The sequence below is a fragment of the Dermochelys coriacea genome, chromosome 6 (assembly GCF_009764565.3).
Source record: "Dermochelys coriacea isolate rDerCor1 chromosome 6, rDerCor1.pri.v4, whole genome shotgun sequence".
NCBI classification, from domain to species: Eukaryota; Metazoa; Chordata; order Testudines; family Dermochelyidae; genus Dermochelys; species Dermochelys coriacea.
The window spans coordinates 46,464,202-46,604,002 of record NC_050073.1 but is presented as its reverse complement, the minus strand read 5'-3'; the positions used below and the strand labels follow the sequence as shown (position 1 = coordinate 46,604,002).

The 139,801-nt window shown below is 41.3% G+C and overlaps 2 protein-coding genes and 2 long non-coding RNA genes across 5 annotated transcripts; 1 reads left to right on the top strand and 3 right to left on the bottom strand.

Moving 5' to 3' along the window:
- The first annotated feature begins 55,259 nt into the window (after positions 1-55,259).
- ELF5 (E74 like ETS transcription factor 5) lies at positions 55,260-76,984 on the top strand. Of its 2 annotated transcripts, none has more exons than XM_043515866.1 (7): positions 55,260-55,389; positions 59,835-59,962; positions 67,603-67,836; positions 71,447-71,497; positions 73,009-73,077; positions 74,227-74,422; positions 75,008-76,984. In XM_043515866.1, the coding sequence occupies exons 2-7, from the start codon at positions 59,839-59,841 to the stop codon at positions 75,102-75,104; spliced, it is 771 nt and encodes a 256-aa protein (XP_043371801.1). In that variant the 5' UTR covers positions 55,260-55,389; positions 59,835-59,838; the 3' UTR covers positions 75,105-76,984. The 2 variants fall into 2 exon arrangements, with proteins under 2 accessions (XP_043371801.1, XP_038262496.1); XM_038406568.2 differs by having other exon boundaries at positions 67,591-67,836.
- Positions 76,985-77,372: 388 nt separating this feature from the next.
- Positions 77,373-84,492, bottom strand: LOC122460520. Its single transcript, XR_006281878.1, has 3 exons — positions 82,744-84,492; positions 77,670-82,332; positions 77,373-77,493 (listed from the first exon to the last, which is right to left on the bottom strand). It is a non-coding gene; the product is annotated as an uncharacterized LOC122460520 (long non-coding RNA).
- A 157-nt stretch (positions 84,493-84,649) lies between these two features.
- LOC122460519 lies at positions 84,650-94,591 on the bottom strand. The gene is made up of 3 exons (XR_006281877.1): positions 94,256-94,591; positions 86,952-87,142; positions 84,650-86,658 (listed from the first exon to the last, which is right to left on the bottom strand). It is a non-coding gene; the product is annotated as an uncharacterized LOC122460519 (long non-coding RNA).
- Positions 94,592-96,533: 1,942 nt separating this feature from the next.
- Positions 96,534-133,115, bottom strand: CAT (catalase). Its single transcript, XM_038407239.2, has 13 exons — positions 132,794-133,115; positions 127,280-127,451; positions 124,069-124,179; positions 122,574-122,704; positions 119,025-119,129; positions 117,824-117,949; positions 115,225-115,416; positions 113,327-113,479; positions 106,161-106,299; positions 101,679-101,812; positions 99,306-99,413; positions 97,840-97,926; positions 96,534-97,349 (listed from the first exon to the last, which is right to left on the bottom strand). Exons 1-13 carry the CDS (start codon positions 132,857-132,859, stop codon positions 97,284-97,286), a joined length of 1,590 nt encoding a protein of 529 aa, XP_038263167.1. The 5' UTR covers positions 132,860-133,115; the 3' UTR covers positions 96,534-97,283.
- Positions 133,116-139,801: the final 6,686 nt, after the last annotated feature.

Genomic DNA, 139,801 nt, shown 5'->3' with positions numbered 1-139,801 from the left:
AATTTCACCCTAGGCACCATGAAAGAAGAAGGGAAAGTGTTACTAGACAACTGTGTTGCCCATCAATGGGTGATAGCCGATACAGGGTTCCAAAAGCAAAATAGCTGGAGAGCTAGGACTAGCCAAACCTGCTTGCAGAATGAGCTCCCACAGACTCAGGTGACTCCAGTATAAAAGCAGCAGGAAGCTGCAGGGAAAGGGAAAAATTATATTTTAGAACTTTAAAAAGTCTAGAGAAGTGTGGTTACACCTGCAGATATTAAGAAGGCTCCTGTAGAGTCTGAAGGGGAGAAGGCACCAGCAGAGAGGCCAGCGGAGAATGCCAAACTCCAGGAGGGAGGTGCTGGGGACACAATGACAGAGCCCCAGGTAGAAAAGGCTGTGCCCAGCAGAAATTGGGGTAAGGACTGTGTCAGTTTGTGTTCTATTTTGAAAAACTTTGTGTTATTTTCTATTAACAGTAGAGACACACTGAAATTGGGTTGGGGTCTGGATGGCCAGTGGAAATGAGGACTGGACAAACTGGACCTCCAAATGGGGAATGTTTAATTACCTTTGGACTGTGGAGTTTGGTTAAGAAGCACTGAAAAGGGGAAAACAGAGGCAGGGGACTGCAATGGCACCATTGGCCAGAAGGGGGTGTTTTGAGGCAGTAGGTGGCAGCCCTATTACAGTCAGAAATGCAGTCATGTACATCAATGGTGGAAACAGATGCCAGACTGAGGATGGTGAGGAAATCTCAGTGGAGGAGTTGACTTATGAACTGCAAAGAGATGCTGAGAGAGACATTAGTGCTGCAGCACAAGCCTCTTGTGGCAAAAGCTGCAGTAGGAGCATTGGACAAGGAGGGAAATAAGTAAGAAAGAAACAAGAGTGAAGTACAGGGAGTTAAGGGGAAGTGCGGCAGAGAAGTTTATGCAGGCAGTCCAGGATAGGTATCCGGAAACAGATTTGGCACCAGCTGAAGAGGAGTGAAACCATCTTAAGGGAACATGGATTGCAGCGATGGAAGAGTTTTGTGGGGAAACCAAATGAAACCGGGGAGTGGTGGTGGATCAATGAAGTGCAGGTAGTAATCTGAAACAAATAAATAGCATGTAAAAGAAATGAACCCATGGAGTGCAAATGAGAGCAAATACAAAGAAGCAAAGTGAGCTGCCAGATGAGCAGTGAAGAAGGCCAAAGGGAGTGTCCTAGACAGCCTGTACACCGAGCTTGTCAGCTACCCACAGGTGGCTGGCAAAAAGATCTATAGCATTGCAAAAATGAGATGCAAATGAAGGTGGTATTACAACACCATTTGTAAAAGATGAGCAGGGAAGACTTCTAGTAACACCAGAACAAGTGAAGGAGAGATGGAAACAATATTTTGAGAGTCTTTTAAATGAGGCTGTGATGGGGATCCTTGGGGTACAACCTGGAACAGTGTGGGACCACTGGGCTCCCTTAGCTCAGGCTGGAGAGTTATCTCACACAATGCTGTGCCAGTGGCAAGCAGCAAAACCCCTCCAGGTGCTGTGATCACTCTGTCATCAACATGTGGAGCCACACACCCAGCTAAATTGCATGAATGCTCCCTGAGCCACTCATGAATCACACAGAGAAAGGCACCAACCAATCACCCCAGCCTTGCATCCCAGAAATATATCATCTTACACTGCTCAAGACTCCCTTGGACAGTACAAGTTCATTAATTAGTTCACCACTTCTTCACAGGAAAGTGGACATGGACCAGTCTTTGTAATCCGAGCTGAGATTCCCCAAGCACTTCAACAAAAACCACATTGTTTCAGGTAAAATATAAAACAGATTTATTAGCTAAAGATATTTAAGGTTTCAGAGTAGCAGCCGTGTTAGTCTGTATTCGCAAAAAGAAAAGGAGTACTTGTGGCACCTTAGAGACTAACAAATTTATTAGAGCATAAGCTTTCGTGAGCTACAGCTCACTTCATCGGATGGCTGTAGCTCACAAAAGCTTATGCTCTAATAAATTTGTTAGTCTCTAAGGTGCCACAAGTACTCCTTTTCTTTTTGCGATATATTTTAAGTGATTATAAGATGCAGGCATAGAGATCAGAGTTGGTTACCTAAGAAGTAAAAATAGAAATGCAGTCCAAATTCTAACTTGAACAGACTAAGTTTGAATCAAGCAGTCTCTGACACTAGCAAACATTACAGGCAGCTTACAGTTCCTCAATACACAGACCGGACTCCCTTTCAGTCTGGAACCAATCTCCCTAGTTCAAAGTCTTTGTCTTCCAGACTGTCTTCCAGGTTTGAGATTGGGAGGAGGCCAAGCGATGATGTCACTGCCCCTCTTTTATACTTTCTTTCAGCTGCTAGAAAGATCCTTGCTGTGACATGGGGGTCAGGCAGTCTTCATTGATCAGACAGTCCCCACTGCGTATGTGCCCTCTCCAAAATGCATCTCAAGAGTGGATTCTCCTTGATGGGCCATTAACATCTATCTGGCCAGTGAAAGCTGCTCCTTTGTTGCAACTGAAAGGCTGCCTGTGGGTGTTTCTCAGCCTCACAACATATTTCGGTAACACCTATAGCAGTACTTCATAACTTCACATACAATGATAGCACCTACAATCCAACTGGACATTAAGGTTCAACAGATCAAGACTTTTAAAAATGATACCTCACAAAGCGTATTGTGTACAAAATGTATCATAATCATATAACAGTGGTGAATATGGGAGTTCCAGGGTGCTACTTTGAGGTACAGAGTGTCACAGAGGCAAACCCCTTTTTGGCAGAGTTGCCAACATGTGATCCTAATGTGGTTCCTGAGTCTGACATTATGGAGGAAAAGGTGAGAAATGCAGTCCATATAATGAAGAATGGTAAGGCAGCAGGACCTGACAAAGTGATGGTGGATCTGGTGAAGGTGGGTCTGGTGAAGTGCTGGGTGAGAAAGGCATAAAATGGATGAGACAAGAGAATTCCCAAAGATTGGCACAAGTATCTCTTGCTCTTCATACAGGAGAAGGGAATTATCCATGAATGTGGAAATTATGAAGAGATAAAGTTACTGTCACATGGGATGAAGATACTGGAATGCATCTTGGATGCTAACATTAGGGAAGGCTGGAATCCCTCCTTGAACAAGAACAGTTCAGCTTTAGGGAAGGATGAGGTACACACATGCCATGTTTGTAATTTGGCAAGTGATAGAGAAGCAGCTACAGTACCAACAGGATAGCTTCTGGGCTTTTATAAAATGGACAAAAGGTTGCTCACGCCAATGCTAATGAAATATGGAGTGTAAGGATGTAATAACTATGGGGAATTACATAGATCTCCCAAAACAATGATTCAAACAATATTTTGGAATGTCAAGCCCCTTTGACGTGAAAGTTGGATTGCAGAGGGGTTGGCCCTCAGTCTGCAGCTATTTATCATATTGATGGACTATATTAGCAAGAAGAACCCAATGGGAAAAGGTGATAAGCTGTTACAAAAGAAGACCTAAAGGAAATAGTAAGCCGGTGATATGACCAGCTAAGCAGGAATGAGATGAAAATGAGGATGACAAAGACTGAGGTCATGTAGGTCAGTAGAGCTGTTGCAGAGAAACTAAACAGAGATTAATGGAGCACAACTGAACCAGAATGACCAATTCAATTACCTTGATTGCTGGGCTATGGAAGATGGCAAGCTCGGACGTGAGATATAGTCTAGACTGGAGAAATGCTAGAACAGTGTGGAGTTACATCTCAAGTATTGTGTCTGACAGACATATGCCACTGAGACTGAAAGTCCAACAGTAATGCGTCCCCAATACTATGTAGTGCAGAAGCATGGGTGGTAAAGAGATGGCAGATTCAATGTCTACCAGTGTTCAAGACAAGATGTCTTCAAGCAATAAAAAAAGTTATACAAGGGATAGATTTAGAAAAGAAAGCACTAGGATAGACGTCAAAGTCCTTGATATGGCTAACAAAATCACAGGTTCGGAGACATGCAGAGGAAGAATGAAGAACACTTGGTGAAGATAGTGTCACAGGAGAAGCTGGTAGGAAAGAGAGCCCAACAAAAGCTAGGAAAGCGATGTATGAATTGCACAAAAGATGAGGGTAAGCAGGTGAACCTTAATGCCCCCTCAGGCAGATAAAGATGCCAGATGCTTGCACAAGGACCTGACACCAAATGATGGGATAAGGGGAAGAAGAAAGCTTGAGCCAAGCTAGTGTGGTCTGTCTACCTAGGCTGGGAGGCTCATTTCCAGCTGCAGTATAGATAAACCTAAGATGGCCTCTGTGCATGCCTATCTGATCAGGCCCCGCAGACAAAATTAGTGCAGTAACACCCAGTTTGTGAATCCCACCAGGCCTAAGTGTGAGTAGGTATCAAGCTGCTCCATTCTGTCAGCAGTGGGGTAACTGTGTGCAGACCTACTGGCAGAAATTTGGGCATCTAGGGGACTTTAAACATGGAAATTTAGGCACCCTTGGAGTATAATGGGTTAGGAAACAGCTGAGCTGCAGTTCTGTGGATCTAAATTTTGGACTTAGGCACCTACAGTGGCAGGTGCCTAAACCCCCTTCTGAATCCCACCCCAGGAGTGCAAATGTGTGTGCAAGAGGATCATTGTAGATGTGTGTTTGCCCTTCTAATTCCAGCAAATAGCTCTCATCTCAGAATAAAATTATATCAATGCGAGGGACTGTGAGTTCTAATGGGCCTTCTCTGTCCCCTGCTGGAGATGTTGCCTGTCACAGGGATTCAAACATTTTTATTAAATGTTTCAGAGTAGCAGCCGTGTTAGTCTGTATTCGCAAAAAGAAAAGGAGTACTTGTGGCACCTTAGAGACTAACAAATTTATTAGAGCATAAGCTTTCGTGAGCTACAGCTCACTTCATCGGATGCATTTGGTGGAAAAAACAGAGGAGAGATTTATATACACACGCACAGAGAACATGAAACAATGGGTTTATCATACACACTGTAAGGAGAGTGATCACTTAAGATAAGCCATCACCAACAGCAGGGGGGGGAAGGAGGAAAACCTTTCATGGTGACAAGCAGGTAGGCTAATTCCAGCAGTTAACAAGAATATCAGAGGAACAGTGGGGGGTGGGGTGGGAGGGAGAAATACCATGGGGAAATAGTTTTACTTTGTGTAATGACTCATCCATTCCCAGTCTCTATTCAAGCCTAAGTTAATTGTATCCAGTTTGCAAATTAATTGCAATTCAGCAGTCTCTCGTTGGAGTCTGTTTTTGAAGCTTTTTTGTTGAAGTATAGCCACTCTTAGGTCTGTGATCGAGTGACCAGAGAGATTGAAGTGTTCTCCAACTGGTTTTTGAATGTTATAATTCTTGACGTCTGATTTGTGTCCATTCATTCTTTTACGTAGAGACTGTCCAGTTTGGCCAATGTACATGGCAGAGGGGCATTGCTGGCACATGATGGCATATATCACATTGGTAGATGCGCAGGTGAACGAGCCTCTGATAGTGTGGCTGATGTGATTAGGCCCTATGATGGTATCCCCTGAATAGATATGTGAACAGAGTTGGCAACGGGCTTTGTTGCAAGGATAGGTTCCTGGGTTAGTGGTTCTGTTGTGTGGTGTGTGGTTGCTGGTGAGTATTTGCTTCAGATTGGGGGGCTGTCTGTAAGCAAGGACTGGTCTGTCTCCCAAGATCTGAGAGAGCGATGGCTCGTCCTTCAGGATAGGTTGTAGATCCTTGATGATGCGTTGGAGGGGTTTTAGTTGGGGGCTGAAGGTGATGGCTAGTGGCGTTCTGTGTTTTCTTTGTTGGGCCTGTCCTGTAGTAGGTGACTTCTGGGTACTCTTCTGGCTCTGTCAATCTGTTTCTTCACTTCAGCAGGTGGGTACTGTAGTTGTAGGAATGCATGATAGAGATCTTGTAGGTGTTTGTCTCTGTCTGAGGGGTTGGAGCAAATGCGGTTATATCGTAGCGCTTGGCTGTAGACAATGGATCGAGTGGTATGATCTGGATGAAAGCTAGAGGCATGTAGGTAGGAATAGCGGTCAGTAGGTTTCCGATATAGGGTGGTGTTTATGTGACCATCGCTTATTAGCACCGTAGTGTCCAGGAAGTGGATCTCTTGTGTGGACTGGTCCAGGCTGAGGTTGATGGTGGGATGGAAATTGTTGAAATCATGGTGGAATTCCTCAAGAGCTTCTTTTCCATGGGTCCAGATGATGAAGATGTCATCAATGTAGCGCAAGTAGAGTAGGGGCATTAGGGAACGAGAGCTGAGGAAGCGTTGTTCTAAGTCAGCCATAAAAATGTTGGCATACTGTGGGGCCATGCGGGTACCCATCGCAGTGCCGCTGATTTGAAGGTATACATTGTCACCAAATGTGAAATAGTTATGGGTCAGGACAAAGTCACAAAGTTCTGCCACCAGGTTAGCCGTGACAGTATCGGGGATACTGTTCCTGACGGCTTGTAGTCCATCTTTGTGTGGAATGTTGGTGTAGAGGGCTTCTACATCCATAGTGGCTAGGATGGTGTTTTTAGGAAGATCACCAATGGACTGTAGTTTCCTCAGGAAATCGGTGGTGTCTCGAAGATAGCTGGGAGTGCTGGTAACGAACTTAGGCTTGAATAGAGACTGGGAATGGATGAGTCATTACACAAAGTAAAACTATTTCCCCATGGTATTTCTCCCGCCCCCCCCCCCCCCACTGTTCCTCTGATATTCTTGTTAACTGCTGGAATTAGCCTACCTGCTTGTCACCATGAAAGGTTTTCCTCCTTCCCCCCCCTGCTGTTGGTGATGGCTTATCTTAAGTGATCACTCTCCTTACAGTGTATGATAAACCCATTGTTTCATGTTCTCTGTGTGTGTGTATATAAATCTCTCCTCTGTTTTTTCCACCAAATGCATCCGATGAAGTGAGCTGTAGCTCACGAAAGCTTATGCTCTAATAAATTTGTTAGTCTCTAAGGTGCCACAAGTACTCCTTTTATTTTTTTAAAGAGTCTGATCCAAACCCCATTGAAGACAATGAGCATACTTGCACTTATTTCAATGAATTTTGGATCAGGCCCATGATACCAACGCTTCACTAGTTAGGCTCTAGACCCAGATGAATAGGGGGTGAAAGCCCTCACCACAGTAGATATTTGTACTTAAAGGTATTTGTACTCAGGACTCGTGGGTTCCGTTCCTGGCTCTGCTACAGGCTATCTTGGACAAGTCACTATATCTCTCTTTGCCTCTGTCTCCCAATCTGAAAAGTGGATATAACATGAAAATAACATGCAGGAGGTTTAATTCTCTTGTGTGCATAAGATACAAGGGATGTATGAAGCATTATTATGTAAAGACTGTTTAGTGGCTATGCAAAATAAGTTTGCGGTGGTGCGAATTCAACCCAGTTGCTAGTACACATTATAAAATCATCTTCACAACTGGTGCTGAAGAACATACTTGATGTAGGAGCCAAGACTCAACAGGCATGGAGAATGAACTAACTTTTTACTTCTCGAGGTGGTACTAGTTTTAAGGCACATTGTCAGGATGATGTGAGGGGAAATCTGCACATTTGCAGCTTGTGCAGTGCCTGATATTTAGGTAAACAAAGGATTTCAGTCTCTGAGACTGTCAGTCTAGCATCTTTCACCAGAAATAAAATCACTTAAATGTATTAAAATGTAATCTGATCTGATTCAGCATAGATAAAGCAGATAAGAGAATACAGATATTATTTGTGATGATGATCTATAGCTAGGCTAGACACTGTCACCTTTATTACCATCAGACACCATGCCTTTTCACACTGATTCCTACCATTTTAGGAAAGTTGTATTGAGGAAGATATCACTGACGTCTATGACTCTGAGGAATGCCACCCTCAGGTTGCAACACAAAGGGGTATGGCATTGAAACCAGCTCTTCAGCAGTTCTGGAACTTCTGCAAGCAGGCCAAGCATCTATTAGGTTTCTCCAGGCACTCACATCACAGGGTCTAACTATCTGCATTCCAACTATCTGCATCCTACCAGTAACTATTTTTACTAATGCTTGCATCATCCTCACCATATTAGCATAAAAGTTCGTAAGCCTGAATGATCGGAGAGACAAATCAGCACAGAGGACGGAAGAGGGAAACTGCCAAAGAGCAGGCAGAGATGGAGAACTTGACTTCCTTTAAAGGGCATGAATACAATGGACCACATCTTGTCCCCTTTATGATGGGATGTAAACCCCACACAGGTGAACGAAGGGTTAACAAGAGTCTGAGAGTTCAGTTAGCTCTCTTTGCTGCACCTGAAGCTGTCCTGGGCTTGGTTTATTATCAGACCCAGCTGGGGCGGAGCTGGATCTTAAAGGAAGGAAGTGAAAGCTACAAGGGAGGGTACAAAATAGAGAGGCCCAAGAGGGAGAGGGTAAGAGTTTGAGTTCCCTCACTCTGGGGAAAGAACCAGGAGGAGACTGTAAAAGAGAAGGCCGTGGGGAAGGGAGAAGGCTCTAGGGAAGTAGCTTGCGGGGTAGGTGTGCTACAACAGAAACAGGGAGCTGGGGAGAACCTGGTAGAAATAAAAGCTCAAGCCTAGATGGATAGAGTTGTTTTAGTTGTGTTTGGTTTATTTGGGGTTTTCTGCATTCTGTTGGGGGAACGCAAGCCTGGGAACCCACTAGACTGAGAGAATAGTGGGATTGCAGAGGTTCTCAGGGTCAGCAGAAGACACTGTGTTGATAATTAATTGGTGGGGGGGGGGACTGTTTGTGTGGGATATTGATACCCCAGCAAGGCTGAGACTTTAAAATGATCTGGCTGGAGGGCTAACTCCTGAAAAGAAGCAGGAGTGGGCCTTTATACATAGTGTTTTATGTGCTGTCTGATTGCTCACAGGGCAGGAGTATGCCCTGCAGCCTCTCCCTTTCCTCCCCTCCCCTGCATTTGTGCTGTACAGGGCAGGGTTGTGGAACATCCTAATAGGCACCATGACATAGGCTATGCCTATCCCATGCTGCAGTGAAGATTCCGGGGGTGTGAATGGCAGTGCACACCAAAGTGCTGCACTATAATTCCCCTGTGTGGATGCTGCGGACACATTAGCATAGTCTGGTTTGAAGAGGACTATGTGAACACCAACTAGGTACCTTTTAGTTGCAGCAACAGTGTCCACACAGGGGAGTTACAGCACAGCAATTTGCTGTGCATCTGTCATCTACACCCCATAGTCCAAACTGCAGGGCAGTGTAGACAAGCTCTAAGATGCACTCGACTAAAGTTACTCTGGCTTTGTTAGCAGCTCCCTGCTTTCCAGTGATTCCTTTACCCTGCACCTAGCGTGACACCCAGGCACCTCTTTTCCTTTGCAAGTGCTAGTGGAAGGGAGCCCCATCCTCAATCCCATTGTCCCTGCTATACGAGTTGCAGCTTGAGGAACAGAAGTGCTCTGACTAGCCCCACGACCAGCAGCAGCACTCGTATGCCCAGAGTTCAATGCTAGCAACTGGGAAGGGCTGCTAATGTGCATCTGCGATGAGAGTCACTCAAAGGAAAAATACAAGGAATCTTACATCAACATACACTGAGTCAAAGATGACAAAGTAATATAAAATAACAACAGCGCAATCTCTATTAGAAATAGAACCGGGGTGGGGTGAAAACCAAACAGGTCTATTCAGAGTGACTTGAGTCTTCCATGGAAAAGATAAGGGCAGCAAAAGAGCAGAATGAGCAAGTAGGATTAAGGGGAAGTTAAAGGGCTTATACAAATATTGCAGGAAAAATGCAAACATTCGAGCGGCAGTAGGCCTATTCTTTATTTGTTTAATACCCACAGTGTACAGGTCAAATCAACAGAGTATAAAAACACAGTTGTATCCCTTTATAACTATGGCTCCTATTGTTGCTCATAGTGGTGGAGTTGAACTGAGGGTAGAAACTGTGGGAAATTTGTTAAAAAAAAAAATGTCCCCAGAAGAGATAGGGACAATACAGTGTGTAAGGTACTGTTACCTAGACTAAAGTGTGTAGTTATGTAAACCCCGCCCCCCCAACATTAAAAATTTGGTCAAAAATATTTTTGATCTGTGAGAAGAGCAACAAAAATAATTAAGGGGTCTGCTGGGAATGATTTCTGAGGAAAGGTTATAGGAATATGAGAGGTTTCAGAGTAGCAGCCATGTTAGTCTATATCCGCAAAAAGAACAGGAGTACTTGTGGCACCTTAGAGACTAACAAATTTATTAGAGCAGAAGCTTTTGTGGTCTACAGCCCACTTCATTGGATGCACAGAATGGAACATATAGTAAGATATATATATATATATATATATATATATATGTGTATATATATATATATATATATATATATGTATACAGATAAGTTGGAAGTTACTATACAAATTGTGAGAGGCTAATTAGTTAAGATGAGAAAAATTCTCTGCTGGTATAAACTGGTCCAGCTCCATTGACTTAAGTGGAGTTTTGCCCATTTATGCCAGAAGATAACTTTTCCATAAATATGTATAGCTTAGCTGAAGAGCCAAATCCTCCTCTCCTTATTCAGGCAAAGAGTCCCATTAATTTATTGAGGTTATGTGTCTCCACAGGTGCAGAGAAGGGCTACTAGGATGATCTCAGGAATGGAAAACCTCCTTGTGAGAGGAGACTCAGTGATCTTGGCTTGTTTAGCCTAATAAAAATAAGGAGGGGGGAGATATGATTGCTCTCTATAAATACATAAGAAGGATAAATACCAGGGAGAGAGAGGAGTTATTTAAGTTAAGCACCAGTGTGGACACAAGAAAAATGGCTATAAACTGGCCATCAACAAGTTTAGGCTCGAAATTAGGTGAAGATTTCTAGCCATCAAAGGAGTGAAGTTATGGAACAGCCTTCCAAGGAGAGCAGTTGGGGCAAAAAACCTAATTGGCTTCAAGACTGATCTTGATAAGTTTATGGAGTGGGTGGTATGATGAGACTGCCTACAATGACATGTGGCTGATCTGTAAGAGCTAGCAGCAAATATTCCAATGGCTGGTGATGGGACAGTAGATGGGGGAGGGCTCTCAGTTATTACAGACAATTCTTTCTCGGGTGTCTGGCTGGTGGCTTTTGCCCACAAGCTCAGGATCTAACTGATCGTCATATTTGGAGTCGAAAAGGACTTCTTGCCTGGGTCAGATTTGCTGAAATTCTGGGGGGGTTTGCCTTCCTCTGCAGCATGGGGCACGGGTCACTTGCAGGTTTAAACTAGTGTAAATAGTGGATTCTCTGTAACTTGAAGTCTTTAAATCGTGATTTGAGGACTTCAGTAACTCAGCCAGAGGTTATGGGTCTATTACAGAGGTGGGTGGGTGAGCTTCTATGGCCCGCAATGTGCAGTAGGTCAGACTAGATGATCATGATGGTCCCTTCTGGTCTTAAAATCTATAAGTCTATGAGTGTGAAGGAAGCCAAGCAGAAAATGGTCAATAATCTATTATTACCTGAAGGATGTAAACATCAAGGAAGGTAAGGTATTGTTTGCAGTGATACAAAGATGGTATCATTAGAACTAATGGGATGAAATTAAGAGGAATATGAAGAAAATTTGGTTAGGCTGTGGAATAGTCTCTTAAAGGAAGGGGTGGAAGTCACAGGACTTGAGTCATTACATTCCAGGGTCAATAGAGCACTTGAAAATATACTGTAGGAAACAATCCCAGGACCAGCGCAAAATGATCTGAGGGCTTTTCTGTCTTCTATTTGAATTTCTTAGGACACGCTTCAGAGTAGCAGCCGTGTTAGTCTGTATTCGCAAAAAGAAAAGGAGTACTTGTGGCACCTTAGAGACTAACAAATTTATTAGAGCATAAGCCAGAAGAGTACCCAGAAGTCACCTACTACAGGACAGGCCCAACAAAGAAAATAACAGAATGCCACTAGCCATCACCTTCAGCCCCCAACTAAAACCTCTCCAACGCATCATCAAGGATCTACAACCTATCCTGAAGGACAACCCATCACTCTCACAGATCTTGGAAGCAGGCCAGTCCTTGCTTACAGACAGCCCCCCAATCTGAAGCAAATACTCACCAGCAACCACCACACACAACAGAACCACCAACCCAGGAACCTATCCTTGCAACAAAGCCCGTTGCCAACTCTATCCACATATCTATTCAGGGGACACCATCATAGGGCCTAATCGCATCAGCCACACTATCAGAGGCTCATTCACCTGCGCATCTACCAATGTGATATATGCCATCATGTGCCAGCAATGCCCCTCTGCCATGTACATTGGTCAAACTGGGCAGTCTCTACGTAAAAGAATGAATGGACACAAATCAGACATCAAGAATTATAACATTCAAAAACCAGTTGGAGAACACTTCAATCTCTCTGGTCACTCGATTACAGACCTAAGAGTGGCTATCCTTCAACAAAAAGCTTCAAAAACAGACTCTAACGAGAGACTGCTGAATTGGAATTAATTTGCAAACTGGATACAATTAACTTAGGCTTGAATAGAGACTGGGAATGGATGAGTCATTACACAAAGTAAAACTATTTCCCCATGTTATTTCTCCCCCACACTCCACCCCACCCCACCCCACACTGTTCCTCAGATATTCTTGTTAACTGCTGGAAATAGCCTACCTTGCTTGTCACCAGGAAAGGTTTTCCTCCTTTCCCCCCCCTGCTGCTGGTGATGGCTTATCCTAAGTGATCACTCTCCTTACAGTGTGTATGATAAACCCATTGTTTCATGTTCTCTGTGTGTGTATATCAATCTCCCCTCTGTTTTTTCCACCAAATGCATCCGATGAAGTGAGCTGTAGCTCACGAAAGCTTATGCTCTAATAAATTTGTTAGTCTCTAAGGTGCCACAAGTACTCCTTTTCTATTAGGACACACTGAGACTCTGCTAGGGTCAAACCAAGCCTTTTAGTTCTCCTTGTGGCCTGTTTTAAAAATCTGTTTATCTTGTAATAAATGCAGATACCAAGATAAACAAAATAGCACAAATAGCAGAGCTTGAGTATTTGCTGATAGACACATGGTTCAGGGCACTGCACCACTAGGACCATGACAGGCACAGATACAGGTGTGAGCCTATGGTTCTTTCTCTCAGCATAATATAACTACAGAAAGATGTATGTGCTCTGTCCTTATGCAAGTTCAAATAGCCCCCATGGGAACTCTGATTTCCTAAGTGTAGCAGGATGTTTTATTAGTGGCACAGTGGGGTCTAGTATAAGACATACAATCCAAGCCTTTAGAAAGTCTAGTGAAGGACAGATGGGTCCCAGCTGCAGAGTTCAGATCCAAATCCATCTTCATAACAAATCAAACCTCTCAAAGTTCAAGGTTGTTGGGTTGTGGGGATTCTGGCTCATTATAAAGATAGAGAAGCAGCTCCAAAATTTGGATCCAGACGATTCCAACTTTCTCAATGTTCAGGTATAATCAGATCAGAGGTTTTGGTTATGGCTCACCTTTTATGCAGTGGCTAAGTAGTAAATTGAAAGGTGAGAAAAATAGGTGAGATTCATTATAAGAGCAAATTGAGGAGTCATATAAAAATAGGAATAAAAACTTTTCCTGGGGAATAAGATAACAAGTGTGGGGATGTGAAATTGGGAATTTTCTATACTACAATCATGTACATTGCCAGCAAGGCTACAGGTGTTCACCAGATGCTCTGGTGAAATGGAGCTGTGATTGGGTGGAAGGGTGCACTAGCACATTTCTTAATATGTATTAGGATATGAAGTAGGTCGAGCATCTGAATCCAAAAAACCTAGGACGTTTTATATAGGAGTTAAGGACTGATTACAAAGCAAAAAGCTTGTGTGGTGAAGTGTGTCCATTGGAGGGAATACTGAACTACGCGAACCCATGGAATAGATCAGTGATGTTGAATTTATATCACCATTTCCACTGGCATGGGTCCCAATCCCAGCTATTAACATGTAGGGAATGGATGCCAGAAAGGATGGGTGGCCAAGCATATGATATAGTTTGTCCTCTGGTGTGAGTTGTGTATGAGAACTTTTCACAGCATCAGTAGACTTGTTTCTGTGTATGCATCAATATCACATGCCTGAATGATTATGAAGGTGGGGGAAAAGAGAACAGAACAGGGAGGGAAGAGAATCAGAAGCAGTCAGTTGGATGGGGGAGAGAAGCAGGAGACTCTCTGAGGGTAGGAAAGGGTGAAAAGTAAAGCAAGGGACATGAGTGCAACTGGTGGGATCAAGGAAGAGAAGTACAGGGGAAGGAAGTTGGGCAGGTTCAGTAGGGTAGGGGAAGGTTCAGTAGGGTAGAGCATTAGGAATAGGAAGGAAAAAGGAGGGAGGGTTGGATAGGAAAGATAAAGGAGGCAGTTTTAAGCTGAATTTCAGCAGGTCGCCTTACCAGTGCTCATATCAATTATGAGTACATCTGTTTTGGTGCATAAACGTGATGAGCTGGGTGCACTCAAAACCAATTTACTCACAAATTTTGGAACTGCAGTCAATCAGGCCTCTGAGATCTTAGCATTTTGGGTCAGATTCTGATCACATTTTACTATAGTGTGAATCTAGAGTAACTCCACTAAAGTTGATGGAGCTACCCAAGAATTGCACTGGTACAAATGAGAGTAAAAAATCTGACTTTTTGTGTTTAACACTGCCCATAGGGATCCTGCCAGAGCAGATCTTTGGGGGTCACCCCAGATCAAATGGATGCATGCTATAACATTTGGTGTACACACACTCTCTTGTAGCATGCTCTCTCTTTCTCTTATTTCAGTGTTCGGGACTCTGAATTACTCAGTCTGCATTGAGTAGGTAGCTTCACCCTTGTATGCTACTGCAGGCAAATATTCCTGAATGAGTTAATACCATCTTTAGTATCAGTACAATGTTCAGTGGCACTGATATGCAAATATCAGGTTTATGATTACTGCTTTAAAATTCCAGGGAATTCCAAGTAAACTTATTTGCTTGTATAGTGAAATTGAAACATTACACCCTCTACTTGTTATATTTAAACTTTACCAGGTGGTCCAAAGGACAGAATAAGTCATAGATATAGGGTTTATACAGCATGTAGTGACCCACTCTCACATACATCTAAGCATTCCCTTCATGCCCTCTAGCAGTAGATGCCGTCACAGTACCTCCTCTGTGAGAGAGAAGTGAGACTGATGCATGAGCAGCCTTGAGGCCAGTGTTACAATACTGAATAAGGATTTTACACTCGTCTCATAAAAAACCCAATTTGTCACTGCTATAATACCTGTCACTACTAACCTAAGGAGCAGAAACCCTTCCTACAGAGGACAGTCTTGTCGTAGGGTAACCATCAATGTTCCCTCTACTTTTTGATAGACTGTGTGCGCAAAAAAATTCTTCTGTGCAAATTTTTGTGCTTCTGTGCAAATTTTTGTGTGTGCAGTGTTTCGCTGTGTGTGCGGGGTTTAGGATCTGTGTGTGTGCGCACATGTGCACAGCTTAGAGGGAACAGTGGTGACCATACATCCCATTTTGACCGGCACAGGTCTCTATTTTAAGCCCTGTCCTGGCCATCCCGACTTTTTTGGCAAAAGTGGGTATTTGTCCCATTCGCTCTTGCTGACTTGATCAGTTGGCAAGAGCAAATGGGACAAATGCCCGCTTTTGTCAAAATGTGGGATGTGGCGCAGAGGAACGTGCAGGGGAGGATGAGTGGTGATGCCAGCCCCACCTAGGGAGCGGGGCTCGGGTGAGTGGCTCAGGCTAGCCTCATCGGGTGGGGAGGGAGGGCTCAGGCTTGCCCCGCACGGTGTCCCATTTTCCCGTTAAGAAATATGGTCACCTTGTCTTTTGATAAGGTACCAGAATCAGGAGATCTGGATTATTTTTGTTTCTCTGCCACAGACATTCTCTCTGACCAATGTCAGGTCTCTTCCTCTCTCTCTGCATCAATTTTCACACTAGTACTATGGGTCTAGTATACTAATACTATGGTGTAATAATGCTTCTTGATACCAAAGGGGTGTAAAAGATAAGTTCATTACTGTTTGATGAGCGCCATAGAAAATCCTGTAAGTAAATAAAAATGGTCCAGTTCAAAATGAGGTCTCCCAGATCCCAGCCTGCTGTACTACTGCTAATTGTGATGTTGTGCCACCAGGGCTCCCATAATTTCTCTCTCTGTCTTTAAGTTTATATGGCATAATTTGTAGAGATGGGCTGTTCACATCTGATCATTACAGTATGGGTCAGGAGGTTTGACCTTTGCAAATGTTTCATTTCTGCCAGCCTTTCAATTTGGCAGGTCATTTTAGCTTGTGGCATAATCCCAGCTGAAAGTAAGGGGTTTATATCTTAAAAACTTTTGCCCAGGGAAGGACTGCTTGATGAGCAAGCACCAGGGGATTATTTTCTGTTTATCTTTACCAACTTCATTATTAAATCCTGGAAAATTACCATTGGAACAGAGTACAAGAGACTGCAATGAAGCACTGGCAGGGAGCTGGCATTTCATCATCCACTGTGCCAAGTTACTTTGAACATTGCATTACTCAGCGCTCATGGCTTGATTTATTTTAAAAAGAAAAACCTTCTCCCTGGTTTCTCCCATCCGTGTTCTACAATAGCTCTTGTAAAAGGAGCAGTCCTACCATTTTGCCAGCCAGGACAGAAAATAGTTTCACTGCCCCCACCCTTGTTCCCTTTCTCCTGAGAGGTGGAGGGGGGGGGGAACACCATGGCCAGCCAGTCAGCAGAGCAAAAGTGGCCAGCTAATCACAGCAGAGCAAAACAGACAAAAAGCTGAGTGGCATAGCAGTCTGGCACGCCCTGGAAGTTGGAATCCAGGGTGTCTGCCCTGCTTTCACTCCCCCTAAAACCAGCCCTGTCTAGCAGATCATACATGGTAGTGGATCTGTGGGAAGAGTGAGAATGAGAAAAAGAGAGACAGAGAATGAATAACTCCCACTGAAGTCACTTCATTCTTCTTCTGTAGCTGACGAATCAGACCCAAGAAGCCTGAATTTTGAGAGAGTCAGATCCAGAGCCAAACTTTGCATCCTACCCATATTTTTATAATGGACCAAACCAGATCCTTGGATCTGAACAGCCTTAATCTTTGGGAAATGTTATCTCAGGACATTAAAGCTCTGGGACAATCTTTAATTTACATACTGATTCCTCATAGGAAACTTTAAAATATCCTCTTTTAGAGCTGGCTGAAACTCTGAATTTCTGTTATGCAGGAAATGTCAACATTTCAAACTTTGTTTTCAAAATTTCTTGCAAAATGGAAATTCCCCAAAAAATTCAGTTTGGAAAATTTTGTTTGGAAAACTTTGCAATTTTGTTTGAAAACAAATTTTTAATTTGAAATTTATTTTATGGTTTCCTCCCATTTTTATATTACTTTTATTATTCTTATACTATTTTGTGACATTTCAGGAGTAGTTGTACAGGGTATTGTGTCATCATGACAAGATACATTCTGCATGTCATAATATTTGCAAGAAAGGAAGATAAGAACTCAGTGAACTAATCAGTGTTGTTTCACTATGCTAAAAAAATTGTTCCAAGTTAACGCAAAAATATTTATTGTTCAAAGCATCAAGCTGTTTCATTACAATGCAAACAGGAGATACTTTGATCTAGAAAATAAGATATATTTCAATCGGTATTAAGTACCAACTGCCCTTAATGATTTTAAAAATAAATTACTATAAAAATAAAATAAATATAAAATAAAATAATCAAAAGTTCCAACTATTCTATTATGTCATTATTACATATTGTGACATGTCATGAACTACTACTGACAAGTCATGAAATAATGTAAAAATAACAAAAGTAATATAAAAATAACAAACCAGAACATTTCTAAAATTTTCCAAAACAAAATTTTCTGAAACAAAATGTTTTGGTTTGGATACTTTTTTTTGTGGACATTTTGTCAACGTTGATATGACTTAAAGAAAAAAATGATTTAGTCAAAACAGCTTTTTCTGATGATGCTCTATTCTCTGTGGAGATAATTGGTTAGCTGAAGAAGAGCTCTGTGTAGCTTGAAAGCTTGTCTCATTCACCAACAGAAGTTGTTCCAATAAAATATATTGCCTCACCTATTTTGTCTCTCTAAGGTCAGTGTAGTAGGCTGCTCATGTTTATTTGAACGACTCCACTCTGTTAAAAGGTGTTGATGCTGCTAGGAAAGGGTTCAGTGGGTTCTGCTGATTCTCAGAGCAGGTGACTCATTATCATTACCACTGCCCACACACAGACAGAAAGTGAGAGTTGCCTCTAGAGACGACCTATGGTGTGCACTGAGCAGACCTGAGGAAAGAATCTAAGAAGCAGCCACGACTGGGAAGAAGGTTTGAATTGCTCTTCATGAGTGTTTCTATACTAGGCAATAAAGCCTTCTCTACTTGAACCAATAGGATAGTATCATATCCTATGTGATGCAGTGAGTTAAGAACCAATGTAGTTGTTCCTGTGTCCACATTAGCGGTCTGTGCTCACACCATTACAGCCACTCTTTCCTTTGAGTATGTTTCCCACATCTCCTGGCACAGATCCCAGAAGCAATGGATTCTTGGAGACTTTGAAAGCCTACTGGTGCACTGCAGGACAATTGTGGGGTGTCTGTTTGCACTGCTGATATTGTTATATCAGCAATCTCTGCCCACATGTCTAGTAACATGGTGCTGCCTGATGTGGTAATTAGCCTTGATAGTCTAACCTGAATGGTGTTTGGCATACATGCTTACCATTGGGACCACTTTGGGTGTGGACATAAAGAGTGCAGCAAACATGTTGTAAGTGTGAATGTGGGTCAATTTTATGAATTCGCTATGGTGCCAGCTAGATTTTAAAGCTGAAATAAAAAACTAGATTTGCCAATTTGGTAAATGTTTTAGCCAATATTGGAATGGAATTTAATTAAGATAACCCTTTCTTATTGAGTCCAGGGAGAGTTAGCTTACTAATTTTAATGTTAGGTTATCTTTAGGTCAACTTTTACCTTGGACAGTATTCCTCCAATCAGCACACATGATGTTCTTAGCCAATCAAAAGTTTATTAATTCATCCATATATATATATATATATAGTTTATAGATCAACTTTAGCTACACTAAACATTCTAGGCATATACTGAACACACAAGTATAGTCTTGCAAGAAATTGTCATACATGAGGATTGAGGTTTAGCAGTTATACCATGTAACAATGCAAATTACCAAAATTTTGTATTACATTTACTTATAATAATCAATTATCAATCGTTTAGAGGGGGTCACAGGCTGTCTGTGGTGGTCTCAAAGTTATATACTCTGTTTCGGGGTCCCATGGAGGAAGGCAATCTTATTTTTTAATGGACACTTTCCAAATTGCTTTCAGCTCCCTTCATTTCTCTGCTGCTTCTTGTTGGTATCCAGTAGATGGCATTGGTATATGACAAATTTCTCCTGTGCTTCACTTAGTCGGAGGGATTTTTTATATGTGATTCAATTTGTGGATTAAGAAAAGGAGTACTTGTGGCACCTTAGAGACTAACAAATTTATTAGAGCATAAGCTTTCGTGAGCTACAGCTCACTTCATCGGAGCTTATGCTCCAATAAATTTGTTAGTCTCTAAGGTGCCACAAGTACTCCTTTTCTTTTTGCGAATACAGACTAACACGGCTGCTACTCTGAAATTTGTGGATTGTATTTCAGTATTTGCCCAGACTACTTATTGGAATGCCATTTTTAAAGAAATTTCTCTTAACATTCCAAAATTAGGTGCTTTTAAATCTTTTAACATTCCTTTCTCCTTCTTGTGCTGAACAATTCCTATCACTACTACCGTGCAACAAACAAAACAAAAGTTTCTTAGCCTTCTAAATCAAAAGACATAGTCCATACATTCTTTGATTGTTTATGAGCATTTCACGTCCTTTAGGCCTTACAATAGAACAAGAGACATTGTCCACATAGAGAGAGATGGTTTATCAGATTCACAAGGCAGACAGATGTATATCTTCTAATTGGGGATGAAAGACATATTGAAGGAACAAAATAGATTATCCAGGGTTTATTTGGTTCATAATGCAAACAAATGTACAGTTTATAATTTGGAGTGAAAACATATGCACTGGACTTCTTATGGCAACAGTAAACTGTTCATAATGGATTTAAACTCACAGCTTTCCCACCCATCTCTTGGGCCACTTTATGTAGGCAAACAGTGTGTTACTCTACTTGGCCACCTTTTGGGCTAAGCCAGGACAGGGAGACAAGTTTTATCCATATGTAAACTATGAGAGATTCTTTACTCAGCTTTTAACAATACACTTATTTAGCCACCTTAATTTCCATACTTGGGGAACAAACTTTTAAGTTTAGCTGAGTTGTGAGTCCTTAGACAAAGTGTCTCTCACAAAGTGAATCATTTTCATATTGTCTTTACTTCCTAGGTGGATTTCTGTACTAAGTGGACCCTATTCTGGAGTAAACAGAGGTGGATAGCATTTCTGACTTTTTAGGTCCAGGATGCATTGATAGTTATTAACCATTCCAGGCGTATCTATCTCTTATAGCTCTCACAATGTAAGGGGACTATGCAGTGATTCACATGATAAATTTCTCTAGTGTACACAAGGCCTGTGTTATCTTATTATTGTTTTGTTTGTTAAAGCCACACCCCAGGAAGGGGTGAATTTGGACTTCATATACTGTGTGGACTGTGTTATAAAAGGTTCAATCACTTTCTCTATATTTCTCTTACAGCAATGTACAAATGAGAGATGGAAAATACCTATTAGGTCATCTAGTCCTGCTCCCTAGCAAAGCAGGACTGATATCACAGTATATTCATCAGTAGATACGTCTAGTCTAATTTTGTCCCTATTGATGGGGACTTCCATTGCTTCCCTTGGGAGACTGTTCTAGAGCCTAATGCTATCACATTTACTGTCAGGAAGTTTATAGCCTTGTAGTAACTTCAACCTTGCCCCTCTCATTTTCATTTTTGCTCCAGTCCTCTGTATAAAGGGTGGCCAACCTGAGGCTCCGGAGCTACATGCAGCTCTTCAGAAGTTAATATGCGGCTCCTTGTATAGGCACTAACTCCGGGGCTGAAGCTACAAGCACCAACTTTCCAATGTTCCGGGGGCTCTGACTGCTCAACCCCTGGCTCTGCCACAGGCCCTGTGCCCTCCCCTGAGCCTGCCATGCCCTCACTCCTCCCCCGCCCCCCCTCCCAGGGCCTCCTGCATCCCATGAAACAGCTGATCGTGAGGTGTGGGGAGGGCTGCCGGTGGGTGGGAGGCACTGGGAGCAGGGCGGGGGGGAGCTAATGGGAGGGCTGCTGACGTATTACTGTGGCTCTTTGGAAATGTACATTGGTAAATTCTGTCTCCTTCTCAGGCTCAGGTTGGCAACCCCTGCTCTGTAGTATCCTGAGAAGTTCTTCCTTCCTGGTATCTATAATTGGCTCATTACCAGTTATTCATCATCTGAAGTCATATCTCCAGATTTGTGGCACCATGATTTGTTGATGAGGATAAATGTTGAAGTTTAACTTCTAAATGGGAACAAGTTTCTGATCTCAAAGAAGCTACTTATTTCCATGCAACTGTGCCTAGTTACCAAATAAAGAACGACTGAAGAAAACGCCTCAGAAAATAGTGACTATGATACATAAGCAGAATTATTTCCAAACAGTATTTTTCAGATTTTTACATAAGACATCAGTTGCTTTTGGTTTGAAGATTTTCCCACCCCATGCCCCTTCATAAACACAGTGGCAGTCAGATCAGTTTATCCATATAATGTACACTGATGGATCCATCATTCACTGGGTTACCAATGGAAGAGAGATGTTAAAACTTGCATGCATGTCAAGCCTTACCATTCCATCGTCCTCTAACACTGAGCAAGGACTTCAGGAAGAGTAATATGTTTGCAGAGATAAGAAACACACAATTTAAGTCATGATGCATATTATGAATTATTTAAATTGTGAGCTCCTTAAGACAAGGACCTCATTTCCATATTTGTTTGTGAGGTGCCTGGCTCACTTCAAATGATTAATTATCTGTAAAAAGATGCACAGATATATAGTCTAATATCATAGACATCTGTAGATCTTGGAACTGTAAGGGTGAAATTCACAATCTTATTTAAAGCAGAAAAGGATGAAAGCTGTAAAGTTTGAATCAAAATGCAGATTTCCAGCACCCCAAAGTGCAGGGTTTTTTAGATACAGAGTTTCGGCTCAGCTTATTTGAAAGATAATGACCATTTACAAAATTTAGAGCTGGATTCAAGTTTGAAACTACCTAAAGATCATGTGGATTTGGTTCAGGCCCATCTCTAATGTAATGTTCTTTGAGGAAGAACTAACTGCTGAGTACATCTGGGTGAAGTTTTTCAGTAGAATATTAAATTAGACAAAAATGTAGTTTCAGCTGAACAAAAAAACAAACAAAAATTCAAGAGTCACGGCAATCACTTAGAAACAATAGTGGGGTTTTTTTTTTGGAAACTTAGCTAGATTTGTTTACAAAAAATTAAACAAAAACCTAAAAACAAAATGAAAAAAGTGAAAAAAAAATTTAAAGTCAAATGAAATACCTTGTTTCACCCAAAATTAATTTTTTATTTTTTTTGTTTCATTGAGAAAAAAAAAACAAAAAAAATCAGTTTTGTTTCAAAACAAAGCAATTTTTGGTTTTGTTTGTTTTGCTGGGGGGGGAATTGTTTTTTTAATAGTTATCATGTAAATTCATTTTCAAAGTGAGAGGTTTAGTATCCTAATAAAGATCAGGACTTGAAGGAAGAAGTCAGGAGTGTTCTGGAAAACTTACAACCCTTGGTTCTCAGAGGAAGATTGAAGTTCAACCCAGCTCTGAAGTTGGATATATCTGAAGTTCTGTGTTTTCTCATTTAAAACCAAATCCTCTTAATGTTTAATATAAAAATATGTCCCTAAAGAAAAGATGCATTGTCTACTTGTCAGTATCTTTCAAGTTGTTCCAACTGACAACTTTATAGACCAAGACACCTCTTGAAATCAAGCTATGCAGATTGCAAATCCCTTGCAAGTAAGGATACTAAATCTTGACCCTGGTGACTCGCTATATAGTACATGGAAAATGAATGAGGTTTACTTGAATGACAACTCACTGAGGCTTGTTACAGTGACAATTAGTCTCTGGACGTGGGATGAAAGCCAACATCTTTTAATGTGTACAGTAATGATTCAGAACATTAAAAATATTGTTTAGTCCTATAACCACAACCCCTAACATCTGTCTGCTCTGTAATGACAATTTCATGAACTGTTTTCATAAATTTTATACTGTACATAAGTTTATGATTAATATTGTGCATCTGGCACAAAGCAGCTACAATGGTACATCTAATTGCTATTGTTTTGTGCCTTCTGTGTCATGAGAGAGTCCACTTCCTATATGGCATGCTGGCTCCAGTCCTGTTCTACATGGAAAATGTTTCGTTTCTTTGAGGGATGACGCAGCTGTTGCATTTTGTGTCAATAAAGGGCAGGGATGTGCCTGAGGTGACAATGCAAGCTGCAAATAAAATGCATCAGCTACCATGTTTGAAAAATACTATTCATTTGTTTCCAACTTGCTAAGGAAATCTGGGTTTCTCAGGAAATATTCTGAGAAATATCCCTGTATGAAACACTAAAAACCAAACCACTGCTCTCTGCCATTTAATAAAATGTAGGTCAACTTGTCTCGCCAAAATGAATGTGCATGTAATTAGTGGGATGGATTGGTTTTCTGCTTCCTGTTAGTAACAGGTAATTAACAGGTACGTCCTTCCTGTCCCAGCCCAGCTCTGTTTCTTGTAGTGCTCAGCTACTGCTCTGATGTATGCCTTTAAAATGGGTATAATGATAACGATAATTTTCATTCTGCTTTGTGCATCATGCTTCTCTTTTCACCCCTGAGATAAAGAGGTCAGTAGTCATCACAGGCAGAAGCAAATGGTGGTACTGGTTTTCTTTTGCTATAGTTACAAATGGACAGCATAATGAATAGTGTAAACTTGAACCTCTGAACACCAGTCAAACACTGATGCAAACCCAGTTATTATGACTTAAATATAAACAATCAAGTTTGTCCCAGAACATCACTAACATCTGTTCCAATCTTTTAGGATATCATGTTAAGTTTAGCAAAGAAAGGGAAGTTCAGTCAATGAAGGCATTTGGCTTTCATTCCTAGTGATCTAGGTTCAGACTTCTGCAGCTCTGGATTCAAATCCTTATGATTTAATCCTAAAGCCAATAGGGTTTGAGGGTCATCAACAGCTTACAGGATCTAATTCTCCGCTCTCAAATGAAGTACATTTGATGGTGTCATCTTAGTTCCCAGCTGGCAATCATGTGTGTGTGTGGAAGCTTGCTGTGAATGGGGGGGGGAGGGGCATAGGAGGGGGAGTGAGGGGAACTACTGAGATTCAGCTATGCGGATGTGGAGATGGGGGAGCTAGCTCCTGGCTGGGAAGGAACAATCCAGCAGTTCCTCACGGCTGGTGCCCTGTGCTTCCCCCTCCCTACTCGGTGGCTGGTGCCCCATGTGCCATTGCCCCCCTGCCCAGATACCAGTGCCTTGTCCCCCGCCCTGATGGCTGGAACATGTGCTCCTGCCCCTCCCTTAGGCCAGGTCTCTCCACCAGGCTAGAAGGCAGAACTGGGCTGTGACAGGGAATCACGTGAGCAGCCTACTCTGTTACCAGCTTTGCCCATTACTTTGGGGTATGTTCATTTATTAGAGTTACTCTTCTGGGTGGGGGCTTCTGTATTTCTATCAATGTACTGCTTGTGCCACTTGTGTTCTTATTCGGAGCTCTACTTCTCCCCTCTGCAAGTTCCCTCCCAATGGAGCTATCCTGCAGGACCTAGGCTCCCCAAGGCTGGGTTCTTCCAGCCCCAGAATCAGACGAACACACACACACACACATTAACAGAGCACATCTGAGAGGCCCGGGTTAATCATCACTCCCAAGCTGACCCCTTATATGTCCCAGGACTCAGCAGGCTGGATCAAACAGCACCTCCAATCTGTCATCCTCATATGCCATGGGCACCACACCAGAATAGAGTACCCCTGAGCAGGCTGGGTCGAGCAGCACTTTCAATCTGTCACCCTCCTATGTCCCAGGTTCACCACGTCCCTATCCCCACTTTCACGTTACAATTGTTCTGGTAGTAACCCACTTGATGAGCAAACCCCACAGGATTTTTGGGCACTGCAGGGATCTTTTAGCTTAGGTAGCAGGAGCGTTGCTGCAGAGCAAATGAGGAAAAACACCCACGGGGGGGGGCGGGAGAGAGAGAGAAACAACCAGCTTAATCATGAAAGTTATTTATTGCCAGGTAATAACCATAGGGGAGCCAAACAAACAAAACCATTAAAATATTAAATCTAACTTAAACTTGATTATAAAAGTCAAGTTTAGAAAACTATAACTGATCACACAAGTCAGGATCAGAAAGCTATACCGAGAGAGAGTAAGAGAGAGAGAGAGCTAGAGAGTGTTGGTTTCTCACCACTCCATGAAGCTTGAATCAATCGGGGGTCCCAGATGGTGGTGGTAGCTGAGGGTCCGGAGTGCTGGAGACAGGCAGAGCCCCCAGCATGATCTGTCAGGAGAAGATGAAATCCCAATGGAACTGATGCAGATTTTGGATCCAGGCATCAGAATGCTTACTTGAGCATAGGTAGGGGTTTTTGTAGAGAAATAACAATGGGTCAAGGGAGAACACTAGCTTTGTTTATGTGTAAACAAGGGAGTATACCAAAGTTGTTTTGTTCAGGCTAGACCATGGGAGCTGATCATTCCTGGCTTTGGGTGGTGTTCCTTAGAGGGAGCTCACAATGCAATTAGGGAGCTTCACTATTTATGAACAGAATTGGTCTGATAACTACTGAGCTGGGTGTGTGCAGACGTAGGTTCATTAACATCTGGAGTAGAGATCCCCCATCATGCACTGCTTCCCTGCTTTTCTGGTCCCAGAGTTCCGTGTGGTTCTTGCCTTGGAATCTCTGTTCTCCATTCTGCATGCTAATGGAGATGCCTCCTTGTTCCATCTTTGATGCAAATGAGGCTAGGGGCATTTCCTTAATCCTGTCATCCTTATCCCAGGGGTTTAGGTGTATCTCCCTAATGCAGATTTGGTTCAAGCAGAGGCTGGGGGGGAGAGGAGGAAGGTCTTTTGTGAGCCAGACAGGCACACCCTGGTTCCCCAAGAACACAGAGCTGCTACATAGTACCTCTCCTGGCTGGCTGTATCCCTTGTGCGGTCTCTGCACACCAGCCCTGTGCAGTTGGCAGCTTTAACTCAAAGGAAACCCAGGATTGCTGCTATGGATGATATTACAGATAAAAATGAAAATGCATTAATTAGCAGGGTCATGTGAGAAATGTTTTCATCACATCCACCTGTACTGTCCCCTAAAACATACTATCACTGTTCCATGGTTATTATGAAAAGTGCCCTCTTTCTTTAAATCTGTAGTAGAAAGGTAGGCAAAAACTCTGCAATGAAGCTGAAGGAGTCAGAGCAATAATACTATTGTATTTTAATACTGTATACTATTATATTATTAATAATAATAATGTAATAAAGTTCCTTGTTCAGTGTTACAAGAAATTAACTCTTTCTGATGTTCTACTCTTGTCATATGGCAGTGTCCATGCTGTAGAAATATCATTGCTAGCATTATATTTTGGACCATTCTTGATTTTGTCAGTCCCTCACTTTCATAAGTGTGGAATTCACAGAAGGAGAGAAAAGGAAGTCAATGAGCAAGCATTTCACAAACTCAGGAAATGCTCTAGTACTTAATTTCATGATATCATCAAGCACCAGCATATTTCAGACATAGAACATCTTAGGGAAAAAATATCCATTTCTTGCCTTTCATTTCCAGACATCTGTTTTCAAATTCATGAAAATCTGGTTTCAAATTCAGAGTTAAGGCTTGACCCTTCATCGCCTTGTGTTTAAGGCACTGGTTTAGGAGTCGGGAGATTTGGACTCTATTTCTGACTTCCTATGTGCCCTTAGGCAAGTTAAGTGATTTTTGTGACTCCGTTTCCCATCTGTAAAATGGAATAATAGCACTTCCCTACCTCACAAGAATGTTGTGAGGATAAATCTGTTAATCTTTACGAGTGCTAGAGAAAAGCCTATAGATACAAACCTGAATACATATGAATGACCCTTTCAGATAAAACCTAGGCAGCCAAACAACTTGTGAATTAACACTAATACATACTATTGTGCAAAGCTCAACCCCAAAGGGGTGCAAAAGTGTAAAGGTCTTTTATTCTTCCAAGAAAGGATGTAAAAGGAAAGTATCTTATTTGTCTGAGAAATTCCTCATGTGCATAGATTCGGAGCATCAGTTGCTACAGCAACATGAAGCAATTATTCACCACTCTGTTCATCTGTAACAAAAGGTAAACCTGGCACATTGATTTTTTCCCTCCAAGGTTTTTACTTAATAATTCACCTTCAAGGTGATGGGCTGATGATTCTTAACTGAGATAAGAGTAGAGGTGGGGGATTGATTCAGAGATCAGTTTATTCTCTATTGTGAATTATCCATGGACCATCTAAGACTTTTACAAACCGGTTCATTATTCCAAACTATTTTCTTAATGGCTTATGCAAATCTATTTCAACCTATACATTTCTGACCAATCATTCACTTTTGTTTTGAATATTTGCAAGGCCCTATTCATTCTGTAGCCCAGGTCACATGGTATTGTTTCTGCTCCCTGACTGGAAGACTTCAAAACCCACAAAGATCTTTCAAGATGGCTACAAGAACACTTCTGCTGTGAGCATTCATGCAAATACATTGTCAAGTGCATGGTGGGACAAATGCAGAATTGTGTACATTTTTGACATTTCCTCTTCTCACAAGCATTGTGGTGAACAACATTTCGTTAACATGACTGTTGAGGAAAAGTGAATAAGAGGGCTGGCAAGTATTGCCAAAGCAAATTCAGTGCTTTTATGCAGACAATTGTTCCCAAGTGCTTTTTTGCAGTATTTATCCTGGTCTCCCTGATGAGGTGAAAGAATGAGAGAAACTTTTTATTGCATTGCTAACCCACACCCCGTGCACTCTGCAGAGCACAATTCTGTTGATGCTCTCTGTTCCCCAGCACCTTGAGACAGAAGCAGGGGCAGATCTGATGGATCCTCAACAGTACATGTCCACCAGTAATCCTCAAATACTTCATAGGAAGTGTGCAACAGGCATGGAAGCTACTGCTGTCCTATGGATGCAGGAGGAGACTAACAGTGTCTCTACTGCTGCTGAGTGACCTGCATGGGAGTTTCTTTATCCCATCCTGTGGACCTTAGCAAACCTCCCCTGAGCAAAGTTTGTGTATTTAGGTTGCCTGCATGGATGAGAATTTGGCCCTTGAAATCAGAGACTGAATAGAGTAGGAAGTGAATGTACCCAAGGACCTGGCTATAGTGATTAATTCCAGAGGACAAAAGCAGGAGAGATGTGCAATGAGCTGCAAGGACATCAGATAATATTAGCTTAGCAATCAATACACATCTAAAGTGCTTCATGCCATCCATCTGGGCTACCATGGCTGGAGGCCATCTGCAAACTCTATTCTTATTTTGTGACTTATTTTGTGACTTATTTTGTTCAAATGCCAAGATCTGAGTCATTCCAATCCCCTGGTAAAGCTGCCAGAGCAATGGCCTTACTAGGAAACTGAATCCACCCCTTCCTTCAAAGAGTCTACATCACTTCATTTAAGAAACAGAGTTGAGGCTGTAGATGTTAGCGACTGGAAATAATTACGGTATTAGATCATGCAGCTGTTCCCTGTGTCTGTGTAGAAGTACTCCCTTCAGCATATTAAGTAAGATTGTGTATCAGCTAAAGCAATGTTTTCACAGCAGCATCCCGCATCATTATTTTACACAAATTCTATTAGCAAAACTCCCAGGGCCAGAAAATGGCTATTAGTTATAGGCCCACACTGGAAGTGCTGCTCAGCAGCTCTGCCCCAAAGAGAGCTCCAGGAGGCAATATCTCCTAGACTTCTTGTGTTACATAGCTGCTATGCTAACCCCTAGGAGCAGTGTGCAGCTGGCTAGCTGTGCTAGCCGGGGTACAGAGGGAGCAGGGCCTCCATACTCTTCCCTACCTTTTCTTGGAGTATCTTGAACACTGCCCCTACTCTTGCTAGGGTTGCCAACTTTCTAATTGCACAAAACCGAACACCCTAGCCCCACCCCTGCCCCGAGGCCCAACCCCCTGCCCCGCTCCTTCCCTAAGGCCCTGCCCCCGCTCACTACATTCCCCCTCCCTTGGTGGCTTGCCCTCCCCCACCTTCACTTACTTTCACTGGGCTAGGGCAGTGGGTTGGGATGTGGGAGGGGGTGAGGGCTATGGGGTGGGGCTGCGGATGAGGGATATGGGGTTCAGGAGGGGGCTTCAGGCTGGGGGTGGGGCAAAGCAGTTCAGGATGTGGGAGGGTGCTCTGGGCTGGGGCAGGGGGTTGGGGTACAGGAGGGGCTCAGGGCTGGGGCAGGAGGTTGAGGTGCAGGAGGGGGCTCAGGGTTGGGGCAAGGGATTGGGGCACGGGGTTGGGATGCAGGCTTACTTCTAGTGGCTCCCGGTCAGTGGTGCAGCAGGGGGCCTAAGGCAGGCTTCCTGCCTGTCCTGACTCTGCACTGTGCCCCGGAAGTGGCCAGCAGGTCCGGCTCCTAGGCGGAGGTACTGCAGGTGGCTCTGTGCACTGCTCTTGCTCGCAGGCACCACTCCCACAGCTCTCATTGCCCGGTTCCCAGCCAGTGGGAGTGTGGAGCCAGTGCTCGGGGCAGGGGCAGCTCATGGAGCCCCTTGGCCCCCCGCCTAGGAGCTGGACCTGCTGGCTGCCTTAGTGCTGCAGCACTGCTGATCAGACTTTTAACAGCCCGGTCAGCAGTGGTGACCAGAGCCACCAGGGTCCCTTTTTGACTGGGTGTTCCAGTCAAAAACCGGATAGCTGGTCACCCTAACTCTTGCATACTAACACAAGAGCCCCAAATCTAGACCCAAAGTAAAAAACAAAAACAAAAAACAGGGACAGGAAAGCCATTCATTCTTTAGCATTCCGAAGAAGGGATGTTACCTATTTGCTATCACAACAAGGAGTCCGGACTCCTTGTTGTTTTTGCGGATACAGACTAACACGGTTACCCCCTGATACTTGCTATCACATTAATGAATCTGAGCTTATCTGTGCCCATCTGTAACAAAAGTGCCTAGGGGAGAGCAGCACGGTCTCTTTTACATTTGGTTTCACATATGTATCAAACTGTGTTTGCCCCTCTGGGTAAGATAAAAGTGCTCTTGCTTGATTAGCTTTCCTGGGATCACACTGTGAAAGCAATTTACATTCCTGCACAAGGCCTAAGGATTTTCTGCAGCCCTGCTGCCCAGGCCCCATCAGGACTGTGTGTGCTTCTGAATGTGTTTGTAGTCACCTTCTATGGATAGTGCAGTTCACCTCCCAAAAATTATTTAAAATGAGAGATGAACCAGTTCTGAACATGAGGGACAAAATCCATTTAGCCACAGGTATTGTGCAGTCTTTTCCCTCTATTGATGAGATAAAGAACCTTGCTCACCCCTGAGGTCAGGGGAAGCCTAGGAATTTCAAACTATTTCTATGCTACAAATACCATAAGCACATAAATACCAATAAGAGAGAGGATGGTACAAGGGGTAACCCATATCCAGGTTATGTGATAGTGAAGCTGAAGGAGGGGTGCAGCTAGAAAGAAAGCGGGCAGAGGTCCAATCCTGTAGCTTGATGCTATCAATGATGGAGATCTACAGGTACAGCCTCATGTAGTAAAGGTCAGGTTTAATCTGAACTTTAAATACCTTTGCTTTTGTGCATGCATGCAGTCTGTAGATAGCTCCAGAGTCCTAATGGTTTCTTATATTCAATTATCTGTGGGGCTTTGAGGCTACAACAGACATGATTGCTCTAGTTTTCATACCCATTTGTACTTGATTCACAAAACCTGACTTGGCTCATTACTCCATGAACTCTTTAACATAAGCATGTCTAATGGCTCCAGAATAATCAGCTTGGTTGACAGTGTAAGATTTTGTATCTTTCCTTCATGCCGGTTGAGCTATCAATAGAAGGCAATGGCTATTTTGATCAACATATGTTGGTACTATAGTTCAGTGAGCAGAAAGCACACATTTCAGAGGCATAACTGATTTGATGCATCACTGAATAAAACATGAGATAATTAAAAGCTAAACTCAGAGCAGCATTGAGCCTAAGGGCATTAATCCAAAGCAGCTCTCATAATCTTTGAGGTTGTTTTATTTATTCCTGTGTGTGGAGATTTGTTCAGGTAGCTGTTCATGACACTCCACTGTTTGTCAATGAGTTCTTCCCAAATCCAGTTCTTGTCATTGGGTCCAATCTGACAAAATACTGAATCTTTCTCATAAGGTGCTGATGGTCCTTAGCTCCCATTAAACACACTACACCAGAGCCTGCAAGGTGCTGAGCTCCTAGTAAAATGAATTGGAGCTGAAGGTGCTCAGTATCTGACAGGATCAATATTTATAGTTAGAAACTAAAAAGCCTCAGCAAGAGAATGTTTGGGGTAGAATTCCTGGATTGGAAGTGCCGAATTCTGTCTTGATTTTCCCTTATTTAAAATGGGGTACTTTAAAGAACATTCTACACCAGGGATCAGCAACCTTTGGCCCGCAGCCCGCCAGAATAAGCCCCCTGGCGGGCCGGGCCAGTTTGTTTACCTGCCTCGTCCACAGGTTTGGCCAATCATGCCTCCCACTGGCCACGGTTTGCCACTCCAGGCCAATGGGGGTTGCGGGAAGCAGCAGCCAGCACGTCCCTCGGCCCGCGCCGCTTCCCGCGGCCTCCATTGGCCTGGAACGGCGAACCGTGACCAGTGGGAGCTGCAATCAGCCGAACCTGCCAACCCGGCAGGTAAACAAACCAGCCCGGCCCATCAGGGGGCTTACCCGGCAGGCCACGGGCCAAAGATTGCCAATCCCTTTTCTCCACCTTGCAGCTCAAGCAAGGCTGGGTGCAATCATGGATCCCCTGGTCCCACCCTGAGGCTGGCCTATTTATGCAAGAAGGGGCCCTTGACCAGGAGAGGGGGACTTAGTCATGTATGTTGCTTACCTAACTGGGGACTAGATAATTTGTTTTCTAACTAAATTTGGGAACTCTGAGCCAGGGCCCTAAGGTAAGGACTTTATGAGCTTTGTTAAGACTGCTCTCTTCCTCAGACCAACTTAAAGAGGGTATGTTTATTTTGATATGTTCTTTCGGCTATGACTTACTGGAATCCTTGATAGGAAACTTATTGATGACCCAACTGTGGCAATTAGGATAGGGTAACCTGCAGTTCCACACCTGAGCCACAAAGGGTATATGGGCATAGCACATCCCTTTAACGTGGAGGTCCTTTGATATTTCTCTGCTGGTAGGTAGTTGACTGCATTACTAGATATCTCTTGTTTTTATATACTTTAGAGCACTTCATAAGGCTCCAGAGTGTCTCTGATTAGAGTGTAGATTTTCTTCTTTCCTGGACTTGTGGTTCTCTCAACAGAAGTTTTGCAGGGTTTGTGCCGTAATGCCACAGGGAAGGCTTTATCTAGGTCTAAGCCATTGGTTCTCAGCCATTCACATACCATGACCCCATCTTACAACTGAAAAAGTTTCAGCCCCCCTGCCAGCACATTGCTGCACTATGCCAGAGTATTGCCAACTCATTATTTCAATGCAAGTTTCAGGGTAGTTGGTGTTTTTCTCAGAGCCCCAATTTCTTGAGTCATGTGATTATGTCAGAAGCTCAGCTTTTTTTTAAAATAAGTTTATAATCCTCATAGTTGCAAAGAAAAACTCAAAGACATGACCTGAGTGTGAACTAAAGTGTCAAAAGCCAGAAGGAAAATAAAAAGAATACAAAATTTATTTATTTTTAAATAAATCTTAAAAAGTCTTGTGGGTTTGTTTCTTTTTCTTGGGCAGCTTGGTCTGTGATTTATGAGCACTTGAGTTTGGCAACATTGGGAATCTTGATGCACCGTTTGAAGAGTTTGGTTTGTTTCCAGTGGTGATTGCTGCTTTTTGTCCTCTTCTGTACAGATTTTATCATTTGGGGTAAGGTACTTTGTGCATTCTGGCTTCAGATTACCTTTCCCTGCAGGGATAAACTATAGTATACCTTGCCCTTCTCTAAATACACTTACAGTCCTTTTGTTTAGTATCATTTTTCACTAAACTATCTTTTCCCTGTGGTCTATTTGTAATCTCTTTATTATACTGCCCTCTAAGGTGTATTGGGAAACAGCAACTAGGAGACCTGGCTTCTATTTTCAACTCTGCCATGGACTCACTGTGGTGTGTTGTGCGAGTCATTTAACTGCTCTGTGCCTCAGTTCTGGGTCTGTGAAATGAGATCATCACTTTTGTAAAGAACCTCACCTAAGAAGTGCTATATGTATCTATTCAGATTATTGTTACTAATACATTATTATGGCATAGTAACAGGATGGCAGGCTCTAGGACCTAAATCCACAAAGGGACTTAGGCATTGCAATGCTGTGTCATGGCGCTTAACTTTTAAATGCTTAGAAAATCACAAGCACAACCTTGTGACCCACAAAGTTTGAGTTGAGCACCTAGGCTTCCTATACAATTAATGGGGAGAGATAGACAACTTAGAACACTCTCCACAAAAGCCAGCATGTCAGGCTTCAGTCCACCTCAGCTAGCCAATGGGATTCCAATAACGGGTGTGTCCTATGTCCCCTCCCCACTTTTGGAGATAAGTCCAGGCTGCAGGAAAGCACGTAAGTGTCTAGCTCCGATAGTAATCCATGAATGGGAACCGCCTGCCTGGAGTCAGGCACCTTAGGCGTCTCAGGTCTTTCAGTGAGAATGAGTGAGACACCTGCCTGGCTCCATGCAAAATCCCTGGAGGACCCATAGGAGCTGCCCACCTTCAACTTTTAGCTCAGCAGTTAGAGCACTCGCCTGAGATGTGGGAGACCCACTTTCAATACCTCCCTTTGCTTGTGGGGGGGGGAGGATTTGAATAGGGGTCTTCTACCTTTCAGGACAGTGCTCTAACCACTCAGCTATAGGATATTCTAATGTGGGGGTGTCCTGCGATCTCTCCTGTTGAAACTGTTCCACTGTGGCTAAGGAGTGGTTGGAGCCGAAGAACTGGACCTGGGGTCTCCCACTTCCCAGGTTGGAGCCTTAACCATTGGACTGCAGAGTCATTCTATCTCTGGCCCAATGATTGTTCCACTGTTAATAAATACTCAAATAGTCATGGGTGGAGGGGCAAAGGGGTGGAGAGACTCTGTAGCCCACTGGTTAGGGCACCCACCTGGGAGTTGGGAGACACTAGGCCCGTTCCACTGTTCTAATCACTTATCCATGGTGGAACAGCTACCTCAGGAGAGACTGAGGAAACCCCAACTCCATAGCTCAGTAATTAGAGCAATTTCCTGAGAGGTAGGACTTGAACAGGAGTCTCCCTTCTCCCCCTCAAGCAAAGGGAGAAATTGAACCTGGGTCTCCCACAACCTCAGGAAATGCTCTAACCATTAGGCTGCAAGTTATAAGATGGGCAGTATTCTCCAGGTGGATTTTGAAAGGGACCTGATCCAGCAGGAGCCCTCTGAGCATGCCTAACAGATTGGGCCTGCACGTGACAGAGGTGGCCAAATGCCTGTCTTCCCTGGTTTGTAAATTGTTCTGGGGCTTGGTAGGAGATGGGCAGCAGTGTGCATTCTCAGAGATAGAAATGTAGGCACCTAGGGAACTCTGACTCTGAAAACTTAGGCATTGAGTAAGTTCAGGTGCCTACAGACATCAGTGGGAGTTTTGTGGATCCCACTGGAACCAAAATTGGACTTAAGTGCTTAAGTGTCAGGTTTAGGTACCTAACTCTGGGGTTTAGGCACCTAAGTAGCTTTGTGGGATCTGGACCTAGGATCCTACATAGGGATGCAGGGCTCCACTGTCAAGTCCCTACTTCACTTGCTTGAACCTCTGCATGAAAGTACAGCATAACTCCTGCTGAATCAGTTAGGCACATGCATGTTAACTCCAATGAGGATATAAAAGAGGTTGGAGCTGCCCTCTAGGTGGACTGAGTTGTACGTTTTGCTGTTTGAGTTACCAATAAAAACCAAACCCCAGGAAGAGTAGGCGATTTGGACTATATAGAGTTCAGAATAGATGAGGACTGAGTGTCCCTGCTGTCATATAATATGATACATCGGCTGACTGAGAAGTCAATTCATGTAACTGCTGCAAATTCTGGCAGATATTTTCTGGGCATTAGGCATATATTCCCCATTAGGGAATCTTTATGGTCCTTGAGATGTTTAATATAGACCAGTTTGCAGGTTGTTGTGGGTCCTGGAATGCCACATCTCAAATATGTGACCGTGAGCATAGGACTGAAGGGATGGGACATGGTATATAAGGGGTTAATTATTCTCTTTCCTTTTGTGTTGAAATGTGGAGTGGAGCTGCCCATCCTACTTCTGCTTGTTTTCTCCCTCCCCAGTTGTCTGTCTAGTACAAGATTCAATTCTGGTAGTTCTGAGACACAAGATCTCTGAAGTGAGCCACCTTAGTTGGGAGAAAGCACTGTGACTCTGGATTACTTCACCTCTGTACCCGTGCCCATAACCTTAAGGCTTACCCTAAACAGGGGAGCAGAATTTCCTGTGGAATGAAACACCTGCTCTGGGAGTAATGAGGGGCAGGGTTGTTTGCGGCAACATCAAATGTATTTTCTGTGTGACTCCAACTTTGTTTCAGTTTGACTCATTGTCCTTACAACATTTTGTCCATTGTGACGTGGTTCTAGCCCAGTGGTTCTCAACCTATTTACCACTGTGGGCCCCATATGCAGTCTTCTATGTATAACATGAGCCACATCCACACAATATATATACTACCTGTATGGCAGTGAGGATGCTACATGGGCCGCAGCTGTGTGCTGATTGAGCCACAAGTGGCCCACGGGCTGCAGGTTGAGAACCACTGTTCTAGCCAGTGGCCACCAGTCCATGGTCCCAGAAGAGTTAAAACTCTTTAGAGGAGGCATTTCATGCAATATTTCTGTGGCTGACAAATATGTGATCTATAAGATTGTGGCATTTAGTCTGGTGCAGAGGAGTGCATGGGGAATACCACTTTTCTTCTCTCTGAAAACTTTTCCTGAATTGTGCCATGATGTCTCATGGCTGTGTGACAGTTGCATATTGTATTGTGATGTGATGTTATAATGTTCAGCAGCAATATCATAGTTTTACAGTCAGCATGGCACCCTGAGTAAATTCTGGACTCTAACCATGCAGCAGGCCAGTCTTGCATGAAACATGAAAGCAGTCATTCCAACAAATACCAGGTCTAGTATAGTCACTCCGTACAGTATGTACTTCTTGATCATAGAATGCATACATATGAACAAGAGGCTACAGGGATATTGAGGCTTCAAATCTGTTGTATAAAAAGAGAGCAATTTCAGGGTAAAGGAAAGTGCACCATCTAGTGGACAATGGTACAAAATCAAAAGCAATGACACATCCTTCATAGAATTGGGCCTGCAACCCTTGCTTTCAATAAGGAAATAATAATCCCTGAGTAGTTTCAGAGTAGCAGCCGTGTTAGTTTGTATTCACAAAAAGAAAAGGAGTACTTGTGGCACCTTAGAGACTAACAAATGTATTTGAGCATAAGCTTTCGTGAGCTACAGCTCACTTCATCGGATGCATTCAGTGGAAAATACAGTGGGGAGATTTACATACATAGAGAACATGAAACAATGGGTGTTACCATACACACTGTAACAAGAGAGTGATCACTTAAGGTGAGCTATTACCAGCAGGAGAGTGGGGGGGAGGGGGACCTTTTGTAGTGATAATCAAGGTGGGCCATTTCCAGCAGTTGACAAGAATGTCTGAGGAACAGTGGGGGGTGGGGAAGAAAATAAACATGGGGAAATAGTTTTACTTTGTGTAATGACCCATCCACTCCCAGTCTCTATTCAAGCCTAAGTTAATTGTATCCAGTTTGCAAATTAATTCCAATTCAGCAGTCTCTCGTTGGAGTCTGTTTTGAAGCTTTTTGTTGAAGTATAGCCACTCTTAGGTCTGTGATCGAGTGACCAGAGAGATTGAAGTGTTCTCCAACTGGTTTTTGAATGTTATAATTCTTGATGTCTGATTTGTGTCCACTTATTCTTTTATGTAGAGACTGTCCAGTTTGACCAAGTACATGGCAGAGGGGCATTGCTGGCACATGATGGCATATATCATATTGGTAGATGTGCAGGTGAACGAGCCTCTGATAGTGTGGCTGATCTGAGTAGGCCCTATGATGGTGTCCCCTGAATAGATATGTGGACACAGTTGGCAATGGGCTTTGTTGCAAGGATAGGTTCCTGGGTTAGTGGTTCTGTTGTGCGATGTGTGGTTGTGTGGTGAGTATTTGCTTCAGGTGGGGGAGCTGTCTGTAAGCAAGGGCTGGCCTGTCTCCCAAGATGTGTGAGTGTGATGGGTCATCCTTCAGGATAGGTTGTAGATCATTGATGATGCGTTGGAGAGGTTTTAGTTGGGGGCTGAAGGTGATGGCTAGTGGCATTCTGTTATTATCTTTGTTGGGCCTGTCCTGTAGTAGGTGACTTCTGGGTACTCTTCTGGCTCTGTCAATCTGTTTCTTCACTTCCACAGGTGGGTACTGTAGTTGTAAGAATGCTTGATAGAGATCTTGTAGGTGTTTGTCTCTGTCTGAGGGGTTGGAGCAAATGTGGTTGTATCGTAGAGCTTGGCTGTAGACAATGGATCATGTGGTGTTGTCTGGATGATAGCTGGAGGCATGTAGGTAGGAATAACGGTCAGTAGGTTTCCGGTATAGGGTGGTGTTTATGTGACCATCGCTTATTAGCACCATAGTGTCCAGGAAGTGGAGTGAAGAAACAGATTGCTTTCATCCAGATCACACCATCCAGCTTTCATCCAGACCACACCACACGATCCATTGTCTATAGCCAAGCTCTACAATACAACCGCATTTGCTCCAACCCCTCAGACAGAGACAAGATTGCTGAAATGAAGAAACAGATTGACAAAGGTTTCTGCTCCCCCTCCAATCCCCCGCTCTCCTTCTGGTAATAGCTCACCTTAAGTGATCACTCTCTTGTTACAGTGTGTATGGTAACACTCATTGTTTCATGTTCTCTATGTATATACATCTCCCCACTGTATTTTCCACTGAATGCATCCGATGAAGTGAGCTGTAGCTCACGAAAGCTTATGCTCAAATAAATTTGTTAGTCTCTAAGGTGCCACAAGTCCTCCTTTTCTTTTTGCGAATTGCTGACTAGTGCAACTAATCAGAGGGGATTGCACAAATAAGTAAGGTTTGCAGTATACTGGTGGAGGGTCTGGGATTAGCTAAAGGGTTTGATTTAAATGGCCGGATAAAATAAGATTCCCAGATAGGACATTTTTTTAAAGAAAAACTGATTTTATTGCTAGTGTAAAGAAAACAAAGTTGGTATTGACTAGAGGGAAAAGGTACTCGCTATCCTGTTCTGTACTGCCACACTGCCCCGTCATGCCTTAACTACTGGCTTGACTACCACTCCAAAATGCAACCTCAAGATTACTGGAGTGATCCACCTTAATCTATGGAATTTATTGAGTTTTCAACACTGCCTCCCTGCTGCCCTTATCTTTATACATCATTTAATTTGAAGCACCTAACTTGGCACCATAGACTTTAATTCTTCTTGCAGCTTACAAGTAATATTGTGAAAATGTTGTCGTTTTAAAACAGGAAAAAAAGCCAAAAACATAGTAGCTAGCCTGTTGTGCAGTGAACAGACCTTACTCTAGTGTTTCACACTGCATTCCTGTAACGACAATAACACAAGTATGTCAGGACTTTGGGTCTTATCAGTGATGAAGCAACTTTCTTGTTGCATAACTTTATACGCCATATGGAATTTGCATTCAGACGAGCCAAGCGCAACAGGCAATGCCTCAAGAGGTTCAGTCAGATGGTCAATCCCAGTGATCCTATCACTGGAGAACTAGACAGTGTGTAATGACACAGACAGGAGCTTTGGGTTTTGGACAGTGTAGATGACTTACCTCATCTAGGCGTAGCAGTGAAAATCCTGGGAGCACCTGTATGTGCAATGACCCCGACATCAGCAGCTGCAGAAATTCAGAAATCGCAACATCAAGAGCAGATTTACTGAGTCACCAACTAGTTTGCAGGACAGATCTTTGGCTGGTGTATATCTGTGCAGCTCCAGTGAGTTTTAAATGAGATATGCAGATTTATAATAGCTGAGCATCTGGCAAGTTGATGGTAGGCCTCACTTAACACCAACGTGACTGTATTTCAGTTTTTGGTGAAGTGAATTTTGTATGTTTTTACGCACTTCACCTAATGAGAGAGAGATCAGGCTGTCTAAACAGCAGTTATCAAAGGGCAGGGTTAAAGCTCTTTCACTAAGCATGGAATGTCAATGTATTTAAGATATACTGGTATAAAGTTTATAAAGTCTGTTCCGAATGGAAGACAGTCACTATTAAATGTCAAGCCCAGATTTTCAGAATTGCATGAATAAGAGCACATCTAAAATTCAAATACAATTACCACAACTGCATGCACAATTTTGATAAATATAAGCCATCTTAGACATCACACCATTAATATTTACCATTCTGGCAACTGGATGCACAATACCGGTAATGGCACATGCGCACACACACCTGAATTTTTTTATGCCTACATGCATACCTGCAATTCTGAAATGTTGAACCTACCTATTCTCTTTTCTCCACGTTATTCCATGAGGAAGTACTCCTTTTACATTTCTAGTGTTCCCTAATAGAATCAAGACCTCTGTCCGTTCCCAAACTCACTGCTCAGCTAAGTCAAACAATCCAAGAAGTGGAGTATGCAGGTATCATTTGAAGACATTCTTACACTAATTACACAGTGTTTGACAGTATCCCTCCTGTCACATCATGTAGCTATGGGTCTTTGCTCTCACAAGTCTGGGCTCAAGCCACAAAATTCAGATCCAGATCTGGATTTTGAACACACAAGAGCTTGGGTCTTTGGCTCTGGTGGAAGCAGGGTATTGGTTTAACCTGTTATAAAGATGGAGACTGACTCTTTGCAAAATGTGGGTCAATGTGTATTTGGATTTCCAGTACCCCTAAGGCAAAGGGATAGCTGAACCCCATCCAGGTCCACTCTAGTCTGTACTCAGAATAATGCTTACAAAAGCACCTGAGTAAAGTTGGCCGGAAAACAACTTCATTTTGCTAAATTTTTTGAGGTCATGAAATTTTATTTTTATTCTGAGATAGAATGAAAACAAGCTCATTGGAGCTTCAGGAGAGACTCTGCATATCCTGGGAAACCAAGATTCAAGTCCCTGCTCTGCCTTAGAGCAGAGTTTGTATCCCAGATCTCTCCAAACCACACAGAGCAAGTACTTGAACGAGAATCTCCCATGGCCTATGCTCTAACCACCAGACTACAGAGTCTCTTGTGGGGTGGTTTTGACCAGAAATGCCAGTCCTGGTTAGATTTTGTCAAAATCAACATTTAAATGTTGATGAAAGGGCATTTTCCAACAGAAAAACGTTCAGCTGGAAACCCTGACCAGCTCTACTTCTAAGAAAGACAGTTACTGCTAGTAGTATAGTAATAAAAATAGAAACCTTAACCCATTGCTAGGGATTTAAAGAGGTGGCTGTCCATCAACCAATGACCATATGGAGCAGGCTTAGATAGGGAGCTATACTTTGCTGTTACATTCTCCATTGTTTTTGGGAGTAGTATATAAAACCTGAGCCTGTCTTTGCCATTCCTTGTGCTTGCCAAATGGCAACGAGGCATCCTAAGTGCTTTATCAATCATGTAGCATCTATCCCAGAGCTGGACTCATGGATCAAAACCTACACCCATGGAGAACAAGAATCTGGGTCATGGTGTCTCAGATGTGCAGCATTTCACAAGAAGTGGAATGCTCCATGTTCTACAGACTGCTGCTTTACCAAGGGAGCTGAGAGGGCAGTCAACAAGAGCTATCCTCAGCTTGTCCCCTGGAAGTCACTCGAGCATACATTGCAGAAGACATGGTTGCCCTATAATAACGATTTATCTTGAGGGTTTCTTAGCCTAATCTTCTCCCTCTTCACTGTCGTGCCTAGGCACCAATTATCCATCCAGTATTTTTTCATCATATTTAATTTGGTTTACTGATCTCATGTAAAACAACAACCTCCCCTGAAAAGGCTCCAGGCTTTTAGTTGAGAAGAACTGTGGTTTTTTGTTTGTTTTAAAATAGGTTTCTTTTTAAAAATACCTTGGCTCTCGTCATTTCCTGATTGTTTTAGATCAGAATATGTGACATCAGTCACTTATGTGACTTGCCTGGCTGGAGATTCTGTAGCTGTTCCATTGACTAGAGGAGCTTTGACTATTACCTTAATTTTAGAAATATTTATAGAGGGGTCTAATTGTATGCTGTCCTGAGTGCCCTTAGTCAAGAGGGAGTTGAGGCTGCTCGGTACCTAGCATGAGATTCACACTCTTCACAAGATCATTCCCTAATTCTGATTTTTTTTTAGATGATAGGACTGGTTGTGAAACAAGTTCATGTATCCGGTGTGCAAGTCCTAGTTTGCTGAATTAATTATTGTGTCAGGTGTAATTGATAGTTTCTGATTAGCGGAATTTGGAGCAAAATCACATTTCTGTGGACTAAACAAAGCTATCTTATACTCTATTGGTAGAAATGGAATAAACAGCATGTCCAAAAACTAGAAAGTATTTTCTAGGGCACAGCACCTAGATACTATGGTGACTAGAGCTCTATAAATACTATTTATAGTCCTCTTTTCTGCTAATTCAGGCTCCTATGTAAGTTGGTAGGTGTCCTCAATCTCTAAATTCTAATTTTTTTAATGGGCTTTTCTAACTTGGCCTGATTTAACTCCATTGTGAGTAACTTATCTTCTCCAAACATGGCTTCAGTTAAAGTTATTCATCACATTTCCTCCTAAGAATGTCCTGCATAGTATTGCTGGTACAGATTGGCTGCTGTTGCTATTCAGCTCAAAAAGAACTGAATTTGTTGTGTATGGGTCACCTGGATACAGGCAGCCCCCCAGAAAAGCACTTAGTCACGTAGGTAACAGTGGGGTTATTTGTATTCTTAAAGCTATGCCTGTGCTTAAGTGCTCCAGTTGCCAGTCAGTGTAATTATTGCAGGGCCCTTCAGGATGAAATTTACTGTACACATATTCTATTAACTATGCAATTGTTCCTGTTTTTAGAGCAGATATAGCTTAGAGAAGTCCATAAGTGTAGACACTTTCCTAAAAGGAAAATGTTCAGGGGGTTGCATGAAGCAAAAAATAATAGAATGATACTTGTGGCTGATAAAACTGTGAGAAAGAATGATAGAATGGTTCTTGTGGCTGTGAAACTTACACTGCTGATGACTGCAAAAGCAACCTATGGCAACTATACACCAACACCAGGAATCCCACTCCCGCTATAGACAGTATGACATGTTCCGACACATCTTCAAATTCGAAGGCATGATACATCAAGAAAGGGGGGTTCTAAAAGGGACATGATAAGCTCCACAGGAAATAAGAAACAGACAGATACTGGGTGTTTTTATAAATGTACTAGAGCAAGTTTCCCAATCCCTTCCTATAGCCATCCACTCCTGGGAACCTCATTTCAAGGAAAGGCCCCTCTGTCACAGAAATGAAGAGAGAGATAAATATAAGCAAGTGTTGTTGACCCCTGACAAATTGCTATCTGACTTGGCGTCTGGTACAGTCCAAGCATGTGCATACCTGTCAATATCTGAAAGCTATAACTATGGTTTGGAAGTGAAATAGGGGCATGTCTTTTAACCTCCTTCGGCATTGGGCTGAAGATGCTTTTGGAACTGGTATCAAGAAAAACTGATGAAAATAGGAACAGTGGGCATGCACCATGGAGTGTTCCCAGGTGAGGTCCACACAACTAGCATAGGGGATGGGTACTTGGACAGCTGGGGAGCTAGCCTGGGACTTGTGAGACCTGGATTCATTCCCTGCTCTGCCACAGCTTCCTGTGTGTGTCCTTGGATGAGTTTGTCATCTATAGAAAGGTGAAAATAGGGAAGGCTTATCTCACCAGAGGTGTTGAGGATAAACACATAAAAATGTCAAGATGCTCAGATACTACAAAATGGGGGGTCATATAAAAACCTTATATAGATGATGTTCAATATTCCCTTTACCTAGGATAGATCTTAATCGTTCTTCATTTTAATTGTTTGTGGTCTGCAGTCATAACACTTTGTGTTGTGGTCCATCCAGCTCTCCTAAAATAAGCCTGGTCAGGCTTGGTCCACAACGGGATGCAAGACCTCCTGCCAGGAAGTGGTGCTGGTGATATAATAGCTGGGACAGTACTGGCCCAATGGTGTCTTTAGAAGGCCCTCTGCTACTTGAGGTGCTGTCTCTCAGATGAGCTGAACTGTCTATTTTCATTGTGGTAATTAAAGATCAAATGGCCCTTTTTGCAAAAGCAGCCTAACTCTGAGTCCTGTTTCACTTCCTGTCTTAACCTGTTGTGTAGTGGTGTTACACACTGTGAAACAGCTGCTGCATTTCACACCAGAACTGGCTGCATTTCAGGGAAGGGATCCCTCAAATGTATTAAATCAAAAAAAACTGAAGCAGTTTGGGATGGGATTTACGAAATAAATGTAAATGGATAAAGATTTTTTTTTAAAGACATCTAAAGCTAGTTTCACAAGGAGAGATTTTGTAAAGTGTATCCCTGGCATTAGTGGCAATGCAGTAGAATGAAGTGCTGATGAGTGATCCCTGTTGTGCTCCCTGTGCCCCTCTAAAGAAGTAATCTGACTGTTTTTTTCAAGAAACAAAGAAACCCTGGTGAGGAAGAGAAAGAGGGAGATGTTTAACCAGGAATTTATTTAACATCAAAGTGCCTGAGGTTTTAAAAAAAATTGCTTTCCTAATCCCTCCTGCACAGTGCCTCTTCCAAACTAGAGACACACCATCAAGGCTCCACGTGTAAGGTCTTGTGTTAAACTGTGGTTACCTTCTGGAAAGTGACTGTAAAAATGGCAGCACCTCCCTCCACACACCTCCTCCCTGTATAACTAATGAAGTCTGATGCCTTTGTTAGTTTCTATTCAGATTGTCCCTGCAGAGCAAACTCAGCTCTGTGAGGATGAGCTGGATTCTATTCTGCCTCGTGCATCATCAACCGGCCTTTCAGTGAAGATCCAGTTGCAAGAGAAAAAAGATTTTTTTTCCAGAGCCCAGAATGAGTTTGCAAAGTTGACCATTAGAAAAAATCATCTTCTGATTCATAAAGTGAAAACACTTCTTCTGAAAGGGAGAAAGCCAGTCACCTCTCTATATTTTCCTGACTATAATAACACTGAATATAAGAGGGTGGGATTACTTTACGGGTGGGTTTTCCCCTGGTTGTCAGGGTCAGACTTTAGCTAATCCCAATGTCAGGAGGAGATAGATATGGGCATTTATCTTTTTTGTTCTTATGTAAGCAAGCCAAAACACAAATCCTGTCCCAGAATCCTCTGCTTCTTGTCTAAAATCTAGGTTGGCTAACTCTGTGGGGGTGTCTCCATTTCAGTTATTCCAGAGTCCTACTCAGGAGCATGGTGAGTCTTTCCAAAACATTGTTTTCGTTAAATAACGAGATGTCCAGTCAGTCACTTTCTTCTTTTTGCCTCTGTGTGAACACTGCACTCTTTCAGGTTTCAGAGTAGCAGCTGTGTTAGTCTGTATTCGCAAAAAAAAAAAGAGTACTTGTGGCACCTTAGAGACTAACAAATTTATTTGAGCATAAGCTTTCATGAGCTACATCACGAAATGCATCCGATGAAGTGAGCTGTACCTCACGAAAGCTTATGCTCAAATAAATTTGTTAGTCTCTAAGGTGCCACAAGTACTCCTTTTCTTTTTTGCACTCTTTCACACAGTCTCTCCCACACAATCTTTCTCATACCCTCTCTCTCCCACACACACAAATACTTGCACTTTCCACTGTGAGACCACTGTCAAATAAGATACATCCCTCCAAAATGAATGCAGTCCCATAATGAACAGTGGAAATCCTAATGGCCATAGCTGCATGCCCTTGTCACTGCACATGCTATGCACTCTGTGTGGGGATGCACAAGGGAGTAAAGTACTGTTCTTCATTCATATAAACAACATGGTGTTTCCCTGCTAATTCTTTATGCTTAATTCCTTAGTAGCCAGAATCATTGTTTGAGCCAACACGCTGGCAGCATAAAGCTTTCTTTGCTGCCCAAAGTATTTGAGACACAGACACAGAAAGTCATCTTTCTTGATAGAATTCCATGGAGCAAAAGGCTCACTTCACAGGGCTGCTGGTTTGACAGCTCACAAGGTCATTCTAAGGAAGAACTCTACATGCTAAACTAATACAGACTTCAAAGCCCTTTCCAAACATTAATAGACTAAGAGCACCTCTGTGTGAAGGGTGAGCGCTGTTATAACTATTTTACAGTTGATTAAACTGAAGCAGAGAGGTTAAGTGTCTTTATCCCCACAGAAAGTCAGTAGCAGAGCAGAAAATAAAACACAGGTGTCCTGATTCCTAGTTTCTTTCATCAGGCCCTATGCCATATTTTGAGCCACTCCACATGATGGTCCAAAGGATCCTGATAGCTTGGTAAACTACCATGAGGAACGCTGAGCTTGAGGGTGAATCTCTATTCATCTGACCAGCTGGGGTTTGAAAGAGATTATTACAGCAATTTGCAGTGTTGGATCTAGGAGTTTTGCTGCTTTCTGCAAAGAGGGCAGTGTGCACTGTTCACAAGTCACTTCACTCACATGGAATGAAATTTGGCCCTATGCAGAGGGCCAGCACTGACCTATGCACCACTTCAGACACACTCTTTAGAGGTTTCAGAGTAGCAGCCGTGTTAGTCTGTATTCGCAAAAAGAAAAGGAGTACTTGTGGCACCTTAGAGACTAACAAATTTATTAGAGCATAAGCTTTCGTGAGCATCCGATGAAGTGAGCTGTAGCTCACGAAAGCTTATGCTCTAATAAATTTGTTAGTCTCTAAGGTGCCACAAGTACTCTTTAGAGGGTTTAGGTTGGATGTAGGTGGCACATAGTCCTTCTGCTGGCCCTATGCACAGCAGTGAATTTTGTTCATAATTGCTAAATGTTTTGCCATCCTTCGTGACTGCCTGTTCTGCCTGTCGCACAGAGTCAGCTGAAGATGTGGGTGAGAATCTGGCTTCACTGAAGTTGAGTGGTAAAATCATTGGAGCCAGAATTTCACCCCTGACCTTCAGTCTCCACCCCTTTAGAGCCGCCACACCATTTTGGAGGGAGTTAACTGCTCTCCCAGTTCGTCATCCACAATAAACTGAGAATCTCATCAACCATTCCCCACTCTTAGTTGATGCCTTGGAGAAGTGAACACCTCCTTGGACTAAGTCAGTCGAGGCTTAGAGAGTCCCGGGCAACTTTCCCTCCCCATAAATGCACACATAGAAGAAAGGAAACCATTCAGCCAAAGATCACTGTTGTAGCTCTATGGTCCAGGGATGCCCATCTTTGTAGCCCCCTAGAAAATACAAGGGATGCCTTTACAGGAAGAGACAAAGGCATGCACAGGTGCATAGCAATGAAGAGGTTACTTTTCTGTCCCTTTGAATTTCAAGGGATTAAGAAACAGAGACTCCTACTCTTTAAAGTTTCATCTTTCACTTAATCCCTCCAAATTTGGCACTATCTCACCCATTTGTTCATACTTTATGCTAGACTTTCTGATCCGAAAATCACATTGACCTATGTAAAGCTGTGGCTAGGTGAGCAGTGATGAGCCCTGGGGTTCTGTTACAGCTTTTCAGGTTGCTTCCCACAGCCTCAGATGAAAATTCAGGTGGAAAAAAATGTGCATGAACAACATGTGGGTTGGGTCACATTCATACCTGCTCGTTTTGGCTCTTGCAGACTGGCATTGAGACTAAATGCTCATGAGCTAATAGTTGATGTAGTTCCAGTTAATGGTTGTTGGGGAACTTATTCAAAGTCTAAATGCCTCAGCAAACTTTGGTAGATCACTGTGGTTTGGGTAACCCTTCTATTGTGTGATAGGTGGGAGGGAAGCTTGTTGGTGCAGGCAAACAATGTTAACATTCCTTGTGTGCTTTTAAAGGGTCAGCTCCCATGTTTTGTAGACCCATTCTTCAGGAGCTGAGCTTTCTGCTTCTCACTGAGGGCATCAGAAAGAAAATTTCCCGCACAGACAGCACTGGTGCTGAGGCAGAGCTCCTACCAACCACAGAACAAACGGGCCAAATTCCATCTCACACCCGTGTAAATCCAGAGTGACTCCACTGACTTAAATCGAGTTACTCCAGATTTACAAAGAGTAAAAGAGAGCAGAATTTATGCTCTTTGGGGTAGGGCCTCTGCTCCCCCTGTGTCATACAGGCAGTGCAAAGGGAGCGAAGGATGTCCACAGATCCCCTGCCAGGCAATTCCCTGGTATGAGAGAATCCCCAGGGGGCACAGAGCTTGCTACTATACCACCCTCCCTGCAGCCACCAGCACAGGGGCATGGCCAGAGTGCAATTCATTCTGACAATCCCCAGTCGGTGAATGGGTCCTTTGCCTGCTGGTACATGTTGAGATCAGCTATGAGACGGACCTATCTGCACACAGGGCTTGGCCTGGGCAGATAATCACAAAGCTAGAAATTGCTCCCTGTCAAACCTTCCACCCCTTTTGCAGGCAGTGGAAACTGAACACAACAGAGAATATGGCCCATTGTGTTTGATCATGACTTAAAACAAAAGACAAGCATACCATTTCTTTCCACCTACAGAACTCTTGATATTGCAGCTGGAAACCCTCATTTCTCTTTCTCTTGCTTGTTCCTCTTTATGGCTGTCTTCTCCCCTGTTATAGTCAGCTGTAGGAGATCTTTCTCGATAGCAAACACAGGAAGGAGACTTACTGTGATCCAAATGGTTCTGTTTAACTTTGTGTTCTGAATATTAGAGCAGTGCAATAGTAATAACTGGTGTTTGAACTACATGAGTTATAATCACTGCAAATTCTCATGCTCTGTAACTGTCTATTGACTTAGACTGAATCTAAATGAGATTCTTTATCAGGATTGCTAATAACCAGCAACCACTGTATCTTCAGTTATTAGCAACACTTTCCTGAGAACCAATCCCATCCCATTGACTTTAATTAATTCCAATTTAAAATTTGGAAATAAGCAACTCTCATGCCACTAATAGACAACGTCCTAAGAAAAGAGGTTCCACTTGTAATTGATTTAGTGGGTGTGGTCTTGCTTTGAGCAGGGGGTTGGACTAGATGAACTCCTGAGGTCTCTTCTAACCCTAATATTCTATGATTCTATGAATTTGCTGTCTCAGAGTCTGAGACAGGACACGAATGTGCATGCATATCTCTGCAGCATTCATAACATGCATTTCTGCTGTATCATGGCTTCCAACGTGTGGCCCTGTCTCTCACCAATAAAATTCAAGTCCTGGAGGTGCTACATGAGTCCAATACTAAAAATTGCAAGTAGCTGAGACATTTGGTGTTGCAACCTGTTGTTTTGCACATTCTAAAACATAGTGATTGCAATTTGAAGGACTATAACATCCGCACAAACCTAGGCCACCAGTGTGAACATGATGGCAAGGAGGCAGTTGTTTGGAGAAACCATGTCGGACAAGTTCTGTTTTTAAAATTGTGTGCTGTCTTATTTTGCGTGACATACTCAGAGCATTGATTGTCAGTATAACAATTTTGTTTTTGTTTTTGCTTTATTTATTGTAAGGACACCTTGGTGAATCCATGCTGACTGTTCCTGATCACTTTTCTCTCCTCTAAGTGCTTCAGAATTGATTCCTTGAGGACCTGCTCCATGATTTTTCCAGGGACTGAGTTGAGGCTGACTGGCCTGTAGTTCCCAGGATCCTCCTTCTTCCCTTTTTTAAAGATAGGCACTACATTAGCCTTTTTCCAGTCGTCTGGGACTTCCCCGATCGCCATGAGTTTTCAGAGATAATGGCCAATGGCTCTGCAATCACATATGCCAATTCCTTTAGCACTCTTGGATGCAGCACATCCGGCCCCATGGACTTGTGCTCATTCAGCTTTTCTAAATAGTCCCGAACCACGTCTTTCTCCACAGAGGGCTGGTCATCTCCTCCCCAGGCTGTGCTGCCCAGTGCAATGGTCTGGGAGCTGACCTTGTTCGTGAAGACAGAGGCAAAAAAAGCATTGAGTACATTAGCTTTTTCCACATCCTCTGTCACTATGTTGCCTCCCCCATTCAGTAAGGGGCCCACACTTATTTGCATGCACTAAAAAATGGTCTTTCACTTATCCGTAACTTCTGGAAAATGGCAACCAAGAAGTAGTTAATAACCAGCATCTATCGTATACAGAAAACAAAGGGAAATTGGGTTAATTTTTTTACTGCCATCTTAAGAAGGTGTCATGTCTTTTAAGAGATATCTTCAGAGTGAAGTTGACCTATTGAGTTGAACCCATAAAAGGAAATATTTCTCTCTACAAGGTATAGGCAATCTGTGGAATTCACTGCTATGGGAGGTTATTGCTAAGACAAGTGTGACAGCAAGTTTTAAAGACGGCACTCACATAAATAACCCTTTTGCAGTTATGCAAACTAAGATAATGATACGGGTACTCGAATCTCACACTTCATGGCATCAGCTGATTGTCTGCAGGGAACTTTTCCCCCTGTGAGCTGCATTTCATAATTGGCCAGGTGTGTTCTGGGGGATTTCCCTTCCCCTGAAGCCTCAGGGATACTGTACTAGGTTTACAGCTGGTCTGATGCTAGAGTGGTTCCTGTGGAAAAATATACAGAAGAGTTTTGTGCTGCATTAACCCATCTGTTTTCGCATAGAAGACAGTATAGAAACACACTTCAGCATTTGTCTGGGAAGACTACAGTGTGAGTACAGTGTGCCAAGATATTTAAATATTTTACAGTCATAAGCTACTGACCATCCAAAGGTCTCAAAGAGCTTCTCAGACATTAACAAACTCAGCCGCTCCAGACCCTTTGAAGCATGGAAGTATTTTTGACTCCACTGTACAAAGGAGTCAAAGGAAAAGTTTAAGTGACCCAAGATCACACTTTGGATTCTGGTAGAGCCAAGAGTAGAACGCAGACTTTGATTAGTCATTGCCCACACATGTATTAACTGTCTCAAAAGACTGCCTAACGCATTATTTCCAGCTACTGAGGGGAGGGAGGAGAGGGCATCAGTGTAGGCTAGTCAGTGGTTACAACAGAGGACAAGGAGCCACAGAACTCCCAGATTTTATTGCTGGCTCTCCCTTGCCACTGACTTACTTGGTACCCTTAGGCAAATCAACTGACCTCTCTGTGACTCCCTGTCCCCAGCTGTAAAACTGGGAAATAATAATACTTATTCACCTTATCCACCTTAGTTCATTAGCCATCTGGAAGATGTTAGAGAATTGCAACCATTTTACTGCTTGGGATTTCCTGCAAGTGAAATTAGGCTGCTTCAGACTGATAGATCTAAACTATTGTTAAAAACAACAAGGAGTCCGCTGGCCTCTTAAAAACTAACAGATTTATTTGGGCATAAGCTTTCATGAGTTAAAAACTCACTTCTTCAGATGCCTGGAGTGAAAATTACAGATGCAGGCATAAATATTTATATTTATTAAATATGTTATATGCATATATATATATATATATATATATATATAATTTTAAATGTGATTTATAATAATTATATATGTTAAATATATTAAATATTCATATTTATGCCCCATCTGTAATTTTCACTCCATGCATCTGAAGTGGGTTTTTTTATCCACGAAAGCTTATGCCCAAATAAATCTGTTAGTCTTTAAGGTGCCATCAGACTCCTCGTTGTTTTTGTGGATACAGACTACCACAGCTACCCTCTGATACTTGTTATCTAACCCCTCCAAGCTGAAGTTCATAGGGGAATTCCTACCTTACCTTTGAAGGTTAGAGATGCTCCATGGATTTTCTTTTCTTTCAAAAACAAAATATTGTTTGAGGTTTTGTCTACATGGAATATTAGTACGCAGCCAGGGTGCGAATCTACAGTGGACTTGCTTCAGCAACCTCCCATGTGGACTCTGCTATAGCACACTGAAAGTTCATAGTGCGCTTTGATGTACTCCCGTTTGAAATTGTGTATCTGTTTGTGTATCCCAAGTTTTAGCACATACAGAGCCTCAAGTTTATGTGAATAGGCAGCATTTGTGCATGTTTTCTATGGGGGCCTGATCCTGATCTCACACCAGCTGAACTTCATAGGATTTGATTCTGTACTGTGCCCAATCTTGGTCAATTCCGTTGACTTCAGTTTACAGAGTTGTCAATGCAATTAGAATCAAGTCCTAGGTGTGTACTTGATTTCACATCCAAATGCCATGTGTGCATAGAGATTTGATCTTTTGCATGTTCAAAAAAAGTTGGAACGCAAAACTACAGCCCAAATATTTGAGACCCCTTTGCAAACCTGATGCGTAGCATACAGACCTGTAGATCCCTATAGAGGCTTTTCTAAAGTGTTGAAAGTGCCTGCCATTTGCCTCTTGGGAGAGTCCCTCAGCACAGGAAATGCATTGCACAGAAATATGCAAATACAGAAGGATCATCACAATGATAATCAAGAATGACAGCAAGTGATGTCATTGTGTCATTAGTTCTCTGGCATCATCCCATTTAAAAAGAGGATCATCCTTGATCCATAGGATGCTAATGAAGTGATATGTCAGCTTCCAAAGGAGACCTCGTAAAAATTCCATATATGTTGTCAGCCTTTTTTAAACACATTATTAATCTCATTATTGCTCCTGAGCTGTCTCTATTCAGCAGTCTTGTCCCTATTTGGGATTTGATGACTAAGAAAAGAATATGCAGGACTTGTATGTTTTCGGGACGGTATTAAAACTCCTGGGAGTTAATGGAAGTTTGTCGCTTGGATTTGTTTTTAATTTGTACAACTGACTTGCCAATTGCTGAAGGTAGATGAATTGAATCACTGGCGGGATTATTAATCAGTTGATTGTTAAGGGGAGAGTGCTGAGGTCTGGAGCTGTTTTAAAAATTCATGCAAATGAGGAATGGATCTCAGATTTTGATCTTACACTGATCTGCCACTCCATTGGGTCTGCTTCTCCACAACCATGCACCTTGTGAAGCCATGGGGTTGCTCACATTAGCTTCTGCAGATAATAGCTCCTAAAGAGCCACTCCATCAATGTCCTCCAGGCCTGTGCCATTCCCACCCAGCTAAGGATTGGTGCAAAGAAACTTTGGGAAGGGCCCAGGATCCATCCTTGAATCTGCATTGTATTTCCACTCCTCCTGTCCCTAGAACAAATTCATCCACAGTGATCTAAAATGTCTGAGCACTACATCTGTGCTACCCCACGTGTACTAGAGATCCAAGACTTAATCACTCAATGGTAATAGCTGAGAGTATTTAACCGTGTAGATTTTGTGGCCATTGCTATTTATTCTGACTATAGAAAAATAGTTCCTATGAAATGGATGATGGTTGTGTTCTTGTGATGGGGGCGGGGGAGTGCGCACATGCATATGCTTGGTGTGAGTGTGGTGGAGTGTGTGTCTTATGCATCTTCTTAAATCTATTGTTTTTTTAATCCAATATTTCATAGTTCAGCATGGTAGGAGGGTTTCCCTGTAAATGAACTAGCTCAAAGCCAGGTTTGTTTACATTTAGTGTTTATATCAAAAAGCTCCCTGCTAGATGTCCCCAAATCCTCAGACCAGCTCTCTGCAAAGTGGTGAGAACTGGTGCACAGGAGAGAAGAGAATATAGGGGGAAATGTTTTGCACCTACAAAGTGATATGGCCAGCTCTGAAAAAGCTCGCCCAATGTGTAGGTTAATTACAAATCCATACTGAACTGATATTTCTTATACAGGGCTTGCCTTGATTAACTGACAGTCATGTTGTTACATAATCCAACTGCTGTACCACCATTTGAAATGGGCATAGGGACGCTGATCCTTCCTTTTACTGTAACTAGTTCCATGCAGATACTTGCCTATGAAAAAGATACTAAAATTAGTCTTGCATAAATAATCTAAGGAAGAAGAAAAACATGAGGTAGGTCAGGAAGCCCTCAGTCAAATACCGCTTAGGGCCCATTCGCTGACGTTTGGTGATTGTTTAGTGTTCTGATTGAGAAACACCAGTTGTTTCTACTGCAAATAATGTAGGGCTCATTGGGATCAGTTGCTTTGTGAGACTTGGCCCAAGAGAGAAACAAGAGCTTTCAGATCTCTCTGGTGTACAGGAAGTGTGCCCAATTGCACCTTTCGTTCTGATGGTGCAGTCCTCTTGTACTTTTTGCCTATCCACATCTGCTGACCAGTACGGCGTGAGAGAAATAGTTACTCTAGGTTTTGTAGCTGAGAGACAAACCTAGTCTCGTATTTACAGTACCCATTATCATGATTGCTTCACCACCACATTTTCCAGCCTATATAAAGTACCTCGCTGCTTCCTTGGAGCCACTCAGATGATCGCAAGAGATAAAAAATAATAATGGGTCATAAACCGAAGGAATAACAAATAAACCTGGTTTAACAGATTGTGAACTAAGTTAGTTCTGGTCAGTTAAAATCTGAGCTGAATTTGAATCAGAAATAATCCAGTGTGGGAATCATTGGTATCCATTCGTACTCACCTGTATCACACGACATGTCTTCCTAGCTTTATGGATGGTGGATTCTTTAAAAAAGGAAGATAGTGCTATGGATTAATACATTAAAAGCTTCTTTCCTCTAGTTTTGAGATTCCAATCCGTCTTGTGTCAAAATCAACATGGGCTAAACCTTAAGGTACCAATTCAAAGCCATCTGAGCTATACCAATTTCTGCCAGCTAAGGATCTGGCTTTCTGCTTCTTACTCAGTCCATTCTGTACACTCCTTTGCTAATCTCTGTGGATGAATTTTGATCCACTCGAGATACTATGTCATCCATCCAGATTTTCTTTTTTTGCCAACTTTCCCTTCCAGTGGCCATAAACATCTGAACCTCTTAAAATGTGCCCTGCAAATTGAATCTTTCTGTTCATAAAATCTGACTGATACGTTCATTACATATAACACTACTTTCATTTCTCACTGAATGACAACACCAAGAATCCAACCTTTTTGAGACAGAAAAGGTTAATTCAAACCACATCCAAGGAAAGTAAAGAACAAGATTGGCATTTTCACTAGTAGGAAGATGAGTCTCCTAGAGGAAACAGGAGATTTGACATGATATGTGCTTAAATCTTTATCTCTACCCTCTGCGCGCACACTGCCAAGAGAGCAAGATTGGAATTCTGAGGAATTAAAATATGTAGATCCAGCTTGGTCTAAGTTTTAACTAATTTAAATTACACAACAACTATCCTTTTATGTTGGCTCTGCTCATCTTTGTCCAGTTCATCCTCCACTGTCAATGTCTCTGTTCTCACTCCTAACAACAAAGCCTTTAATTTTTTAAGGATCCCAAAACACTTTACAATCAATTATCCACTACTAAAATGCAGCCACTTTTGTGGTGGACCTCAGCAGCTATTTTTGTTGAGAGGCAGCGTAGCTTTGTGGATAGGGAATGGCTTGGAGCCTGGTGATCAGGGCTCTATTCACAACACTGTTGATGAATTGATAGAGGACTTTAGGGAAGTCATTTCAGCTCTCTGCTCCTTGACTTCTTCATTTGTAAAATGGGGATAATACTACTTAACTTGGGTACTTTTTGTGGCTTATAAATAAAATGTGATAGCCCTTTTAAGTGCCAAGATTCCAAAAGGTGGCAGGGCAGGAAAGTCTCCCACACTGAGGCAAGTATGCAGACCTGACTTTTAATGTCGCCCAAGACTTATAGTTACTAAAGTCAACAACTTTAAGAGGAGATTAAACAATACAGGATAAAGGTAAATGTTCTGCCCTTCCCTCAGCTGTGTCACACTCTGTATTATCACAATCGTCAAAGGGGGTGTGTATAAGAACCTGAAAAACCAAACGAACCTGTCTGTAAAGCGTTCCATATATCACAGCACTGCAGGTGGCTTTATTTCCATAGTGCTGTGTGTTGCTGCAGGAAAGCCACCTTTTTCCCCTTGCTTCTGAGACCTCCTTTGGACCTTAACATTGCGACGGGAATAAGCACCCATCTGCACGTAAGCTCAGTTTGTTTATTGATGTCAATATTTGTAAAACAGATTTCCAGCTGCCAAAGCAGCGTGTGTGCTGTGCTGATTTATCAGTCACCTCCCTGATGCCATTCGTGTTTGGGCTTCAAACCACTTGTTCTGACCAATCCATTTAATTTCAATTTAATAGATTATTGATCGAGACATGCTTGTCTCCTACCCAGCAATTGAACCTCAACAAATATGTTTTAACAAATGACTAATCCAGACCTGCCTAGAAATTAATTGCTTCTTGCAGCCCTGCATCAGCTGGAGCAAAACTAACATTGAAAAGATCTCCTGTTTAAACAAGTGACTGCCCCTTCCCTTTTTTCCTTAAGAGTACATGGAAGCAGATATAGCATGTGTTTATAAACAATACCAGGGATAATGCTGCAAAATTATTTGACATGACTTAAATCAATAATATCTTATTTGCTTAGATATTTGAAAATAAATTAATCCTCCTAGTGACCTTGAGAATTAATATATTTAGCCGTAAAATACACAGTCATATATGGGACTGATGTATAAAAATGTAGAGGTACCTCTCTAAAATGGGAATGTCTCATTTGTAAATTACGTTTGTCATCTATTATGGTATATTGCTAAGCCCTTTCGTGATAGCAACCTTGCACTATAGCTGCAAGCCAAGTATCAAACTTCTAGAATTTTGCAGTTTGGAGAAATAAGCTCTGTTCAAACCAAGCCTTACAGATCAGATGTACGTTCAGATCTGAACTTCTCCATAATCTGATGGGTTTGGTTCTGGATCAGGCCCATCTTCACTTCTAACATGGTGGTGTTACCCTAAATGTATCTTTTCAGCCTTGGAAAATCCTCATGAAAACTTTTTAGTCACGTCATGAAATCTATTCACCCACCATAATGATAATGAGGCTGTAAAAACTATAAAAATATTTTACTTGCCTAGCAAAAACTCACTCCAGGTAAAGGGATGATTAGATCCCTTCAAGGCTAACACATTCCCTTATGTAAATAGTGACACATTTCCAAAGCACATTTTAGCACTAAAAATACATAGTTTTTAAAAAATCAAACTGCAAAATTATGTACACTACAAAGAGGATGTATTTCCTCTGTCCCCTCTGATTATATATATTTCTAGTAAAAAGTACTTTTAGAAACAGCATTGAAATTTGCAAGTGGTTTTTGTTTGTTTTGTTTTTTGTTGTCCTGCCACCTCTTGGCTATTGACAGAGACAAAGGGTGTAATACTGTCTCTGTTAAAGTCAATGGAAAAATTCCTTTTGACTTCAATAGTGCCCAGATTTCACCCAAAACATTTTCCTATGTGGGAAGCAATAATTCACTCTTGTACAGGAATCAGGCATGAGGTGGTCCCAGACATCTGCATTTTCCAACAGCTTATACGGTATGTTGGATCGATATGTTTCCATTACCATAGGAGACATCAGACTTGCTTCTACCTGAAATGGGATACACTTATTAGTGTATTTTTTGCTTATTTTGCTCATGCCAGTGTATGTTTGCTAATGGCTGCTCCATTTAGAAGCTTAAGTATCACAATTATTGCTGTAATACATATGGTTAAACTGACTGCAAAATACAGTGCTAGGAAGGACATTCCCCTTGTGCATATTAGCAGGGTTAGTGGGGGGAGGGTTCCCCCTCTATGGGGCATTGAACAGGGATTATCTGTTAATGTGGGATATGCTTACATGGTCCTATCAGTGTTCTATGATGGAAGAAGAATTGGGGGCATTGGTGTCTTAGTTCTTCCTGTTTTCTTCTCCATTTCTCTGTGAAGTCTCTATCTCAATACTAAACTCTGTTTCTGTTTGGTTGGCACACTATGTCGAACCTGCCATAACTCCCTGCAATATTAATCTTCCATGATCTCATGTAAATACAGTAGTTTAATTGCTTTGATTGCAGAAGAACTAGGGAAGGATTTTGTGTGATGTTAGATCCTGCATCATCCATGAAGTAATAAACATGTCATTGCTCTGCCCTTCTAACCTGTGTCTGAACAAGTGTAGAATAGGGCACCTGTTTCTGTGTATGGCAACCTACTACTGGTGGAGAAAGAACTTAACTTACTCATAGTACAATCTAATCTTAAATACTATGGGTGTCCTTATTTTTATTTATTTATTATTGAGCCATGGCATTACCAGCTCTGCTCCTATAAAATCCTGAAATGTCTGAATTGCATTAGTACTGTAGTATGATACTTTATTTTTAATTGTGGTGTTCATTAGCAAAATACATTTGTACATGTAATACCAGCATCACACTAGGTCCACTAGAAACAATGTGGCAATATAGCAGCTCAAGTGATCCACAGTGTTCGAATGTTCATGTGTTCCATTCAATTAGAACAGTACATTGGGTGCGTGTTGTTTCTGGAATATGTACACATATTGGACCCGATCTTCAGTATGAAAGAGAATTTGGGGGGCATCCTAAATGTTCCCACTCTCTTGGTCTGCTCCCATTTCATCCAGGTAAAGATTACGGCTCTCCCTCAATTCCACTAGAGAAAGAAGGGAGAGTTTTCAGAGCATGCTAAGTAAACAAATCTCCTACCTTCCAGGCCAAGACGCTGATGAGATGCTAGAGCATTACAATCATCTAACCACAGTCATCAATGCCTTGATCCCCACCTCCATTCTGCACAAAGATTACAGTTTTCAGAGTAGCAGCCGTGTTAGTCTGTAGTCGCAAAAAGAAAAGGAGTACTTGTGGCACCTTAGAGACTAACAAATTTATTTGAGCATAAGCTTTCGTGAGCTACAGCTCACTTCATCGAATGCATCCAATGAAGTGAGCTGTAGCTCACGAAATCTTATGCTCAAATAAATTTGTTAGTCTCTAAGGTGCCACAAATACTCCTTTTCTTTTTAAAGATTACAGTGGTTCATAATGAACTATGTCAAATGGAGCAGATGGCCAATACTGCAATACAACTGTCACAGCATGGATCTGGGTCCCTATGCCTATTGCACACAGCTTGCCATTATTTTTTATTTTTTGCATTATACTAAATGTTATCCTTTAAGACTATATATGATCATGTTAGTTTACTCATATTTCTTTCTGCTAGGAATGACCAGATCTGGAGTTAGTTATGGAAGGCAGAAGAAACTAAAGTTCGAAGAGATATGAGACAATTGTGGTCAAATCTGTGTCAATTTATTTTGCACTTGTATATTCACTGCAGCACATCCATGGAGCTATTACTAGACATTGGAACAGTGACAGTCTCAGTCTCTTGCAAATGGAAAAGCAGAACTGAACCACAATGATTTTCATTCCATTTCGTTGCTTTTTTCTGGACCACTAAAACTGAATCAATTACAGTTAAAGTTCACATGGGAGCTCAGGGTTGGGTTCTTACAAGCCTTACCTAAGGAAAACTAGTATCAGAGTAGCAGCCGTGTTAGTCTGTATTCACAAAAAAGAAAAGGAGGACTTGTGGCACCTTAGAGACTAACAAATTTATTTGAGCATTATCTTTCGTGAGCTACAGCTCATAATGCATCCAATGAAGTGAGCTGTACCTCACGAAAGCTTATGCTCAAATAAATTTGTTAGTCTCTAAGGTGCCACAAGTACTCCTTTTCTTTTAAGGAAAACTGTGTGTGTGTGCATTTGCCCATCTGTCCTCTGGAATGGTCCTCCTGAATCCCTCTACTTCATGGACTATGTCCCATTTCAAATCTCATCTGAAAATGTAGCTTTTCTCCCTTGCCTAGATCTCTTAATTTCTCTCTCCGTTTATTGTTTCACAATAGAATTGTATTATTTTCAACAATTCAGTAGATGTGTCTGAGATGAAAGTGGCTCACACAGTGAAGTTTTCTATTATTATTAAACAAGTTTCTGCTTGAATTCCAGCTGTGACTATGCTCGAGAAACAAACTGAAGTCCAGTTTGTGATTGTTTTTCAGATACTGCACATTGTCCATAAACCATGGACTGTCTGATGTCTGCACTTGTATCTGATTAACACTGTAAGTGCCTTGAGTCCAGGACTATGTTTTGACAATTTGTTTGTCAAGGGACTTGTTCAATAAATGAAAAAATGATCTCAATAACTAATGATACTAACCCTGACCATATGTCTGTGTACTGTACTATAGGTCTGTTCTTCCCTTGGCTTTTACATATGCCGCCTGTAACACACACAAGAATCCATGGGAAAACTTCATGCCACCCGCATCCATGTTGAGTCATAAATCTGCTTGCAGATCCTTTTAAACTGATAATGTTCTTGTTGAGCTCACTAACCCCTTCACTGCTGCTTTAAGTGGATGTAGCATAGACCCAAGGGTACTTTTCACAGATACATGCCATTCCACATTAAAGCGGTTATGGATGTGCCCTTATGACTCAGGTCATTGACATTTTCTTGCCATGCTTTAACTATTATCTTAATATTTTAGGGGGATGTTGGAATCGATCACTCACAGCACCTGTCTGCCAAACACAATGATCTGCGAGCCCCTAATGTCTTGGACAGAATTGTTTGGGACAACTGAGGACTATTATCCCATCTTTGATCATCAGACAGGTGTGTACATAGGCTCAGTTTGAAAAGACGTGTTCAGTTAATATGTGCCCAAAAGGGGACTGAATTTACCAGTATTCCAATCAGCTCTGATGGGAAATGTCCTGGGTATGTGTTGCTCACGGCTGAGCCTATTGCCACGTTTATCTCTAATTCAAGCATTACTGCTCTTTTCAGGCACATAAGCTGACGGTGTGCAAGATAGGCATATGGATAGCAACAATAATAGTTTGCACTTCTATAGTACCTTTCAGTGAAGAATCATATATCTACAAGAGACTTGTGTTGCTTATGTCACTGTAGTGCATGGAGCCCTCACAAACATTTAATGGATTCCTCATCACAACATCCCTGTGGAATAGTGAAGCATTCTCCCTATTTTGTAGATGGAAAAGTGAATCAGAGAAATCAAGTGATTTACTCAAGATCACTCAGCAACTCTTTGGCAGACCCAGAAACTGAACCTAGATTTCTTGAATCTCACCCAGTGACCCCAAAAGAATTCCAGCGCTTTTCAGCTATTAATTAATTAAGTTTCTCAATTGAGCATTATCATCTTCATTTTGCAAGAAGGCAAATTGAGACCCACAACATTTCAGTGATAGTCCCCCTATGTTACAGAGGGAATCAAAAGCAGAGTCAGGAATAGATCCCAGTATGCCTGGTTCCCAATCTTTTGCTCTGTCCACTTGAAACACAGCACTTGTTTTGAAGTCCCTTTGCCTAACAATGCCTATCCGTACTATGGAATAGTAATTTAGTTTGATGGAGTGACATCTCTTTGAATTTTCTGCAACTTTGTATACATTTATTATCCATAGTAGCAATGACCAGTTAAATACATAGTTAACATGTGAGGTTTGGGATTTTAAAAACCAGCACAGATCTGTGGATTGTAGTAATACATCAATATTAACTCAATAATGCCCCCACTTGACTAGTTGCTGATAACTCCTGAATGTTTAGTGTACAATTTCCCCCCCCCCCCCATGTGCTTATGGAAATCCTACATTTCACCAGGCCACAAGACTCATCTGGGGAGTATAGTTAGTTTTAAGGAATTCACTCCAAATGGCATGCTTCCAGACCAGATCCCTGCTATAGAGGTTCAGTTAGCATTTCCCATTAGAAATTCTTTTCCTTCCATAAGAGTTTGATTCAGTTCCTAAATGGCTGGAATTTTTTTTTCCTCTCCTCCCTCAGGCTAAATCATTCAATAAACTCTGAAAGAAAATATAGCATAATCTCACTGATGTTACTGAGCCAGGCTTGTGGTGAAACTTGGATCTGACAGGTTTTCATGCAATATTTTCCCCCCATAAAACTACTTTTATGCCTTCAAATTACAAAGTTGGTGCTCTTACAGAACAGACCTTGTCCCCTCATGAGACAGTTTAAGTATTGGAGAATAGCACTTTTCAAAGAGTTTAAACCATAAAAGTTTATGATCATCATGGACTTCATGCTTGTTTCTGTGCTGCAAACCTTGGCCATTCAAAATTTTCCATGTAATTTGAAATAGAATCTGCTCCAAAGGGGCATAGGTCCCTAATGCTTCCGCTAAAGAAGAATCTCAAGTGCTGTGCAGGAACTAGAAGTTCTTGTTTGTGGGAAATCCTCTGATTTTGAAATTTGTTTTCATTCGGAATCAAAGCAAAAACAAAGAATTTCTTAGTTTCCTGTGAAACAAAATCTTGGGGGGAAGGGGACGACTCATTTCAGGTAAATCAATGGTTTTTTTTCAGCTTTGACTTTTTAAATTTTATCTTATCTTATAAATTTCAACCTTATCAAGATATCTTTCAGTTTTTTTCTAAACAAAATTTTGGAATGTGTCAATTTCAATGAATCTGTATTTCCCAATGGAAATTCATTCCACTGGAAAATTTTCTACCTACTCTGAGAATCTTCATTAGCTGTTAGCAGTATATGGCCTCTGACATGTAGTTGTGCAGTTCAGACTCCATCTAGTTAAAGGTCAGTATTGCACATAGACACTGCAAGAACATAGACTGTCTACTTTAAAGTAATTGAAATGTTTCATAAGCTTACATCATTACCACTTTGTGCTGTGATTCCACCTGAGATCGCATACTAAGATGGGTTGGGCAGGGTATGTACTTGGCCTTCATTTGACCCTGTCTGCAGCTGCATCTCCCCTTCCACTTTTCCCCCTAGGATTGCTCAATGTTGGATGCTTCGACACATTTCTAGCATCCTTTAGGGCTGCAATAACTTTTCCCGTGAGCTGATTTAAAACATTCTTATAGAACCAACTATATTGTTTTCACTTTTTTTACCTTCCCCAGTAGCCCAGGAACAAATTTCATGCATATTTATATTATATCAGTGCTAGCAATGCTATACAAGTAGACTTATGATCGAAAAGGAAGACAAATACTTCATTGATCTGAAGCATGAGAGGCATTTAGGCCAACAGAATAAGGTTTTCCCCAGACTGTAATCTGGCCAAGATAAGAGTCAAGATACACTTCTTGGAAAAAAGTACCATAGGACTTTGAATGCGCAAGTGTGAGCTGAGTTCCTCCTCACATAAAATAGTGGAGAAGACTTGACAGAATTGCAGGAGCCTATAATGAGACAGGCAGAATTTCTGAGATGACTGAGTGCAAAGTATAGCTCTGGTCTCATCACAGTTACAACCATGCTAGGGATAAACCACCTGTATTTACACAGAATTATGTCTTGTAAGATTCTAGCTCACTTTCTCTTACAGTGTGGAACTGGTCTATGGAAAAGGGCTATAGAATTGATCTACTGTACAGACAAACATGTTATATGTAACCAGGCTCTGCTACATTCATCTGATGTCGATACAGCAGCGTTTTTCCCTGCACTAACATGTATATCTTGTTGGTTTGTCAGTACAGCTGTGCATGAACCAGTGCATTCTGGGAAAATCTGAACAGGTAACCCATACTGCCTTGAGTATAGAACAGGGTTATAGAAGTCAGTGGTAAAAATCCCTGTGCCTGCTTGAGTCCTGTCTACACTAAGTCTTTGATCTTTGTTACCACAACTCCGGAAAGGTCCAAGTCATGATTGGAACTCTGTGGCTCCCACATCCGTCGGCCCGCGCTGCTTCCCGGAGCCCCCATTGGCCTGGAGCGGTGAACCGCGGCAAGTGGGAGCTGCAATCGGCCGAACCTGCTGACACAGCAGGTAAATAAACCAGCCCGCCCCACCAGTGGGATTATCCTGGAGGGCAGGGGGCCAAAGGTTGCTGATTCCTGCCCTAAGGGAATTAAATATCTCTGCTTTCAACTTCCCCTCTCCCCTAGAGATCTGTAGTCATAGGTGCTGAAACTAGGGCTGCAGCAGGGGGCTGCAGCACCCCCTGGCTTGAAGTGGCTTCCATTATACATTACTGTTTGGTTCAAAGGTTCTCAGCAGCTCTACTATAAAAATTGTTCCAGCACCCCATTTAGTTCTAGGCACACTTCTGAAATGTTTCTGTGCTGGCTGCTGAGTGATTTATTTGCTCCCCACCTTATCTCACCTGGATAGTTTTCACTTAGAATTTCACTACACAGCAAAGAAAACGTATCTGGTCCTTTCTCTCCCACTCAAAGGAAATGTGTACATCTCCTGTAGAGGCTCTGTCCTATTGCTGATCTTTCTTCCAGAAGAGTATTCCAAATTGCATAATCTTTTGGTACAGTGCATACCCCAACAGAAGAGAGAGCTACTCAGGAAGCTAAACTTCAGTGTAAGGAGTAAAGAAAGAGCGCTTTTGAAAATGCCAGACCTTCATGTCAACACCTTCTGAGTGCCCATGACATGTGTCAGCACTTTTTGGGACCTTAGAATATTTTCTGACTTCCAAAAAGAATCCTATCTTTTTAGAAGCCAATAGAGAAGCTAATCCTGACAAGAACTGTTCCATGAAAGGAACATGCTATGGCCTTTATATTGCCGGCAAAGCTGATATTTATCACGGTCAAGTCAAATCAAAATTTCAGAACCAGTTGCTTAAGGTATTTCAAAGTTACTTACTGTACTTTTTAACTAGAATTAAGAGGAACAGTTGCTTTTATTTCATGTTACCCTAAGGCAGGGATCGGCACACGGCCCACCAGGGTAAGACCCCTGGCGGGGAGGGCTGGTTAGTTTACCCGACATGTCCGCAGGTTCACAGCTCCCACTTGACGTGGTTCGCCTCTCCAGGCCAATGGAGGCTGCGGAAAGCGGCGCGGGCCAATGGGGGCTGTGAGAAACAGTGGCCATCACATCCGTCGGCCCGCGCTGCTTCCCGGAGCCCCCATTGGCCTGGAGCGGTGAACCGCGGCAAGTGGGAGCTGCAATCGGCCGAACCTGCTGACACAGCAGGTAAATAAACCAGCCCGCCCCACCAGGGGGATTATCCTGGTGGGCCGCGGGCCAAAGGTTGCTGATTCCTGCCCTAAGGGAATTAAATATAGATATACCAAAGAAGCAAACTTCATTTAATTCTTCAACACATCAGAAGGAAGTTGTGGCCTTGACCCTCACCCCATCTCGTACATAAGCAGAAAAAAATCCAAACAGCTCAAGGATCCCAAAGGTTCAAACAAGACAGCACCAAAAATATAGGGCTGGATTCATGCCTTGGTGCCTCCACCTGATTTGGGAGTAAGATAGGCTACTCTTTTCCAATTCTGCCAAGGGGCTTGGAGCCAGCCCTCACAGTCCTCAACACTGTTTCTATGCCTCTTGTGGTTAGCCTCCAGAGCCAGGGTTCCTGTGAAGTACAGCTGACTTTCAAGCTGCCCTTCTCCAGCAAAAGGCCTGAGAGGGGATGGTGGCTGTACAACTACTTCTCTCCCACCATGAATCAATCATCCTCTGGCACACAATTCCAGGGCCTATAGAATCTGATTCAGTGTCAACCTGTATGTCGCAACTGACCTCTTTCTTTATAAAGGACCAAACAAAATCTCAGATTCAAATATCCTCAAAGTTTTGAGAGTCCAAAACTCAGATCCAAAGTTTGCATCTTTTGCCCACATCTCCTTCTTTCTAGACTGCCTCCCTTGGATGGGATGATAGATCTTCATGGGGTCTATGACACTGAAGAATACATTCAGCATTATTTTAATTCTATACGCACAAATAAATGGAGATATTTACAGTACATGAACGAACACACTTGTCCTGTAAGTTTTAAAACTTCATGAAAAAGATCTTAGTTATATTATAGAAACCCATTTAGAATGCGAGATCCGTGTTTCAGACATTGTCACAATTTTGAACCATTCCATTAATTTCATTGGGGCAATTAAGTCTAAAACAACAGCAGAAGCATTTACTCCCTGAAGTAAACTGCCTGGCTAGGCTGATGACAAAAAAAATTACAGTTCATATTGTTTGCATGCACTGCCATCTGATTGTATATTGCATATATTTTTCATATGGGGTTAAAAATGTAATCTGAACATGAAATAATAAATCCTGGCTGATTGATTGGAAAGAAGAATTAGGAAATCTAAAATGAGACAAAAGATGCTTTCAGATGAGATGTGAACAGAAAGGAAAAAGTATCTATCTAATCTAACTACTTTCTTAGATAAGTATAATATTTTCATCCCTATGATAGTTACATGCCTTTCCCTGGCTACTTACTGTCATGTGTTTGCTCAGTCACGATTAGTAGAGAGCCAGAGCCTCAGATGGTTTAAATTGGCATAGCTCTTTTAAAATGAATTGAGCAACAATCTCAAAGGCTGATATTTCTGTCACTGGCCCAGAATCTCTCCTGAGACAAATCATTACTCTTCCTCAAGAACTCCAGTATAACAAACAGAATTTGTCTGAATATAACTAAAATAATTTGTCTAGCGAGTTAATAGAAATAATGAGTCTAGGAGGCAGAATTTTGTTTCCATTTTTCACAGGCTTTAGTAAAATGCATCCAAAGCTAAAGGACATTCTAGCAGTTGCTCCATAAAAGCTGCACCTGCACAGATGTCCAGTGGGAGCTGCTTGCAAGATGAAGGCCTTTTCCATGTATGTTTCCCTCTAGTATCTGGTTTGCAGGTAAAAAGCTTCCTATTACAATTAGCTACAGATGTTCTCTGTTAGTTCAAGTGGTAAAGATCTGTGTTTACATCTAAACAAACAGTATTCAAATCCCAGCTCCCCTGTATAAGTGATCTATATAGTAATAATGTCTGTTGACTACAGCATGTGCCTTTGTTACACTCCTCCTACTTTCAGCATCAGAGCTAGTTTTTTTAAAAAACTACTCTACAAACAAATCACAGAAAAATAATTTTCAGGTTTTATCATAAAATAATAGCAACAAGATTTTCCCACTAACTCTTTTGCTGATTGAGAAACTTTTTCACATTTGTTGAAAAAACATTGACACTTTTGACTGAAATATTTTTAGACTAAAATTTGCCTATCCATTCAGCTAGCATCTTTCTCTTTCCTTTATCTGTCAGAGATGCTTCCCTAAAAAGAACTTTGTAGGGAACTACACATTGCACCATCTAGTGGCAGTCTCTAATATAACAAATAAAAAAAAAGAAAAGGAGTACTTGTGGCACCTTAGCGACTAACAAATTTATTAGAGCATAAGCTTTCGTGAGCTACAGCTCACTTCATCGGATGCATTTGGTGGAAAAAACAGAGGGGAGATTGATATACACACACAGAGAACATGTTCAATATGTATATCAATCTCCCCTCTGTTTTTTCCACCAAATGCATCCGATGAAGAGAGCTGTAGCTCACGAAAGCTTATGCTCTAATTCTCTGTGTGTGTATATCAATCTCCCCTCTGTTTTTTCCACCAAATGCATCCGATGAAGTGAGCTATAGCTCACGAAAGCTTATGCTCTAATAAATTTGTTAGTCTCTAAGGTGCCACAAGTACTCCTTTTCTTTTTGCGAATACAGACTAACACGGCTGCTACTCTGAAATTAAAAAAAGGTTCACAAAACCCTATGTACTTATGTACTATGTACTTCAGGATGAATTGCGTGAACTTGCTGGGTATAGCTGTGAAAACGAGCATTTCTCTTAGTAATAAACTTACAATATTTACCTATCTGCCAGGGGTATTGTTAGGTTTCTTTAAGGCTTGTAGAGTGCTTTGAGACATCTCTCAAGTGACTCAGCCTCTCATTATGAGAAACATTGCTCATTTTTATTGCAAAATGTACTATGCACCAGAGAAATTTGGTGTCCCTTCACTTTTATTGTTGACAATTTATTTACATCAGAAGGAAATAACCATGAAATTTAGGTGAGAAAGAGAGTTATTCATGCTAAAGGATTTGATCCCACAGTATTTTAATTATCCTGCATTGATATTTTTTGTGCCTCTCACTTTGGGTCTGTGTTTCACCTTGTGTATCACACTTGGGGTGTGATAGATTGAGAGGAATGTGCTTTTGAGATCCTCCTACAATAATGGTCCTACATAATAATTAATAATAATACCTTAGGTGCAAAAGGCTGTAATACTAGGCATCAAAACATAAGCAGACAATATGAAAAGGAATAATTGAGGAAGCTTGTGGTTTTTCTAGACTAAGGTACAGGAATGACTCTTGTTTGGAACATGGTTACTGGAAAGAATTTCATAATGTAAGAATTTCAGCTTAATTTCTCTCTCCTGCAGAATCTCTTGCAGTTGGCAATTCTTGCTGGACATCTATTCACCCGGAATACTGGAGTAAACACAATGTCTGTGAGTGGCTGCAGTTTTGCTGTGACCAATACAAGCTAGACGCCAACTGCATCTCCTTTTCCCACTTTAATATTAATGGCTTACAGCTTTGTAGCATGACCCAAGAGGAGTTCACAGATGCTGCCGGCGTTTGTGGCGAATACCTTTATTTCATCTTACAGAACATCAGGATACATGGTTAGTGTTTCAGAGATTGAATGCAAAACAAAAAAGGCTTAAAATTTTGTGTGAATTTTATGCTAGCGGAAGGTGCTGGCCTGACAGCCCTGGGACTAAAGTTCCTTATTTATTCACAGAAGAGGCAAAGCACGTCTGGTGTCTAGATACTACAGTGATCAGCAGATTAGAAATGCAACAAATAGAAGATAGCATAGGAAACAAAGTTACTGGCTTCCCAACTGTGCCCCCTCAATGTCACTCAAGCCTGACTTGACAGGTTCAGCTGTAGGAGTAAGACCATAGTTCAGACTCCATGGCCCCTTCTGTCCTTGGCTTCTCCACTGAGACTGTCCTGGATGCAAAATGTGGTGTTTTAGCTCAGATAGAACTGGACTGAGCCCACCAAACTGGACTAAGCCCATTTAACATAGACTAACACAATATACTGCTACTGTGTTCCTCTCAAAAGATCAGAGGTTGCACTGTTTATCTGATGGCGGGCATGATGTTTTGTTTGGCACATGCTATCAGTATAATGTGAAATACAAATATGAGACCCTCATTAATATGCTTGCCGTTATTCTCAAATACAATCAATTTTCTTTACTGATTTTCCACCTCATTTATTGCTTCCTAAAAGATTAAAAGATTTATTGCTGATTAAGTGAATTTAGGCTCATAAACTTCTAAACTATTACCTGTCTGGCATAACTGAAGGAAAGTGAAATTTCTTCTACAGCTAGCCTTTATTTTAGATTCCAGGAGATTAATAGGATGGTTCTGTAGGGTTCAGTTCTGATGATAATTTAGACAGCTGACTTTTCTTTGACCAGGACAGGGAGACTTAGCAAGTCTACTCCAGTGCCACACTATTTTTCCCAACTCCAGATGGATTATACATTGTTTGGTAATTATTTATAGAGTTAGACCCAATCCTGCAATGCATTCCAGCTGCTTTGTGCCTCTCAGTGATTCAAGGCTTTCCTAAAGCTGGCTTACCTGGCTACTTCAGGATTCTCCTGGTCTAGGAGAATTGTTGAGTGGTGTCGAGTTGTCATGGGGCTGCTGGCAAATGATGCTGTAGGTATGTCCATGGCAAAAAGGGGCACGGCCTAAGCATCCCTCCACTCTAGCAATACCTGGCTGCTAGAACAGCCCCTGGAGGGGCATGAGTGACTGTCCGTGCAGGCCTTTCCCTGCAATTACTCCTTACTGCTGGGAGCCACTGTGGCTCCAGGCCCAGGAACTGAGAGCAGATAGTGCATTCCATGTTCCCCACATTCACCTCCCAGAGGAGAAGGGAAAACAGCTTGACTCCAATGCAGATAGGTGATGAGCAGACAGAGGACAGGGCACACAAGGAATGGGCTAGGAGCAGAGGACAGGGACAGGTTGGGGGCAATACACATGAGGGAGACAGGGACAGGCTGAGTGGGAGAAGAACAACTGGGGATGAGTTGGTGAAGGGATGTGCTAGGAGTTGATGCTCGGAGGATGAATCAGGGTTGTGCAGTAAATGAGGCTGCTGTCCACAGGAATCCTGTCATGCAGAAGTTAGAATGTGGGTGGTGAATGAGACGGGACTGCAGGGGAAAAAATGGTCCTTGTGTTTTTAGGCAGTCAACTGCTGCACTGGAGTATTGGCTTTTATCCTGGCCTCTGACATAGAATCCCTGTGGGCTGCTGGGCAAGTCACTTGGGAGGAGACTTTCAAAAGCACCTACAGGATTTAGAAATACACATCCCATTGAGCACCATAGGAAAACCCATGAGGAAATTAACAGTTCTGTACAAAGTGTAGGTGTTGAACTAAGGTCCCTCTAAACTGTGCGGAGCAGCAACCTATTAAGTGCCGCAGAGGTGCTCAGGGCTGCGGCAGGGAGAGATTCCTCTCCCACAGACCCAGATCCAATCCAAACCAGCCATGGGCCTGCTGTGGCCAGGGCAGAGGCATCTCTCCCACAGCCCCAACCCAGCCTGGGCCGGAGCTGCTGCGCAGCGCCTCGTTCAGCCGAAACGCACATTTCCAAGCCCCGCTCTTGCCAAGGCTCTGGCACAGCGGCAGCAGTGGGACTCAAACACACCATGCATGAAACAGGAGGAGCGTCTCTTTGCCATTATGCCCTGTGCGGCTGCTAAGCATGCTCCACCGGCTCACCCAGACAATAGCCAGGGAGTCTCCTAATGTGGAGCGAGCACTGGGCGCACTCTGGGCCGCAGCGGGTTGGGGCCGGGGGAGCGGTGCTCCTCCCACAGCCGGTCTGGCCCATGGGAAAGGCACTCCTCCCACCCAGCCCAGGTACTGCTGCAGGGAGAGAGAGTTGGGGGGAGTCCTCTCTTCCCATCGCAGCCGAGGCAGCCAGCACACCAAACCCCTCATCCCTGGCCCCACCCCAGAGCCCACACCCCCAGCCAGAGCCCTCACACCCTCCCTCACACCCCAACCCTCTGCCCCAGCCCTGAGCCTCTCATCCCCAGCAGCACCCCAGAGCCCTTACCCTGAGCCGGAGCCCTTACTCCCCACCCCAACCCCAGCCCTGAGCCCCCTCCCACACTCTGAACCCCTTAGCCCCAACCCCACCACATGAATTTTGTTGTGTGCACCTATATGGAGGCATGTGTCACCCATCACCTCCATATTGGTGCACATAACAAAATTCATTCCACATATGGGTGGGAAAAATTAGAGGGAACGCTGGTGTTGAATGGTGTGCAGTAAATAAGGCCTGTGATGAAAAATGATGAGAAATACCTAAATAGCTGCTTATTCAGTGTACATCATCCATCCTGTGCACTGAATTAGGTTGGGGTCCTGTAGAAAAAAACCCATATGTGATTATGCAATTAAAGGCCTTATCATAATGCATATGCACAAAGAGGCCAAATTAAGGTTATACAGGCAACCTTAACTTTGGCATTGCCTAAACTGAGTACCGGATTTTGCAACCTGAATTTTCTTTCACTGAAGGGGTCTTTGGTATGTAATACATTTATTTAATAGTCTGAGCACTCTTGCTGCTGTACAGAGATGCTGCTGTGCTATGGAATTTGCTACAAGAGAGGATCTCTGCTTGAAGTAGTGGAGGGAGAAGTTAAGAAATGGGCTTTTAAGGAGAGATCTGATGAAGGAAGAGGGACTAATCTAAGTGTATAGGACAATAAGCAAAATGGCAAAAGTGACAGCTAGAGAAAGATACAAAGGTATCGGGTAGACAGGAAGCATGGCACAAGCCAAAAAGAGCACAGCGGGGCCATTAAGAGGTAATGAGAGCAGAGAAGCATGCTGAGGTAGGTGATACCTGTTTAGGGCCTTGAAGACAAGGATGAGGAGCTTGAACTTGATACGAGAAGTAAGAGGAAGCCAATGAAGGGATATGAAGATAGTCATGACAAGGTCAGAGAAGTGGGCGGAAAAGCTGATCTTTAGAAGCAGGCTTTGCATAGACAGGAGACTAATCTTCCTTGTTGCAATTTATATGTTTCTGTATTCTCTATTGTGAGTTTATATCCAGACATTCTAATATAGTGGGGAAAGGGCCCTAGCTGTGTCTTAAGATTCAATGTAAAGTCATTCTGCACAGTGTGTGACTAGAGAATTGAATTGCATTGCATGTTTTCCTCCCCATAGGCATTTCCTTTTTTAATGACATCGAAGAAACCAAGCCAACTATCAAAGATTGTAAGTAACCTTGTTTTGTACATGCAAAGCTCTATTCACTAGGAAAGATGCGGTGTGTTCTATGATTAGCAATACTTCCAGAAGCAGCAGTTCAAGGGATTTTTAAAAGTGAGAAAATACTCCAAAAATTGTCTCCACTTGAATGCTTTAAATTAAAGACTCTTGTGGTGGGGGTAGAGAAAGACTTGGGAGGTTCCCAACATCGGCTCCTTTTTCCCCTTTCCCCTAAGGACCTAGCGCTATCACTGAGGTGATAGTGCAGTGACAGCCTATGGTTCTAGAATCACATTCAGCTCTTGCAGCGTTCCTGGGTATGCTTGGGTTTACTCGTGTTCTGCCTGGCTATCGGCAGTGTGGCAAACCCTCTGACACAGGATCACATGTTTCAAGGCAGTACAGAGGGCACTCAACAAATGATCAGAGGCACCAAAATGTCACTCCAGGAAGTGGGTAGGGAAGCACACTGGTGCATTGTCCTGTCATCACATGGTGATGGTGATGTGGCATCGTCTCGTACGTAATTCTACTTAATGCCATTTGGGCTGGCAGCAGGGTCTGAATCCCAGAATTTCAGCACTAAAAGAATGAGTCTCTTTTGTAACTAAAGACTAAAAACTCTTACAAGAGGCTGCAGCAACCTCAGAAACCCCGGGGGGATCAGCCCTTCAAAAGGAACATCTAACACACACACACACACACACACTGAAGAGTGGGTTGCACAATAATGCAAAGTTCTGACCGCAGGCATCATAAAATGTTCCCCACCTTGATTATTTTGTAGCTCTCTGCTACTCCATTCAGTGAAGCAGCTTTCCAGATTTTCTTTGTTTTAGTACCACTGCTACAGCGAGGGCCCCAATACGCACCTTGAAGAACTTGCTGTCTGTGTGCAAGACAGGACAAATCTGCTGATTTGTAGACGTTGCAGAACTAGTGGTGTTAATCAGCCTTTGAGATCCGTCCTTCAGTCCCCTCTTCTGACCAGCTCTGCTTATGTCATGGCAATATCATGACAGGCCCCCTTCTCTAATTGAGTGATATGGCTTGCGTCTCTGCAGTGTTGTTGCCAAATCTCACATTTCTCTATTGCTTTAGCACTTTGGCCATATGAACCCTCAACCACAGTGTAGACTGAGTGCTAAGCCAGGAAAGTCCTGGGTTTCACATCACAGATGTATATGCAGTTGTTGAAGACAGCCCTGAATTCCCTAAAACCAAATTATCCAGACATACTTTAGATGATATGTAAAATGGTTTATTTTTTTTTCTTTGTGATGCTTGTCTCTGTCAAATTGTTCCACTGCAAGTTAATTATTCACTTTGGTTTATCTTTATGATAAAGCTGTTTTTTTTTAATTAAAAGATAACTTTAACAACAGATCACATCCCCAGTTTGACTCAATGTTGCATGACATTTGAGTAGGTGAACACATTGCCCTTTTGACCACATTATCACCAGATTCTATTTCCTCCTCCTTCACGTGTCATGTTATTTTGTAATTCTGTTCCAGACAATGATAAGGCATGCCTGAGGACAGGGGGCACGAAGAGTCAAGAATGTCACCGCCATGGTAAAACAAGTAGGTATATATTTGAAATGCAGAACTTGTGCTTGGAAGTTTACGAGACATATAAAGCCCTGGTTTCAAATGCTTGTCACAAAGGGGTGAACCACTTAGTGATACCCCAGATGAGCAAAACATAAAGTGGTGGTTGGTACAGTGTTGCCATCTCTCACAATTGTAGCATGAGTCTCGTTACATGGGTGCTTTCCTGGAATCAAAAGAATTTCAGCTTTCATTTTATTAAAAAAGTGAGCTTCTAGCCTTCAGAGTTGTGGAGAAAAGCTGGAAAACAAAAACTGAGTGTAACCTAAAGGCTCAAAATCCAGGAGGCAAATAAACAAACCCAAATGAATTATTTAAAAAAAAAAACCCTCATGATTTTTTTGAAGCCACTCATGATTTTGGAAGGCCTGGCTGAAGATTTTTGAATGCTTGAGGTTGGTAATATTGGGTTTGTAGCTTCACCATTTGCCTGATTCCTGGAACATTGCTTACTCAGAATCTCCTTAAGCACAACACATGCATGCACACACGGTAACCAGGTGTGTCCACTTTCTTAGGAGGTTCTTGTCCCTTCCAGAGCATTTGGAACTCAGGCAACCCTCAGGCTTTCATTGTAGCACCACAGAGAAATCTACCTGTGTGGGGAAGTTTGCTCACCTGCTGCAATGCAATGCTATAAATGTTCATGGATAAAGGGGAATTTGATCGCAGCTGTTAATCCAGAACCTTTTACCAGCACTGAATTCATGTCAGACCTTTTGAAATTAATCTAAAGATGGGCTTTAAAAACAATCCCCAAATCCAGCTGTCCTTTATTAGGGAGTTCCATTACTATTCTGTGGAAATCCATACTGATTTCTGGAGGCTAAACCTGTCAAGGATGCAACTTCATCCCAACTTTCTAAAGGACAAAAATTCAAAATTTTACTGGGTAAAAGACAGATTCTAGAATTAGTTCCTTTTCAAGGTCAGTCTGCAGCAGATCATTTGATTCTGCTTATAGATAGCAATGCAGTTAATTTTGTAAGCAAAATGGATTCCAGATATAAGTGGTTAAAGATCTTGAGCACAGTCTGACAAACCTGTTGTACTGATTATTTCTATTGTTATAGTACTGCATCTCTGAAAGTCTGTTAATCTTCTATCCTTTTCCTGCTGAAGGCCTGCAGAGTTCTCACTTGTGGGAATTTGTAAGAGACCTTCTCCTGTCTCCAGAAGAAAATTGTGGCATTCTCGATTGGGAGGATAGAGAACAAGGCATCTTTCGGGTTGTTAAGTCAGAAGCCCTGGCAAAGATGTGGGGACAAAGAAAGCGAAACGACAGAATGACATATGAAAAACTGAGCAGAGCTCTCCGGTGCGTTAGTAGGTGAAAATGCCACCACATTACTAATGGTGTGTTATATGAGTCCATTTCACACAATTATATTGATTGCATAGCTTTTTCATGTATTATCCAAAGGTCATGAGACAGAATCATGGCTCTTTTGGTTACAGATAAGATTACAGGGCCAGATTGTCACCTGGTATAAATCAGCATAACTCCATGGAAGGCAATGGAGCTATTCTGACTTACCTGGGCTGAGAATTTGGCCCATGGCTTGTAATGTGACACTATCTACCTTTCTTTTGCTTTGGTAATAATTCTATTGCTTTGGCAATAATCCTAGCAGTTCTTTCTGAATTGTGGTCATCTTAGAAGCAAAAACACATATGCAATGTTTGTTTTAAAAGGAGCAAATTTCACCCTTCAAGAAATCTGGGAAAGCTTTAAACTCTATAATGCAAGCTGATCTGGGGGTGTGAAAATATCCATTTAACAGAAAGAAAGGATTGCTGTTTGATGGAAGACATCAGATTGACTGCTCTGTTATGTTCCTATCGTGTACTACTTGGGAACAATTCCTTTAAAGTAAATACCACTTCTGTTTTGTTACTGCAGGTATTATTATAAAACTGGAATTTTGGACCGCATAGACAGAAGGCTAGTGTACAAGTTTGGAAAGAACGCCCATGGGTGGCAGGAGAACAAGCTATGAACTAACTGTCCCATTCATCAGACTGATTATGCAAACTGCAATATAGTGTCTGACTGCAGTAGACATTTGAGAGAAGGAATTTTTCTCCTGCATCTCTCCTCTACTCCAGTCTGGAGCTAACAACTGTTTCTGAGAGAATGGCTAGAGCAACACATGACAGCACATGAATGGGTGGCTCTTCCCCACTATATACTTTGTGACCAGCATTAGCTCATGCATAGCTCTTATGAAAATAACACTTGTGATGCAGCTCAAGGTTTTGTTAGAGGAATTGCTTTTATCTGTGGCACCTCTTCGTATGCCAACAAGGGCTATCTTTTGTTGTTGCCTATCAACGCTCAGTATGAAATTCTTGTTTCCTGCTGACATTTAAAAGAAGTTGGTGAGGATTTTGTGTGTATGTGTGTGTGTGTGTGCGCATGAGCAATAAGGTTGTTAAATATTTTACAGAACATATGGTCTTTTTTTTTCCTTCCCTTGGTTAGAAAGTCAGTATTTTGGTTCATTTAGAGACAATACCATTGTGGTCAGCCTGTGTTCCAAGGGTCCGATTCTCAGGTATGCTACACTCCTTGGTGGTGAAAGATCTGGCCAGATGAGAGTCCCATATATCCACAGAATTAATCTGTTCAATCAAGCCAGAGATCCATAAGAAAAACAGGGTTTTCTGATTTCCTCAGTTAGCTACTAATTTGACTTCTGCAAATGTATTTTGCAGATTTTATTGTACATACTATGAATGGATCATTGCAAGTTTTGAATAACTATTATTTGTGTTATATTAATTAGTTGTGATTGATCACATGGTTTTAATTCTGTTCCTTGATTGGGTTGGCATAACTCTTACTGCAAGCACTTTTGGTGCAACTATTTATCTATGAACTAAAAATTGACTTTCCACAAACACTTGCATGGGAATTTGAACTTTTCTTTCTATGAACCTCCCTGAAAGTGAAACTCCAGTGCTTGGGGAAAGCAAGCCTGAAAGGGAGCAAGCATCATTAGAACAGTTGCAAATGAATATTTGTTGAAAACTGTATAAAAAATTCACCCAAATCTCAGCAGAGAATGGCTGAGAACTTCAAAGCAGTCAACAGCATAGAGCCATACATATTTCATTAAAGTTAATGTGTAGCTGAATGCCCTTGACTGCTCAGATTTCAGCCAATGAGTACATTTGTTAGAGTAGAAGGTGGTATCTGAACAATTCAATGATATTTTTGAAAGCTTCATAGATGTACTATAGTTTAACATAAATATTGCCCTTTCCATCTCAAGGGCTCAGGAATCCCCTTTTAGTACTACCTCAGTTGGCATTTTGAGGGTATAAATGAGGTTCTGGTCTTGTTTTCAAATGAGTTGCTCTTCTGCATGTTTCTCTGTGGAACCTGAATGTAGTGCTGTGTGTTATCATTACTTTTCCCTTCACACATGAGTCTGTTTCTTTTAAACTCAAAATATAATTTTACTGGTAACAATTGTTCTTTTTGTTCATAAAGACTTGGGTGGTGGTCCTATTAGTCAGGATTAGCCAACTAAGTAAACACCAAGCTAAATGCTGCAATGATGTTTAGCTTGGTGCTGTGCTCAGGATCCTGGGAAGTCAATGGGGAGCAGTATGGATTCAGTTGACTGTAGCTGACATTGGAGATGTGTTCTTGGGCTTGACCCCTGCTATAGGATGCAAGATCAAGCCCTAAGGGTCACAAGAGAAATTCTTCTCTCTTTGTTTCCCAGCTTCCTTCAGAAATTGTGTATCTTTGTGAATGGATTCCTGTTTTTGCAGTTATTCAAAGTAGCTTTTGTTTTTATTTGGTTAATTGCTATGTACTTTTTGAGTAGACGGGATAAGCCCTTCAGAGAGACAGATAGGGTATCAAAGTGGTATCAGAAAGTTTGAGTGCTGCCTGTTACTGCTGCTGCCCATCACTTAGCAAGTGAGAGCACTTTGCAGAAATAGAATATCATCATGGTATATTCATGGCCATGACAAGGGCATTAAACCTAGATTCTAAAAACCCTTCATTTTAGGACCAAAAAACCAGTATGCAGCTGAAGGTTGAACATTTTTAAATGCAATCTAAATTTTACAAATATGTCACACAATGAAAATATAATAATCAGGCTTCCTGGCCAATGCTAATACAAACAGAGTTTTCTACATCTTCACAAGTGGCAGAAACAGCTCAGCCATTTTCTAGTCGGGCATTGTTAAGTCATCCCAGCAGAATCTATTCAGAGTACTGTATAATCCTCATTTCCATTAGACTAGCATCAGCGAAGAAAAATCAGCGAGATAAGAAGCACTGAAGTGCATTATGGAGTAAGAAGCACAGATGTGAAATTTTACTGTAAATGTGTTTTTAAAATGTGAATTACTGTAAAATATCTATTTTTGGATTAACAAATTTATTAGAGCATAAGCTTTCGTGAGCTACAGCTCACTTCATCGAATGATGAAGTTCACGAAAGCTTATGCTCTAATAAATTTGTTCGTCTCTAAGGTGCCACAAGTACTCCTTTTCTTTTTGTGAATACAGACTAACACGGCTGCTACTCTGAAACCTATTTTTGGATTGTGTATCTTTTCCAACTATTGTAGTTTGTAAACAATGAATGAAATATTTAATATGTAAGATATGTGGCTTTGTTAGTTTTTTGGTTGGGGGTTGGGTTTTTTTGATAACTCATGTCAATGGTGCACAGTGTGCACATAAACCTCTATCAGTTGAAACAAATGTTTAACAAACCTAGGCAAGCCATGCCAGAGATACCGCTGTAGACCAAGGTGCCCTTCAATTGCTTTTGCAATTCAAATTATGATTTGAAGACTATGGCTGAACTACAACCCTAGATTACACTTACAAGCACATGTAGCAAGAGCCTGAGACAGACATTTGAAATAGTCCATTTATGGTGCCCATTAGGGCATTACGCTTTGCCGTTCAACTATAGCACATACATGTTAGTAAAAGACCGACCAATGTTCTAAGACAGGGGTAGTCTATTTCTTTTGTCATGGTCCAAATTTTCTTGGTCAAGGTTCAGACTCCAGAGAAAATAATTTAAAAAATAACAATAATGATAAGTAAATAAAAAGATTTCGGGGTTCATTCAAAAGCATCTGGTGGACAAGATTTGGCCTGCAGTCCACCTATTGACAACCCCTGTTCTAAGTTTTACCTTAATAATGTTTACTCAAGCTCCATATTCACTGGGGTTGGCTCTCCATGCACCTCATAGGCATATACAGCGGTCAGGGCTGTTGCTCCATCGGGGGCGGTAAGTCTGTGTTCACGTTCAATAGCAGTACCACAGTATAGCTACTGTACAGGAGTGCTGCTTCATGAAATTACCTCACTTGCTGAACAAACATCTGAGCGAGTAAAACACTCTAAAGCTTGTCTACCCTCAAACAGTTTCTAAAATTTCAAGTGAATTAAACTTTTTTTTTAATCATACAGAATTGATTCATCAGAGAGTCAGGTACGTACTGCCATTTGAGACGCACGTTAAGGTTATATCGTTAACTGGTATGCTGAACACACATTGTAAAGCATTTTATAAAGGGAGTGGCTGTTTGGACAGAGGAGAAACTGCCTGTTAGAAATTTGAAGAGAGAGTCTTAAAGAGCCTCAGCTAGTATAAATGGTGTTATCTCCACTGACATCAATGGGACTATAAAAATTTATACCTGCGGAGGTTCTGCCACTTAGAGAGCTGCAAGTTAACATTGCTAGTAGTGCTCTCACCTCAAATGTGTCTGACAGAGCTACAGCTCTTCAAACAACTCATAACTGATACATTCTTTATTATGCACAGTTTTTGGACACACCCAAGGCAACTTTGAACGACAGAGGTATATTAGAAATAACTCCATTGAATCAAGTGGCATTATACCAGTGTGACCAGAATCAGGCCCACAGACTACACGACTGAAAATGCAAGTAATTTTGTACTAACATACATACATTGTACATTCATTTCCAGAGGAATCAATTTTAATTACTTTCAAATACATTACTCTGTGGAAACTAATGTTAAGCCGTAAAGTTTTAAGCAGCAGGGTATTGTATAGGTATTGCCTTCCTTTATACCTCACAGATTACTTTTGTTTTAAAACTGCACACACTGGCTAATATTTATTTTTGATAATACTGATTGATATTTAATTATATTGAGAATTATAATAATGCAGAAGATCCTTTTAGTAATTTCATCTGCAGAATCAGACCAATGAATAAAGAGGAATTAAAACAAATTCTTATGATAATTAAATGCACTGAATTTAATTTCCAAAAGTAAACAAAAATCATTTTGGCTCTAAATTGAGATTGCCCAAATAGATTCATTATTAATATAACACTAGGTTATTAGATTCAATTACCTTGAATAGCAAATGTAAGCATAATTTTATATTACCACATCAAACCCACAGACGTGCTACATTTGGTAATGCCTTGGATGGCTTAATCTCCAGCTGGGTGAATGTAAAATCCATGGACTAATCTTGAGTCTCAGTTTACAAATTAGATCTTTCCTTTGTAGACATGTGAGATGTAGTTTGCGTGTGTGTGTGTGTTCTAATCACATCCTAAAAAAAAAAAAAGTGAAATTGTGCCCAAATTAAGTTATGAAAGAAGAATAATTAATACAAATTCTATTAAAGTTTCTTAAACTTGAGTGCAGTCAAGTAATGATACTTGAAAGAAAATAACCAGTGCTCATTTAGAGCCCAGCACAAATGAAACATTTGATCTGATAACTGTAATCTTGTCTCCTTGCCTTTATGGAATTTTAGGAGGTAAGATTATCATGTGCTAAGCAAATTACAACACTTAGCATAGGCATGAACACCATCTGGACTATAAAAGTGCTAAAGTTAAGTCCTTGTAATGAACAATCTAATTTGCACTGAGTCCTGCAGTTAGTGACATTCTCTCATTGTATGACTATCTAACCCGACCTGTGCTCATCTTTTTAAAAAAAATGAATTTTAAAATTAAATTCTGCTAAGATGGAGAGTTCTAAAACAAACTTAGATATTCAGCCAAAGCCTCATTAACCAGAAACAACCATCCCTAACATGCAATGCTGAAGTGAACAAAAACATATTTGTCCAACAGAGCTTGAATACAGGCTCCAAAATCAGAAAGAATATCAGTGAAGCTTTTCACCTGAAATGGCAAGGCAAAGTAGGACAAGAATTTCATTTTTCCATTTCAGATTCTCTTAGTTCTCATCTCCACTACAAGGCCTGCAATCAATCCTGTTTGGAATCTACTAAATCAGAAGCGTGATCAAACACTTCCCCCAGTGAAGCACTGATTTTCAATCTCCAGTTTCTATTAAGTCACCTAGGCTGATATCCTGACCCCTAGAAAATTGAACAGGCTCCCCAAATGTGTTTTCCATGGGGGAAGAGGGAGCAGGTGGAGTACAGAGCCACTACTACTCTTAGGACTGAATACTGGAGCCTCAGAGACACAGTAGCATCCAAAATCTCCATACCTCCATCCATGAGAGATTTTGGCCAGTGGACCCCTGTAGGCACAGATTCTGTGCCCACACACTCATGTTGTCCTCTGTGGCGAAGCAGCAGCATTGTAGAACGTTGGTCAATAGCGTGCAGATGAACCACAATCCCCACACAGTCCCTTCATAACAAGGACTTAAAAGAGCGCAGTGAGGGGGAAAAAAAAGCTACATCTGAGTCCTTCGACCGGCCACAGAGTTGATGCTAATGCATTAGTGAATGCATCTAAAGACTATTTCCATCCACCTACAGATGTAAAACACTTAGGCTTTTTTTTGTAACTGTTGTATGCCACAACCCAGGAAGCACGAGTCCTCTGCTACATTTCTGAGCTAGGGCCTGTCGCACTTGTTAGCATGACATTAGACCAATGTGGAATTCTTCTTTATACACAAGTTAAACCAGTAGAAAGTCACGTCGTGATTTGCTTTCCCATTGTGCTGATCACCCTCTGTATGAAATAAAGAAACAGAGCATCACTTTGTTCTCCAAAAATACAAGTTTTGACCTTCACTATTTGTGCAAAAACTGCTGATTACCTGCAATGCTGTAATACACCAGCAGAGGCTAGCTTTAAGCTAACAGAGTAAGATGCTACTTACATCTTCTGAATGAAAATGGCTAGCAGTTGTCTCACACAGACTTTGGTGAAAGAAAACAAATGCCACCTTGGTATAAAACACATGTATTTTATGATTAAAATGGTAACAAAAATGGGATTTACCTTACCTGTTAAGTCCAGTTTTTAATCTGAGTCTATTAGCAGCTCCTCAGTAGTAGTTAAATTACTAGAGCTCATTGTTTAAAAAATTACAGGGAAGCATAAAATACTGGTTGGTATTTTTTCTAGCACGTTCAAACTGCTTCCCCGGTGATGTACAACTCTGCAAAGCTTTGACATGTGGGAAGGGATAAGAACAGCCAGGCTGCTAGTGAAAGCAACTCTTCCAAATCAACATTAGCTCAAAGATGCAACCATTCTGCTTTCTTGCACCATTAACACTATTCTCCTGAATTGTTTCGTAAAGTGAAGTTTCATGTCAGCTTTACAAGATGAGTGATTTTATGCAAATCAATTTCCAACAACTCTTTCCGTTTCTAAAACTAACAGACTTTCAGGAGGTAACCAATACATTTACGTATGAAAAGCTGTAGTATTGTTTTCTCTTTTGGAACAGTGTTTACAAAAAGACAAGCTACTTAGTTTACAAATAAGACTATTTGCTAAAATATTGGCTACACTGTTCATTTCTACCCTGAAGAAATTATTTCAGCAATTCTGTGTTCATTGCATTATGTCAAATTATCCAGACAGTGATGCAAGTTGAGACAGATATGGGAAGTCCCTGTCATATCTAAGAAAAAAAACATTGAATGTAAAAGTTGTGTATTATGGGCCTGGATGATCAAAGGACTATATTGAACAAAATGGCAGACAAAGACTCTTCTTTTGGGACAATACGTGTGACTTCCTGGAAAATATCTAGGGCAAGGTAAAGACAAACTCCCCACCCATGGTTATCTAAAAGCCTAGCTTATTGAAGGTACATCCTGAGGAGTGTGCTGTCTCCTGATCACCTGAGCTATTCATGGGCATGCTTATTCTGAACTAAGACTCTTATGAATTTGTAACCACAGGAAAACCCATTGTGGGATTTGAAGGACCGACTCCTACCACAGTCCTTGTTGGAGCTGGGGGGGGTTGGGGGTATCACTTGCAAGCTTATTAGCATGTGTGTTAAGGTTATTGTTTTTAATATGTTTTCAACTTCAGAATAAATGTGCTTGCTTATATGCGGTAATATATCACTGCTGGCAATTACTGCTATTCATAGCCTTCAAAAAAAAAAGCAAAGTGCAGATTCTAGCCTGTTTAGGGAATATCACAGTGTAGCAGTGCTTAATTTGTGCAGGGGCTTGCCGGGGCCTGAGCCCTGGCACCTCTGGCTTGGCAGTTCATAGCCCTCTGGGCTTGCTGCATCAGTTATGAAAGTAAAAATAACTTGTTTTCTTAAACAAATTCTTCCATGTGCATTAGAGATTCAAGCAGCAGTGGTACATCACTCTGCCTCCACTCACAGGTCACTCAGCTGCCAAAGGAACCTCCCTGGAGCTTTATGTTGCCAGCACCTCTTGCTTAAGTGCTGTCACCCCTTTCATTACAAATTCAGCACTGTAGTGTGGTCAGGGAACTGTGCAACCTGGAAAAACCCCTTGTCAAGAGGGAGAGAGGGACATGGGAGAGTTGAGGAACTGGGAGGCTACAGTGGGTTTCCTCAAGGGACCACAGAGGGGGAATACAGGTGCAGTTACCTCAAACAAAGACACAAGTAATGGACACTACCGTAGTCTAGGGATACAAGATCATTGCTGCTTTAATGATGCTGCACCAGTTTAACACTTCAGTCTGATTTGACTGACATTCATGGACATTATGTAAATAAAATGCTGTATAGTTTACATGTCTGAAGCAGTTTATCATGCCAAGGGCCTTAGATTGTTCTCATGTGTTATGTGTAGACCAGGAGTTGGCTCTACAATATACCTGCTCCACTAACTCCAAAAGAAAGTGTGTAAAGTTCCAGTGGAATGATAGTGTGCTAAGGCAAGCCACAGATACAGAAATTATCTACCAACTGAATGAGTGAATAGTAGGGGATAGTATTAACAAAAATACCTGGAGGAAAGTAATCAAAAGTGGAAAAATGTGGAAATATGTTCAAGGTAAAATAATGGCATTTTTACACTCTTAGTATCATACTGCCATAGGACAGATGTTCCTTGCAGAATTCATGTGGAATCATAACACGGCAGTTTTACAAAACTTGGGGTGAGGGCATAAACTATAGATGGATGAATTCATTTTGCCTAACTTCAAATGCTGTTGACCACTGTGGGTTTGAAAGTGTGACCCTGTTGGCAACATGGGCCAGATGTGAGTTTGGGCCTGGTTAACTTTGTTTGGTCAAAAGTTAAATGAAGTGTAATATTAATAATGAATGCTAAAGAAGCTTTGATTTTAGGTGAAAGAGCACTGTAGTAGGCTGTGCACACAGCCTGTGCTTGGGCCCCTCTCTCAGGCTACACACTTACTTTGGTATAACTATGTGGCTCATGGGTGTGAAAAATCCACACCCCTGAGCGACATAGTTATACCAACCTAACCCCCCATGTAGACAGCACTCTATGGGCCACTCCTTTCATGGTTTGGAGCATCTTCACCAAACACGCTGCATCGATGCAGCTGCACCAATGTACATTTGTACTGTAGACCTGCTCTCAGAATCCCTTTCCCTGGTCAGGCCTTACAAGTGTAGGCAAGGCCTGAGAAAAGGGGAGGTAGAAGTGACATGCTTAGTACTTTTCCCAGGCCTGAAGAATTACTCTCTGTAGTCAAAAGCTTGTCTCCCTCACCAACAGAAGTTGGTCTTTCATATGAACAGTTCACCAGTTTGAATCTATTCCTACAGTATGTATCTGTGTATGTATGGCAGCCTCAAATCCTAAATCTGTCTGAATTTTAATCTACCTATGTCTTAGAGTTTTCTACATTTTTCAAGTATTTAAAAACAAAGGGCCAGATCCTTTCCCCCATGGGCAGTGGGTATAAGAGGCCAGGGGAGGCTAAGCTTCCCCAAACAACCAGCCCACCGCCTTTGGAGCATGCCGCCGCTGAAAGGGCACCCAGGCCTTGGCCCTGCCCACACTCCACCCCGAGGTCCAGCTCCCATTTGTCCTCTTCTCCCCACCCCTAAAGCCCCAAGCTCGCTCCACCTCTGGGGGTGAAGAGGTGAGCAGGAGAGCAGTGAGCAGCCTGCTGCTGACTGGCCAGCAGGTGGGCAGGCACCTCAGGAGAGGGGGCAAAAAGATGCTAGCAGAGGGTAGGTGGGGCCTCGGGGAGGGGGGTGAAGGGGCATGAGAGGAGGGTGGGGGGATCTGGAGGAGGAGACAAAGAGGCGTGAGTGGTGGGTGAGGGGCCTCAGGGGAAGGGGCCAAGCAGGGCTGGGGGTGGAGCATGGGTGCGGCTGTGTATTTTAGTTCCGTAAGTTAGAATTTTTAGTAAATATCCTTATTAAACTGCAGCTATTCCATAAAACTTTATGACTTTTATATTAGAAAAATTACAAAAGGTCATTATTTACAAGAAAAGGTAAATGTAGTAGAATGTCGGTTAATCCTGGCCTGATTTTGTCCTGCACTTAACTAAATTGATCTGCAAGTATATAAAAGAAATCCTTGCATTTGCATTATGTGTACAGACATTAGCATTATATTACAAAGCATTATCAAGGATACCTTGGATGTCAGACACGGTCATAGGTCCATCTCTCATAGGTCCATCTCTGGCCATGAGTTCTGTAGGGACAATTCACAGGTATTTGCAGGCAGTTGGTAGTAGGTGTCAGTGAGCATTAGGATGTGAGAAAAGGCAACACTGACATGTATATTCAACATTTTTGTATGTTCCTATTGCTCATATTTCTGATGGTTACCCTTTAAGTCAGTCATCACACTAAACACAGTTGTGTGAAACAGTGCACCATTTCCAGCATGGAATTTAATATTCTTTAATCCCCTCATAGATACAAACAGTCAAAATGCCCATATATCCTGAACTTCATGTTATCAGTCTTTATAATACATATATCCTTTTTTAATTCACAGTTCCACATTGATGTTTTCATATGAGGGTGTTTAAATTTAGGCTCCTAAATCCATATTTAGACTCTTAAAGAAAAACAACTTCCACTGAGTTTAACAGGATTTGTGGGTGTCCAGCATTTCTGATCCCTTTTATTTCAATACCTAATTAAGTATTATGGAGCTGAACTTTAGGCTGAATATTTTAGCCTATATTTGTAAAGGGGTCTTTGGAGTAGCACCAAATGCATCTTGCACAGTACCAGAAACTGAGTTTGCTTCCTTATGGGATTGAAGTTGACATGAAGAAGTTAACAAATCAAGAATCTATCAATAAAGAAAAAGATATAAAAATTTTTGTTTTGAAATGAAAAGACTTTTTGTAGACTATGCAATGATCATCTGAACTATACACTATAGACTACGCTAATCTCATAACTCACTATCATATACCTTCCCTGTGGTATGTTTCAACAGAGCATATCACAGCTATGTAATTAATTGAACAAGTTTTCTACCACTGAAACTTAGAGAGCAATATGAGTCTCAAAATCCTAGTAATTATAGTTTTAAGGATGTGGAGTACAGACTGATTGGTGTAAATTATAAAATGGAGGTATCAGCAAAAAGTAGAAGAAGTTCAGAATGATGGTTCAGGAGAAAGGAAGTCATATTTCTGTACTTAGTACAAGAAGTGTACAATGTGAAGCTGTGCTCAGAAGTGTGAGATTCTTTCAATCATTCATAAATGGATTATACATGTTCTCACATATATTTGAGATAGCATAGTTTATAAATATTACCCCTATGCAGATTATTGTTAGTAAGTCTGGTAGTGTCTTAAAATAACTTTTACGGGATCTATTTAGATTCCAAAAAGATTTGGGGTCCAATTAGGAAGAATGGCATTTGATTTTGCACACATGCCATCAATTAAAGCTTTGCCACTAACATCATAGTGCAGGGTTGTGCTCTACAACATCTAATTATTGATCTGTGGATGCAATGAGGTATATGATAGTGAAGCGTCATAAAATGCATCTGTAATTATTTACACCAGAGGAGGATCTGCCCCTACAATGGTCTATACAGTTCTGTAAAGAGGAAAGGCCATGAAGGAGTGATGAGCAAGACAAGAATGATATGAACAGCCAGCATTATATATAAAATAAGGCAGACTGATATGAATCTGTGTCTGAGCAATATGAAGAGTCTCCAGACTTACCTGTGGTATTTTATCAAAGAGAGATTCAATACCTGATGGCATGTTGTTTGGTCAAAGGCCAGCTGCTCTATCTTAGCAAAATAATTGACAGCATTCCTATTTAAGATGAGTTTGCCCATAGGAATTAGAGGATTATCTTTGTGAGGTTAAACCTAGAAAACATAACATAAATTACAGTTACTGTATGTTATGTGACCCAGCAAGAAAAGAACAAAAAGACTCAACTACCTAAAAAAACCCCCACAAATTATGCCTGGCTACATTTTGGAAGTAAGCGTTAGCGTAGTAACAAAAATTACATTCTAAAAATGGCATCTTTGCAGAATGATAAATAAATATACATATAGAATGTTCAAAGAACTTATTATTATAGTAAGGCCCTATTTTTTGTAATGAAGAATTGTATTAAAATGCAATATGCTATATACGTTTGTGTCAGCATTACCTTTGTTAAATCAAAGGGATTAAACAGAAATTTTTCTGCTGTCTCAGATATCATGACCTGAAGTAGAAACTCCTAGATGGATAGTTTTCATTGGTGATAGTATTGTAAAGGTCAGATAGTTTGAAGTAAGGATTACAAAGGACTGATATTCCTGCTTCTTTGACACAAAGGTTTTTGATGTCCTCATCAGTCTGAAAGCAATATAACAAAGACATGATATTAGTTACAATGTATATTAAGTGAAATTGGCTAGAAAATATCATAGAAATAAGAACAGCAAACTTTTAGGAACTATTAGATTGTGTGCCAAATTCTACCTTATATATGCCACACTGAAAATCTGAATACTGATAAATACATTCTGAGCAGCATAACAGAAACCCGGCGATAGATACTACAATTTCTGACAAAAATATTGGCTGATGCTCTTTAAAGATATTTACATTGCATTTGTGAAATTTCTAGGGTTTCTCTTCATTTTCTAACCTCTAAATATATGTCTCCGTACCCCATTACATGCATATACCCAGTAAAGAACATGTAACCTACACCATTTTGTATTATAACTTCTTATTAGAGGGAGAGCAGTAGTGGGGAACAGGAAGGGATTTGCTGCAATCAACTGTGTTTCTATAGATATGCAGAAAGCAAAGCAGGGGAAACAGCTATAAGTGCCCCCCCAACCCCCAAACAAACAAAAGGACTGGAGGACAGGGTGTTGATAAGTACTTGAAACCAACATGGAAGCTGTCATGACAGCCATGTCTCAACAATCAGAGCACAGGGGTAAGTGACCTGGGATTATATTTATTGGCCAGAGCCCAGCATTTTGTGTAAATTGTTTTAGGTCCATTGAAGTTAGGTAAATCAATGTCTAAGCCCATCAATAATGCCACAGCTGAAAGCCGTGTTATATGCACTGTGAAGACTGTGTGTTGAGTACCTGCAGGGTGCATTACTATTTGCTGCCAATAGGAGACTGCTAGAGGGGTTGGAGCTTGCACTAGTATGCGGAGTTGCTATCTGGGGAACTTGTAGCTCTCACTAGGGAAGAGGCTATTTTGGATTTGTTTCTGACAAGCAACGAGGAAGTAGTTGAGAACTTGAAGGTGGAAGGCAGTTTGGGTAAAAGTGATCATGAAATGGTAGAGTTTGTGATCCTAAGGAATGGTAGGAGGTAAAACAGTAGAATAAAGACAGCTGACTACAAGAAGACAGACTTCAGCAAACCGTAAGTCCTTTCTTCAGCTAATGACTGCAGAGCTGAATGTTGACCTCCTAGCTGTGGAAAATTTTAAAAAGCAAGAGATGGGGTTCTCAGTCTGGGAAAATGTGTTGGGTGGGGGATTGTTACTGAGTTGGAGAGAACTGCAGGATCTGAGCAAGGAGGAGGATGGGTTGGATTGGCAGAAATGAGTTCAGGGTGGAATGGAGCCAATTGGTGAATGGGGATATGGGTGAATTGGTGAGCCAGATGGATGGGAGGGGAATGGCAGGGAAAGAGCTAGGTTGGAGGATGAGAGGTTGGGACTAAGAGAGAAGTGCAAAAAGTGTCAGAGAAATAAATACTGTTTTATCTCCCCTTACTCTTTACCCACTTTCCCACAAACATGCTTCTTATGACACCCCCACCTATGTTTGAAAGGATAATAAGCCTGCAGGGGAGGGAAGGGAGCCATAGCCCTCTAATAATAGCCTGGTTGGTTCTATCAATGGGCTCCTGGAAAGTGCTGAGCTCTTCCTTCTTAATCCAACAAAATATTTACGTGACTAGGGGAGAGGCTATTCTGGATTTGTTTATGACAAACAGGGAGGAACTAGTTGAGAACTTGAAGGTGGAAGGCAGCTTGGGTGAAATGATCATGAAATGTTAAGGAATGGTAGGACGGAAAACAGCAGAATAAAGACAGTGGACTTCAAGAAGGCAGACTTTAGCAAACTCAGAGAATTGGTAGGTAAAATATTGTAATCCCTGAATGTATAGCCCTGTCATTGCCACTCAAAGAATTTGTAGAAAATAAAGATAAGGTGAACCTAGTTGCCTGTATATGAAAATAGGCAAAAGCAGCTCCTAAGGCTAATGCTGGATCAATCTGGAGAAAAGCTTTCAATTCCATGATATAGCCCTGAGACATTTCATATATATATATATATGCTTAAACTGAGTTTTGAAATATTAGAAAAAATCCAAGGGAAAGAAGTGGTCAAAGGGCAGGTATGGCAGTCAATGGGTGCATGATAAATGTGTATTATAACTTAGCAATTTATCAAATAGATATCTGTCTCTATCTAAAATGCCCTCCGCTATCCCTACACTAATTACACAGCCTTACCAACAGTTGAGTATCAAATAGCAATTGCAGTTCTTTTTCCAATGTACTCGAATACCTTTACATCACAATATTTGGTGATATGAACCACTTCAAAATTGCCAAAGGCTGCTGAAAAGGAGAACCCAAAATCATATCTATATGTCATTAGATTCCAGGATGACCTAAAACGACCAATGCCACATCTTTTATAATGTAAAGGGTCATCATAACCAAAGATAGATATTAATAAATACCAAGACACAGTGTGTTAGATCATCTAAGGAATGCTTATGTACCATTTCACAGGTCAAGCTGTCTGTTAGTTCCTTTCTCTCAAGGTATAGAGTGAAGTTGTACTAACTAGTGAAATGGATCATGCTATAATTTATGGATTGACAAATATTATCCTTTATTATGTAGCAGGCCTCCTTGAGCCAATTGCCCCTAGATTCTTCTATGATCTCCAATGTGAAGTAGTATTTTTATTATTGTTGTTGCTTTGTACTAGAAAACTAACTGCATGGGTATCAGTGCAGAGTTTCAGCAAAATAATTTTCAACATACATTCTAAGGGCCTATCTACATTTCACATACACCCACCTTATGTTACCCAGTTTCAATATGGTTGAAAATTGTCATGTGGATGAGATCTAACTGTGTTGTAATTGGGATAAAGCTCAAGGCTTTAACTCTGCTTTACAATACTACCAAATCACGCGCATGGTACAGTCTTAGCCGTGTTGCTACAGGTTCCCCTAAATGTTGCTATTGCAAATGAGTTAGTTCTTACACTGTATATTTCTCATTCTTCTTACCCTTTGCTATCATTTTTTACAAGGTTACCTCATTGCTTATTACACAGACGTGATTGCTTTTGATTCTTTGGCTTTCACTAGCTCCTTTTTATAAATATAAATATACTTCCTTTGAAACCCACAAGTTTCTTTGGCATGCACAACTCTCTTGGGAATCCTCTCTTTGGTCCAAGTGAACCATATCATCAGTGAAAACTACATCTTAAATAAGAAAAGGGCCCCATGGCCCTACTATCAAGGCACCATCAAATTAGGCCTGAATAAAGACTGGGATTAGCTGGGTCACTACAAAAAGTAATTTTCCCCTCTGTTGAAACTGACATCTTCTTATCTGCTGTTGAGAATAGGCCACTTCCACCTTGATTGAATTGGCCTCCTTAGCACTGACCCCCCACCTGGTAAGGCAACTCCCATCTTTTCATGTGCTGTAATATATATACTGCTTACTCTATTTTTCACTCCATGCATCTGATGAAGTGGGTTTTAGCCCACGAAAGCTTATGCCCAAATAAATGTGTTTGTTTCTAAGGTGCCATAAGGACGCCTCATCGTTATTCCAGTTACAAAAATTTTTGAACTTCAATAGAGAGAACCAACCTGCAATAACAGACCCAACAAGTTATCATGCAAGTGTTCTGTGCCAAGAGACTTAGAAACGATGAACAGTTGTTGCTGAAAGGTGCTTCTTATCTTTGAACTGCCAAATGAGCCTAAGCAAAATGGTTGGTTGGTTTTTTCAAACTATATGTATGAAAAGTTAATCAGATCTCTTCTGCTTCAGTTAAAGAAGCAATTAAAGAAGAAGGCTATTATGTCTTATGTAGGCCAGGCACTAGAAGGGGACACTCTTTGCCAGTGGGTTACACACCTATTTGTGAGAATGTTGGTTAGAAGAGTGTCTGGATTCTGCTCCTCAGTCAGGGAGCAGAGTGTGATAGCCATAGATTTGGCAGTCACTCTGAAAAGCATTGTCGTTCAGATTTCAATCTGCCACATTAGAGACCAGGGTCTATTTCCAGCTCTATCTGAAGTGACCTTGTGCAGCCTCTTAGTTACCTTCTTTGGAAAATAGGGAATGAGAGTTGCTTCTGGGATAGAGATAATAACTAGGAAGTGTACAGAAATATTAAAAGCACTCAGTAGAAGAGGTCAGATCAGACCCATAATGCTGGGCTTCGGGCCCAGAGCACCTTCACCTAGATCAATGTGTACTTTGTGGGAGAAGGTGTTTACTTTGTGCATTTGACAGAGTGTGCTGTCAATTTCACCATGATCTCTGTGTAATCAGTCAGTCTTTTCTCTAGATGAAAAGGCCTTTATACATATACATAGTTATACAAGGGAACTGAAAACCCCTTAAATGAAAATACACAAGTAAATAAATAAATAAATTGGAACATGCTATTTCAAAGGAGCTCAGATACTGGAATGTCTTTGAAATCAGTCAATTAAAAAAAATCAATTTGACAATGTTTAAGACTTTTATATTTCTATACAAAAGGATGGTGCAGTGCACCCCCAACTTTTACTGATCTGAATGAGTTACAGATGTGCAGCATATTGTTGGGTTGAGCCATGAATCTGAGAGAGGCTCAATAAATTGGTGATTCTCTGCAGTAAACAAAAATTGTAGTCCAGGAGGACTTTAGCCTTTAGACTAGATTATACTTACCTTAAGTAAACTGCAGGGTGAAGGTACATAGGTCTAATGAATGCATTCTTATGAGTTTTACTGTGTAACAGGGCCCTGGAGTATGCAGGGTATGTGTGTGTCCACTGCTCTTCTTAAGGCATTTGAGTCCTTGAAGACTGGAAGCTGTAGTTGCAGGTCACATACTGGCTTCCTGTCTCTTAGGCTCAGCGGCAGAACAGCAGCCAGGAGAGTCCTACGGTCAGGGAAGGAGGGTCTCTACATTTGAAAGGTGAAGACTGAGAGAGAGAGACATCAGTAGGGACCAGTATCCAGTGGGAGGAACATCTCAGAACTGTGAAGCTTTAGAGACAATGGCTAGGCATTGTCATTGGTAATGAGAGGCAGTGTGAAACTGTATCAGTCTGAGTCATTATGAATTTCAATAATGAAAAAGCCTTGAGAAGTGGAGCTGTGCTATTGTTTGGAATGACATTTCATCTTCCCCAACTTGGGGGATCAGCCCACATGCTAACATATTGCTTGCTTACAAATCTTTATTTCAATTTTATGAAATTCTCAGTTTGGAAGAAAAAAATTAAGCTCTCATCAACCAATGAAAGTGCAGATTTTATGTAAATCCTTTAGAACATTACATAAAATGAATATTAATCATGAACCTTGTATACACAATTGGGAGCAGAGGATAATCCAATCAAATTAGTATGATGTAAAATGTGTTTTAAAATGCCTACACTCATATCAATCTAGGCCATCCTCCTCACAATAGAGCCTGCAATTATTTTAATTGAATTTTGTGGAAAAAGTGACAGGTATGTGGGTAAAACCACCATAACCACTACAATATTCACACACTTTTGTTAATAAAAATATTTTGCATATATAGGCTGAAACACTGGGGTTTAGGCACCAGTTAGACACTGAGCTTCTGGGTGGTGACAGGCCATGGCAGCTGTGTGCGTGCCCAGCCACTGAAATTTAGGAGCCATGGGGACTTTAATGGCAGAAAATTATGCATCTATAGACTTTAGGCACTTAACAGGGTTATGCAGCAGCTGCATGTGTTATTTGTGAATGCCATAGATGCCTAAATTTTGAGTTTTGTGGCCTAAGTCCCATTGTGAATTCTACCCCTAGGCTCTAGTGTGATGCCAAAGTTTGTTTTTTGTAACCACTATTCTTCCCTGGCTTCTTGAGGTATGTCTATGCTGGGGGTGGGGGAAGATAATAAAAAACCCTGAGGCCTCAAGTCTCTACAGACTCGGGCTTGCGCTGTAGTGCTGAAAATAGCAGCGTAGGTGTTCCCGATTGGGGTCTGAAACCTGGCAAGGGGGGTGGGCTTCAGAGCCCAGGCAGGATTATCCACACTATTTTTAGTGCTGTAGTATGAACCCACAAGCCTAAGACTCTAGACCTGGGCTCTGAGACTTGCTGCCAGGGGTTTTGTTCTGGGCAGCGTTGTCAGTTGGCATGTGCGTGCACTCTCTCCGTATACTGCACTGCCTGTGAAGATAGCCAGCTCAGCAGACCTCAATAGTACTGCTCAGAAAGACCAGACTCTGTTTGATGGTGAAGGCACTTGGCCAGGTTTATTGCTGATCAAGCCCGGTACTAGTGCCTAATAGATTCTACAGGTACACTAATGCATGTATGCCCATGACAATGGACTCAACATAAGCAGCAGTGGGACTTTCTGCTTCTCCCTAGGCTGGACAAAGGTGCCCCTCCTATGATTTCTCTCTTATACATTAATCCAAACAAGTTACATCTTACACTCCTGACATGGTTAGTTACCAACCCTACACCTTGTACCTGCTGGTTCAAACGAAACATTTCCATCCATCATCCTGTCCTGCCCTCCACTCCTTGTTTTACACGGTGGTCACTTTCTCCTAAACTTTCTCCTATGATTGTGTTAACTGTACTAACCTTCTTGAATGTATACATGAATACCCTGTGCCAAGTACTTCTTAGGAGTGCTTGTGCTTTTGCAATGTTTGGTGTCTTTGCCAAGTTCATGCATCAGACAGTGAACTTATAAGCGGGCATTTGCTTTATGATCAGGCCTGACTTTTCCTGACTTTGGTTCAAACTTCAGGCCTTGCATCAGGCCCTGTGCTCCAGGCTCACTCACTCCCTACAGTACTTACAGACATTGCCTTAATTGCTCATTCTGGTCAAGATATGAGACCAGTGAGTTGTCTAGATGCACCACAACTAGAAACTGATTTCCTGTGGAGATTTAATTGTAAGCTTTCCCTCTTATGCAACCAGTGTACAACAGACTCCCTTCCACAATGCCCTTCCTAAGCCAGAATCGCTATCCCTATCTATCTATCTATGCAGGTTGCTTTTCTGTGCACAAAGGGAGCAGAGTTTTGTTTGTATATGGAGCAGAAAGTAATGATTGAGAGAGTAAATAACTGTCATATAAATAAAAAAGCAGATTATAGGAAGAGTAAACAGTCAAAGAATGAAATGAGTAGTTGTGTAACTAAAAAATAGTAATGGAAAAATAGTTGTTACCATGTGACCTCCCAAAATGTTTATTCTATCTGTGGGACACTGAATCCAGGTTTCTCTTAGAAAATGAGCTGCTATTAAAACAAAGGAGATTAAAAGCGAAACAAGATTGAAAAAGTATGAGGAAAAAGTGGGGGAATCTGGAAAACAGGTCAAAAAACAATTCTCATATTCCAGGCATTAGAGAGGGTTTAGAAGGTAAAAATATCATTTATTTTCTTCAGCAAATGCTCCCAAAGGCCACCTCAGGTTTAAATCAAACCTTCCTCCATTTATTATGGAGACAGTGCAGTGAATATGCTGAAAATGGTAGAGCCATGGCTGTGATATTTAAGCTAATAAAATGTATGAATTCAACCAGTGACTGTTAGAGAAAGGTGCAAGCAGAATACTGTGTCTATTAAAGAAAGACAGAGTTTCTTCCAGCTTCTGTTTTCATCAATGACAAAACTTCTATTGATCTAAATAGAAGAGGGATCGGCCAACTGCTTAGTAAATTTTTTTCCTCCCCTGAAATAATATGTAGTTTACAGACATAGCGTGGAATAATAGTTAGAACAGGGAATGATAATCAGAACTCCTGGGTTCTATTCACAGCTCTGCCATTGTGCAATTTTGAAAAAGTCAATGGAATTTTTTTTCCCTGAAACTTCCATTAGTTTTGGGTTCCTCTGTGTATTCAACCTGAAACATTAAAGGCCTGAGAGTCAGAAATGCTAACACCTGCAACTCCCATTTACCTCAGTCACTGCTTTTACAGTGTGTGTAAGGTCTACAGAGTGGCTTTTAGCCAAGAAAAACTCAGGTCCTTGCAAGCTCTGCCTCACAGAGTTCCTGCTAAGTCACTGCTGCCTACAAAATCAGAAATGCTCTAGTTCAAGTCTCAGATGTGATAACGAGCACACTAGTGTTTTGCCAATGAACTGTCTGCCCTAGTTTCCAGACACAAATACACAGGCACCCATTGATACACATTAAGAGAAGGATCCAATCCCTCATTGATATTTCTTTCTATGGGGAATTTTCACATATCTATCTTATAATGTTGAGTAAAGCCCAAATTAAAATGTAGTAACATGCCATGTTAACTTTAGTCATCTGAGATAAAATAAAAGGGAAGTCTGGACATGCTTGCAGGTACTCGTTTACTTTACAATGAAAGTTGAACAAGTCTTGGTAAGGAAGATATGAAAGGGCTTTAATAGTTTTGGGGGAAAAAAAATCCTTCACCATCAACCCTTGGAATCTTGAAACATAGCTTCTAGCGCACAGCTTGGGTGTTTTGTTTTGTTTTTTAAACAGAGATAATTAGTATTGGGCTGTTTGTAATCAACTCCTACATAACTGTTGTAGTTAATGCTTTAATTCTAGGCTGAGGAGCCACACTACCAAGACGTCAGAATATTTGGACTTTGCAACATATCCAGAGCAAAGCCAATTGTTGGGCTCTAAAATTCTTTCCACTGTCACTCATGGGGCATGGGATTCAAGTGCTGATAGGCAACACCAATAGCCAAGAAGGAAAGTACACACTACAACTCATTCCGAAGTGATGGTATTGTGGAACTGGTATCTGGATCATCATGTGCACATGGTGGCCATTCACTAAGGAAGCAAGGAAAAGAGCCAGGAAGACCAGCTGACAGTGGCAGCTTCATTCCAATATCTCCATGATTCTTGGTTTAACTGTTGTCCTCAGTGTTTTAAATGTAAAAATTTCTACATAGTCCATGTTTAACAGAATCAGATTTAAAATATACTCAAAAAGTTTTGAAGATAAGGTCACTGTTACAGGAAACTGCTAAAAGTCCAGATTACGTTTTGCAAATCAATATGGAACACCTTTCATCCTGAAAGATTGCAAAGCCTCTTGTAGAATTCAGCTGAGATAGAAGCTTTGGGCCTGGTCCTGGGCCCAATGAGGTCTGTAATAAAATTCCAACCGACTTAAATGAAACAGAATCGGGCCTTATTTATAGGAATCTTTTCATTCACCACTGAAATGTAGCCAATTCTAGCTCTACAGCTTTAGGGCTGGGAAGTAATATATCCAACTGAACCAATAAAAGAGATTTACATAAACTTAAATCAATTAGCAGAGCTGGTATCTGGCCATGGTAAAAATTGTGCTGGATTCTGAAAACTGTTTCCTTAATCTCCTGGACAACTAACATCTACTCTAAAGAATGTAGTTGGTAGCTGGTATGTTTAGTAACCATTATGTGCAGTTTAACTACGTATAGCCTTAAAAAAAAAAAAAAAAAAAAAGAACAAAGCCACATTTGGTTAACTACAAGCAATTTTATTGTAAAATCTAAACCATAAATGATTAGAAACAAAAATTACTATTTTCATCACTACCTCCCTTGCATAAAATATACCCAACCCAGTATCTTCCATAAGTAAACAAAACCAATTTTAGCCTTCAGTTGTTATTCCACCTGGATATGAACTAACTACTTTCAGACACACTGTAGTGCAGGAAACCAGAGTTAAGCAAGAAAGTTACTGTATGTATATGGGTTCCTTTACTTCTTGCAATTTATTTATTTTTTTAAAGTACTGTAATACTCATACTGGGCAATTTATTTTTGACAAAATCAGGTGAAGTTCTATCAATATGAACGCCAAAATTAGTTCACCTACATTGATAATCACAGTATTTATATAAGTTGTTTTCAGTAGTTTAGCCAGAAATTTGGGACCTTACCTCAAAAACCAATTGAAACAATTTTTTCATTTAAGTATTCTGAGTTTAATTTCCAAAACTAAACAAAAATAATTTTTAGCCTTAAAGAGAGATCTGCATAAAATCATTACCAGCCTAGAATACTGGTGTTACAAGGTACTAGATCATCAGTCAATCACTTTTGATTGCAGACATAAGAATTGACATTATTATTGCATCAAGCCTGAAAGACATTTATATATTGTGCGGACATCTGCTACATTTGTTACTGTCTGACAGCTTATTCTCCAGTTAGATGGCTGTAAAATCCATGGACGGACCAACTGCATGTAGCACACCAGTTTATAGGTTAGATCGTTCTTTTGCAGACATGCGAGATGTAGATCGTGTATACGTTCTAATCATATCCTAAAAGCAACATGAAATTAATTAGGCTATGTAAAACATACATTTAGGGCAAATTCTATTAAAAGAAGTTTCTTAAATTTGAATGCAGTCAAATCAACATTACAGAAATTAACCAGTGCTCATTTAGTAAACAGCACAAGTGAAACATTTTGTTTAGTAACTGCCATTTTATCCCTTTCTCTTTATGCAATTGTAGCAGGTAAGTTATTATGTGCTAAGCTAACTAGAGTATTAAGTATGCATGGACACCTTCTGAAATATAAAACCACTAAAATTCAGTCCTTGTAAAGCACCAACTAATTTGGACCAATTAGCATTGCAATTAATGGCGATTCTCTCATTGTATGACTATCAAAACACTGAATTATCCACAAGTAAAAAAAAATAACCCTCAAAATTATATTCCCTCAAGGTACAGAGTCATGAAACAAGCTAAGGTATTCAGCCAATCAAAGCCTTGTTAAGTAGAAAGAAACTATCCCTAACATACCTGTTTGCCAGCTTCAGCATTGTATTTGTCCAGCAGAGCTTGAATACGGGCACCATACTCAGGATGAACATCAGTGAAGTTTTTCACCTGAAATAGTAAGGAAAGTCAGGGCTTGAACAGACAATTTCATTTCTCAGTTTCACATTCATACTTGGTTCTTGCCAATTCCAAAACCTGCCATCAATAGGCTGTATTTAATAAGAATTATCAACAATTCCCCAAATTAAGCACCTGTTCATATCAATAGACAAGGTAGCAAGGAGTGAATCATGGGTATTAAGTCACCTAGGACAACATCCTGATCTACTGCAAATTAAACAAACATTGCACAGGTGTTTTCCATGGGGGTGATGAAGCCATTCTTCTTCCTAGCACCATTAATGTTATTCTCCTGGATATTTCAGCAGAGTTAAATTTTGGGGAACTTTTCATCCTCCAAATAAAACCTTTATGGCCTTGACCAAACAAGGTTGGGTTTTTTTTTGTTTGTTTGTTTTGAGTAAGATATCCCTATTTTAAACATTCAGTGCAAAACACTTATGCAGTTTAATACCTTTAAAATTCTGTTAGCCTGCCCCACAACACAGGAAGCACAAATCACTATACTTCCACATTTGTATGTTGAAAGTCTCAGCTCATCATGCTGCCAGCTTTTGCATTCTCCTTTATAATTACCGGAATGTACAAAATTTGTTAATTCTTTACACTCTACTGGTCATTTGTCACATAAAAGAACAGAACACCACCTTATTCTCCAAAAATACAATTTCTTAGCTTTTTTTTTCATCCCCAAACTGTTATATTTGCAAACTGCAATACTGTAAGACACCAGCAGAAGCTAGACTTAAGCTAACACAATAAGATGCTACAGTAAAAGTTATCATCTGGCACTTTACCAACCAGAAAGCTCTAGAAACCAACATTTCTGTTAACTATTAAAAGTCTGGTTGGTGTGGAGCCAGCAGGCCCCCTACCTGGCTCTGCGGGGCTCCCCAGATGAGGCGCCATGTCCTTGCTGCTCCTAGGTGGAGGAACAGTCACTGGGGCTCCGTGAGCTGCCTTCATCCCGAACACTGGCTCCGCAGCTCCCACTGGCTGAGAACTGCAGCCATTGGGAGCTGTGGGGGCAGTGCCTGCGGGCAGAGGCAGTGCACAGAGCCACCTGGCCACTCCTCTGCCTAGGAGCAGAAAGGATATGTTGCAGTTGTGGGGAGCTTCCCAAGGTGAGCGCCACCCGGATCCAGCATGCTAAAACCCCTTCAGCTCCTCTACTCCAAGCATTCTCCCACAACAACACAACCTCCAGAGCCCACACCCCTTCCCGTGTCCCAGCCCTAAGCCCCATCCTGCACCCAAACTCACTCCCTCCATTGGTAATTATAACTCTTAGTTAACCACAATTTTTGACTAACCGGCACCCCCCATTCCCCCAAAGTACCCGATAATAAAGCTTTTACTGTACTTACAGCTTTCTTCTGGATGAAATGCTGAGCATCTTTAAGATGGCTAGCAATGTTCTCACACAGTCTTTGGCGTTCATCTTCTTTCAGCACTTTGGTATAGAACACTCTCACCTTAGGATTGAGGTCAGTAGTTTAGTTTATGTAAGGCAAGGCCAGTTTTAATATGATTCTATCAAAAGTGTCTCATTAATAGTAGTTAAACTGTTAAAGCTCAGGTCTTTAAACTATTGCAAGAAAGCATGAAATATTGGTTGGTATTTTCCCCAGCATAGTCAAACTGCTTCCCACCATGATGTACAACTCTAAAGTTTTTAGATGAGGGAAGGAATAAGAAAGAGGCAAAGAGAATGACATGCTGCTGATGAAAGTAGCGGTTCCAGGTCAACATTAGATTAAAGATGCAGCCATTTTGCTTCCTAGAACCATTAACACTATTCTGCTGGATAGTTTAGCAAAATTAAATTTTACATCTGCTTTACAAGACAAGTCCATTTTTACAAATCAATTTCTAACTACTCTTCCAGTTTCTAAAATTAATATTGGACTATTTCAAGAAGTAACTGTTACAACTGTATCTTTCAATTATATATTTCTCCTCTGAGACACTATCTATAAAAAAAAGCTTATGAATGAGATTTGCAAATGTACTGGCAACACCGTTTCTAGCGTTACGTCACAAATTCTGTGTTCACTGCTATTGGTCCAATTACTTTAATTATCTTATACATCAATGTAATCCAGTTCTGTTGGAATTGATACAAATGTTATAGTTTAGATATCTGCAGCAATTAATTACATCAAGCTTGGAAAAATCAGGGCTAAATTCTGCATCTGGGTATTCGTGTTCAGGTTGGCCCGAAAAATTTATATTTGCATTACTTAGTGTAAAGAAACATTTCTTAAAGGTTAACTGAAATGACAGTATTCTAAGGAAAGTGTGGTTCTTAAGAGTAGGGGAAGTGTTACCAAGATAACTAGAGAAAAGTGATGAAATGTGGAGAAATGTGTTTCTGGTAAAATATTGGACTTTATATTCTCTTGGTATCACACTGCAATAAAACAGGTGACCCTCACTTTTGCAGGTGCAAATTTGCATGCTTCAGTCTCAAAGAAATATACATGAAAATTTGAACTTGTCATATCCGAGTTGAAGAAAGTGCTGTGGAAGAATGAGTTGAGGAACCACAGCTTTTTCACTGGGCAGTCAAAGTCAAAGCAGTCCTTGACATTAGGGCTGTCAAACTATCAAAAAAATTAATCTTGATTAATTGCAAGTTTTAAAAACTTAATTTCAATTAATCGCAGTTTTAATCGCACTGTTAACAACAGAATACCAATTGAAAGTTACAATAAAAAGGTATGGATGTTTTTATATTTAATGTACAGATTTCAGTTACAACACAGAATACAAAGTGTACAGCACTCACTTTGTTTATTACAAGTATTTGCACTGTAAAAAAGAATATAGTATTTTTCAATTCACCTCATGAAAGTACTGTAGTGAGATCTCTATCACGAAAGTGAACTTATAAATGTAGATTTTTTTTTTGTTACACAACTGCACTCAAAAACAGAACAATGTAAACCTTTAGAGCCTGCAAGTCTCACTTCATATTCAGCCAATCACTAAGACAAACAAGTTTTTGTTTACATTTACGGAATTATAACGTTGCCCACTTCTTATTGACAATGTTCCCTGAAAGTGAGAACAAGTGTTCACATGGCACTTTTGTAGCTCGCATTGCCAAGTATGTGCGCGTCAGATATGCTAAATATTCATGCTTCGGCCACCATTCTAGAGGACATGCTTCCATGCTGATGACACTCACTAAAAAAATAATGCGTTAATTAAATTTGTGACTGAATTCCTTGAGGAAGAACTGTAGGTCTCCTGCTCTGCGCGTTACCCGCATTCTGCCATATATTTCATGTTATAAACAGCCTCAAATGACGAGCTAGCAAACAAACAAATCTACATTTCTAAGTTGCACTTTCATGATAAGAGATCGCACACTACAGTACTTGTATGAGATGAAATGAAAATTACAAATTAAAAATTAATATAAAGTGAGCACTGTACACTTTGTATTCTGTCTTGTAATTGAAATCAGTATATTTGAAAATGTAGAAAAACATCCAAAAATATTTATAAATTTCAACTGGTACTGTATTATTGTTTAACAGTTTAATTAATCACAATTTTTTTTAGTTAATCGTGTGAGTAATTAATTTGCAGCCCTACTTGAAATTAATTGGCATAAAGATCTTTCAAGGCCTCCTCAGAACTGGCCTTAATTTAAGCTAGATGCTTCAAGGGAAAACCAACATCCAGATAACAGTCAAATTCCAGAACAAAGTCCTTTTCACACAACATACCTGAGACACATTATCCTCATTTTCACTATTGAAGCGCTGCACATCAGAGCATGCGACAGACATGCGGCTCTCCTTCAAATTGGGCTGATCTTCAGGACCAGTAAAACTGTTTGGATAATAATTTGGGGCACCACCTTTAAAAGAAGAGATCAAAATATCAGTCCTTTTAGTTTAGATTAGAAGACTGCGAAATTATAAAGCACACTTGAAGGAATATATTCAAACTGATTTAAATAATCCTTTTACCCTGTTACCATGCCTATATTTCCTTCGCTTTCTTTGTAAAAGAACTGCCAACACTTTGCGTCACACTCTTCAAAAGATATAGCTCAGCAGTTACAATGTTCTGCAGCCCCAAACCCGTATCTGATATAGCTGGTCAAAACTTGGAATTTTGAACATTTGTTTTTGTTCTAAATCAGAACAAAAGCAAAATTTCCTGTGAAATGGAAATTCTGAAAAAATAAAATAGAATATTTCAAATGTCAATCAATCACATTAAGCACTATTACTACAGGTATGAAATAATGCACCTAAAAATATAAAAGTTAATTTTAAAACAATTATTTCCATTTTTCTGAAATTAAGTTCTCAAACAAAAATTTCTAAATTTTGGAACGTTTGTGGGAAATTTCTTTTAAAAAAATAAACAAACCCCCCACAACCCCACAGTTTTGTCAAAATGACATTTTCTGAAGGAAAACTTTCAGCAAAAATTTTCGAACCAGCTCTAGTATCTGGATTTGAATCTACCCATTTCTAATTTCCTGAGTTTTCTTTAAAGTTTCTGGTATTAAAAATTAAGGCAGGATCTAAACCCCACTCCCTGTGTGGGGGGAACCTATTCTGTGCAAAAAGGAGGCTCAGTCACCTGCACAATCTGTCTTCCATCCCATATTTTTAATGGCTCAATTATGCAAGATGCTAAGTGCTCCGACCACAATCTAGCAAAACAGCTGAACACATGCTTAGCTTTAAACCTATGAGTAGTCCCATTTACTTTAGATACCACTGACTTCAATGGGACCACTCATATACCTAACAGTTAATCATGTTTTGCTGGATCAGAGGTCAAAATGCTCAGCATCTTGTAGGATCAAGGCCTGTGAGAGATAAAGAGGGTGTTTTAAACTGTTGAGTACCAATTAACTTTATCCAAAAATTACTTATAGTCTAGCAAAATAAAAAATGGCAGGCCATATCAATGCCAATTCAGGGATGCGACTCTCACAATTTTAGTCAAATGGGGTTCATCATTCCTATCGGAACACCACAATTAAAGACAAACAAAAGAATCTATTAATAATGATGATTGGCTAACAAATTTAATGACTAATAATTATAATTAATAATGGCTAGGAAAGGAAAACCATAGCATACAAGCTGTAAGTGACATTTACTACAGTACATCCTTTTCTGGTGAACTTTGAACAGGGATTTATGCCTTAACATTGGGTCTACCTCTGCTGGGCACTCTCTTTTCTACCAAAACTAAAAGCAAAAAAATCTATATTTCCCTCAATATCAGTACTGAGTCCTTTCTTAGACTATGTCTATGCTAGCACTTTTGTTAGTAAAACTTTTGTCAGCCAGGGGTGTGAAAAAATACACCTTTGACCAATGTAAATTTCACCAACAAAAGCGCTGGTGTGGAGACGCTCTCCTGCTGACATAGCTTCTATCACTCATTTGGGGTCATTTAATTATGCTAAAGGGAGAGATCTCTCCTGTTGGCATAGAGCAGCTACACAGGAGACCTTACAGCAGCACAGCTGTAGTGGTACAGCTCTGCTGCTGCAAGGGCCGTAGTGCAGACATAGTCTTATTATCTCATGGATAACCATGAGCAAAGGAATTTTGTTTAAGGATTGATGAATACTGTATGGTTTATCATGGACAACCTAAATAGTTTATAAATAGGCAGAGTTCAGTAATCTTAACTAAGATCCTATGAAATCAAAATGTTTGACTTGGTTAATTAAAATAAGCTTGTCAAGGTAGAGTCTTGATGCAGGAAAATGAATGAAAATTAAGAATCTTACATTCAAATTAAATCCCATTATTTCTTGCAGTTTACCAAGGTTAGCTCTTGTTTCCTTTCTAAGAATACATAGTCTAAATATTCTGGCTTTTAACAGGAGAAGCTGTTAATACCTTAAATTACAATACCATTTCACTATCCCATTAAAATTATTACAGGAAAAATTTAAGGAAATCCTTTGGCACTGCTTTTGTTAACTCCAACTCACCAATGATGCTGAAGTCTAGGTGACATGTTGCAGAAGCAGCGCTTCATTGGGAGGCTGCTTCTCCTTGATGCTGTGCTGTGGCTTCTTTGCCTTCTCAGCTATCTTGTTGCTGCTGCTATTTGCTTATAAAGAGGTGAACTGTGCTGAACTGAGTGCTGCTGTTTACTCCCTCAGTTCAGAGAGATTTATTATCTCTCTGTAGAGGGAAGAAACCCCTCTTTTAGGGGCTTGGTTGCTTCAGATATCAGTTTGTCACAGTTCAGTGCCTTAACACCTTTGTCTAATGATCTTAGTGTATACCTTCAGCTTACGAATACGCCATATGCTACTGAATATGTAGCAGGATTGTAATGCTTCAACATTATGGTTATTTTGCATTCGCCTTTGTGGTAGTATGTCAGCAGAACATCTTTAAGCATAGAATTTTAACTTTTTATTCAATAAATTTATTGAGTCATCCTTTGAACTCCACCAGGAGTCACAAGAAGTTGAAATTCCCTTTCAAATGAGTCCAAGCACTATTTCCTCTGACCTCTGAAAGTAATTTCTTTGTAAAATTACATAGTTCTTAAGAGTAGGGATGTAAAATGTTGACCAGTTAAGCATCAAGGTTACCCCGCCTTAACTGTTATCCGACCGCGCTGGCCAGTGCAGGGGTTCAGCCCCAGCCATGCGCCAGCCAGATTGGCCCCAGCCACACGGCAGCCGGCCCTTTATTGAGTTAGCCAATTAAACAAAATATTTTTTAGTAGTTTAAACAGTTAACTTTTTAAATGGTGTTTACATCCCTACTTAAGCGTGTCTTTGAACTTAAATGGTCATCACAGATGGTATTGTCTTTTTTTCTTACCATTCTTGGAGAGAAGGTTATTGTCTGAGTCTCGTAACTAGTTGCTTAAGCAATGCCAGATATTAATTGGAGAATTAGTTATTAATATTTTATATTAAAATAGTTTGTATTACTAACTAGTTATAGCATCAAATGATCTTAACATATTTGTACATAAAATATCTCAATTCACACACCATGGAATCAGGCAGTTATTATATGATGGCTTGCATTTAGATGCAAAACTGCAAATCTCAAAAATTGTATGCAATTTTAAGAATTTGAGAAGCAAAGGTTTTCTTTCACCTTAAACATGGAAAGGAGGGACGTAACTAATATCTTCTGTAAAATATTTCCCAATCACAAATATTCTCCTTCAAATTTAAACGATGAAAACTGAGTATTTATGTAAGAAATCAATCAATTTCAATAAGGATATTTCTAGAATTCTTTGTGTGGGTTTAAACTAAGGTTTTTCTTTGCAAAGAGGAGGAATAAGAGACCCAACTTTCCCCCCTTGGTTTATAGTTCTGGTAACACATCCTAAGCATTACTTCTTTTTGGAATTTTCTGAAGAAGAACATCCTCACATTCTTTTATACAATTAGGACTTTTTTTTTTTTCCCAAACATCTTACAAATCTGTTGTCTTGAGATAAAGATCATATCTATAACAAACTGGTATCTTAGATGAGGGATGTGTCCTACTCTTTGATAAGGCATACATGTTGGTTTGTTTGCCTTTTTGACCACATGGTTCCTAGACTTACAACCAGACATCTGTAGTACATTTACAACTTGCAATTAAAGACTCCTATCAAATATTCTTACAAGGCAAAAATCACTAACACTGCAACATCTTTCAAAAAATTAATTTTAAAAAATATAGAATATTAACACAAAAAATATAAATTTGCATTCCAGCAACTGCGTAAACACATCTAGAAGTTTTAGAGATGTATCACTCTGACACACAGAGTTTCACATTGATAGAAAGGAATTTTTTTAGCTTGAACATTTCATATAATTAAATAAGTAACTAAAAACATAGGCATGTAAGCTATTATATTCTCCAAGCCTTTTATCTATGAAAACAATTGTAAGTATCTCTTTGAAATTCAATAAAGGTGCAAGTAACAGAATAAACAAACAACAACTACTTTTGCATTAATACTGAGGTCTATACCTACATCTCTGTGCATAAGTGATGAAAACTGATCAGATATTAACAATGGCATGCACTATTGCACTATGCAATATTACGGATCCATGACTCTGAAAATTTAGAAAAGTCTTATTAAGGAGCAGCTTCTGCATACGTCTACCACACTTGAATTAGGAAAAATCACTTAATGCCTATATACATAATGCAAATATATTACATTCAGAAATATTTTCAGGATACCTTGGTTGTCAAACACACACATAGGTCCATCTCTCTGATAGTTGGCCACACGAGTCCTATAGGGACAATTCACAGGTATTTGTAGGTAATTGGGTCCTAAACGATGTCGGTGAGTATCAGGATATGAGAAAAGACGACCCTAAAAATCACAATGACATGTTGTATAGTCAACATTTTTTTATATTTAGTCAGAGTTTAAGGCCAGACGAGACCACTAGATGATCTAGTCTGAACTCCTGTATATCACAAGCCACCATGCAGCATCCTCATGCTAAACCCAACAACCTAAATTAGAAAAAAATATTATAGATCACAGGAGACTAGACTATTGTATGTCACGGGCAGAGAATAGGAGAAACGAGGTGTAACAATGCCTGAAGTCCCCACAATGGCAGGGAAATTAAGTGAGATATATTCTGATAATCCTGGAAAGTGACTAGCAATCCACCCAGCAGAAGATGATCAAAACCTCCCACGGTCACTGCCAACCTGACTGGGGGGGATTCCTTCCCAACCCTACATAGGGCTATCAATTTGACCATGGGCATATTTTTCATGAGCACTTTTTAAAACTAATCACTGAAATGAGCAGTTATGTGATGAGATGAACATTTTGCAACATGGAAATAATCATTTCACAATCCTTAATCTTCATAGATAAAAAGTCAAAGTCAAAATGATAAGCTGTCCTGAACTTTCAAGGATTCTTTCTGAAATTCTGTGCGTGCGTTCCTCTCATAGCCCACCTCTATTTTTCTTTCATATTCCATGACAATATTGCAGTGACTGTATTTTTTAAAAGGGGCTTTGGAGTAGGTAATGTGGCATAAGCATAAATGCCTCCTTACATAATACCAGAAACAAATTGTTTACTGCTTTAGGAGAACAGAAATTAAAATCCCCACTGTAAACCAAACCATGAAGGGAATGACAGAAGGAATGATCAAAAGAACGTCTAATCTAAAAATGAGAAGACTTTATATTCGCTCCACAACAAATCACAGGCACTATTTACTATGGACTATGCCAAGCTCAAAAATGTACTAGTCAGTTAAAGCCTTTAATCTCTTATTGTTTAACTAATCATATCAATTTTGTAATTGATTCACCTGCTTCCATGATTTAATGGAAGGAAACTGATTTAGTCTTAAAATCCCTATAGTTCTAAGAGTAAGTGTGTGTACTGAATGAAGTATCTGCAGAAAGTAGAAGCCTCCTAGAATTATGGTTTGAGAGAAAGAAGTTAACTGGCAAACCAGGTGAGAGAAGTGTACAAAAAAACCTGTGCTAAGAAATCTGAGAACTTTTCAAATTATTAATAAATGAATTATAAAAAGCATAAAAATCAAATATTTGCACACACATTACTAGAAGTACTATTAGCAGTTACTTAAAATGGACTTCCATAGTTCTAAAAATTTGGGGGCTTGTTTTTGAGAAATGACCTCTGATTTTGTGACTAATAAATGCAGGTGTATTTTACAGCACTTGAAGGCAGTTGTACACCACTGAGATCAGTGTAAGTGGCTGTAGACTGTAGCCATTCTAGGCTACACACTAATATTGTAATTAAATTACTTATTTCCAAATGCTTGAGACATACTGACTTGGTCGTTCAACATTTAACTAAAAAGCCTGACGAGAGAGAGAGAGAGAGAGAGAGAGAGAGAGAGAGAGAGAAGGAGTTAAGAATTGTGATGATGATGATGATGGGAAAATGAAATGTTCAGCATAACTCAGTGTAGAAATTAGGCTATCAAAGCTGATGCGGAATTCACCAATCCAAATGAAGAGATCAGTACAGAATAAAATCAAACATGGGATAATCAAAAGATGCTGTATCACCTATCAGGATATTTTATTACAGTAACACCCACAATAATATGAAAGTGTTAGGCATAAACACTAAAAGTTAGGCTGAACCAAATACATTGCTCAGGGGTGCGAAATATCCACATCTCTAAGGCCTGGTCAACATTACGAGTTTAGGTCGAATTTAGCAGCGTTCTCGATTTAACCCTGCACCCGTCCACACAACAAAGCCCTTTTTTCAACTTAAAGGGTTCTTCAAATCTATTTCTTTACTCCACCTCCGAGGGGATCTGCGCTGAAATCGGCCTTGCTGGGTCAAATTTGGGGTACCGTGAACGCAATTCGACGGTATTGGCCTCCAGCTGCTTGGTTTTGGCCTCCAGGAGCTATCCTAGAGGGCTCAATTGTGACCGCTCTGGACAGTGCTCTCAATTCAGATGCACTGGCCAGGTAGTCAGGAAAAGGCCCATGAACTTTTGAATCTCATTTCCTGTTTGGCCAGTGTGGCGAGCTCACCTGCACAAGTCACCATGCAGAGCCCATCAACACAGGAAACCATGCAGTCCCAGAATTGCCGAAGAGCTCCAGCATGGACCGAACGGGAGGTACGGGATCTGATCTCTATATGGGGAGATGAATCCGTGCTGGCAGAACTCCGTTCGAAAAGACGAAATGCCAAAATATTTGAAAAAAATCTCCAATGGCATGAAGAACAGAGGCTATAACAGGGACCCACAGCATGAAAATTAAGGAGCTCAGTTAAGCCTATGAAAAAACCAGAGAGGCAGACAGCCGCTTTGGTTCAGAGCCCCAGACATGCCGCTTTATGAGCTGCATGCCACTCTAGGAGGTGCAGCCACCACTACCCCAACCCTGTGCTTTGACTCCATCCAAGGAGTGGGAGGCAACACGGAAGCAGGTTTTGGGGGTGAGAAAGATGAGGAGGAGGAGGAGGAGGAGGTTGTAGATAACTCACAGCAAGGAAGAGGAGAAACCGGTTCCACCAACAGCCAAGATCTGTTATGCCCTGGACCTGGAGCCAGTACCCCCCGAACCCACCCAAGGCGGGCTCCCAGACCCTGAAGGCAGAGAAGGGACCTCTGGAGAGTGTAACTTTGTAAATATTATACATGGTTTAAAAGCAAGCGTGTTTACTGATTAATTTGCACTGGCATTCGCAGCCAGTACAGCTACTAGAAAAGTCTGTTAACGTGTCTGGGGATGGAGCGGAAATTCTCCAGGGACATCTCCATAAAGTTCTCCTGGATGTACACCCAAAGCCTTTGCAAAAGGTTTCTGGGGAGGGCAGCCTTATTCCGTCCTCCATGGTAGGACACTTTACCACGCCAGGTCAGCAGCACGTAGTCAGGAATCATTGCAGAACAAAGCATTGCAGCGTATGGTCCCAGTGTTTGCTGGCATTCAAATAATATCTGTTCTTTATCTCTCTGTGTTACCCTCAGGAGAGAAATATCATTCATGGTCACCTGGTTGAAATAGCGTGGTTTTAGTAAGCGGACATTCAGAGGTGCCCGTTCCTGCTGGGCTGTTGCCTGTGGCTGAACAGAATCTTCCCGGCTGTTAGCCACGCGGTGGGTGGAGAGGGGTGAAGCCATCATCCCAGAGAACTGGATGTGGGGGCGGGGGTGGGGTTGTTAGTTGGGTTTCTGCTGCACCTTAACCCGGAAACCGCAGCCCCTCCTTTTAAATTGCCAACCCATTTTAAATGGCCAACCCAATGGCTACTTTGTGTGGGAAATGAGAGCACTGCTGTTTGAAACTATTCCCACATGTTATGAAAGTTAAAGAAGCCAAAAGACTGTGACTTACCATGGCTGCCTGCAAGCCAAATTCTGCTGCCCGGCCCTGTGTGAGTGATCTCTCACACCAAACAGGCATACCCTCAATAAGAGGCAAAATGCGACCTTGTAATGAAAGCACATGTGCTATGTATTGTTAACAGCAAGGTTTACAGTGAAAGTGTATACCCACTGTTCTATAAAATTTGTCTTTTTAACTACCACTTTTTTTTTTCCCCTCCACCAGCTGCATAGGTTTCTCTTTCCCAGAGGCTAGCAAAGATTAGAAGGTGAAAAAAACCGCACTCGTGATGAAATGTTCTCTGACCTCATGCTGTCCTCCCACACTGACAGCACAGCAAAATACATGAAGGCAGACAGACAATCTCGGAGTGCAGGAAAACACAATATGACAGCAAGGAGAGGTGGTAGGCTGAAAATGGTAGGTGGCATCAGCTTACTGAAAGAAGGCAGGAGTCAATGTTCAGGCTGCTGAAGGATCAAACTCATATGCTCCAGCATATGGTTGAGCTGCAGCAAAGGCAGCAGGAGCACAGACTGCCACTACAGCCCCTGTGTAACCAACTGCCCTCCTCCCCAAGTTCCATAGCTTCCTCACCCAGACGTCCAAGAACGCGGTGGGGGGCCTCCGGACACCCAGCCACTTCACCCCAGAGGATTGCCCAAGCAACAGAAGGCTGGCATTCAATAAGTTTTAAAGTGCTGTGTGGCCTTGTCCTTCCCTCCTCCACCACCCCACTCAGTGCTTCCCTCCTCCACCACCCCTCATGGGCTACCTTGGCAGTTATCCCCCTACTTGTGTGATGAATAAATAAAGAATGCATGAATGTGAAGCAACAATGACTTTATTGCCTCTGCAAGCGGTGATCGAAGGGGGAAGGGGAGGGTGCTTAGCTTACAGGAAAGTAGAGTGAACCGGGGGGGGGGGGGGGGGGGGGGAAGGAGAGAAAAACAGAACTTTCACACCGTAGCCTGGCCAGTCCTGAAACTGGTTTTCAAAGCTTCTCTGATGCGTACTGCGCACTCCTGTGCTCTAACTGTCCTGGTATCTGGCTGCGCATAATCAGCGGCCAGGCAATTTGCCTCAACCTCCTACCCCACCATAAACGTCTCCCCCTTACTCTCAGATATTGTGGAGCGCACAGCAAGCAGCAATAACAATGAGAATATTGGTTTCGCTGAGGTCTAAACAACTCAGTAAACTGTGCCAGTGAGCTTTTAAATGCCCAAATGCACATTCTACCACCATTCTGCACTTGCTCAGCCTATAGTTGAACAGCTCCTGACTACTGTCCAGGCTGCCTGTGTATGGCCTCATAAGCCATGGCATTAAGGGGAAGGCTGGGTCCCCAAGGACAACTATAGGCATTTCAAAATCCCCAATGGTTATTTTCTGGTCTGGAAAGTAAGTCCCTTGCTGCAGCTCTTCATACAGACCAGAGTTCCTGAAGATGCGAGTGTCATGTACCTTTCCCGGCCATCCCACGTTGATGTTGGTAAAATGTCCCTTGTGATCCACCAGTGCTTGCAGCACTATTGAAAAGTACCCCTTGCGGTTTATGTACTCACCGGCTTGGTGCTCCAGTGCCAAGATAGGGATATGGGTTCCGTCTATGGCCCCACCACAGCTAGAGAATCCCATTGCAGCAAAGCCATCCACTATGATGTGCACATTGCCCAGGGTCACTACCCTTGATATCAGATCTTCAATTGTGTTGGCTACTTGCATCACAGTAGCCCCCACAGTAGATTTGCCCACTCCAAATTGATTCCCGACTGACCGGTAGTTGTCTGGCGTTGCATGCTTCCACAAGGCTATTGCCACTCGCTTCTCAACTGTGAGGGCTCCTCTCATCTTGGTATTCTTGCACTTCAGATCAGGGGAAAGCAAGTCACAAAGTTCCATGAAAATGCCTTACGCATGCGAAAGTTTCGCAGCCACTGGGAATCGTCCCAGACCTGCAACATTATGTGGTCCCACCAGTCTTTGCTTGTTTCCCCGGCCCAGAATTGGCGTTCCACGCCATGAACCTGCCCAACTGACACCATGATGTGCACACTGCAGGGGCCCGTACTTTGTGAGAAGTCTACGTACATGTCCTCATCACTCATCACCGCACTGCAGTCGTCTCCTCCTCCTCTGGTTTTGCTTTTCTTGCAGGTTATAGTTCTGCATATCCTGCTGGATAATATGCGCAGTGTTTATAGTGCTCATAATTGCCACGGTGATCTGAGCACACTCCATGTTCCCAGTGCTATAGCGTCTGTGCTGAAAAAAGCAGCGAAACGATTGTCTGCCGTTGCTCTGATGGAGGGAGGGGCGACTGCCAACATGGCTTAGAGGGATGGCTTATAGGAAATTAAAATCAAAAAGGGGGTGGCTTTGCATCAAGGAGAAACAGAATGGCCCCCTCCAGGATATAACTCAAAACCTGGGTTTAGCAGGCTGTTGATTTCACGGTGGGAGGGAGGGGTGAGAAAATGAATACAAACCAAATCTGGTTTATTTCTTCTTGTTTTGATTCACTTCAGCTATCTTTATACATCTTAGACTGGCAACAGATGGTGCAGTACGACTCCTGGCCTTCGTCTTCTCCTGACTGCTCACCAGAAGACGGTGCAGTACAACTGCCAGCAGGACTGAATCTCCATGGAGACAAACCTTAAAAAGGGAAATGACCTGGCTGAGTCACTCCCATGTCTGTCCAGGCGCCCCTGACCGACCTCACTGAGGTCGGCTAAAAGATCACCCAGGTGTACGATGACGATGGCTACCAGTCATAATGCACCGTCTGCTGCCAAAAGGCAATGAGCTGCTGCTATGTAGCAATGCAGTACCACGTCTGCCAGCACCCAGGAGACATACGACTGTGAGCTGAGCGAGCTCCATGCTTGCCATGGTATGGCATCTGCAACCCAGGAAAAAAGGTGCAAAAGGATTGTCTGCCGTTGCTTTCACAAAGGGAGGGAAGGGAGGGCCTGACGATATGTACCCAGAACCACCCATGACAATGTTTTTGCCCATCAGGCACTAGGATTTCGACCCAGAATTCAAATGGGCGACTGAGACTGTGGGATAGCTACCCACAATTCAACGCTCCAAAAGTTGACGGTTGCCTCGGTACTGTGGATGCACTCCACTGACTAAATGCGCTTAGAGCATTTGTGTGGGCGGGGGGGGGCACACAATTGACTGTATAAAATGCTTTCTAAAAAAACAATTTCTATAAATTCGACCTAATTTCATAGTGTAGACATACCCCAAGTGATGTTATTAAAGCAACCTAATCCCTGATGTAGACAGCACTAGGTCAATGGCAGAATTTTTTCCCTGGACCTAGGTGCCATCTCTCAGTGGGTGGATTAAATACAGTGACATGAGAACCCCTTGGTTCGCTGTAATCAGTATCTGCACTGGAGTGCTGCAGCTGTGCCACCGCAGTGGTTTAAGCGTAGACATAGCCTTACAAAGAGAAAATGCCATGTAGGAGATTTACTCTGTGTCAGAGTAATATACCGAGCCGCTCTGTTTACCTGTAACATTTTATCAGGGCTAGGTTCAATGCCTGGTGGCATGTTGCTTGGATCAAAGGCTATTTGTTCTACCTCTGCAAAATAATTGACAGGGTTCCTGTTCAAGACAAGTTTGCCCACAGGAATTAGAGGATAGCATTTGTGAGGCCAAACCTAGAAAACATAATACATACACTGTGATTAATACATGTTATAAAACACAGCAAGAAAACAGATTCAACTACCTGACGCAGTCATAGTGCCTAGGATTTAATCTTGGTAATGACTTATATTGGGAGGGGGAAGCAAGTATACACTTTAAGAAATATAGTAGTCCTTTCCATTATAAGCTTTTGCTTTCAGCAGCTTATAAATTTGCCAAATAGTAACAATTCAGGTGGAAATTTTCCATGTAGTCACAGGTGAATTTTTTTTTTTTGTAAATAAAATAAGCATTTGACAAAAATAGCTTAACCACTTTCAAGAGGAAGGTTAGATAAAAGCATGCAGGGCTTCCTAATGTTAACATTTTCCCCTACTCTTCTTTTTTAAGCACTCTAGCCCTGCCATCCTTTGAAGCAAGAACTTGATGATTGGCAGAGGATTAGACCTGGGATCAGAGAGGTACATTTTACTGTTCCCCAGGAAAATCCACCCAAATTTAGCTAAATTATGAGGCTCTGAAAAAAACCTGCCATATGGACATGCTCAGAAGAGCTTGTCAGAAGCTTGCTGGTACAATCATAGAACATGGTCCATCTATAATAAGCATGCTCCCAGGCCCCTACACAGCTTCCTATGTGGTAGGTACAGAGCTTATGCTTGAATTGGGCCCCAGAAGCAGCAGTCATCCATCCTTTTGGCCTCAGGGAAGTTGTGCTGAGCAAGGAAGAGACCATAAGTTCCAGTCTCAACTCCTCTTCCACGGACTGGTGTTAATGCTTCATACTGCAACGTCATCATTATTGATGAAGGCTTCATGCCCCTATTTTACATGATAGAGTAACTGAGAGGCTGTTCAAGGTACTTTCTATCAGAGCTGGGGAAAGAACTCAGGTTTCTAACATTGCATAGCCAAGCCTGATCCAATGAGCCATACAGCCTTTCAAAAAGAACCTTCCCAATCTCTCTACTAGATCACAGCCCTCTAGAGCCAATACCAGACGCCAAGATTCCCAACTCCAAATATCTATTACCTACCTAGTTGCATAATTCACTGGCAAACTGTGCCACATCACCCTATGCTGTTTAATAGCCTTTTCCTGCTACCTGTTACTCCATCATCTCTAATGGTAAAGAGCTCTGTGGTATGGATCTAGAAATCCTGGGCTCAAATCCTGCTCACTACCCCATTTTCCCCCCCCCCTTTTTTTTTTTTCTTTCCTTGGAGCGGGGGTGGAAGGAGGGACAGGAATAGTTCCATGGGATGGAATTTTTCTTTTTTTGAAAGAAAACTGAAAACAAACACCTAGGAAATTACATGTTAAGGTTGCAAAGTAAAGCACTCAAATGTTAGAGGATTCCAGAATTAAGGTTGCCAAGTGGCCTTATTTTGGCTCCATTATGTGTATGCATTATGATATGCTCTTTATTCACACGATCACATTTGACTTTGAGATTCCATCCTCATTCAGAGGACATAATGAACAGTGAATGAAGAAGGAGGTAGTAAAAAAGAGAGGATATTCTTTTGTGTTTAAGGCATTAGACTGGGACCAAGGAGAGAAAGGTTCTGTTGTTCGCTCTGCCACGCACTTCTTATGTGATGTTAGGACATAATGCATATGCAGAAGGGTAAAGGAGAGAATTAAGTTTGCACAAACAATCTAATACTGGCATTTCCTATCTGACTGTTTGACTTTTTAACTTTAATATTTTTTGTATACAAGCACATGTGCGCACCCCCCCCCCTTAGTTACCTTAGTTACATCAAAAGGATTAAACGGGAACTTCTCTGCTTCTTCAAACGTCATAACCTGAATGTAGAAAGTCCAGGATGGACAGTTTCCACTGGCAATAGCATTGTAAAGGTCACGCAATCCATAGTCAGGATCAGTGGAAGCCAATCTTCCTGCTTCTTCGACAGAAAGGTTTTTGATGCCCTGATCAGTCTAACAGTAGTTAAATGAAGAGGTGACACTCATTATCATTTGTAATTAAACAAAACTGGCTATGCAATACCACAGGAATAAAAATAGCAAACTGAAGAACTATTAGACTGTTTGCATATTCCACTTTACATCTGAATTTCAGCAGGTAAATTAAATGTCACTCCACAGTACAATCTGAACATTGTCCTCTATTAATTTGAGCTCAGCAAGATAACAGAATATTTTTAAAATAATAAAATAAGGTAACTGCTTAATGTACTCTTTGTTTGGCTCTATAGGTCAGATTCTGTATTCCCCTTTATGCCACCCAGGAGACATAGAAGGGGCATGAATGGAACAAAAACGTCCCCTGGGGCATACCCTCGGGGGGGAGGGGGAGGGAAGGGGGCTTCCTACCCAGCTACAGCTGTTTTACACAAATCCACCCTCCCCTGTGAAGGGTGTTTTGGGGGTGAACAGAGGGAAGCAGTCTCATGTTGAAAGACTGATTCAAAGCATGTTCTTTGGAATGGTGCTTTTTACTTTTGAAATATTTTTCAGTCTTTAGAAACTGCATTCTCATTTCCTTGTGTTTTGGAGCAAAGAATAAAGGCTCAGAGTTGCCTCAACGAAGCTAGGAAGGGTTCAAGGATTCAAAGGCCTACACTAGCAGTAGAAAAAGCAAGTTCTCAGGGAAGCTCTTTTGGTTTTATACTGGGAATCAATGCATCAGCAATAGTTTCTGGAGCCTTAATTAGCTTAAGATCCTAAGGACATTTCAGTACCATCTTGGACAGGCTAGGTCCTAAAATTCCCTTCTAGGCTGGGGACAGGAGTCTGAAGGCTTCAGGTCCAAAGAGCTACCAAAACCAGAGCCCCTGACTTGAGGTCTTTGGCTCGAATCCAACTGGAGCTACAACCACATTAGACTTAGTCTTATCTCTGGCAAGTGATAGTAAGAATTGAAATTGGCTCAGAGGAATCCTGAGGTGAAAACTTTAGATGCTAATGGCAGCCAGTCCAAACCTCGCATGTAACCCAGACCATGGATCTCCGACTGTTCTACAGATTTTGCCTGCTGAAACTTCAGCATTAGGAAGGTCTGGAGCCTTCCTTGACTGTTTTTATGGACTTTGGATGTGAAAGCTCAACACACCTCACACCCACCAGATGTGATTCCCCTAAGAGAAAAAAAAAAAAAAAAAAAACACCCTACAAGCAAGCACTGGACTCCAGAAAAATCCTGGATAAGAAGTGCATCTACTGAATGCCTCTCTGGACTATACCCTAGGCTGTTTGAACCAAGGAACCAAGTACATCACATGCACAAAATAGACTAAGATGCCATAAAAATTTCTGGTTTCAGAGTAGCAGCCGTGTTAGTCTGTATTCGCAAAAAGAAAAGGAGTACCCGTGGCACCTTAGAAACTAACAAATTTATTAGAGCATAAGCTTTCGTGAGCTACAGCTCACTTCATCGGATGCATTTGGTGGAAAAAACTTCCACCAAATGCATCCGATGAAGTGAGCTGTAGCTCACGAAAGCTTATGCTCTAATAAATTTGTTAGTCTCTAAGGTGCCACGGGTACTCCTTTTCTTTTTATAAAAATTTCTGAAACATGCACAACCCCCCATAAATCTTTACTATACTAGAAATTATTCTTACTACTTAAATAAATATAAAGAACTTTAAGGAAAATAAGTGTGATAGGGTTGGGCATGGGCATAGGCAGGATTCCTACATCTGCATTGAATGGCAGCAAGAAAGGTGTTCAGGATTGCTCCTCCCTAATACAACCTCAGACCCAAAATCTATGGTGTCATAAGAGACCTCCAGCAGGCACAACAAGCATGGTTTTCCATAAGGTTCTAGAAGCTCACTGTGTGAACACCTTGAATACCATAACTGGTAATATACCAAGGCCTTTGAAGAAGAATCTCTGCTAATCACAGCATATGGGAAGCAGAGTGGAAATCAAAGCAGGGACAACCTGGACCTTTATATATGTTTAATGATGGATTGAAAAGATTCTTGTAATAACAACCAGCAAAGCATATGAGAAAACCTTTTACAGAACTCAAATTAGATTGAAAGGTTTCAGAGTAGCAGCCGTGTTAGTCTGTATTCGCAAAAAGAAAAGGAGCACTTGTGGCACCTTAGAGACTATGCTCTAATAAATTTGTTAGTCTCTAAGGTGCCACAAGTGCTCCTTTTCTTTTTTTTTTAAATTAAATTATTACTCTAATGCCTGTGAAGATCTTTCCTGAATGAGACCTGCAAGATTATATAATATTGCCAAGACTTGCAATAGTTGGTTCTGCAGATTTTTATGCAAAAACATTTTGCCCTATCATACTTCTAATTTATAATGGTGGAGTTGTATTTAGCACAAAATATTTCCAAGTAGGTAAACTTAAAACCAATACCTTAGCATGAAATTTGCAGTAAACAGCTTTGCCTTGAGCATTAATCAGTTTAAAGGTATGGGATCCGTATCCATGCATATGACGGTGTCCATCTGGAATACCACGATCACTGAACAAGAAAGATACCTGAATAAAAGGCATAGTTAATTCTAGTAAACTGATGCAATATAAAGTCACTAATCCATAAACAGCACACAGGCTCCTCTAATCAAAGGTATAAATGGAAATTTTCTTATGCTGCAGACCATAATGATTGTTCATATGCCAAGACCTGTTTGACAACTTCTGAAACAATCACAACAGCTCTAATAATTGGATCATTGAAGATGCTGAACATGCAATAAAGTTAAGTCTATATGAAGTATTTAACGAGGAAGTGAAAGATGGACACCAACCTCATGTGTGATTACAATGGTTTTTTCAAGAGGAGTAAATTAGCTACCGTAGTTTTAGAGCTAACCGACAACTTTTCCAGCAAGCACCATATTTTGAACTTAAAAAAAAGTTAAAATCTTGAACGAACCAGTTTTAGCAAAACCCTTCAAGGTATAGAATTCCACGCATAGCATTCAATAGCCACAGAAAATGCTGTTTGTTCTTCAACTTGGGGTTTCACAAAACCCTTTAATATCAAGCACTTTTTCTTAAAGTTGCTGAGCTTTAAAGTATATCAGCATTATCTTCCCAGAAATATTTTTTTAATGTTAATTTTCTTATACTTGGGTTGACTAAACAGCAGGTCTTTGCTTTTTCTGAATGGTTCAGCTGCTTTAATTCAATAGTAACATACTGATAGTCTTAAATTCTTTACTTCTGTCTTGGTCCAAGTAAAATACAGCCAAGAAAAATAAGAGCACTAGATAATCACTTTAACTAATCATTAGCTAACTTTACAGAAAAATTTTAAAAGACCCAAAACCTAGTACAGTAGTTACAATTTAACAGGTGGCTAAAAGTACATAATTTGAGTTTTACTGAATTTCAGTTAATTGTTAATAATTTAAGATTATTATATAGTCTTATTGGTCCAAAAAGATAATAGAAATTTCCAGACTGTCCAAGAAACTGAAATATAAATAAAATATAATAAAAAATAAAATAAAATAAAACCCCACCAAAAATAAGAAAACCCAATGATTTAATATGCAAGTTCCCTGTTCATGGAAGAATAGGTTGAGTTCAAAAGGCAATAAGCTCCCACCTGGTGCAGAGATTCAGGACGAAGGCTCCAGAAGTCCCACACCATGTCTGGATCCTTCAGATGAGTCTGAGGGTTCCTCTTTTGCGTATGTATAAAGGATGGAAACTGATTTCAAACAAACAAACAAAATTAAGATGAATTTACTGGAATTAAAAGTTTGAAGATATTGCAAGAACTGACAAAGTTCGCTACAATTATGCCCTGGGTCCCTTTGCATACCACTGGCATTTCAAGAAAACAGATCACAAATTATTTGGATATATATAACCTACTTCAGCCACAACAAGTGGCACATGGCTCTTGACTTACAATACATTTTAAGCTTTAATAATCAGCACTTCAAGATGGTATTAGGAGTGACATGTCAGTGTTAGAAGTGGGAAAAGCTGTAACAAAAGGAAAACAGAGCATTGAGGAGTTTTCAGCTTTATCCAGATACTACCAACAAAACCATTGTGTTAATTTCACCCTCAAACTTGAACTGGTAAAATATTTATATGAACAAGAATCAGCAGTACGATGAGCCAGCTGGTCAAGGGGTGGAAGCTCTAGGGTGCTCAGCCCGGAAAAGTCTGTACAGTGGTGCTGCCCTAGAGCTGCAAACCCTGGGAGCTCAAGCTGGGGTTGTCAAGATTTCCAGGTGCCATCCTGAGGAACCAGGAGCCAAACCCCAGTTAGAGATAAGGCTTCCAAGGTTTTCAACATCACAGCTCCATGGCAGGGAGCCTGGAAACCCTGGCATAGTAAGGTTTTCCTGGAGTCACAGACCCAGGAAACCTTGCGGCAGTCCACAGGGCTGAACTGCTCTGGAGCCGTGGACCCTGGAAGCCCAGTTTCTCCAGCAGCTTGGCAGGGAAGCCGGCAGAGAACCAGGCAGGTTTCCAACAGACATTTCATAAGGATCATTTTGGGTTTGATTGCAGGCTAGAACAGATGCCAGTTAAAGCCACCATTTTATTGCGACTTTGAATTCCTCTACGTTACCATGAGGGAGCTTGGCAAGGAAGGGTGTCACCTTGTCTTATGTCAGAAATTCGTACTTAGCCAGCAGGGCTGGATGTAAGCCATGTGCAGCTGTAGCAGAAGCAATGCTGATGAGTAGGATTTCCACCGGACAGGTTTAAACATTTGGAGTCTTTATCCTTTAGCGTACTCATTTGACTTTGACTTTTTAAGTATAGTTGAAATAAGTAAAGGAGCCAGTATTCTGGTGTAAAAGTACTCAAACCCCACAAAGGGTAACTGGTACCTCTTCTCAACATGTTTTGCTGGCATCTGCCACAGAGATTTCACTGGGTATACTAGTCCCTCATTAATGGGGAGGATGATTCTGCAAGGACCAGAAGCCGATAAGCTGTTGAATAGTTTGTGGGGCTCTTCTGAGATGACTGAAGTCTCACTCTCTAGTCTCAGCAATCCAAACAAGAAGCTCCTGGACAGCTTTGAAGTCTTCCAGTACCAGTGCCAAGCAGATCACTTCATCTGGCAATGATGTGGAAAGATCCTCAGGAGGCAAGACAGAGTGTTGATGATGTGCCCCGGATACCACTCCTCTTGATATTCCAGTTTTGGCAACCAAGCAAGGGAAGCTGCTGGAGCAAAAAATCTCTCCCTCGATACAGATCTCTCAGTGCCTGTGAAGGTAGGCCCATGGTGGCATCCCATACGTGTACAGGTGACTGGACCAATTCCAATCTTGGAGTGCTGCTGGTGGTTGGGGTCTGTAGAAGTCCACAGATCTCTCAGCGATGACACCTCAAGACTTCAAAAGGGATGGTTCCTTGCATGATGACAGGGGAAAAAACTATGTCCCAGTGACGGTAAGAAGTAAGTAGACATCCTTGGGGAGTGGCACCAATAAATAAGGTACTTTTGGTACCGGTGGCAGTGGATATCTTGGCACCGGGATGGACCTGGTTCAACCCAAGCTTCCTCCTACAAGGCTGGAGTCAATGCCCCTGGGAGCACCTTTGGCACTGGAGTAAATGTTGGTAATCTGCTGCATTGCAGTCTTCTCCCCAGCCCTTGATGCTGTGGGTTTGAAGAACTTATCGAGAAATGTTTTGCTTTACTAGTCCTTGTGGGAGGACAGTGACCTTCTTCAGTTGTTCCAATCACCAAAGCAGGAGACTCCTTTCAGTGCACAACTTTTATACCCGAGGTGTTGGTGTCTGCTTTGGTCCTGGTGCCAATGGTGTCACCAGGTCTCTCTTTGGTACTGACTTCCCCATAATATTCTTGAGAGTCACTTGTCTGTTCAATGGGATGCTAGATGATGCAGGATTGTCTATTAAGGAGGATTTTGGAGCGCCTTTCCTCTGGATCTGATGAGACCCTTATGGGCTGCTTTAGAAGATGGCGATACAGCTTCACAACTTAAAAGTCCTTGAGGAGCAGGATAAGCATACCAAGCATCTTCTCAGAATGAGATTTTCCAAGATGGAAGAGGCACCTATTGTGCCTTAAAGATAATTAGCCCATCACAGTATAGACAGGACTTGAAGCCTGAAGGTTTTAAGCCTTACATTACAGAAATACTGTGTAGTGTGGGAGCATATAGAAGGGTATCTGACCAAACAAGTCAAAACAGAAGATCATCCATAATTACGAAGATTTTTCAAAATATTAAGGAGTTTAACTTGAGCAAAGAACAAGGGGGTTGGTCGTCAGCTCTTTTTATGCCTTTATATGAGCACATAAGGAGACACAGGGCACATCCATGTCCCCTAGTCTCATGTGCATGAGGTGCATGCAACCCTATATTGGGATGCACACTGGCACCACTAAAAAGCACTTAAGACAGGAAGGGACAAACTTATACTGGACCAAATTCTATGGTTCTAACTTAAGCAAGACTTCCATTGAACTCAACAGGAGTTCTGCACAATTAAAGACTGCCAAATTTGGCCCTGATTGAATGAACTACAGTGATATAGTAGGCAACTATCTCTAATGTCTTAACTAAATTTGAAAGAGATAATAATCCTGCCCTCTCATTCAAAATAGGCCTCCATTTTATAAAAAGATACATTGACATTAAAATTGGAGTAACTACTTTACACATTTAAAAGACTATCCCCTTGCCAAACAAAAAAAATAGATAATGAGTAATAAGCAATGTCTAAATTGCTGTTTCAACATTTAAACAGGTTACAGGAACTTTTTAAAAAAAAGTGAAAAAAATTTAAATGCTCTGAATTCAAAATGACAGATGGAAAATATCTTGGCCATTTTGACTCACAGACTAGTGATATTGATCATACAAAAGATAAAAATACAAATATGTTATTAAATACTAAACCTATTTACTAGCCATTCGGATGTTATATAGATTGTTTCTTTAAATGCAAATAAGCACAATTATTTCTCAAATAAGCTTCATTTTCAGTCAAAAAATTCCAATTCTATACTGAACTATCAGGGTAAAATAAGTTTTCTGTGACAATCTGCATTTTATGCTTCTCATTACCCTCTCTTAACCATTTGTACAAATCCTTGGGACTTCTTTATCTCACCTGCTGAAACCACCTACACCAAGATCTCACTCACCAGCATGGCATCACGGATAAAGAAGATGGGAGTGTTGTTGCCTACAAGATCCCAGTTACCCTCTTCTGTGTAGAATTTCATTGCAAAACCTCGAGGGTCACGAAGTGTGTCAGCCGAACCAGACTCTCCAGCTAGAAGAAATGTAAAAGTGCCAAAATGGGGAAGGGGGAAATCACACAACCTTATATTTAACATGAGCAGACAGAGAAGTAGAGGCCCACAACAATTCTTGTTTCTTTTTAAACTTTATCCACACTGGAGAATTTTAGTATATTTGCCCCACTATTTCAGGCACCTGAATGCTTGTAACACATTTGGGCCTGAATTATAGACAAAGTGAGCAATGCATCTGCAGTTCCATGGACAACTCTTGTGCCACTGAGTAAGTTATACCAACCTGACCTATTACAAGTTTTTACACCAGAATTCCTTACATGTAGACCGGCTTTCCTAACTAACCCACCTTATTTCTGAAAAAGTATGTCTACACAGAAATTTAATATGCTTTAACTAATATGTCTTACCTTCACATCACTAGTTAAATCATCATAAAATTTCCTGAGAGTCCACGCATAGACAAGTCCTAAGATTGCTATCCAGACAGGAGAAAACCCACATAAGCAGTGCTGAAAAAGTTCAGCAGCCTATTTTAGTACATGCCCCGTGTCAGTAACTCCAGTTGCCTCTCCAAATGCTCATAGCAAATAAGCGTTGTTCAGCTGCCAGAGCTTTGACCCACACAAGCAAATCCCCAGGGTTACTAAGATCTATAGACTCTTTACGTTGTTTCAGAAGATTCAAGAATCTTGATTTGACCATCTTCAAGATTTTAGAACAACTATCACAAAGGATCCAAAAAGTTGTAACTATAAAAGCATTGTAAAATATGAATAGCTATGGTAACTTTAGAACCTCCCACTTTCTAATGACATAAAAAAAGTTCACATTTTCAGTCATATAATGTGCAAGATATTGGCCTTTGAAGTCATTTGTAAAAAGCTGTAACTTATCCATCTTGGAATTTGGGAAAGGCTAGTTTATTTTACTTTACATTATTTTATTTTTATGATCCTCATTCCCATAATATTTATATTAATGAATTTATCCTCACAACATTGCTGCCAGGCAAGAATGAAAAAAAGAGGGATAATTATTCTCATGGAGGACCAAGGTAGAAAGGCATTAATCATGGCCTGCCCACATTCATAAAGAAAGCCTATAGTAGAGCAAGGAATAAAACCAAAATCTCCTGCCAAGACCATACTTCTCACACTTGGGAGGAAAAATGTCTATGGGAGACTGATGTTACATGAAATGGCAGCTGCTTAACACTACTCAATATTTTAGAATAAATCTATGGGAGAGGAGTAAGTTGGCAGAGGGCAGGTGAAGTGGTCAAAAGTACATGAAATTTTATACATTGTGGAACTGTGTTACACTAGCAATTCTATATGTGTTATATAAAAAGGCACACATACTAATTACACAACCTTACCAACAGTGGAGAATCGAATGGCTATTGGTGTTCTTTTTCCAATGTGCTCAAACACCTTCGCCTTACAATATTTGGTGATATCATGAGTCACATCAAAATAGCCAAAAGCGCCTGGAAAAAAAAAATTACTTTTATACACGATTGAACGAACAACAGTGAACCACAAAGAGGCCACATGACTTTTGCTAATATAAGGGGGCACAACCGAAGTACTAGATACTGGAGAAGGGCAACTGGAGAAATATTTATGGCAATTGGAGAAAACTCAACAACATTCTCTTCCACCTCAAGCCACAACTCTGCTAACTTCTTTACTCTACCCCTCTCTGCCTCTCGATATTCTTGCTTCTTTTGTGGCTTTCCCTCTTTCAAATTAAATGAAATTGTTGCTCGCTGTATGTGTGTTTGCTGGGCTCTGAAACTACATATTCCATTTAGATTGCTCAATGTTCTCTTATGCAGGAAACTAAGGTTCCTGATCCTAGGATGCAAACAGAGATATGGAGCACGCCAAACTTCACAAAACTTAACATACAGCATTTTGTAGAGAACAGTGCCCTGTACAAATACACCTAGGGTGGCATGCTGCTTTGAGCAAGAGAGGTTTCTGTGGGCCATCCATTCCAGAACCACAACAGAGCATCACATGGCTATCAAGACTTCCTTAGCATAAAATAAATCTAGAAGTCTAAGTTTGACTTAGTATTCAACGTGAGTGGTATTTTAAAGGTATTTTGCCATTTGTGTATATACACAGTACATTGGATATGTTTTTATATTTGCAGGTTGTACACTATCTCATAATACAGGCAAGTAACTAAAGGTATTTGTTTAGTATTCTGCAGCCTTGATAATTTGAGACACCTCTGCAGAGTCTGATGGGAAATAGAGGAGAAACAGCAGATGGAAGTTGTTGCAGTGTGCCAAGTTATCAGCAGATGAGTAGGTGTACCTACCTATAAGGACATCCATTCCACCAAAGACCTCATGTGAAGGCAAAAAGATGTAATCATCTCATTTAGGAAGTGGGAGATCCCACACAGTAAGTTTTATTTTCCCCTCTCTAAAATTCTTAACTGTAATTTGACTGGTAAAGTCCTCTACTCAAGAGCAAAATTCCTGTTATGGGAAAGGCAGAGTCTCATTTTATGAAGAAGCATAACCTGTAGCTATCTACAGTTTCTGTAATACCACATTTGTTTAGTTAAGTGGTGACTTCATATTTCCTATGAAGCAATGATAAAGGGTAACTAACAGTTAGCATAAAGGGAAAAAGTCTTCAGAGGGAATTTTCTTTTATAAATTCTTAATTATACACTCATAATTCACCTGGCTTGGTGGGAATGCGAGTCTTGTTCTTTGGGGTTGATGACTTACCCTCCTTTTCTGGTGCTGTATAATTTCGCTCATATTCTAATAGTGCCAATATTGTGGCTTTTATAGCAATAAACACAAAAATTAGGGATTATAAATTAGAGGGGGCTAATTACTAAATGCTCACCAGCTAATAGTCTGCAGCTGTAGGTGGTATGGCATAACTAGCAGCTATGATCCTAAGGATTCAGACAGGCCGTGTGAGTAAAGTGTATACATATTTATGAATACATTTGTACTGAATTAAAAGAATCAGAACCAGAAGCTCAAAAGGTATTGAAATCAATGGAAGTTAGGAGCCTAAATACACATGAAGGTCTAGGCCAATATGCTTATTGCCTTTGGCAACACTCTGTATGTTAGTGTTGTTAAACTCTTACCTACTGGTTTGAGGGAAGCACTTTCAGTTGATGGGAAAAGGATATGGGGAGGAGGGGCATTATTTCTGATTTCCAATTAGAAAAAACTTGTCCAAAAACAATTTAACAAGGAGTTAACGCTCATAAAATTAACTTCGGGGTGAATAAACCTAAGCTTGAAACAAAAGCATCACTCTGGGCAGGTGTTGCTGGGAGAAAGTTCTTAGACATTTGTGAGTACTCCTTTATAGGTTTTCATTTGCATGCACTGAAAGTTGAGTGTTACTTAATGAAACTTTCTATGTAGTTCACTAAAACTGGATATTTTCTTATTTTTATGAACCTTGAAAACCCACTAATCCTTCATGTTAATGCCATAAACCCATATGAGACTAACAAAAATAGCATGTTACATCATGTAAACTGAAAACAGAATCCAAATTCTTAAACTGACACAAGAAATAAGTAATCAGTGCTATTTTGACCATGAAACCTTGTTCAAAAACAAGCCATGAAAGAGTAACTACAGTTTTTGCTAATTTCTCTCCTTTTATGCGGCAACTTGATTACGCATTTTAAATATAAAAGTCTTATTAAAGTATAGATGATATAAATAGTTCATTTAAAAAGGAGTAAAGACGTGAAGAACAACACTTTTTTTACTTTTGCTAGTAAAAGTTTATTCAGATATGAAGTTACGGATTTTTTTTTTTTTTAAATAGGTTGTCCTAAAACAGAGGTTCTCAAACTGGGGTTGGGACCCCTCAAGGGGTTGCAAGGTTACTACATGGGGGAGGTTGAGAGCCGTAAGCCTCCAACCCAAACCCTGCTTTGCCTCCAGCATTAATAATGCTTTTAAATATATAAAAAGGTTTTTAATTGATGTGGCCGGAGGAGCGGTTGCACTCAGAGGCTTGCTATGTTAAAGGGGCCATCAGTACAAAAGATTGAGAAACACTGCCCTTAAGGGTAATTGAACTGGCATTTATCTGCTTAGTAAACTGTAGAAGTACTAACATCTAATCATTCCCTAGGTAAACACTAGATCTAGTAATTAAGGCTTTATTCCAGGACAGAAAATTTTGATCAATTGTAAAATACATGCCTTTATTCCTCTTACTTTAAATAACTACGTATAGACACCGAATTGCTGTCAGATTCTTAAGTCCTCTGAAAAGAGAAAAAAAAAAAAAACACAGAAGTGTTTTGCAGGTCCCTGCAGGACTTTTCTTAGGAGGTAAGTTACTTTGCCTCCCCGGTTATTTATCTCTATGTCAAATGTGGAAAAAAACCTAAACACTTTTCTTTGTTTTCTCTGGCTGGAGTTCACCCCCCTGATAACAGGATTTGGCCTAATATTAATTTCATACATCATGCTTTTTTCTGCCTCATTACACAATCTTGATTGCAATATTAATTCACTGGCATTCTCTAGCAGACTTTTATGCAGCTAAGGAACACGTGCCTTTTAAACCCACCTGCTCCTTTGGCATGCACAACTCTCTCAGGAATCCTCTCTCTGTCAAAATGAGCCATCTCATCAGTGAAAACAACATCTTGAACAAGAAGAGGGCCACGTGGCCCTATTGTCATGATGTTAAGTTTATCGCCTACTGGGATCCCAGCTCCAGTGGTCAAGGCATCTGGTTTCTAAATGCAAAAATGATTTTTAAGAAATCAAGTTACTACAATAGAAAAAGTCAAATAAACTTCCATACCTTTAAGTGGTTAATCAAGTAGAATTCAGTGAAAATAACTAATCATATAGACTTGTGGAATAGTATGACTCCTGAAGCTACAGGAAAAACGGCTTCCTGCATCAAAGCTGATTTAATCATAATGGTTATTGTAAGGTTATGAATAATTTTAAATGTAAAAAACAAAACCCTGCATTAACATTAAAGCTTGACTGATAGTTGTGTAAAACTGGAAAAATACTACAAGGCATACTACTTATTGAATATAGTTTTTGGACTTCAATAACTAAAAGAACAAGCATTAAGAAGGAGATAAGACAACATGCTAACTTTCAAGAGTTTAATGCTACTGGACTTAGAAATAACTAGCATAACTTTTTTAAACTTGACTTTTTTTACATTTTTCGGAGTAGCGGCCGTGTTAGTCTGTATTCGCAAAAAGAAAAGGAGTACTTGTGGCACCTTAGAGACTAACAAATTTATTTGAGCATAAGCTTTCATGAGCTACAGCTCACTTCATTGGACGCATTTACATCGTAACTTGCAAAATAAGCAGGTGGTTTGGTTTTCAAACTTATATTTAAGAATTTAATCACTAAAATACTTGTAACACTAGGAGTAATGGTAAATGTTCTGCACCCCTCTCACTCTCCTAATATGCTTTGCTTTAAAGACTGTTAATAACCTTAGTAGATTTTTTCCAAGTCATTCAAAATTCAGGAACTCTGCTGAAATGTTACTTCAGAATTGTTTGCTAAGCTCTCATGCCTCACTCTAAAAGTCAAAAATACATTTGTACTATATTGGAATGATAACCCTCTTAAGAGTTAATTTTTAGGGAAACAGAACTTGGTTAAAAGTCTACTCTTCCCCTCTTCCAGCTCATTACTGAACAAGTAGTTCAGAACACACTTCTGCAAGTCAGGCACTAAAATGCCATCAGCGCTGACAATGTAAGCAGTGTCTGACAGTGTCCAACAGCCTCTCTGTGCCCTCAAAGTGAAACAGCTGGTCCATTGGAGTGGACGGTCAATTAAGTTAAACATCTATTGCTACAGAGTGTGATCACAACTGCTACAGCAAAAGCAATCAAGCTTATTTTGCTAGCTTAGGCAGCCTGAGAGAAGTGGAAGTGTCCAAAGATGTGGTTTCTGCACTACAATGAATATGTAGGAAGCCAGGCAGAAGAGAGGCAACAAGATCAGAACAATCTTTAAATCCTTAATTGACTCTCCCTGTACACGTAAAACCAGCCAGACTATTTTAATACCTACCACAAATCCACTACTCTGAGGACATGCGTCTTTTGTATAACTGCATATGAATGTTCCCCCCCCCCCCTCGATCACTCTGCAGATCACACTAAAATGCATTAATGCTTACAGCACCTGCTGCAACTTTTTAAACTGAGTGACTTTTCTACTCTCACAGCTTCATTGACTAGTCTAACCATGGAAAAAATTGAAAGCCAAACCTAAAATGAGTTATTTAATCCTTCCTCATACCACAAATACAGTAATTTCGTGTATGGTAGAGTGGGGCAGTCTGAATATTTTCTTGACAGGATTTTTGGGCATGTTTTAGAGACATCATAAATTAACTCTACATGAATTAATCTTAATCAGTTAAGTTTGATGCACTAAATGCTATTTGAAGGGCCTTTATTACTTATTTAAAGGCATTTGTTTGCTTCTGTAAGAGATTGTGCTGCTCTTCTGATAAAATGGCATTTAGCTTTATAATAGTTAAGCTCTGAAGGTTGGCCCCACATGACTAAGATGTAAAACACCTAGTTTATCTTGAAAAATATAATACTTGTGTATGAACAGAAACAAGTTTTTCTTTATTCATTCAGCAGATCAGAGGCTGGGGTTTATTCTTTAGTTTTAAATGCGATGTGTTCTGCTTAACAGGAACGTTTATCCATGCTTTCCTGAACGGGTCATTTCTTCTAGTAGCAAGCTCCACAGATCTTTGATGTCTTCAGCCTTCTTACAGCTGAAGAGGTACAATCAGACTTGTCAGTAACCAGAACAATGTAAATAATCCAAGCCCTGAAGAGCAAAGCGTTCAGAGTCTGGGGGTAGGGGAGTTGTATATATTTATCTAAAAACTCCAAGTTAAAGAGTACCTATCCAAAATTCTGAATTCCCTTGATGTATATTTTAAAGACAATACTTTGCCTTGGCTAATTTGTTTTGTAAAGTCAATAGTAGTCTACCATGACCAGCGTATGGAAATATGGATGAAGAAGTGATTCATCTCTGACTGTTTGGACTCCTACAGGGAAGCATAGCAGATGCAAAGTAGTGATCCCCAAAGATCATCTGGGTATCCTGAAAAGACTTTTTTGGGAAACTGACAGTTTATCACTGTCACCATTTGGATTTACAAACAATGACCCACTTATTAATATATTTTACCTGATTTAACTTCTAAATCATTTCTTAGCTAATAAACTTATAGTTAGTATACTATAGGACTGACTGCCAGCATTGTCTTTGGTGAAAGGTCTGGAGTAACAACTGATCTGGGGTAAGTGGCTAGTCCCTTGGGATTGGGGGCAACCTGATGTGGTGTGACTTTTTTTTTTTTTTTTAATCTCTAAATCCAGTTTGTCTAGGTGGCAAGATAAGTTGGAGAGCCTAAGGGACTGTCTGTGACTCCACAGTAAGACTAGTCTAGTGATCCAAGAGTTCACATTTGTTACTTACTGGCTTGGTGAAATCTAATTCTAGACTATACCACCAGTTTGAGTGGTGCCCTGTTTTCTGACAGTCTGATCTGAGACTAGCGCTCAGAGTTGTGAGTCACTCCAGACAGCGTGACAAATTATTCCCCATCCAAACACTACCACATTTTATCTAATTACCAGCCAGCAAACCTGTACGTGTAAAACCCACAGCATCTCCCTGGGTGGGTGTGACCCCATCCGTGAAGAGTCCATCAGCTCTGAGTTTAATTATCTATAGTAGCAGCTGTGAAAATTCTGCAACATTAAACTTTCATATATTTTGAACAAATCAGAATATATTCTCATTCCTTCAAAACCATCACATGGCAGAGGGTATTAGTTTGTATTGCAGTAAACCTACAGGCCCCATTTAGGATGAGTGCCCATTTTGCCACAGAGTGTACAAATCACATAGCAAGATAAGGTTCCCTGCCCCAAAGAGCTTGCAATCTAAACAAACAGGCAAAAAAGAGCGAGAGAAAGGAATACAAACACATACCAACCAGCATTCTGAGCATGTTGCTTATGTGTTAATTCCACAGGGATTTTTTTTTAATTGTAGGCCATTTATGGATTATGTGAGGCGGGGATGAGATAATAAAAACAAATAAGTGAGGAAAAATATACTGAGAGTAGGCTGGAAGCAGAGGGCTTGCAAGGTGGTCAGAATACATAGATAATTCAGTCCGACATCAGAAAAGTCCAGTGGGACATGAAGGGGTGTTATACTAGAGTTCCAAAAGCTCTTTGGGCTTCTTCCACTTCAGGTGTTCCTGAGCACACACATTTGGGAGTGAGGGCCATGGGAAAACTGGTGCTCCTTGATCAAATCCATGTAAGTGGAAGGAAATGAGCACCGGATGCATCCGATGAAGTGAGCTGTAGCTTGCATCCGATGAAGTAAGCTTAAACTCAAATAAATTTGTTAGTCTCTGAGGTGCCACAAGTACTCCTTTTCTTTTTGCGGATACAGACTAACAAGGCTGCTACTCTGAAACTTTAATAGTCAGAGCAGATGGATGTCTCTGATAAAAGTACACAAATATACATTTTGACGTGTACTAGTGATACCAACCAGTGTGTTAATCTGTAATTCTCTCCTCCTGGTTTTTATGAAATACCTTTTTATAACATTGGATCAACTGCATATTAACTCAACTGAGCACACTGGGAGCTAAGCTACCTATCAAACTACTACTTTGTAAAAATGAGTATTAAAATGCTTATACTCATCAGTATTGGGATGTCTGGACACTTCCTCTCAATCCCCATTCTGTAAAGACAGAACATGGAGAAATCTGAAACCTATATTCTGATTTGGTGAAAGAGTGGGAGGTAAGTGACTAAAACCATCATAACTATTGCAGTACTCCATTGACTTACATAAATGCATTTATAGGGTTAAAAGTCACAGACTGGTAAATGCTAGAGCTTCCTTGTTGCATCCATCTGATGTAGCATCTATTTTATTGCCTGTATATGGTTCTCAATCATACTTTTGCTTAAGATGAGGTATAAAACACTGTGTCTAAAGCCAGACAAAACAATCAGGAATATGGAAACCTCTGGTTAAGCAAAACAAAGGTAATCAAAGTCTAAAGTCTTACTATACAAAGTGATAATAGCAGAATCCTAGGTCCTGATTTTTCAGACATATTAAATATGTACAGCTACAGTGCACTTCAATAGGAGTTTTGGGATGCTTAGTAGTTTGGAAAAATCAGGTCTCTAATCCCTTTCTATCCAAGAGAGAATACAAACTACCCTTGAGAGCAAGGGATTAGGAGCTGCAATCTGGGGCTCTACTCCCAGCTCAGCCTCTCTGTACCCATTTTGCCATCTGTAAAATGGAGATACCGCCTTAGAGGTGACTTGTGAGACTCAGGGTTATGCCGACGCTACGGCAGCAGCGCTACGGTGCTGCACCACCCCACTGTAGACATTTCAGTCACTGTAGGGACTCCATCTCTCGGGCAGCACAGCGCCTTCTGCTGACCCAGCCCCCTTACAGCAGTCGGGGTGCAAACTGTCACAGGCCTGAGCAACCTGTCTAGCCCAATCTAGTTTTTTTAAGAGTAAATCAGGCCTACGTCCCGCTGACGCCGAAATGAAGGGCTCCGCTAAAGTATCATCCTCTCCAGCGCCCCAGCCCAGCTCTGCCGGGCGGCAGCTCAGGCAGCCCGCAAGGAGCGCCCCTCCCGCAGGCACTCCCCACCGCCTCAGCCCTCCCTGCGTGGTCCCCACGCTCCTACCACCCCCGCCACTAAGCCTCCCACCCGACCCCCCTCACGCGGAAGGTACCATCTCCCCGCCTGCTCCCTTCGCACCGCCACACCGTGGGAGCTCCCATCTCAGCCAGCCAGCCCCTCACGGCGCGCGCTCGGCGACCGTTAGCCTGCAAACCCCACAGGCTGGGGACGCTCTGGGCAGCCGGCGGGGCTGCGCCCGGCGGGGAGCGAGGCCCCTCGGAAAGAGAAGACCCAGCCTCAGGGGTCCCTCGTTGGCCCGCTTAAGGGGCTCCCTGAGCCGCGGGGACCCGCGCCACGAAGCCCCTGGGGTACCTGAAGGCCTCGCTGATCCTGCCATTGCTTCAGCTGGTCCTCGGCGCGGTTCCGCCCGCCGGCCATTTCGTGACTGGGCGACCCCGGCGGCGGACGCGGCTCGTGAATAAAGGGGCTACGGCCGCCCGGCTCCCCCTCGCCGCACTGAGCCTCGCCTCTCGAGCGCGGCCACAGACAGCTCCACCTTGCAGCTATGCCCGCCCCTCACTGCCTCATTGGTCAGCCGCCCTCCGACCGTCTCCATCTCGAGTTCTGATTGCGTTCAGAATACGCCAATCACTAAAAGGAGGGGGGGGGAATGAAGCAAGGGGCGACTCGAGAAGCGGAGGGGGATGGGTATGGCGCTCTGCTCTTTACTCCCAATGATTTTCTTGGCACGGCGCCCTCTTGTATTTCATTTCCCGCCCCCCGACGTCTCAAGTCCGCCAAAGGTCAGAGAAGGAAAAACAATGGGAGGACCCCTAGTTCTCAATTGTGTTGGACTTCAGCATAGTTTATTGCTTCTCCGTTGTTTTGTTTTATTTTATTCTCCAAACCTTCCAGAGCTGAAAAATAAAGGGGAGGAGGAGACACAGGGGAACTCCTTTTCTTTTGTATATATCTATGTATCACATAGCAAAAAAGCTGTTAAAAGAAGAGAGACAAGATGGGTGTGAAGAAAAGGAGGACTTGTGGCACCTTAGAGACTAACAAATTTATTTGAGCATAAGCTTTCGTGAGCTACAGCTCACTTCATCGGATGCATGGTGGAAAACCATTTCCACCAAATGCATCCGATGAAGTGAGCTGTAGCTCTCGAAAGCTTATGCTCAAATAAATTTGTTAGTCTCTAAGGTGCCACAAGTCCTCCTTTTCTTTTTGCGAATACAGACTAACGCGGCTGCTACTCTGAAAGATGGGTGAGGTAATCTCTTTTACTGGACCAACTTCTTTTGGTGAGAGAGACCGGCTTTGGAATTTGCACAGCGCCAGGCTAAACGCTGGCGAGTTCGGCAAACCATTTTTACAGTTGCCTGTGCGGTCTTAATTCCATCCCTTTGTGCAGCTATTCTGTGCACCTACTGAGGCAGGAGTACCTTGAAAAAACCATGAGCATCTAATTAAAGACGAGCAAAGCATATGCACAAGTGACAGAGTTAAAGTAACAGTCATAAATCTTATGTTTGTTAATTTTCCAGTGCTTGAATTTGAAATCTAAATAATATTTCTCACAGGATTGTGGTTTTGTAATTTCCTAGGGGTTTTTTTGAAGGGAAAAGGGTAAAACCAAATTCTATTATGTAACTGTAACTCTACTTCTTAGGATTCATGCATCAACAGTAATGTTTGAACTTTGAGTCCTGTAGCACAGACTTATATTACTTGAGCTACAGGACAAAAAAACAGTAGCTAGAAGCATGAGGTGTCTTTTTTTTACCCTAGAGAGGATAGACCACTGCAGGAGTGGCCAACCTGTGGCGCCAAAGCTACATGCGGCTCTTCAGAGGTTAATATGCAGCTCCTTGCATAGGCGCTGACTCCGGGGCTGGAGCTGATTGTGGCAGGCAGGAGGTGCTGACTGGTGGAGCTGCCCGTGGGTAGGAGGCACTGGGGGCTGGAGGGCAGGAGCTGATGGGAGGGCTGCTGACATATTACTGTGGCTCTTTGGCAAATTCTGGCTCCTTCTCAGGATCAGGTTGGCCACCGTGGACCACTGGGTCCAGGAATGGTTGACAGAGTCCCAGCATAGGTCTCTTTCTCCTTCCCTTCCCTGGGAATTGAGAGAGCTCCTGCTTCATGTGGTTCTTCCAAAGGTGCGGATGGGCCATGCAAGCAGTGTGTTGCCACTGTCGCTGCTGCTGCATTGGCACTTTAGAATGTCCATGCTTAATTATTATTTTGCCATGCTGCCAAAAACTACTAGAGGCATGTGAGTAAGAAAAAGCAAATGGTGATTTTATATCTCAGCAAAACCTGAACACAATTTCATGGGACAAATTAAAGGCGCTTCTCTAAGCCGATGAAGTGAGCTGTAGCTCACGAAAGCTTATGCTCAAATAAATTTGTTAGTCTCTAAGGTGCCACAAGTACTCCTTTTCTTTTTTTCTTTAAGCATGAGGGTTTTCCTCCCATCACATTTCTATGTCCTGCTATAAATAATGGAAGTGGAAGAGCAATTCAAAAAGTCTCAAGTCAAAACCAACTCCCCATATAACATATCATAGCAACTACTCTGTACTAGATGGAAAACATAATCCCAGCTATACATACAAAATGATGGGGTCTCAATTAGCTGTTACCACTCAACAAAGAGATCTTGGAGTCATCATGGAGAGTTCTCTGAAAACATCAGCTCAATGTGCAGTAGCAGTCAAAAAAGGTAACAATATTAAGAACCATTAGGAAAGAGGAAAATAATAAGACAGAAGATATCATAATGCCACCATAGAAATCCATGGCACATCCACACCTGGAATACTATGTGACCTTCTGGTGGCCCAATCACAAAAAAAATATTAAAATTGGAAAAGGTACAGAGAAGGGCAACAAAAAATGATTAGGGATATAGAACATATGAGGAGAGATTAAAAAGACTGACTCTTCAGCTAGGAAAAGAGATGACTAAGGGGGGATATGATAGAAGTTTATAAAATCATGAATTGCATGGAGAAAGTGAATAGGAAATTATTTATCCCTTCACATAATGAACCCGGGGTCACCAATGAAATTCGTAGGCTGCAGGTTGAAATAAAACAAAATATTTGTTCACATGAGCACAGTCAACCTGTAGAACTCTTTGTCAGGGGATGTTGTGAAGGACAAAAAGTATAAGTAGGTTAATAAAAAAGAATTAGAGAAATGTGTGAAGGATAGGTCTATCAATGACTGTTATCCAAGATGGTCAGGGATGCAACCCAACTCAACTAGAATCTAGGCAATCTCTTAAAACATGTCTTAAAAATATTTCTGTACTGGAGATCTGCAGGGCAGGTACTTGGAGTTTAGCTCATACCTTGACCCAACATAACACCCTGGAATTGGTGATTAGATCAGATGCCAAATTCAGGAGAACAGTTCTGCAATCCTTTTTTAGCTGTAGTGAGGACTTGTCAGACCCTCCTCCTGATAATCTGGGAACTGCTAGCTACTGAAGTTAGACATTTTTAAATCAAAAGATTACCTGCATCAAAGAATTTAAAAAGAGCTAGTTGATACTGATTTTCAATTAGGGATGTAAAATATTAAATGGTTAATCAGTAAGTGAAGGAACAAAGTAGAATCAAGCATGTGGGTTTATTACATACAGTGCTGATGGAGTGTCACCTCGTTTATTAGGCTCAGAGACACTGCCAAACAATTGATTACAATAGATTATATAGGTTTTCCATGGGCAGAGGGAAATGACAGGGTAGGCAATCCCAGATCCTTGGATAGGTCGAACAGGAAGACAAGATAAGCACAGTAGCCAATAGTCAAAGATTACATAATGTTTCCACCCATGGTTTCAGGTTAACACATGACACTTAATTAATACACAGATGTTTTCCTTTAAACAATATATAGAGTGTGTTAGTATAATATATATGTTGAATTCTGATTTGGGATCCATAAGAATGAAGTAGCTCCCCGATTGTCCGACAGGTACACACCTAGGAGTTAAAGCAAAAGGACAAATGAAAAGTATATAGCAATAAGATTGTCTTTTAGTTGTTCATTTGTGTTTCTAAAGCAGGCGCTGGCAATGGCTTGGGGTGTACATCTGTGAGAGGGAGGAATCATATCTCATACTGACATGTTTGAACCTCTTCCATAAACTCAAGGCTGGTGTGTAGGAAGGCACCTCTTCTACAGAAGAAACAGGGCCCCTTTCATTCCTTAGGTCTGTTTGCAACTTTGAGATAAAGCCCTCAATTATAATTTCCACATGGCTTCTTGCTGACCAAGCTTATCTTAGCACAAAGCAAGGTTGTCCTTTGTTTGTTCTGCTTCTTAGCTAATATTGTTCACTATTGCTAGGCCTCTGTCTTCTTGACCAAACTCTGGACTTTGGGCCTGTAAAAAGAGCTGACACAGTCCTATATATCAGGTTGTAACATAAACAGCATATGGATTTTAGCCCTTCAGTAAGTATTAGTCTTACTGTTAACCCGCCCTAACCATTAACTCCTGGGCCGGCCGGAGTGACCCCAGCCCCCCACCCGTTAATCTGTTAACCGGTTAAACGATATAATTTGTACAGTTAACTTTTCAATAAGTCTTAGAACTCTTGGGAAGTTCCATAAGACTGGAAGAAAGCTAAAGTGCCAACATTTAAAAAGTATAAACAAGATGACCCGGGTAATTATAGGCCTGATAGTCTGACATCAATCCTGGGCAAGATAATGAATGGCTGATACAAAACTCAATTAATACAAAATTAAAGAATGGTAATACAATTAATGCCAATCAACATGGGTTTATGGAAAATAGATCCTGTCATACTAACAATGTCTTTTTTTGTCAGATTACAAGTTTGATAAAGGTAATACTGTTGATGTAATTAATATATTTAGACTTCTGTAAGGCATTTCATTTGGCATAGCACCACATTTTGAGTAAAAATACTTAGATATAAAGTTAACATGGCACACATTAAATGGATTAAAAACTGGCTAACTGATAGGTCTCAAAATGTAATTGTAAACCTGGAATCATCAAGCAGGTGTGTTTCTAGTGGGGTCCTGGAAGAATCAGTCCTTGGCCCTACACTACTTAACATTTTTATCAATGACTTGGAAGAAAACATAGTATGAGTGTGAAAGTTTGCAGATGACACACAAACGGGGGAAGTGGTAAATAATGAAGAGGCCAGGTCACTGATACAGAGCAATCTAGAGCAGTTGGTAAACTGTGTACAAGTGAATAATATAAGATTTAATACAGCTGAATGTAAATGTGTACATCTAGGAACAAAAAATGTAAGCCATAATTACAGGATGGTGAACTCGATCCCGAGAAGCACTGAGTGAAAATCATTTGGTGTCGTAGTGGACAATCAGCTAAACATGAGCTCCTAATGCAACACTGTGACGAAAAGGGCTAATGAGATTTTGGATGAATAAACTTGGAAATCTCAAGTAGAAGTAAAGAGGTTATTTTACTTCTGTATTTGGCAGTGGTGTGATTGCTGCTGGAATACTGTGTCCAGTTCTGGTGTCCACAATTCAAGAAGGATGTTGACAAATTGGAGAGTTCAGAGAATAGCCATGATAATGATTATAGAATTAGAAAACTTGCTTTACAGTGGTACACTAAGGGAGCTCAGTCTATTTAGCTTAACAAGAGAAGGTTAAGGAGTGACTTGATTACAATCTATAAGTACATATATGGGGAACAAATATTTGATGATGTGCTCTTCCATCTAACAGAGAAAACTAAAGTACAGACAAAGCTAGACAATTTCAAACTGGAACTAAGGCATAATTTTTTAACTATTGGAACAATTTACGAAAGGTCGTCATGGATTTTCTATCACTGGTGATTTTAGAATCAGATTGTATGTTTCTCTAAACCAGGGGTCTCAAACTCAATTTACCTTAGGGCTAGTGCCAGTCCTCAAATCCTCCAGCAGGCCAAGAATGTCACTCATGCTGCCCAGAACCTGCCCCCCAAACTTCAGCGCCCAAAAACTCCTCCCCCGACCTGCCTAAGGCTCTAGGAAGGCGTTGGGTGAGGGAGGAGGTCTGGGTAAGGGATTGGGGTGCAGGCTTTGGGGGGGAGTTTGAGTGCAGAAGGGGGTGAGAGGTCAGGCTCTGAGAGGGAGTTTGGATGGGGGAGGGGATCTGGGGTGCAGGCTCTGGGATGCAGTTTAGGTGCTGGCTCAGGTCTGGAGCAGGGGGTGGGAGTGCAGGAGGAGGGGGTCAGGACTTTGAGACCCCTGCTCAAAAAGATATGCTCTAGGAATTATTTAGGGAAGTTCTATGGCCTGTGTTATACAGGAGGTCAGACTAGATTATCACAATGGTTTCTTCTGGCCTTGGAATCTATGACTCTGAGTTGCTGTAAATGAGATCCATGTAGACAAAGACTTGAAGGATTATTATTTACCTTAGAGTAACTATGATTCTTCCAGATGTTCTGTCCATGTGGATCCCACAACTCACTCTCCATTACACTCCTTTGGAATCTATCTTTACTGGGATTCTGAACTATTGAGGAAACTGAAAGGTAGTTGGGGTTCTTGGGTTGCAGGTGGGCAGGAGGTCAAAAGCTGGTCAAAAGATTCTGAACTCATGCTCTTCATAAATGGGATCAACACAGATAAAAATTGTCAGAGAACCAGGTAAAGGTAAGTAACTGTTCTTTGTAAAAGGTTTTTATAGATAACACAAGGGGAAGGTTAGGTGAGAAGTCTCGGGCTTAAAGTTTAACTTGTGCAAAAGTGTTTTTGAAGATCAGGGCTCTATTTTGTCATTTTAAGCAACCCCTATGTTAAATCATGACAGTGTACATCAGGAGTCTCAAAGTCCCGGCCCGCGGGCCACCTGCAGACCGAGAACCGCCCCAGTGTGGCCCACGGGCCTCGAGCAATTTGGGGGCCAGGTCTCTCCCTCAGCCCCACCTGCCTCCCCCGGACGCCCCCCGCGCCTCCTCCAGGTGATTTAAAACGGCGTGGGGCCCTGCCCTCCACCGGCAGCGCAGTGGAGCGGAGCAGCTTCCTGCACGTTCGCTCCATGTGGCTGCCGGCCCCACCCTGCGGTCCTGGGGCGGGGCGGGGCTGGGCTGTGCCTCCGCACGCTCCCCTCCCCCGAGCGCCCCTGTGGCCAATGGGAAACTGCGGGAGGGTGGTTCCTGGGGGCAGCTGTGCGCGGCGGCCACTGGGGCCACCCTGCCTTGGAGCCTCAGGTAAGCGCCGCACCCCCCATCCCCTCTCAGAGCCTGCACCCCAGCCCCTCCCCATATATCCCCTCCCGCACCCAAACTCTCTCCCAGAGCCTGCACCCCCTCCCCATACACCCCCACCTGCCCCAAACTCCCTCCCAGAGCCTG

Excerpts from the sequence above, each read along its gene's own strand:
- CAT (XM_038407239.2), bottom strand. The coding sequence starts at position 132,859 with ATGGCCGGCGGGCGGAACCGCGCCGAGGACCAGCTGAAGCAATGGCAG. Across the intron at positions 127,452-132,793 it reads AGGATCAGCGAGGCCTTCAG|AAACCAGATGCCTTGACCAC; the intron begins GTACCCCAGGGG and ends TTTTGCATTTAG. Across the intron at positions 106,300-113,326 it reads GCCCTGATAAAATGTTACAG|GGTCGTCTTTTCTCATATCC; the intron begins GTAAACAGAGCG and ends TGTGATTTTTAG.
- ELF5 (XM_038406568.2), top strand. The coding sequence starts at position 59,839 with ATGTTGGAATCGATCACTCACAGCACCTGTCTGCCAAACACAATGATC. Across the intron at positions 71,498-73,008 it reads CAAGCCAACTATCAAAGATT|ACAATGATAAGGCATGCCTG; the intron begins GTAAGTAACCTT and ends ATTCTGTTCCAG. Across the intron at positions 74,423-75,007 it reads AAACTGAGCAGAGCTCTCCG|GTATTATTATAAAACTGGAA; the intron begins GTGCGTTAGTAG and ends TTGTTACTGCAG.